The sequence below is a fragment of the Aulonocara sp. 'chitande type north' Nkhata Bay genome, linkage group LG3 (genome assembly GCF_057382095.1).
Source record: "Aulonocara sp. 'chitande type north' Nkhata Bay isolate Kocher_YH1m ecotype deep benthic linkage group LG3, A_spYH_male_GT1.1, whole genome shotgun sequence".
Lineage (NCBI taxonomy): Eukaryota > Metazoa > Chordata > Actinopteri > Cichliformes > Cichlidae > Aulonocara > Aulonocara sp. 'chitande type north' Nkhata Bay.
In genome coordinates, this window is record NC_141346.1 from 23,957,334 (window position 1) to 24,074,909 (window position 117,576).

The 117,576-nt window shown below is 38.9% G+C and overlaps 8 protein-coding genes across 11 annotated transcripts in view; 4 read left to right on the forward strand and 4 right to left on the reverse strand.

Moving 5' to 3' along the window:
- Window positions 1–1,173, reverse strand: part of LOC147334680 (galactose-specific lectin nattectin-like) — a 2,056-nt gene extending 883 nt beyond the window's left edge. The window contains exons 1-4 of the mRNA XM_086287393.1: window positions 1,091–1,173; window positions 920–996; window positions 425–534; window positions 190–324 (exon numbers count right to left, since the gene is read on the reverse strand). Of these exons, the coding sequence (XP_086143519.1) occupies window positions 190–324; window positions 425–534; window positions 920–996; window positions 1,091–1,113 (345 nt within the window). The 5' untranslated portion in view covers window positions 1,114–1,173. The remainder of the gene's footprint in view (window positions 1–189; window positions 325–424; window positions 535–919; window positions 997–1,090) is intronic.
- Window positions 1,174–20,740: 19,567 nt separating this feature from the next.
- LOC147334681 (butyrophilin subfamily 2 member A2-like) lies at window positions 20,741–26,726 on the reverse strand. The gene is made up of 6 exons (XM_086274001.1): window positions 26,494–26,726; window positions 25,502–25,601; window positions 24,302–24,643; window positions 22,988–23,269; window positions 22,817–22,907; window positions 20,741–22,504 (listed from the first exon to the last, which is right to left on the reverse strand). Exons 2-6 carry the CDS (start codon window positions 25,590–25,592, stop codon window positions 22,453–22,455), a joined length of 858 nt encoding a protein of 285 aa, XP_086130127.1. The 5' UTR covers window positions 25,593–25,601; window positions 26,494–26,726; the 3' UTR covers window positions 20,741–22,452.
- A 601-nt stretch (window positions 26,727–27,327) lies between these two features.
- On the forward strand, window positions 27,328–39,508 carry LOC147334682 (selection and upkeep of intraepithelial T-cells protein 1-like). The gene is made up of 6 exons (XM_086273950.1): window positions 27,328–28,915; window positions 32,039–32,389; window positions 34,608–34,821; window positions 35,406–35,470; window positions 36,332–36,436; window positions 37,588–39,508. The coding sequence occupies exons 1-6, from the start codon at window positions 28,867–28,869 to the stop codon at window positions 38,250–38,252; spliced, it is 1,449 nt and encodes a 482-aa protein (XP_086130076.1). The 5' UTR covers window positions 27,328–28,866; the 3' UTR covers window positions 38,253–39,508.
- Window positions 39,509–40,055: 547 nt separating this feature from the next.
- Window positions 40,056–51,790, forward strand: LOC147334683 (butyrophilin-like protein 8). Of its 2 annotated transcripts, XM_086273936.1 has the most exons (7): window positions 40,077–40,224; window positions 42,348–42,495; window positions 45,406–45,756; window positions 46,814–47,027; window positions 48,405–48,469; window positions 49,071–49,181; window positions 50,421–51,790. In XM_086273936.1, exons 3-7 carry the CDS (start codon window positions 45,624–45,626, stop codon window positions 51,083–51,085), a joined length of 1,188 nt encoding a protein of 395 aa, XP_086130062.1. In that variant the 5' UTR covers window positions 40,077–40,224; window positions 42,348–42,495; window positions 45,406–45,623; the 3' UTR covers window positions 51,086–51,790. The 2 variants fall into 2 exon arrangements, with proteins under 2 accessions (XP_086130054.1, XP_086130062.1); XM_086273928.1 differs by lacking the exon at window positions 42,348–42,495 and having other exon boundaries at window positions 40,056–40,224.
- Window positions 51,791–53,406: 1,616 nt separating this feature from the next.
- LOC147334684 (butyrophilin subfamily 3 member A2-like) lies at window positions 53,407–63,275 on the forward strand. 2 transcript variants are annotated; one of them, XM_086273915.1, is made up of 7 exons: window positions 53,407–53,482; window positions 54,500–54,627; window positions 55,632–55,982; window positions 58,744–58,957; window positions 59,301–59,365; window positions 59,523–59,639; window positions 60,865–63,275. In XM_086273915.1, the coding sequence occupies exons 3-7, from the start codon at window positions 55,811–55,813 to the stop codon at window positions 61,536–61,538; spliced, it is 1,242 nt and encodes a 413-aa protein (XP_086130041.1). In that variant the 5' UTR covers window positions 53,407–53,482; window positions 54,500–54,627; window positions 55,632–55,810; the 3' UTR covers window positions 61,539–63,275. The 2 variants fall into 2 exon arrangements, with proteins under 2 accessions (XP_086130041.1, XP_086130033.1); XM_086273907.1 differs by lacking the exons at window positions 53,407–53,482; window positions 54,500–54,627 and adding an exon at window positions 53,719–53,825.
- A 3,221-nt stretch (window positions 63,276–66,496) lies between these two features.
- LOC147334685 (high affinity immunoglobulin gamma Fc receptor I-like) lies at window positions 66,497–71,354 on the forward strand. The gene is made up of 5 exons (XM_086274155.1): window positions 66,497–66,527; window positions 66,758–67,024; window positions 67,161–67,406; window positions 67,668–67,823; window positions 70,054–71,354. The coding sequence occupies exons 1-5, from the start codon at window positions 66,497–66,499 to the stop codon at window positions 70,113–70,115; spliced, it is 762 nt and encodes a 253-aa protein (XP_086130281.1). The 3' UTR covers window positions 70,116–71,354.
- Window positions 71,355–73,200: 1,846 nt separating this feature from the next.
- On the reverse strand, window positions 73,201–81,706 carry LOC147334686 (uncharacterized). Of its 2 annotated transcripts, XM_086273807.1 has the most exons (12): window positions 81,463–81,703; window positions 80,963–81,147; window positions 79,968–80,105; window positions 77,234–77,372; window positions 76,822–76,996; window positions 76,203–76,338; window positions 75,309–75,452; window positions 75,138–75,190; window positions 74,988–75,056; window positions 74,628–74,687; window positions 74,402–74,515; window positions 73,201–74,297 (listed from the first exon to the last, which is right to left on the reverse strand). In XM_086273807.1, exons 1-12 carry the CDS (start codon window positions 81,583–81,585, stop codon window positions 74,284–74,286), a joined length of 1,350 nt encoding a protein of 449 aa, XP_086129933.1. In that variant the 5' UTR covers window positions 81,586–81,703; the 3' UTR covers window positions 73,201–74,283. The 2 variants fall into 2 exon arrangements, with proteins under 2 accessions (XP_086129933.1, XP_086129941.1); XM_086273815.1 differs by lacking the exons at window positions 73,201–74,297; window positions 74,402–74,515 and having other exon boundaries at window positions 74,628–74,748; window positions 81,463–81,706.
- A 2,572-nt stretch (window positions 81,707–84,278) lies between these two features.
- Window positions 84,279–94,406, reverse strand: LOC147334687 (uncharacterized). Its single transcript, XM_086274453.1, has 12 exons — window positions 94,246–94,406; window positions 93,298–93,482; window positions 92,740–92,877; window positions 90,159–90,297; window positions 89,589–89,766; window positions 89,049–89,190; window positions 85,892–86,035; window positions 85,743–85,795; window positions 85,585–85,659; window positions 85,271–85,321; window positions 85,040–85,153; window positions 84,279–84,926 (listed from the first exon to the last, which is right to left on the reverse strand). Coding segments are annotated over exons 1-12 (1,338 nt in total). The 5' UTR covers window positions 94,363–94,406; the 3' UTR covers window positions 84,279–84,924.
- Window positions 94,407–117,576: the final 23,170 nt, after the last annotated feature.

A 117,576-nucleotide genomic window follows, 5' to 3' on the forward strand; every position in this document is an offset into this window, starting at 1 on the left:
TTAAAAGTCTTGAAAAATCAGATCCCATCTGATCTTAAAGACCTCCTTATCTACTGCAGATGTGTGCTAATCCCTGAGCCTGGTTCTGCCTCAGGTTTCTTTCTGTTAAAAAATGTTTTTCTTCCCCTCTGTCACCAAGTGCTTGCTAATGGGGAAGGGTCATCTGAATAATGATAAGTGAAATTATACCTGTTGACCATCTGAGCCACCAATCCATGTTAGTCCACTTTCATGAGTGGCACTAGATATGACGCGTCGAATGAACTGATACTCGTCGTAGCTGTGTACAGATGCCAGGTTTGCATTCATGTTTAGGCAGATTCTCTACAATGGAAATCAACAGAGTTCATAGAAATGACAACGTAAACAGAAAGATTTAAGATTTCACAAAGAATAAATGATAAATTTAGACCACTGCCTTTACCTGCGCCTGAGCCCAAGTCATTTGATTGTGATTGTAGAGAAAGCATCGATTCCCATACTGAGTCCAGCCACCTGGACAAGATGCTGCTCTCTTCTCAACATGATGTCGTCCTGAAGGCAATCAAAGATTATTGAGTTACTTTACTGTATAAGAAAAAAAATGTTAAAATATAAATTCATGAAAAATATGTTTAAGTGTTAAAGATTAACTTTTTTTTTTTTTAGCTATAAATGTACTTGTCCATCATACATGAAAAACAATTTATAAAAACTGGCAGAGGAAAGCTGATGTACTCTTTCTTCTGTTCAGAATGATAAAAATGTGATTAGTTTGGGTGACCTGCTGGAATTAATGCCTCTGTCCCATTACTGGCCACTTTACCCCGACGTGCTAAACAAATTACATCAGCAAATGTTGATTTTGGTCATTCATTTTCAGTTTAATATATTCATGCATAAGATGTATAGATGATGCACAGCATACTGGAATACTCACTAGCAGCAGTGCCCAGAGCCACCATTGCGCACAGAAGTGTAGACACAGTCAGCAGCTTCATGGTGATGTTAGTATCTCTACACAAATCAGAAAATTTAAAGTGGCTGGTAGTTTATTAAAGAAAAGATAGACAGTAATTTGACAGTTTCCAGCAAGCCTTTGATATAATACCTTATCTTCCTTCTTATCAGCATCAGCTTGTAACTTCAGCCTTCAAGTGTGGAGGTGCTGATCAAACCTGACACCAGCACTTATATACTGTTTCTGGATCTTAACTCAAAACCAGGAACAAACACACTAAAAATACACTGTTATTTATTTTAGCTCCATGCTTTCTTGTATTTCACTTTATAACAACCTTTCTACCTCCACCCAGATAAAATTCCACTGCTGTTTAATTATGCACATTGACTCAACAAAGAGATACATCACCTGATCTTTGAGTCAGAGTTTTTTTTTTTTGTTTTTTTTTTTGCATGGTGAATGTATTTGTCCTTTACTCATCATTATCCACACATACTGTTGGCAAAACATGCCAACAGTATGTTTCTTTTTTCTTCTGCCAATTGGAAAATGAGACAGAAAAGGACAGTTAGGAATGACTTCCATGTAAAATAAAAGTCATTAGATTGTCTATTAGTACACCAATGAACAATGATTTTCATCTAGGAAGGAGAAGTGTATAAAAGAGTGACAGACTTCCCCAATTCAGGTTTCTGCATAGACTCTGAATGCTGTTAGTCCTCTTGCAAGATAAAATGAAGCTTTACGTCTCTGCTGAGTCTATGTTTGTCATTTGATATTTCTCCTACAGTACCTTGGGAACTCTAGGTGTTCTGAATACTCTGACAGCTCTGGATGCATAGTCAGGGGTTGAACTCAGCTGCTTCCTCTGGTGACTGGAGGATTCCCTTACCCTGGGAGAGTGTGGGTGCAGAGGTTAGATGGACAGTAGTCATTCTCACCTGAGGAACAGGTACGGATGCAACAATAGACTGGGTCCTGACCACCCTGACCATTGGAGCAAGGATGAGTGCAGGTGTTAGAGTTTGTATTGTTGATTGTCATTTATGCTTAGAAACATTTACTCATATATGCTTAGAAGTATATAATCATTTGTAGATTGAAAGAATGTCTCATCCTAAGAGGTCTGTAACAACTCTGTGTAGCATGAAGAGGGGGTGAGTTCACTCCCCTACAGAGGAGAGATCGTATCTTCTTTTGCTGATTTATGGTATAGCAAACACACGTATATCTGTTTAAGTATAAGAGCCTTTTGTTTAGATAAATCTGCTAGACTTCTAGGCGCCAGCCTTGGGGAGTCTTCACAGGGTCACATCTTGACCTCACACACACACACACACACACACACACACACACACACACACAGGCAAGGTACTCTTTGTGTGAATGTAGACGTCATATGTTAATGAACCTATGCATATTCATGTAACCTCAATAAAAGGACAGTGGTACGGGAGAACGGACGAGAGCAACTGGGGTCAAGCGAAGGGACGGCGCTCTGTCCGGTCTCTCCCGTGCACGAGTAACATGAAGAACTTTGCCTACTTCGTGTCTTGCTTTGCAGTGTAATTATATTGTCTTCAACGTTCCAGCGGATGGGTTCAAGCTACAAACCTATCAGCAGGGTTAGGCACAGGCTCTGGTGTAGCCCCACATGGGGTAGGACAGCTAACTGACTGAGTTCAAAACTGAAACAATAAAAGGCTGAGAAAAGGCAGACTCAGGAGTTGAAACAAAAGTTCCTTGGGAAAGTGACTAATAAAAATAATCAGTCTTTGGGCAGTTTATAGTCTCTGAATGAATCTAATGTTTGTATGCCATAAAAGTGTTGGAGGCAATTCAGAAAAGGATACGGAATCACTCGCTCAGGAAAACAAGACTTTAGCTATGTCCTTATTGCGACATTAATAAGGACAATAAAGCCAGCTTGCTGACAAACATATAGGCTGTCTAACAGTTGATTTGTTTTTGTTTTTTTGTTTTGTCCACACAGGTGAGACATGGAAAGTACAGCCTTCAGCGTACATGATTCAAGGTGAAAGGCAAAGACGTGGACCAGGCAACCAGGAGAAGTGGTGTGCCCCAGAGCCACATGAGTACCGTGGAAGAGTGGCTCGTATTCTGGCCTAAGCCACCACTGCTATTACAAATGTCCTTCATAATGGAAAGTGCTACTCTTTGCTACATATAAAAATTCTGGTCTGATGGGTCCATTTCTTGATCTTGGCTGCCTACCTGGCCCTCTTACCTTGGCCTCAGAAACATTTCAAGTCAAAGAGTACGCCTGTCACGTATACGCCTTTTACTAACACTCAACAATAACCTTAAGTAACTCTATATATCTGAAGCTCTCAAATGTACCCAAGGCTTGTAGTGCTCATTTCATGTGTGTACTCAGCCTGTGTCCACAGTGTGTGCTGTGTGTGTCTGTGCCTGTGTGAGGTTGACTGTGTATTGCACAGAGGGTGAAAGGAATTTATCCCAATAACGTGTTTAATGAAGCTCTTTATTTCTCTCATCACTCTCACCTCATCCCCAACTTGTGACGGAAGATGTTTGAATTTCTCAGAGTTCGTTCTGTTCGAGATTTATTTCCTTCCTAAATAGTGCTTCTGTTTGCAGCTCAGAGATAATGTGAAAATCAATAAAGGCCTAAACCAACTAGCTTTGCCAATGGGATATTATTTTCAACAGAATTAAACCGAGTATAAGAGAAAAAATATTTGTATTTACTTCTACAATTAGAAGTAAAGCTCACATTGCAAAACAAAGTTGTATAGAAAGCTTTCTTTTAATTATACAGACTTTCCATGTAGAAAATTATTGCCTAATAGCAAAACTCATATGTACAGATAATACACCAGAATTTGAAACTGCAGTGCTCTCGCGGCCCCAGTGTTGCACTAAAACAACATAAAAACAACATAAAATATAAAAAGATAGTAGCATTAGCTCCTCTTCTCTAAGCATTTCCACCCAGCTGTTCAACAAGAGCGGGAGAAAATATTATATGAGGCCCTGCTGTTTGAATGTTTGTTTACAAAGAAATGAACAGTCTCTAATGTTTACTGTAATTATTCTGGCTATCAACAGAATTTGACTTTTCATGCTGTCACCAGCTCCTCCCATTCCCTATGTTCAGTCATATTCATTGCCCATTATCCCAACTACTGAGGCAATAAAAAATAAATTCAAATTCAAATTTTATTTGTCACGTACACAGTCATACACAGTACGATATGTAGTGAAATGCGTGGACAACTGCTCGTGACCTAAAGAAAAAAAAAAGGAAAAGGCTATGAATAAGATAGGAAATAAATATGAAAAATTAAAAAGGGTAAATTTAACTAAGAAGGAATAAAATATAAATTAAGGTTAAAAATGAAATAATTGTACAACACAAATTAGAATGAAGGGTAAATTTAACTGGGAAGAATAAGATAAAATATATAAATTAAAGTTGAAAATAAAATAACTGTACAATAAAATACACAATATAGAACTATATAAGAATGTATGAAGAAATATAAATAAATAAATAAATAAATAAATATATATATATATACACACACACAATAACAGCAGCTGTACAAGTATTAACTGGAAATGAAGAATATAATGTCCAGTGTTGTGCAATCCACATTATGTCTTGTGCAGTGCAAATATGCTTAAAGTGATTTAGTGATGAAGTGAAAACAATGTCCAGAATGTCCAGTGTGTGTGTAAGAACCATATGTGTGGGTCAGTACTGTGTGGTGGTGAGATTGAGAGACCGTATCACCTGCGGGAAGAAGCTCCTCCTCAGTCTCTCTGTGTTGGTCTTCAGGGAGCGGAATCGCTTTCCTGACCTCAGCAGAGAGAACAGTCTGTTGTTGGGATGGCTGAGGTCCTTCACGATCTTCCTGGCCTTGGTCCAGCACCGCCTGCTGTAGATTGAGTGCAGGTCAGGGAGCTCGGAGCGGATGGTGCGCTCAGCTGACCGCACAACCCTCTGTAGAGCTCGTCTGTCCTGCATGGTGCTGTTCCCGAACCAGGTTAAGATGTTTCCCGTCAGGATGCTCTCTATTGATATATGCATTTTTTTTCTCTGCCCATTCTGTTGGTTTTTGTTTTTTGCCCTTCTCCCCCGTCCCTCTTCTCAGCTGTTTCTCTTTCACTCTTTCTTTCTCCCCTTCTTTCCCCCAGTCAAGTCTGTCCCGTATTCAGTAAGTGAAAATAAAATAAACAATAAAAGGTGAATCAAATGGACCATTACGGCAAGGCTGGGATGGTCAGTTTGGTGAAGTAAATCCGTTGGGCATCTTTCTTTGCCTTTAGAAAACAATTCTGATGGCAAAAGAGCCAAACGGGACAGGCAAAAAAAAAAAAAAAAAAAAAAAAGGATGCTCTCTATGGTGCACGAGTAAAAGTTCCTGAGCACCTTGGAGGGCAGTTGGAAGTCTCTCAAGCGTCTGAGGTGGTAGAGACGCTGACGGGCCTTTTTCACCACGGTGCTGATGTGACAGGACCATGACAGGTCCTGCGTGATGTGAACTCCGAGGTATTTAAAGCTGTCCACTCTCTCCACTGGGCACTCGTTGATGACGGGGGTCTGGTAGTTCCTCTCCTGCTTAGTGCTGAAGTCCACTATCAGCTCCTTTGTCTTACTGACGTTTAGAAGGAGGTTGTTCCTCTGGCACCAGTTCTCCAGATTCCTAATCTCCTTCAGGTAGGCCGTCTCGTTGTTATCAGAGATCAGGCCCACCACGACGGTGTCGTCAGCAAACTTGATGATGGTGGTGGAGCTGGTAGTGGCCATATAATTCCTTGTAATTAGAATGATATGATCTCATAGGGTGGCTGTGGTTCAGAAGGTAAATGGCCTGTATTTGTATAGCGCTTTACTTAGTCCCTAAGGACCACAAAGCACTTTACACATTCAGTCGTCCACCCACTCACACACTGTTGATGGCAGCTACATTGTTGCCACAGCCACCCTGGGCCGCACTGACAGAGACGAGGCTGCCAGACACTCGTACCACCCTCTGACCACCACCAGTAAGCAACGGGTGAAGTATCTTGCCCAAAGACACAACGACCAAGACTGTCAAAGCCAGGGCTCGAACCGGCAACCTTCTGATTATAAGATGAACTGCCAACTCTTGAGCTACGAAGGTACCACATCTATTAATCAGAAGGTTGGGGTTTGATTCCTGTGCACTCCAGTCTGCATGCCAAATATCCTTGGGCAAGATACTAACCCCAAGTTGTTCTCCAGTGTTTCCACTGTAGTGTGAATGTGGGATAGAAAGCACTTAACTATAGAAAAAAAGCTTTTGTGATTAATGAGGCATGTTGTATAAAATGGTGTGAGTGATCAGGTAGAGCAAAAACAAGCTATATAAGAAATACTCAATTTCCACCAAGTTACTACTTCCAGAATTAATTTTTTTTTTTTGATTTCTTTTCTTTTTATTTCAGGCAGAAACTCAAGTTCACCTTGTAAGTACAACTTGTTTTACTCTGATATACAGTTTATGTATTTTATAAAGAATACCAGTGATTTTTCTTCTTTGGAAATAACAGATCCACACATACAAACACTGGACCCACAAAACAATGTTCAAATCTCCAGTTAAACGAACACATAGAAGGTGTTTTTTAAATAGTTTATGTGAACTTTACTTTTTGTGGAAAAACATTTTTCTCTTTTTGTTTTATAATCCAAAGGGTTGTTCAGTCATTCAAGTCCAACAGTTTTCATGTTACTATATTTTAACTGTTCTGTCTATAAATAATTTACTTGCACCATTTTGGTTATTCATTTATTTAAGGTCAATAACGTAACCACCTCCTTCATCACATTGGTTTCTTTCATTATATTTTTTACAACTGAAGACATGGGTTATATATATATATATATTTTAAATTCTGAATTAATTCTGAAGTTCAGAAGCGATATTTGAATTCTGCACTTATTTATCCATCTAAACATTCAAGCTTTCAAAAATCTGTGATAACCTTCGTTGTTTTAATAATATATGTTGATTAGCTCTCCATTGTGTAGCCCCTTTAAAATACAGCTTATTTCAAACTGTCAATCCTTCCTCTTAGATGCATGATTATATTGATGATAATGTAGAAAAGCTGAACAGATGTGGAAAAATACAAACCTTATTAACCTTGCTCAACTGACTAAATGCTGTAAGAACATCTTGCTTTACTGGCTTGATTGGCAATAATAAAAACTATAAGCACATCCTTGACAGGTCACTATTGCATCAGATGAAGGACTGCTTTGTCATTGAGTGAGTGACAAAGCAGTCCTTCGGTGTAACCCTACCTCAGAAAAAAGTCTCCACAAATATTTGCGTACTCATACTCATGCTTGATTTATTAGTCACTGTCTAGTGAAGGTGTCTGATGATCAGTGCGTCAACGTTTTAAATTTCTTTATATAAATGGTAAGATTTTGTGTTCCAGAGCCCAAGTTGTGCATTAAGGTGACCCTGACTATATCTCGCTGGTACTCCTCAGATAATATATGATGTTTAGATAATTTATGATGTTTGTGCTTAAATGGTTTTATTTCATATAAAAAAAAACCCTACAGTTACAAGCAAAATAGAGTGGAGTACCAAGCATTCTTGTTAGGTTTGTAGCTTGAACCTATTCGCTGGAACGTTAAGACAATATAATTACACTGCTAAGCAAGACACAAATAGGCAAAGTTCTTCATGTTACTCGTGCACGGGAGAGAACCGGACAACCGCTTGACTCCAGTTGGTCTCGTCCGTTTTCCCGTATCACTGTCCTTTTATTGAGGTTACATGAATATGCATAAGTTCATTAACATATGACGTCTACATACACAAAGAGTACCTTGCCTGTGTGTGTGTGTGTGTGTGTGTGTGTGTGTGTGTGTGTGTGTGTGTGTGTGTGTGTGTGTGTGTGTGTGTGTGGACTGCTGATCAAAGGGTCAAACATCCTTGGTCAGGAAGAGGGTAGCCTCCCCCTCACCCTAGATGGTTCATCCTAGATAACACGGTGAGGAAGTCCTGCAGTTCATCTAAACAAAGAGCACTTAGACTAGAACAGACGCAACTACGTTAATCCTACCATAAAACAATAAGACACGGTATGACCTCTCATGCTCCCAAAGTGCTGTCTAATACACACAAAGTTTGCAGACTATCAAGGATCAAAACCTCTACCAATCTACAACTAATTACAAAACTCTAAGCATATAGAAGTAAATATTTCTAAGCATAAATGACAATCAACAATACAAATCTAACATTTCCCCCCTTTTTGACCTTTATGCCTGAAAAGTTCCCAGGTATGAATACCTCATGTCTGACAGTTTCAATGCAAACATTTTTATACTCAGCATATGTCAAATCACCCTAAATTACTGAAAAGGTACACAGTACAACAAATGTATTAGCAGTTATCCCATTCATTGAGCTCATCTCATGGCAAACTGCATCTTACGAGCAAACAAAGAAATTGTTAATTTAATAGTGAAAATAAAAAAGTAACATTTTCAAAAACATCTCAGCTTGGTAATGCTTCCTCCAGGTGTGCACATCACATGTCTCTCTGCAGAGTGGTTTAAGTTCTGCAGGGCGTCATGAATGTCTCTTCCAGTTGTTTCCATCGTTGTCCATAGGACCAGAGTCCAAATGTATGTAGAATAAACATTCAAACATACCAGTTGGTTTTGTTGTTTGTCAACATGGTTCTCAGCTATTTCCAAAGCTGCAGACCTCTCAGCACTCTAGTTTTATGGCCTCCCATTACCTCACTTCAGGCCTTCGTCCTGTGAGGGGGATATTTATGACTCCTTCATTGTCCTTCATTGTCCATACTCTGCAGAAAACACCTCTGTGGAAAGGGTGCAGGGTTGTCTTACTGCTATTATGATCCCAGCAGCCTTCAGAGTGTCATCGTATGCATAGTACAGTGGCACAGCGTTAGGTGATGTTCATAGGAAACTGCTGTTATCACCACCATAGCTTCTGGTTCCTGTGCTTTCACAGAATCATGATGTCATCCTCGAACTCCTTCTGCGCTGTCGATGGAGCTTGGCACGCTCCCCTCATCCCACGAGTTTTCACGTTCCAACGCTGCTGAAGGTTTAAGGCAGAGCACGTCGTACACCTTAGTTGTCTTCCTCAGCGTCAATATTGAATCTTTCATTTTATTTAAAATCTTGCTGTGGGAAGTCTCCTCTTGATCTCCTGGAAGCTTAGTAGCACAGCTCTCTGTGTGATGTCTGCTGTGCTGAAGATGATCTCTGATCCTCCTGAAGCCTCTCTCCCATCTTGTGGACGATCCTCTCCTCTATTTTGCAGGCAGTTTCATGGTCCTTGCTGTGGCTCCAAGGTCTGATTTCATGATGGGCCCCAACCAGCTTGACCTTTGACCTCAACCACTGCCTGGCTGTCAGCTATGCCTGGAATGGTTCACGCTTCTCACTGGGCCTCTGAAGATTTCTCAGGAGATTACTGCTGCACCTGTATTTCCTTGCTAAGAAGAAAAACTTCTATTTGGAGAGCATGTCAACAATCATCAAACCACATTCTTTAGTTCAGTGAACTTCACTTATAGGCCATCAAAGCCTCATCTGAACATGGATGCACCACTTGCATAGGTTTAATATTTGTAAATAAACGGCTAATCACACAAATCATTGCAACAATAATAGTAAACATTGTTTCATGTTAATCCTGGACCCCTCCTCTTGACGCATGGACACACCCATGCGTCAACTCACCAAACCTGGATTCCTGTCTTAAAGAAAAAGATTAGCTAGATCATATCCCAGGCAACATCAGGGCATCTCCTCCCCTGGAGCAGCACCACCCTGGACCTATAATCCTGCAACGAAAATGTTAGCGTGTTTTGCATATTAAGTTTGCTTAACACCTGGCTCTCCCAGGAGCCTGCATACACACCATCATGGCCTGGAAAACAAAATCTAGAAGTGAAATCAAACTTCATACCTGTAAACAATTGTATCATAAGAGTAATAAGCATTCAACATCAGCAAGACAAGTGTCATGTGCAGGTTTTCGCAAATCAGTAACTACAACTATTACCCTAATTCACCTCAGACATGGATTATCCCATGTACTCTGTTAACATTAACGTAATCAGTGACTTCTCTTAAGCAAAGCCACTCCACTCATATATTATTATTATTATTATGGGTTCAAAAGTGGCCAGCAAATGAGCCCATAATAAACTATTCCATAAATACCGTAATCTCTTATTTGTTCTACCCATGTCACTTGTCCGTTTCAGCTGAATCTTCCACAGCATTCTCAAAGAAACTAACATTAGCAATACACATTGACTGTAGTCAGACAGAGGTCAGACACAGGTCAACAGGTTCCAGAGGTGCCATAAAAACACCATACAGTTAGCCATCTATAGCTGTGGAAAGAAGTAACACCAGTTCTCAACACAGGAAATTTCACACATGTTATTCACATTATCAAAGTAACCTTCACATTTTCCCATCAACACAATGCAACAGCATCACCACTCATAACCTGTAAACACAGTTTACCTCACACATAAACCCAGAAATCCTGTAGTAGGAAAAAACATCAACCAGTTGTCCTGGTATAAATCGCATCATCAATTCACATGAAGAACTGGCATGCTGATAAATGCACAGACACAGAAAATGGCATTTAAAAGGTTAAATCATCATGCAACCTCGAGTGTTGCTGTCATCTTTCTGCTCCTGTAAAAGGAAACACATGGGTTCATCTGCACCTTTGTCAGGTGGGGGTTAGCTTCACACAATCATGTTCAGTCAGTCAGTCAGTTATTTTAAAATTCTTACTCATTCACTCAGTGGTTCCTTCTTTTGCTAATTGTGGAAATTATCATCGCATTCGTTTCCACGCTCAGCAAAACGACGTTATTTCAAAAAGAAAAATAATTTAGACTGGATTTCCTCGTTGAATCCTTTTTGGGGGGGACTCTCATTTCCTAATTGTCCCAAATAAGTGGCTTCCTCCTGAACCCATTTTAAATGTGGAGAAACTCACTTGCAACAATTTTCTTGACGACGTGTAACGCTTTTAATTCCCGACTTGCAGATCTGCTCAAAGAAAAGAGATTATCGAACAAAACTTTCAGTGCACTGTGAAAGTATCAAAATAAAAAGGCCTTGTTAAGTCATGACACAAACTCCTCATCATCTTCACAACAGGAGAAGACTCATCAGCTAGATTCACTCCAAACCAACCATCAGCTGCACAACACACAACATAATCCTAATGTCTTATTAGCTATGAGTTTAATTACCAGGTCTGTGCTCTTCACTCATTTAGGCCACAGATCTATTTTATTCAATTTTTCCTTTTTCCCTTCATCATAAAACATGTGACATGCTGTCATGCACTTCACAAAAGACGTTTGTTCTGACGTATTCAGAGTTGTGTATCTAAATACAGGATTCACTCGCACATCAAAGCAGGAAACTCAGTGTTTTAGAGTCTCCACTCAACACACAACAACTCCAACACATCTCATTCACTCGTACTAGAATTCAGTCACCTTTCATTAATCTAAAACCGATCAACTAATTTGCATATCAGCTATTAACCCACTAAGTTGACAGGACGACAGGAAAGCATGTTCAAAATAGTATCACAAAAGACAATTTCCCTCATACAGTAAATTACATGTGCTGCCTCAATCAAGCAGGAAGCTTCTCCCAATTTACCATTTTAACACTAAATTTATTGTCTGATCACTGATTTATCAAACCAGGATTTTTTTTTTTTTTTTTTCCCACAAAAGTTAAATTGTTGTCCTGCAACTTGGAGAGTCAATTTTTTTCTTTAGGATAAATTCAGCATTTGATAACAAGTGTCTGCTAAATTGACACTATTGTAACACTGATGAAAGATAACAAGCTAATTTTCATTACATGTGTTTGTGTTATTAGGCAGGTCTAATGCATGTCTGTGGAGCTGCATCTCCAGCAGAGCATGTTCTCTGCCTTTCCTACACACTTCTCTGCTATTTGATCATTTCTTAACTAATGTGCTATGAGTCTTCATGAGTCATTTTGTGTTTGGAAGTGTTAGTAGGGTTAATGCATGTTCTGCTTGTGTGTGTGTGTGATTTTGTATATGTTTCTATTTTCGCAATGTTTCAGACTCCGTCTCAATTTTCCAACTTAAGCAGTCAGTTTTCTTTTCCCCAGGTTTGCTAACCCAAATTTTGATTTCCCACATTAAATAATTCCTATGTGTTCTCACCTAGTCTTCTCACTCTGTTGTCCTCTCACTCTTTTGTCCTCTCCCACTTCAACAGTCCCGGCAGTTCTCCTTCAGCTTTGTCCTGTGTTCCACTGTCTCTTCTTGCCATTTTACTCCACAGGTGGCAAATGTCAAACTCCAACTGTTCAGTTCTCCTCCAACGTTTTCTTCACATGCACAGTGAAGTCACAGCCTGTTGTAAACACAGCGCCATCCATCCGATCAGTCAGGATGATGGGTTTGCTCTTCTTCTCTGATACTGTTTGTCCACATTGCTGCTGCTTTGCTGGGACTTTTTGTGCTCAGGACTTGCTGCTGTCTCTTTATCATGGAGCTGCATTCCTTGTCTTCAGGGAGGTGTGAGCTCGCTTGTGAGGTTGAGAAACACATGGCACTGTAAATAAGTCAGCCAGAAACTTGGCCTGCATGTTTCCAATGATGTTAAACTATAACTTTCTTCCGACCGCTGCATGTGGAAAATTGATTCAGGTCTGCTTTTCACCTGAAAGTGACAAACTAAAACATGTTCATTATTATCATCACTGCTTAATCAACACACATCTCTCTCTCTCTCTCTCTCTGTCTGTGTTTGTGTGAACAATCCTTTCTTAAAAGCAGAAAATGACATTGTAGTTGTTTTTCGGCTGATCAACACAAAACCTTTTTCCTATGATTATTTCTCTTCGTCTACAATGTAGTAATTTGTCTCTTTTTCACTCTTTTTTTTTTTTCTTCACAATAGCTGGTGGTCTGCAAAATCACTGCTCTCACTCACAATCAGAGGCAATTACTTTTGCACAGTGCACAAAAACACTGTGATGTCAGACACATTCACACTCACTTTTTCATCTGCATAAATAAATCATATGGCTGGAGATATGTGCCATGGTGATCCATAGGCATGATCACACATTTATTTAATTATTTTCAACCCAACAAAACAAATAAACAAAAACATGATGCTGATGCTACACACACACACACGAGTCAAGGTGCAGAAAAACTGCTCATGGAAACGCTGCACACTCTCTGTTTCCCTCTCTTTGAGTAGTTCCCAGACAGCTCTTGATCTGATAATGTGTAGCTTGCTCATCAGCTCAGAAAAACAAAAACAAAACTGCAACGCGACATCACACAGTAGTTGCAGCATATTAGTTGTTTTCACAGGCGTGCTGTATATCTCAACAATGGTTCATAATAAGACGACAGTCTTCCACACAGGTCAAGTGCCTCTATGCACTTCATTAGTTTAAATATTTACCTATATCACTTCACCTCACATGTCATTGTACTGAATTTAAGCAACCACAAGTTTAATGTAGGTTACTTTTAACAACTATCCACCTCAATGGTTTGGCACACAGGCTGTTAACATTTTGTGTCAGGAAGGGGTGGGGGGAAAGCCACCCACCAGAGCACAGCTGCTGATGTGGGCTGGCCTTTTCCACACACTCTTCAAGGCTGGTGTGTTTTCTGAAAACTTCTAACATTTGAATCTCTTCCATTTATAAGCCTGCGATTAACCGCACGGCTCAGGTCCGCGTGAAACCCGCGCGACCGCATTCGCGTGCACCCACGCAGCTGTGGAGCCTTCGCTCTCTCTCTTTTATACATAAATACTTTGTGCTGCCAGGAGCAAAGTCCAGCACAAACGTCTTTCTCCCTCTAACTCACTCTTGGTTGCTTAGAAACCCATGATAACAACAACAGTCGGTGTTACAGACCACGTGTTCTGCTCCGCACACACTCACACAACAACAACAACAAAAACGACGACGACGACAACAACAATGACAACAACACAAAATAGGCCTACTCCGGACTCACACCGGACCGCTCGGGACCCTGACCCAGTTGTGGGACGCTCACCCACTCGCGCGACAAAACCCAATGAAGGGACGCTCGGGACACACACCCAGGGCGATTTCAAAACCGGACACACACCGGACGCTTGGGACCCTTGGGCGATTTAACCAAAACTTCTTTCTCGGGACACTAACCCAGTTATCGCTCCACAAAGCAGCGAACTTCTCAACGCCTCACAAAATGGTGGAGACTGCACAACGACACGGTTATAGAGTCGGCCTCTTTAAACTTACTTGGCGTTGCTTAGCGTGTAATATCAGCCTGAATCCCGCCGATCGCCATTCATCGAGGAGAAAGACAGACAGCGAATCCACAGGAACTTCCTGGCTGACGTCAGTCTTTCAGCGTGCCTCTCCCCCCCCCTCGGTGAATGCGATCCCAGGGAGCCGGCATCGAAGGACCAATTAATGTTAGGTTTGTAGCTTGAACCTATTCGCTGGAACGTTAAGACAATATAATTACACTGCTAAGCAAGACACAAATAGGCAAAGTTCTTCATGTTACTCGTGCACGGGAGAGAACCGGACAACCGCTTGACTCCAGTTGGTCTCGTCCGTTTTCCCGTATCACTGTCCTTTTATTGAGGTTACATGAATATGCATAAGTTCATTAACATATGACGTCTACATACACAAAGAGTACCTTGCCTGTGTGTGTGTGTGTGTGTGTGTGTGTGTGTGTGTGTGTGTGTGTGTGTGTGGACTGCTGATCAAAGGGTCAAACATCCTTGGTCAGGAAGAGGGTAGCCTCCCCCTCACCCTAGATGGTTCATCCTAGATAACACGGTGAGGAAGTCCTGCAGTTCATCTAAACAAAGAGCACTTAGACTAGAACAGACGCAACTACGTTAATCCTACCATAAAACAATAAGACACGGTATGACCTCTCATGCTCCCAAAGTGCTGTCTAATACACACAAAGTTTGCAGACTATCAAGGATCAAAACCTCTACCAATCTACAACTAATTACAAAACTCTAAGCATATAGAAGTAAATATTTCTAAGCATAAATGACAATCAACAATACAAATCTAACAATTCTTTTTATTCAGGCTTATTAAAAGCAGAAGAAAACCCAAATCTCTGGTGTAATGCACACACTACCTCATTCCTTAAGCTGCAGAACAAAGGAGAGAATAAAAATGCAGAAAAATTAGCCGTCTGAGCCAATCACGTTCATCTGTAATTCAGACATATGGATTACAAACTAACTGAATTACAGGTGAACTGTTAGTTTGTTTCAGTGCTGGAATGATAACAGATTATGATAACACATGACAGCAGTGCCAAAGACAGATGGGAGATTGGCGTCATTCACATAAAAACAGAATTCAGATTTCCTCACACACAGACAGTGAGAGCAATGGTGATCATGACAATCGAAACAAAAGTAGTTTATCAAAGCAGCTGCTCAAAAGACACGAAGAGAAAAAGAGGTTAATGATCTTTTCTGTCAGTTTCTCACATACAGCAATAGCATGACTTCTGAACTTCATGAATTCTGAACATTGATTTATGTGTCATTAGAAGTGATCACAGAGATGCAGGAGTTAAACACAACTACAGCACAGATGATTCCTTTCAATTTTTAATTCAGTTTTATTTATATCGCGCCACTTCACATAATAATATATGATTTACTCTGTGTACTGTAATATGAGAATGTTTACGAAGCCACTGTATCAGTTAAAGAATCTCCTCTCCATTTGCTACCAACTCCTATTAAACAAACACAGCTCAATGTCATCACAGCTCATTAATAACTTTGCTCTATGACTGATCTATTTTGAAACGTCTCGTTATATTTCCAATGTTAGTTTCTGTTGCTTTATCTCACAAGTAGTCAGTAGGTATGCAGATTTTATTTCTCTGACTAACTGTGTGACAGTTCAGTGTAATGATGATAAAGTATTTTTAATTTCTTTAATTGGTACTTCATTGCCCAACCTGTCCTGTATTTATAAAATAGAGTGTCTGTTTACAGAAATGTTACCAGAAAATAGTCAATACAGTATAATATGAATACAAATTGACAATATACAATTGTCAACCTGAAAAATATTTCTGGTAGGAAAGAAAAGAAAGAAAGGGGAACACATATTTAAAATGTCCAGTACACAAAAATGAGATGCCATCCATGTTTCCATGTTCTCTTGTCCAATTCAGGGTTGTGGAAGGCGCAGCACCACTGTCCTGTGCAGCATTCATCAATAATTGACCTCTAACCATGCAAAGATCCAGCCTCTCCTGCATCACCAAGCCACCTGCTTGCATACTGAAAACTTCAAAGCTTTGAAAGAACTGGTGGAGAAGGAATTTTGACTTTTTCCTTCTCTTTTATTATAGTTTGGAAACTAGAGATCAACACCAAAGACTCAACTTTTTAATGTATTTTTTAATTTTTTTAATCTTTGTTTCCTTTGGGTCTTTTTCTTCTCCACAAATCAAAGATAGCCAATTCTAGCATTCTGCTCTGGTTTGTTTCATTTAAAAACTGCTAAATAAGAATGAAAGCTGAATTTACCTGAAGGGTAACAGCCGAGCTACTCCTCGTGTTGCTTCAAAGTAACATCTGGAGTGGCTCCTCTTTTTTTAAAGGCACATGCTACTACTTGGGAAAAATGCACCTCTGCAGTGATTGATCAAAACTTTTGACTGGTCACAATAAAACTGGCCTAAAGTTCACATTGGGGTGATAGTTTTCATGCTATACTAACCAGTTTTCCTCAACTTGATGAAAGTGCTTTAAAACAGGAAATTGCATGTTTAACTTAAGAAATACATCAGGTTATCAGATGGTGACTGGTTGTAGTAATATAAACCATGCTGAAACAAAGTAATGATTACAAATTTTATTCTCCATTATCAATGCTTTTATCTGCCACTTTTATTAAGAAGAGAATGATATTGTGTTTCACAGACAAAAAAATAAAGTCCTCCTAGATTTTACATGGGTGGTGACTGGTCTATAAAAATATAATAGCCCTGGTGTCTCAAATCCCTTTAACTGGTTAATATATAACTGTTTGCAAGATGCTTAAAAACAAGCAAAATAAAGTTAACACAACATCTTCTACTCAGCTTTTTGGCTTGCAGGCAAACGGCAAGAGTTCAAGAACATGCAGAATTATTCTTTATAATTTCTGACCTTACCAGTTTTTCAAGGATTCTCGCTTCATCTTATTTTAGAACAAACAGTGTGAAATCATTTAGAGATTTGAGATAACTAGATGCATAAAAAAGAACCATACCAGCATCTAAAAGACTTCAAATGAACCTGTAGCTAGCCACGCCTGTGTAATCAGGGCGGCCACAGTTTAGCAACCGCTATCGCTCCCACAGCAGATTGCCCCAAGCAGCCAGCAAACCAGGCCAATTGGTTGACAGTAATGAGAAAGCCTTACACAAATACTTTTATTCTGTGAATTGCTGGAAAACAAGAAAAAAGAAAGCAAGATCAGTTAAATATCTATTTAAAATCTGTGTTTTTAAATTCTTATTAAACTAATCATTGTTGCACTCTTAGAAAAGAAGAAGTTAATGGAAATCACTGGTTATCAATCTGATACTCTGCTTCCCTCTAGTGGCCTTGCTTGTCACATACACAGTCATCCAGGTGATTGTAGTCAAAGGAGCTTGCAAAGAAAAGCGTCTGGACTTCTTTGAGTTGCTTGAAGACGTTTCACCTCTCATCCGAGAAGCTTCTTCAGTTCTAAGGTCAAATGGTGGAGAGTCCCAGATTTAAACCCAGTGGGATTTTCCCTCCAAAGAGGGACAAAGGACCCCCTGATGATCCTCTACCTAATCACATGAGCCAAGGTGTGAAAACGGGTGTGGGTCACAATCAGCCAGGGTTTCGGGTGAGCTCATTGTGAAACCTGGCCCCACCCTATCATGTGATTTCCTGAGGTCAGATGGCCCAGGATGTGAGTGGGCATTAAGGCGTCTGGGAAGGGATCTAAAAACTGGATTATAGATGGCAGACAGTTGGTGTCGTAAACCCCCGCCTCTGTTCAAAGCCGATCGCTCACAGTGGACATAGATGGCTTCTTTCACTCCTCTTTCAAACCATCTGTCCTCTCTGTCCAAAATGTGAACATTGGCATCCTCGAAAGAGTGTCCTTTATCCTTAAGATGCAGATGGACTGCTGAGTCTTGTCCTGTGGAGGTGGCTCTTCTGTGTTGTGCCATGCGCTTGTGAAGTGGCTGTTTGGTCTCTCCAATGTAGAGGTCTGGGCATTCCTCGCTGCACTGTACAGCATACACCACATTGTTAAGTCTGTGTTTTGTATGGGCTCAAATAGTGGTTATAAATATTTTGTACTTGTATATCAGGATTTGTATGTGTAAAAAATATTTGTGTGTAGACTTAGCCAAAAAATACAAGATTGTAGTAAATGTAACAAAACACTGATTATTCAGAATACAAAATGCTTTGACTCTTTGAAATTAATTAATTAATTAATTTAATGCTTTTCATACATATTTTAGGGTTAGAGAAACCATGACCAGACCATGATAAACAAAATTTTCTGGTCAATATATCTAGAGGATAAAAGGACTGTGGAGCTGGCTACCATCATCACGGTGAAGCATAGTGGTAGTGGTGTCATGCCCTACTGCATGATACTATTACCACTATGTGTATCAGCAGCAGGAACTGGAAGATGAGTTGTTTTTTTGTAACACAGACCAAGTGTCATGATCCAAAGGTATGACTGGAAAATTCCATCAGGAACCTGATATCTGTTGGTTTTCCCCCAGTGTCCTTCGCCTCGCCACCTTTCTAGCTTTGTTCTTTTCTCTTCTCAGCGGGTACCGCTTTGTTCCAGTTGCACCTGTGAATTCCTAGTTTTCCCTTACTGACCCACGCCCTGCTCTAGTAACAGTTTTCGACGAATTAATCTCTGTTTCCAAATCAAAATTTTAAAGCTGCCAAGATTTCTTTTTTAAAAATCTGCTGCAATTTGGTGGGTAAATATTCTGTTAATGTTGCTGCATTCTTTCATATGGATCAGCAGACACTGTCACTACACAAATACTAATAAATTGACCAGTGAATGTCAATATTTGTGGAGACGTTGTCCTTAGGCAGGTTGGCAAAGGGCACCTCTTTGCTCCTCTTTGCTTTAAGCAACAGTTTGCGACAGTGGGAGGAAAAAGCAGGTTATACAACTGATTGCCTAAATGGGTATACATTTTCTAAAATAAAGAGTTATAGTTATTATATCATGCTGTAATACTATTGAAGGACGTTACCTCCTGGCCTGAGGAAAGACGAGAATAATACAAATATGACTCAGCTGTTTCCAACTTCCTAAAAGGATGAATGTTACAGCCAAACCTTGAGTCCAAAACAGAATTTTGAGTTAACGTTGGGGTCATGAGACACAAAAATGAAGAAGCAAAGAAATAGGCCACTTAGCTTGTTAAATTAAAGAGAAAAAGGCTTCCCACTCTTTACATACCAGTACCGTTTAATAAAGGTATTTACATTTTATAAAAGTTGCTAATCTGCCTGTTCTAGGCAAAAATACAAATGTTAGCATAGCACTACACTTTGCATCGTAGTACAGTCTGTTTGACAGTCTGGAAGCTGTGATCTAAAGGTTACATAATAGAACAAACAAAACAGGATGAATGGCTCCATAATTGTCAGGGTCCTGGGACTGGGCGACCCAGGACCCCTGGGCAGTCATGGACCTGTGTTATTGTTGTGTATTTTGGTGTTGCTTCCCTTCTCTGTGCTTGTGTATATATATGTGTGTGTGTGTGTGTGGCTGAGCACCTGTTTATAGGCGGCGTCAGGCCTGGAGGGTGTGGCCCTGCAAGGGGACTGGCCACACCCGAAGCCACACACCTGCTGCTGATCAGGCCTCGTCGGGGGAGCTACTTAAGAGAGTCTTGGAGCTTCCACTGGCGCGGGATCATTGCATGAGACTCCACGTTAGTCTTCTGTTTAGTCTGAAAGTGTATGCCTGCCATTACGGAGTGTCCTGACAGCTGCCGCTATTGTTTCCCGCAGGAGGAGGGTGGAAGGCTTGGGAGAGCAGCGAGCACCGGGGGGTGCTGACACGGGAGCAGAGAGCACGAGGGAGACACGACACGGGAGTCTGGGGAATACACTGGGGTTTATTGTTACTTTCTACCATCACTGTAAATAAACGCACTGTTTATACACAGAGTACCGCGCCTGGGTCCTCCTTTTCCCCACATCCCCACGGTTTGCCATGCCATACCGTGACAATAATAATGACACTAATAACACCCCTGCAACAGCCCTCCCTTGCCTCTGGTCCTCTTGGATGGCTGCCCCATCTGGTGCCTCCGTCCTTCTTCATAGGATGTCGAAGAAATGTGTTGTCTCAGGTTTTCAGTAGTTTTGGGGGCTGTGGCCTAGATATATTTTTCTTCCTGTCCCTGATTAGATATTATAATATCATACCATATAAAATTTTATAATGGAAACAACAAATACAAATGAATAAAGAAACAGATAAAAGAAACACAAGTGGAGCCAATAGAGAATGTATAGAGCTGATCTTCAAAAAGTAAAATGTGTTTGGCCCCACAAGCATTCAGATCAGAGTTCTGATTGCAAAAACTGCCAGACAGGACATAAATTTAAAAAAAAGGAAAAATGACATTAGTGAAGCAGGGCTTAGCATGTGGTCGACCAAACTGTATTTATTCCAAGAAAAAAACAAAACTGGAATAACAAGATGACAAGAGACATGTTGCAACTCGTCCTCTCTCAGAATAAAATAACAGAGCAGTTTCAGTTGAAGCTGAGCTGCTCATTGCACCACTAAGTAGCACAGCTGTAACATAGCTGCACCTGCTCGAGTTACAAGATACATGCACAGTAAATAAATAGGCTTATATTTAAGAAAAATGAGAAAGAATGTATTATTTACAAAGATTGTATTAACAAGTATTATTTTTCAATAGAAATACATTAATTTGATATTAAAGGAGAGAAACAGAGGTGCATACAGTTAAAAAGGAAGACTGTCACAACAATTAAGAATAGGTCAATACAACGAGAACCAAAATAAATAAAACTGTTAACTTATTATTTATCTACAGATTATATATTGTACAGTTGTGCTGCCTCATTTGCAAATAAAGTTTTCTTGATTTGGACTGTATATAAATATAGCCTGTTTAGACCTTAAAACTATGTTGTTTGGCTCTTATTAGTCAGATCGACTCTGCCATGCATGGCACTTAAATTCATTATGAAAACTCTTTCTAATACAAGACCTTTATGAATGGTGCCTCACAGAAAAGTGCTGCTTCTGATTTAGCATTGTAGCTATCACAGATTATTAGACTCAGTGCAAAATTAACAGCTGATGAAAGTGACAGTCATCAACTGTAGGTTAGAGGTAAGAAGCCCTTCTTTGGTTGCCTAGATGAAGTTAAAACATTTTGGGTCTTTTGAGGTTTCTACAGTGATTTTAATTTTACTTCCTATATTATGGCCATGGACATGGTCCAATCCTGAGGCTCACCGCTCCTGATTGGCCATTTTAAAGCAAAATTAGCTACACTAGGATTGTCAGTCTGTGACTTTGGGTGAGACCCAAAATAGCTGTTTTTCCTGAAAAGGTGTGTCTACAACCAGAAAAGTAGTTACAAAGTTACAATAATGCACTGGAATGGGAAATGGAGCATATTCTCCTTGTTTCCAAGACAATATGTTTTATTCTTGGACTCCTAAGCAGCTTCGGATGGTTCACAGTTCAAAATAATACTTATTTATCTTTGTTTTTAAGCCTCAGTCTGACACTTCAGTTCGTCTTCTGTCTTTTCTTGGCTTCTCTCCCTATAAGCCAACTTTTGTCTGACTGACTGGTTTCCCTCATAAACAGAAGGTTTGAATGGTAAGGGGACCTTTTGTGCTCATGGTCAGAACTACATGTCTCAGATGAAAATATTGATGATATCCACTCATGCAACTCATGCAACTAATGCAACTAATGCAACTAATGCAATAAAAGTGATTACATGACCTCATCACATAAAACACATACTACAGGTCATCTAACACAGTAAGAAATGTAACAATCAATTTGCACAGATGAACTGAGTTGAGTTATTGCCATTTAGAAATACATACAGAGAGACTAAAGACTGAAGACTGTTTAAGCACAAGTGCTTTGTTCAGGGATACTGACAATGACAGTCACTGTATTCATGTAAACTCTTTTTCAAAGCCTGTTTCCCTGTCATTGAAATGTGTAGCTTCTTCAGCTGCTCTCCTGCTTCCTCCAGATATTTCAGAAGCTCCACTTCCTGATCTTACTTCATCTGAAGTTCTTGCCCCTCTGGAGTTGTGTGGTTATCTATCAAAGCTGTTCCTTGTGGTGTTTACACATCTGGATTCTTGAGCATCACCTCTTTTTCATCATGTTCATGAATCCTAGTAAAAATACAGTGTTAACTTGTCATTTTGTGTTCTTTGTGGTCACATAGACCAATGTATACAATTCACAGACAAGAGGATTCACTTGTGTTTGAATATTGGCTTAATTTATCAGGCTTTTTAAAGTATTTACCCCCTATTTGGAATTGGTTTTATTTTGATTCTTCGTGAATGAAAAAAGAAGTTTAGGGTCATGGCACATTGTTGACATGCTTGCCATGTTTTCTCAGATCTCAGTAGAGAACATTTAATGTTCTTGTAATGACAAAAACACTATTTTAAAATGGAAAAAAAGAGAGACTTATTTACCTTACTCGGCATCTGTGAATGGTCAGTAGAATACTCAGAAACACGGCGAGTAAGCCCGGAACCAAGACCAATTTCAAAGACCAGGACGGGACTGGAAGATATCATGTAACATTATTAAAAACCACAGTAGTTTCACATATGGGATATGAAGCATTTCATCATGAAATCTACCTGGAACATGTATGTGTGTCTCTCTGCTCTGGTTGGTGTTCCTCTGTTGGACTCTGCAGGTGATGTTGTTGCTGTGTCTCTTCTCCACGGTCACTCTGCTGCTGACAGTATAGAGGTCATCAGGACCTCTGAGGGTCTTTGCAGGGCCAGCAGAGAGGAGGTTTCCCTCACCGTCCAACCACAGCAGCTCAGGCTCTGGATACCAGCCTGCAGACTCACACTGTAACACCACCCTGCTGCTGGTTTTACTTATTACCGTGACTTTAGGAAAGGAGACAGCACCTAAAAAAAGAAAAGACAACCAAGACCAGGAGAAATACTTTAAATTCACAGCGCCAACATTGTGATTATTGGTTGATTATGTTTGTAAAAGGTATCAGTGTGACCAGTAATTTAGAAAAGTGAACAGGAAAAGCAGAAGGAAATGAATCGATGGAACAACTTTGCTAAAATAACCAAAGAGACACATATACACTTAAGTTAATTATACAAGTTAGTTATTATGAAAGCAAATTACTAACATAGTGTTGCATTTTGAAGAAAATATTATTGCATTTTGACACGGTACACCCTGGATAGTTTGCTAATCTGTGGAAAGGTTAACACATAAAGTCAAAAAGCATTCACGCCTACAGACAATTTTGAACTGCCAGTTAACCTGACCCCACTAACTGCATGTCTTTGGACTGTGGGAGGAGGTGGGGGTACTGGGAGAGAACCCACACAGCTGTGGGAAAAACATGTAAACGCCACACTGAAAACACCAGTCAAACCCATCAGAGCTAATACCCAAAACACTACTGTGAGGTATCACTGCAACAGCATGCTGAACATTAATGTATTCATTTGTTGACTTATTAAGGGGGCAATAAATAAGTTAACCTCTTAAGCCGCACAGAAAGCACAGAAAAAAAAAGTCTTATTTTAATTTTTGCTTTTTTGACAAAAGTTATGGTTTGGGTTTGAGATCTGGTTGAGGTCATTAGTGGAGAATTAGATCTCTCGAAGTTAATGACATATCCTGAGTCATGCATACATATTAACAAGAGGATCCCAAGCTTTCTTCCCTCAAGGTTGAAAAATCCTTCTACTCCATGCAGGGATCCAGTCCCATGACACTAAAGGATAACTTGATCTGAAGTAGTTGTAATGAGTAGATGTAATGTTTCCATGAGAACAAGAAGCCAGTGTCTCCATTCTTTTCTTTCAGTTACATGAGATTTTTAAACTCAAATTGAGCACTCAAAGTACTTTAAAACACATTAATACATAAAGAAAGGACATAAAAAAATAATATAACGTGCATTTACTTACCAACAATGAGTTTAATGAAGGCCTCTTGTCCCACTTGTGGCACAAGGCATCTGTATATTCCCTCATCAGAGATGGTCACGTTTGAGATTTTCAGTGAAATGTCTCCATGTTCCAGTTTTTCCTTAACCACTGATGTCCTTCCTCTGTACGACGGCTGTTTGTTCACCACGTGTTCTTTTTCGTCTGCCCACTCGTAAACAAACCCGGGTGTTAGGTCAGGTCTCGCCCACTCCAGTCTCATCCCATTAGCATTCATTTCTGGTTTAACGTGGCACGGCAAAACAACCTCTTCCCCAACTGTGGCCACGACTGCTCGCAATGGAACGACAATGAGAGGCCGCCCTGAGGAGGAAATGGAAAATGGAAACAGCGGAGTAAAGTGAGCATTCCTGACAGTGTAAGTCACAGTTACTGTCAAACCTCTTACAGTTTACAAACAAGTTGACATTTATATAAAATTAGACCAAACTGGAAATACTACTTCTACTACTACTACTACTAATAATAATAATAATCTAACCTATTGTGGGGGGTTTTTCACGTCTTAAACTTGTACTTTCTTACATGACCCAAATATTTCCCATGTGTGGGACTAATAAAGGTTTATCTTATCTTAACTTACCAAGCACTTAACCTTGGTGACGTTGAGCTCAGAGAAGAAAATGAAAAAAATGTACAAACTGTACTGTAAACTGCAGTCAAACCACATGACAGTCGTTTACACAGAAGGCATCTGACCCCAGGATATAATAAAAAACAAACAAACTACGATATAATATAATATAATATAATATAATATAATATAATATAATATAATATAATATAATATAATATATGACAACAATCATGACCTGTTCAGGCAACCAAAAATGTGGCCTTTGCTTCTGTTTTTTGGTTTAAGGAGGAGAAACACAAAAGGTTGCATAACAAAACATATAATGCAATTATGCAGTAAAAATGTCTAATAATCCAATGGCGACATCAAATGAGCGTTCAGTAGAAAAGAGTATTCAAAACACAAAAGACTACACAAAGAAATGCTTGATAGGCTTTGATAGGCTATTGTGAAAGGCTTTGTGGGTTGGCTCTTTGATTCTGGAGGAGGAAGTTACTGATCTCAACCACAAATGTTTTGCACGCAGTTAAGAGGCAGCGCGTGCAATGTGAAGTGACACCATGCTGATAAAACTATGAACTCACCTCTGTGTATCAGGAGAAGGCAGAAAATCATGTGCTGTAAAATCATGGCTCTGTAGCCTCTCAACGATAACTTATATCTCCACAGATGCATCTTGGAAATCTTAAAGAAAAAGAAAAGTTGTAAAATTAACGAGATTAAAGACAATCAAAATAAATCATGCTAATTGTGCGATTTTGCTCCAAGAGAAAAGGCATTTTCTGTTTGTTTTGTCCTCTTTTCTTCATCATTGACTGTTTTTTCTCCCTCTTCTGGTCGTTTTTAATTCGTTTTTTATATTTGCTTTCAAAACAATGAACTCCCCCTTCCAGATATTTTCATATAAACCGATTGTTAAGTTTCTGCATTGACTCCGGACTTAGTTTTGTCGCTGTAGTCATAAGCTTCTTGCTTTTGTGTTAAATGACATTAAGTATCAAAGTTAAATCAAAAATTTATACTCACAAGAGATACTTAACTGTGATTTTATCATGTCATATAATGCGAAAAAAGCTATTCTATTCTATTCTATTCTATTCTATTCTATTGTTTTAATCTCAAAGCCAGAAAACGACAAAGACATATAAACGATGTTGGACGGTTTTAAAATCCCCCGAACTGCTGTGACCCCTTCCGTCAGCTGAGAAAACTCTAACATTTAAATCGACTGTACTTGGATGGGTAACGAAATGTTTCTCCCACTGAAAACGCTACAGCGGGATGACAGAATCGACCTTTTGGGAATTGCGACTTACTGCTATTGTGTCCTTGTTTACTTGCATTCATCTTTTATAAGGCATTGATGCCTCTTTTGTTGTTGGACCCTATCTGAAAGTTACGGATACCACGTTCACTTTCACTGTATTGTTGTCTGTTTCTTCTTTGTATTATTTGTTACGATATATTTATATAATTGCACATAAACGTTAAAACCTTTACATCGACACTGTAAGGTGTTTTACTTCTATAACAGTTCTGATGAGAATAATCAAAAGTATTTAAGAGGAATTCTTACCTCAAAGAGAACAAAAGTCTACGACTTGCTGCGCAAGAGCTCTGTTGTTTGTTTACACTGTCACGTGCGATCAGCCGCGTGAGCTTCCTGTCTAAAACGAGGAAATCGTGACGACGATAATATAGCTCAGTGTTTTTAAGCTAAACGTTGTTTGCAGATGCCATGTATATGTAAATATATAGCAACAGATATATAAAACCTCGTGTCTCAGCGTTACCGTGAGCTTTCACTGATATGGCATTTCTGGTGTCACTTTTCTCTATAACGCTCTCTCTCTCTCTCTCTCTCTCTCTCTCTCTCTCTCTCTCTCTCACACACACACACACACACACACACACACACACACACACACTGTGGTCTTTGATTTCATCATTTTCATATTTTGACAAATTTGTTTGAAGGCTGTAAAATAAATCGATTTAATAACGTTCTTTTAAAAATATATTTTATTTGGGTTAGATCAACACGTTTTTGTACATAAACGTGAAACTGGACTCGTACAGTCTCTCTATAAGAACAGAAACACCCTACAAAGCCTCGTTATCAGTGCAAAATTGCATTGAGGTTTTGCAAAAACGATGTGCTTTACCTGCTCTGTAATTCAGCCTGAAGCTGCCTCAGACCTAATAATAACTAAAGTAATACACAAGGCTTCGACAAAGATAAGTAAACTATATACTATGGCAGACTCCACGAATCAAACTATAGAGCTGGAAAGTTGACACGTCGATGAAGCACCACCAGCCCGTTTACTGTGTAAATCGAGTGTAATGTTTCATTTTTAACACCAGATGGCGACCCCTGGAGAGGTCAGGAGCACCACCTTTTTTCTTCTTTTTTTTGTTGGTGTTGAAGCGTCAGTGTGTCAGCAGGTGAGAAACAGCGTAACTGCTGCACCGCCCACAGCCAAACCAAGATCAAAAGTCTGAGGTTGTGAGTAGTGATGGGCAGATGAAGCCCCATGAAGCACTGAAGCTTTTCATCCAATTGGTTCACCCCAACACGAAGCTTCATGAAGCTTCATTTGCTCTAGCAGGACACCTACTGGACGTAAAAATAATAGCTGGCATGAATTTGAAGAGTGTGGCATTTTGCACACAGCCTGTAAATGTCAACAACAAAAGGAGTGTGTAAAACATGTATATTGTAGTGATGGCAGTATACTGTGTATATTTATAGTGGCAGTATGGGAAATGATTATTTGGAAATGCTTGAAATGGAAATGATCATTTACTGTGAGGTGAGGTGTGGTTGGGGTGTGGACAGTGGTTGTGCTTTTGTAACGTTGAGGTATGGACAGCTACACACTGAGGCTTTGAGCCTCAGTCCTGCCTGTTCACATTTTATTCTGTAAAAACTAAATTTTCACTGCTTTTATGACCTTTTTAGTGGGGAGAACATAGCTAGGATTTAATGATTTAACAAATCTTTTGAATCCTTTGTCCTCCACAATGCTAAATGGCTGGGAGTCCTCAATCACCATGCTGACCAGGTCTTCATCTATTTGAGATTGTTCTCCTGAGGAAAGACAATAAAGATAAAGCACAAATATAAATATCACACACGTAACTTATAACAGTTGTATAATATTGTTATATCATTTAGTAACATTACAGCATGCTATATTATCATTGCATTTGATGGCTCACCTGGTCTTGCTCCACGATCGGTGTCCCCCTTATTCTCATGCAAAGCTCTGTAGTGCCTAAGCATGGATGAGGTGTTGCTGTTATATCCCAGCTCCCTGGCACATAGCAAACACTTCACCTTGTACAAAAGTCAAGACAGCTCAACATAAATTGTATTGCACCATCAGTATCATGAAAATACATCTTCTGTAGAAATTTACATACCTTGTTGGGAGGAATAAGATCAAAATGTTCCCACACAGGGGAGGACATCCTCCTCTTCTTAGCTGGCTCCATTCTCTCCTGACTTTCTCTCCTCACTCTCATAAACCTCCAAACTGTCTCCAAACTCTCACTAACCGCAACTCTCCATCAAACACCCACATTTTGAATGAAGTCTGAGGGGTTTATATCGCTGTCATATCTCGCGGCAAAGTTCGAACCACTTCATGAACCAGTCACGTGGTACAGCCGGGCAGCGAGGCTTCGGACGTCATCATTTTCAGCTCCTCCCATAAATGAAGCAAGCCTCGATACGCGCTTCGCGGAAACGCCCCCTCCATTACTCGACACACGCTCCGAAGCCTCGATACAGAACGTCCCATCACTAGTTGTGAGTGTCAGTCAGTGTGTATGATCACACTGATCTGAAAGGCTTCTCGTGTCTGCAGAGAGAATGATAACTTCCGAAACATTTAATTTGGTTCTTCAGTAATTGAGGGGGAAAGTCTTTTGTCCTTTAGGGATGTATCGTCGTCTTTTCGTGGTTGCCAGTCTGCTGTCATCCTATATGGGTAAGAAAGAGAGCTGGGTTATGCTGATTTTGTTTAGTGCAACGATTTAATTCACGTTCAGTCAAAGACTAAAGTAGGGGAGACCGGGGATAGTTGTAACATTTTTGACATTTCTGTCTGTAAATTGGAGCTCTTTTAAGGTAGTGGATTCAAAATGTAATGCAAAGTATTTACATGTCTCTGCTATTAAATAGTGCAGCTATTTTCTCTGCAGCACAATTACCCATTGCATGGTATGGTCTCAAACACGAAGAGTGAAATGTTACAATTAACCCCATAGTCTGGGTTAGTTGTAACATATCCTGGGGTGAAATGTAACACAATGAAATAAGGGTACTAACAAAACATTAACGTGTAATCTTTGTTTATTCAACACATGAATGCACTTAGAGCCATTTATGTAGCTGTGTGTGTGTGTGACAGAATGCAGAAATCCAGCTTTTGAACATATTCCAACCCCCCAAAAAAGACAAATTATGTAATTTTCTGCAACTGAATATTTCATTAATTTTGGTTGGTCTTCCTTGAGTTTGGCCTCATTGGCTCAGTGGGCATTATAACCTACAACTCTTGCACTAATTTTGAACATAACAATGAAGCTGAAAAAATGTAGTTGTTCACCAGCATCGCAATTCCATTACTTTTTATCCTGGCTTACCTTGGTGTGGTTTGCAAAGTTGTAACATCTGCATTATTGTTACAACTAACCCAGACTGTTGCTGTTACAACTAACCCAGACTGTTGCTGTTACAACTGACCCAGACTCCTATAGCCATGAACTAGCTAACATTACAGCCAACAGCTAAAACATTAGCACTAAAGACCTACACAGAATATATCCCCATAGACATACAAATAACATAATTTAAGTTTGATGAGTTTAACTGCAAAGCAGATAATGCTATTAGAAGTTGAAATTAAGTAGAAAAACGTACTTTTTGTCATACAAATCACTTTTTTTCATGTTAAATTGTCTGTGTTTGACAAAATGTGCTGATTTTTCACATGTGATAGCAGAACTGAATTGGGCATGCACAGGATGAGTCACATCATTTGAAACTTAGCCCTGATTGGAGAAATTGGAAGTGTTACAACTGACCCACGTTACAACTATCCCGGTCTCCCCTAAATCAGAAGTGCCAAAGAACGTTAGGGATTTTACTGAAAGGAAAATTTAAAAGGTCGGTTAACTGCAAAACGCCCTCGTCATGCATCGCTGTTATCAGATAAAGATCACAGGAGCCAACAGGTTTTTTTTTTTTCAGGATTTCTTTAAATTAACTTTTTCCAAGCGGTGAACAGTGATTCCTGGCCGTCAACAGGATACTTAACAGCACAAGCTCAACATGACCTTTCATTGCACGTGCCGCGGATCCAAGCAATACTGCGATTGTTTGTCTTCCACTAGTGCGAGAAAGTGTTTGTTTAAACTTCACCTGTTGCCGTTACCTGTGTAAATCATGCCAAACCAGTTAGCTGAAAAATAATAACTCAGCGTCCTTAGGTCAAGTTTCAAATCTGCAGTGATCTCAGGACGTTGTTAAGAGATTTTCAGAATAAAATAATAGTTTTCAACATTATAGACAGGATTTCATATTATACATTCTGTAGTCGTGCTGTATAATTACTACAAACACTGTTGTCATAGTATTTTTAACCAGTGCTGAAATTATGGTTATTTAATGTAATTACTCACAAAGTTTGAAAAAACAAAACCATAATGCATTTAAAAGTAACCCCAAATCAATACGAATATAATACATCTATAAATGGATAAGAGAGGAAGAGAAAATAACAGATATGTCAATTAAATATGCCACAGTCTAGTGCAGAGGGAATTTGGGGGACTTGAAAGAGGAAAAAACACAAACATAATTGTGAACAGCAATGATGTGCAATCATTTAATCATAATTGTTCTTTAATTGTTAAAGATGCACACACTGCATGCCTGAATCAAATGAAATGTACGGTTTGTTAACTGGTGCAGAACTGTGCACCATGTTCAAAGTTTCTGATGTTCAGTCTTAACTATGTCTGCATGTCTTAATGAGGAGTTGCTGCCATGTGATTTGTGTGAATAGATATTTGCACTGACATGCAGTTGAACTGGTGTACCAAATAAAGTGTGTTTCTATGCATCTTGCTTACGTAAATGTCACAATTATCTGTGTCCTGAAAAAGTGTGGGACATAGAGTATGTGTGAGACAGTGTGGGACATTTTCATGTATGTACAAAGTATACATCTTACAGGTTTGGGGACTTCCCCACCTTACCTCATGAACATCACTGGCCAATATCTTAATCACGCTGAACCAACCAGTGCAAACCTCAATAGATGGACTCGTGCCAATAGTTGTATCATTAACCAAATACTATGCATTTAAAAATAAATGCCATCAGAAATGCAGTGCATTCAGAAGTTCATGATTAATTGGATGAGAGAATATTTGAGTGACTAAGCCGTCATTGTTGCGTCACAGGAAAGTACTGCTGCAACGTTATGCAGGTGAAAAAGATAATAAGTGCAAGCAGCTGATTGTGGCATTCAAAGTCCTCAGAAACAAAACGTCCTTGTCAGTCTTGCAGCTTTGTTTTCTGTCGGGCTCTTTGGGTGGCAATTTTCTTTCATTTCAAATAAGATACGATGGCCAAACCTGGATAAGAGAAAAAATAAATCAACAATGCCACCAAAAAACAAACAAAGAAACAACAAAAAAAAAACAACAGTTTAATGTGTCAGAATATTTTTTTTTTCTCTTAAAAAGGGGCTTTCTCTTCTGAATGTCGTACTTTTGTTACAGATGTATGCCCTTATAGCTTTAATGTGGCATTAAAAATATATGGGATAGACTTGATTGTCTCTGTAATGTAACTGTAATCCTGCTGGTCAATACTCAGAGTATTGATCAGGATTTGAAAAAGGCTGGTAAACTGCAGAGTTTGCCTTGCAGCTCCGTGCTCTCTTCACCTATAGAATAACATACAGGAGTCAATCCACCTGGAGGCGTAAAGTTTTACTCACATTGTTTATTGCCTACTTCAATAACTTTAGTTTTTATCATTTTAATATGGTTGTTTATCCTTTTTGTGTTTCTTTTTTCTTTTCGTTTCTTTTTTCTAGGTGGATCCTCTGCTCAGGATCAGCCAGTGCACGTTCTTGCCTTTGCTGGTGGAGATGTTATTCTACCGTGCAGTTTCAATATCTCTGACAAGGAAGACTTTCCGACTGTTGAGTGGTCCAAGGAAGGCTTGAAGCCAAATGTTGTCTTCTTGTACCGGGATGGTTGTGAGGCCTACGAGATGAAGAATCCAGCCTTCGAGTACAGGACAAGCCTCATCATGAAAAAGCTCAAAGATGGAAACATCTCATTACGGATCTCCAATGTGCAGGTGTCTGATACTGGAAAGTACCAGTGCCTCGTATTCCAGAAAAATGTCGCCAGGAAGGTTTCAACAGTGGAGCTGTTTGTGGGTATGTCCACTCATGTTCATTTCTACACAAAGAGTTCACCATTGAATTGCCTAAGTGTGCTCCACCCACTTAAATGTTGGATTCTTGTCCAGTTCAGCTAAATTCATTTAACATGCGATCAGGATCTGGGTTTTACTTTAGAGTCAGAGCTTGAAGGGGCACAATTTTGAATTACAGGAGGATAAACTATGCTCCACAAAGTTTATGCTAGGTTAGATGGTGGTCATTGATATAAGTTGACCCTACCCCTAACAGCACAGAGCTCTTGGCTTTAAACATAGACAGTATCTGTGAGCTGCTTCTTTTCTTCATCTGTATCTCATTTCATCTTCTATCTATTTGATTTTCCTTTTGAATAAACAATTGAGCTATTAATTATACCTAAAAATCTGAATCCATTCTTCGGGTCGTATAGCAACTGAATAAAAATCAATGATACGTCCATAAATCCACACACTTGTAAAACTTCTCACATTTCAGCCTTTGGTTGTCAACAGTCTAAAACTACTTCAAAGTTAAATGAGTCTTGATGAGTATCGAGCTTTATTGGTTGATAAGGTTAGCCACTATCTTGCTAGAGCAAACTTTCCTTCTGCTCAAATGTTCTGTTTATGGAGGTCAACAGACGAAAGCATAGGAAACAGGGGAAACTAGCTTCTTTTAGACAGTGGAGCTGAACAGAAGAGTTGCACCAACGACCAATAAAAGAGGAGTAGACCATATTTTGACTGTGACATATACAAAGCTGCTCTAGTTGAGTTCAAAGATAAAAACATAACATAATAGATCCAAAAAAGGAAACTTTAAACAGATTTCCAAATGGAAGGAACAGAACAGAGATTATTTAAACACAGAACAAGCCACTACTTTCAGCTAAATATCACACTTTAGTGGCAAGTATCCCGAGTATAGGCTGTAAATATAGTAGCAGTTGTGAAAATCACCGAGAATCAATTCCACTTTGCTCTTTAAGTAATACATTGTGTACATAACATTTAATCCTATGGGTTAAAAATACGCGACTGTATTCTGCGTCATTTCTGAAGCTTAAAGTACAAACAACAGCTTCATCCACAGGAATGTCCTTTGAGTTCAGTGTGTGTACACATTTGACTCTTTTTTTTTTTTTCTTTTCTTTTTAATAGTTGGGTGTTTCATAACAGGCTGAACTGGTTGATCATTAGCCTCATTGCTCATGTAGCAATCGCCCACCTGTGGGCTGGACCGGAAGAACATATCCGGTGTGTCCTCATTTGGTTTCATGTCTCTCTGTTTAAATGTGATTTAGACCAAATGTGGACATTAAATCAAGCTGCCACTGCCAATAATGAAAAACAGGAAATGAGACTATTGCATTTCTTGAAATTCTTGTTTCATTCGTGTCTTCATTAAATCCCTGAAGTTGAGTCACAGTCATTAGACCTTAAACAAGCAACCATTGCATCACCAAACCTCTGCCAGGGGTAGTTGATAAAATTCTGTTATTGTTACAAATTTGGATATATTTTTGTCCCTAATGAATGAAAAATATTAACACAACCAGAAACCATGGTGATACCTGCATCATTTTTTTTTTTTTTTTTTGGGGGGGGGGGGGGGGGGGGGGGGGTCTGTAAAGTAAATTGTGTGTGCTAAACTTTCAAATGACACCAGCTTTATTTCATTATTTTACTGGGAATATGGCCAGTTGGCCTTGCTCAGAAGTGCATATTATACTATTAATAATATTTGTCCAATGTAAGATTTAAACTTCTGTAAAAGTTGCCATGGTTAAGGATTGGTTCACATGAGATAATCTTTCTTTCATCAGAGGAACAGACTTTCAGGATGTCTTTTTATAGGAGGAGACACTCATCTACTTAAACGCTCAATTTCAAGGAGCTTTAGAAAAGTTGTTTACTTTATAAAAAGCACAGCTCCATATAATTATCATAGGGTCGTGACCTTACAGTTTAAATCGCTCTGAGGCAACTGCTGTTGTGATTTGACACTGTCTATAAATAGTGTAATTTAATTGTGTAAAAGCAGTTTGTATTGTCTGTGTATCACTTAGAGTGTCTTTCATTCTTCTTCAGAAGCCAAGAGTGTTATAAAGTGTGGGATTGACGTCATAGATGTAACTTTAACATAAAAACAATAACAGGTTTATCAGAAATAAGGACAGGTGCATCGGATGGAAGATTTATGATCACACCTTCTGGTTTTGTTGTTTTTACAGTGGCTGTTTCTGAGCCAAGGCTTTCAGTGATTTCAGCGGAGGGTGATGCCATAACTCTGCATTGTGAAGCAAAATGCTGGCTGCCAGAGCCTCAGGTAACATTTCTGGATGACAATGGAAAGAACATCTATGGGGAAAACCCCAAAGGACAACAAGATGCCCGTGGATGTTTCACTGTGACACAAAGAGTCACTCTGCAAAGAGCTACCAGCAGGTTATACATATTTTTTTAGACATTAATAATTGGATAAGCATTTTTAATTTTATTACAGTACTGTGCAAAAGTCTTGAATCTCTCTCTTTATATTCTGATAGGACAACAGGAAAACGCAGCGTCAGAACTCATTGTTTCTCTGGCTTTAATCTCATTAAGTAACTGTCAGGAGTAGTTCTCGTGTAGTGTAACCCTATCTACTGAGGACTGGCCTCCTGAGAGCCAGGACCCCTATATTCACACTGTGAGATCATCATGACACAGCACAAAATAAACATCCAAAGGAGAATTTCAGTGACCTTCAGCAACCCCGATGAGTATTCTTGAAGACTACCTAAAGAAATGACAAGAAACATTGCCTATAAGAGTTCAGACTGTGTGCCCATTTGTGTTTGTACTTTTCAATAAATCACTGCACTTTCCCCCCATTGAATTCTTTAGGTGGGAAAAAGTGCAGTGATTTATTGCACGTAGACTGGCTCAAGACTTTTGCACAATACTGCAGATTATGTTTAACCAACTAACTGTAAAATTAGATTTTCACTTATATGATGTGATTTATAAACTGTGTATTTGTCAAACAGTATAACCTGCAGAGTTCATCTACAAGAGTTTAACCAGACCAGGGAAACAAAGATCCTCATACCAGGTATGCCAGATCTTCACGTGTGCATTCAAACTCCCATATTCACATTTTGTTTAATGCATTTGCTATCTATTTAGGGTTTATGTGTAGGTTTTATTGGGATTTCGTGTGTGGAGTTTTATCAGATGACCCCTATGTTAACCATTTGCTCTCTAGTTGCTTTCCACATGTCACTTCACACCAGGATTGACACCCTAACCCACTGTTGTCTTTATTCTAAGCTGTAAGAAATCCACACCAGACCTGGGTGTACCCTCATGCTTCGCGCATCTTTTATTATCTCTGTCACGCTTGCTGTACATGCTTGGCTGCCAGCCATACACATCAACGATGATCCCCAAACATAGGACCCTACACAGATTCTAGGCTGATTGCAATGCACAGGTGCGTCTGCCTTCCCTGCAGCGGCACCGCAGAACACACCTGTGATTGATAATGTAGTTCTAGCCAAAATATCTATACTTAGAAACCGATCCATCCATCCATTCTCTTCCACTTATGCATGTCTTTGGATGCTGGGAGAAAGCCAGATTACCTGTGGAGAACTCACGCAAACGCAGGGAGAACATGCAAACTCCCCACAGAAAGACCCCGCCCTGAAATTGAATTCTTTCTGTGAGGCAACAGTGCTTACCACCGTGTCACTGTGCTGCTTAGAGATCATGATAACAAATTGTATCTTTACTCCAATACAACCTATGTACGGCCTCTGCACCACATGCTTGCCAGTTTGCATATCGCCTCTATTCTTGACATTGTCTGGAGTCCTGTTGAGTTTTGTTGGCAGATCTGTCTGTCTGTCTGTCTGTCTGTCTGTCTGAGAATTATCTGTTCATATGTCAACACAATGTTATGTCATTTCAGGTGTCTGCATGAAGTCTGATCCTCACACTATCGCCATCACCATTGGAGGAACAGCACTTCTTTTCTTAGTTGCAGCCCTTTCATGCATAAAATGCTTCAGATTTGGTGAGTCACAGTTCTGAATTATACAAAAAAATGCAAAGCAAGGGCCATTGATATAGACTGCCAGTGAGCAGTTGAGAAACATTTTGAAATGACAGCAAAGTGGTTTTGGTGTTTTATTTTTTATTGTTGTTGTTTTAAGGATGAAGAAAAATGTAGCTGCTCTTTACATAGAGAACACAAAGACAGAATTGCAAGTCTTTAAGGTGGAAACTCAGGAGTTTTGAGACTGACTCAATAGTATACACTGATCAGGCATAACATTAATAATAACTGACATGGCACCAGTAAGTGGGTGGGATAAGTGGGAGCCAAGTGAACATTTTGTCCTCAAACTTAATGTCAGAAGCAGGAAAAACTGGGATAGGCATTTGAGCAAGTTAGTTTGGGCCTAAATTGTGATGGCTAGATGACGAAGTCAGAGCACCAACGAGTTCATGTTGAGCCAAGGCTCACTGATGGATGCGCGATCCGATCCAACAGACGAGCTACTGGAGCTCAAATTAAAGAATTAATTAAAGTTAATTTTGTTTCTAATAAAAGGTGTATGAATACATACACTGGGAAACACTTGGGAAACACCTGGTACCACAATGTACTTTTGGAAAAAGGCAAGCAGCAGATCCTGTTATACTGTTCTGCTGGAAAATCATTGCTCCTGCTACCCATGTGGGTAATACTTTGATACGTACCACCTACCTAAGAATTGTTTTTGCAGACCATGTACCCCTTTCGTGGAAATGGTTCCCTGAACTTTTTAGCAACATAATACACAACGTAATAAAGCAAAAACGGATCATGAATGGTTTATGAAGCTCAATCCAATCTGTTCGTCTGTGACATGTGTTTGGGCAAAGAAGTCCAGTCCAGTCCACTTCACAACTTCCACGACTTGAAAGACGTTTTTCTAACATCTTGATGTTTTGACAGTGAAAAGGGGACCAAAACAATATTCAATGGGTGATCATATTGTTTTGCCTGATCTGTGTATTTCTTGGAGTTCCTTTGTCTGTACAGTGATCATAGTTTTTGTTTTGTTTTACTGAAGTCATAAATCAAGTGAAAGGTTGGATAATTTTCCTATAGCCATCTATACAGTTTGAATTCTATTTGCCACAAGATGATTCAGCTTTTTTGTATTTTATTTTACACAGCTATTGTAAAGCAGCCAGTGAACAGAAAGACATCAAATCAAAGCCTCCTCCACCCGACAAGAGTTAACAGCACAGACAGCTCGGTAAATGGCAGCATTGGACAGATGAAAAGACAGTCTGGGTTTCTTATCGAAGATGAGACCCAAAAACTAGAGGACAGCAAAGTTGTTTCCTACAACAGTGGAACAACTGTCCAATGTCATTCCACAACCACAGCAGACGTTTCAAAACCCTCCAAACTACTGTTAACTCACGACCCTGACAACAAGAGCTTGACCAGTGTGTACAATCCAAACCCATCTTCAGTTTCAACCAGCTTTAAAACTCCAAAATCTGATGACTTACCCAAAAGCAGGGGTTCAAAGCTTATCATCAAAAGGCAAAACAGCTTTCCAGGACCTGGTCACATATCTCAAAGAAACCACCGTATGTACAGCAGTCCAGATATTTTACAACTACACTTACCAACATCCAACCCTTCTTCTGCTCTCAGTAGCCACCAGATGATCAACTCCAGTGTCTCACCCCATCAAAGCACCCACCATCCTCAGCGTAGACACTCGTCAGTACTTCCACAGTTAGCTGAATTTCATAACCGTCACAGCCTCCTGAGAAATTTACCTGAAGAAGATGAACATAGAAGTTTATTAAGAAATGAAAAGTAAAGGAAATGTAAGCTGTACATTTCAAGCATAAGGCAAGACAATGCTTGCTCGGTTTAAATGACTGAAACTCCTTAACTGAGCAATAACTAGAAACTGAAATTTCACACCAGTGATGGAAGCACGGAGTAGGGGCTTGACAGTCAGCTGCAGTGTCTCCTGTTCTTAAAATGTTTTTAATATTAAGCATGATTTCTTTCTTTTTCTTTGCATTACCAGTCAAAAAATGGGACCAGACCATGATGTATGGTGCTTGAGAGTTGGGGCTAGTTTGTATCTTTTTGTTTGTTTGGAGAAAAAAACCCATTTCTTTGTTAACATTGTTAACACTCTGTGGGGCGATCGTGGCTCAAGAGTTGGGAGTTCGCCTTGTAATCGGAAGGTTGCCGGTTCGAGCCCCGGCTTGGACAGTCTCGGTCGTTGTGTCCTTGGGCAAGACACTTCACCCGTTGCCTACTGGTGGTGGTCAGAGGGCCCGGTGGCGCCAGTGTTCGACAGCCTCGCCTCTGTCAGTGCGCCCCAGGGTGGCTGTGGCTACAATGTAGCTGCCATCACCAGTGTGTGAATGTGTGGATGACTGGATGTGTGAAGCGCTTTAAAGTCCTTAGGGACTAGTAAACCTGTACAAATGCAGGCCATTTCACCATCACTTTGTTAACATATAGGAGTGCTTTTCCAATAGATGAAATAATTTTAGCTAATTTTTTTCTTGCACTTTAAAGCCTTTTTTTACTTGCTATTGTATTTTTTTGTATACTGTTATGTATTAATGTGCTTGAGGAAAAAAAAATATATTTCCAATTATGTTTTTGCATAAACTGTGCAAATGGAAATTGATATGTTTGTATTTTTATAGATGAAACATTGGACATTGAGCTCTGTTTCAGTGGCTCATGTAACAAAAATGTTTTGTTATCCGAAAAAAAGAAAAAGGCTCCCAAATCATTCTTGTTTGCTAATGTTTTGCACAAGGTCATTTGTGCCTTTGTTTGCTGCCCTGATTATCCCAGTGTACTTTCTGCTGCCATGAATCAGAGCTAATTTCCCTGACTTTACTTTTTACTCAGGAAATGCTTTTATCGCTGCCCCGATTTTAAGTGTCAGATGACTCCACCAGGAACACTTAACCCAGGTGTTAAGTGTTTATTTATTTCATTGTATCTTTTCATATCTATAATGTATATTGATGTAAGTCTTTGGTATTACTTTTATGTCTTCAACTGTGTCTATTATTATTATTATTATTATTATAATTATTATTATTAAAAAGTTGTAGTTTGTAAAGTTTGTAGGGCATTTGTTGAATTTGCACACACTGACGACAACGATTAATACATTGAAAAGTACAAACACAAATGGGTACAAAGTCCGAATGCTCTTAGGCAATGTTTCTTGTAATTTCTTTAGGTCGTCTTCAAGAATATGCCTCAGGCTTCCTGAAGTGCATTCACAGTCAAAAATAACCACTTCATACATTTTCCCAATGCATTGTCATGTGACTTGTGTCATCCGTGTATATATTCAGGTTGGAACGTCCTTGTGTGGAGGGAGAAAATGTTCTCCCACACTCATAAACGGAAAGAAAGAAAGAAAAAAGTCAAGGCATCAAGTGGCAAGTTTAGTCCATTGTGCTACAGTGAAACTGGTAGCACAAAATGCTTTTATCACTGTATTTTATTTTATATTTTAATGACAGTTTAGCACATTAGGTAGCTATAAACACGGAGTGTACTTGAACGCACCACACACACACACACACACCGATAGTGAAACCTCATGAATGAACTCCAGGCAGTGTCTCTGTGCGTCCTGTCTACCGTACCATCTTTAATGGGCTCGTCCTGTTTTCAGACCGGTGTACACATTCTATGAACTTTTACACCATTTCAGAGACTAAAGGGAAACTTCAGCCTTTCCCCCTTGGTGATGTATCAGCGCCTTTTTCTGTGTGCCAGGTTGCTGCTATTTTTTACAGGTAAGGAGGGGAATACTACTTCAGCTGCTATTATTACTTATATTACATGTGTCTATAGCTATATAAATGAGCTGCAAATTTATGTAATCCCAATGGTAATGACAAAAAAGATTACAAATGAAGTTACACAGAAGAGCAAAGAGGCAAATGTCCATGATTTGTACGTTTGAGTAACACAAAGTTTAAGGCTAAATAACAAATAAGACAAACTTGTTTTACCAGCTTTAAATTCCAAGAACATGACAGCAAGAAGATCGTTGTGTTATTGTTAAAATGATAGTCTTGCTGTTGTTTGTACAAACCGTCTACTACAAGTGAAGCTATTTAATGGAGCCAGAAAACTCATTTCCTGTGCTTAGCATATTAGAGTAATGACAGTAATTCTGTTTAGTAAAAAAGCAAAATCTGATGCAGAACATTTCAAGAAAAGAAGTGCTTTACAAAGTCCAGATAGATACACATAAAACAACACACAAGCCTGTCTGAACAAATTAGTTTTAGGCTGGTTCTCCTGCCTCCTTTAGTCAGCCTGCAGAGTGAAGGAGGCCAAGAGTCAAGGGTGTCAAGCTGCTCCAAAGTTTTGGATCCATAGTTTTTCAGATGGTCATGTGAAATCACTAAAAAAAGACCTAAGAAACCACGTCGGAGAGTAGTGGTGAAGTAGTTTGACAATAAGGGTGGGGACCTCACCCCATAAAGCCATAAAGGATAAAAGTAAGAGCCAAGGTTTTAAACTGAAGTCTAAACCTGACACAAAGCCAGTGTAAAAGCCTGAAATGGAGTGATATAAAAGTTATTCTGCTCATAATGTTTATGGACAGAATTTCTAGGTGCAGCAAGTGGCGGAAGGCTTTCAACTGGGTGGTCTCAGAATGAGTCAGGGACGGGTTCCTGCCCCAACTGGAGGAGTTTAAGTATCTCGGGGTCTTGTTCACATGTGACAGGAGAAGGGGAGATCAATAGGCGGATTGGTGCTGCGGCTGCAGGGATGCGGATGCTGTGCCGGTCTGTTGTGGTGAAGAGACAGCTGAGTGTAAAAGCAAACTGGCCTGCATTTGTATAGCGCTTTTCTAGTCCCTAAGGACTCCAAAGCGCTTTACACAACCAGTCATCCACCCATTCACACACACATTCACACACTGGTGATGGCAAGCTACATTGTAGCCACAGCTGCCCTGGGGCGCACTGACAGTACCTCCTGGGTGAGGTCTTCAAGGCATGTCCCACCAGGAGGAGGCCTCGGGGCAGACCCAGGACACACTGGAGAGATTATCTCTCTCAGATGGCCTCGGTGTCCCAACAAAGTCCCAGATTCTAATTGGATTTTCCTAAATCTTTTTATAAGTGCAAAATGTTTACATGGGAATGCAATTACATCATTAACTGTATGTTGACAGAACCACCTTCGTGTTATTGCTATTATAACAGTAATTACAGGCCCACAGAGTGATACGAGGGAGATATGACTAGGGATGGGTATTGATAAGATTTTCACGATTCCGATTCCATTTTCGATTCTGTTTAACGATTCGATTCTTTATCAATTCTTTTTAAAAAAGGAGAACACTAAGGTCGATTAGCTTAGAACTTTGTTTTATATCTTTTCTTTGAACAAGATAGAAATTTAGGAGTAACATGGCCTTACAAACCCAACAGTGAGATCTTAAGAGATCCAGCCTACGGCTCTTCAATGTGGTGTCACAGGGTCCCCGGGAAAAAAGATTGTAAATGTAAAATAATAAAATAAATATTCTTCTGTAGCAATAACAAAGTATAACATAAATTATTCTGTAGCAATTACACAAGAATATCCAGTAATGTCCCTGCCTACAATTAAACACCTTCACTTACCGAAAATTGGGGGCATCTGCTGTGGCAAATGGGTGCAAGGCTTTGACCACAAACTTAGACACTGCTCGGTGACATTAGTCTATCCTGGCCTGAAAGGAGACGCTGCCGGTAGACTGCAGCGAGAACTGCCAGCATCTGAGCCAGACTCTGTCTGTCTCTCTCATCATGGTCACCTAAATGCACAGTAATGGCAGGTTTGTAATAAGGCAGATCACGCTAACATAATATGCACTGTTAGTTGATTATTTACCTGCCGCCATGTTTCCTGCCAGGTAAATGATGCTCTGCAACGTGGTGACGTTATTCGGGGCGCCAGGAATCGATAAGGGAATCGTTTGCAAAAATGGCAAACAATTCCAAGGAATTGAAACAGTGGGAACCGGTTCTCAACAAGAACCGGTTTTCGATGCCCATCCCTAGGTATGACTCACACATTCTTGCATTCACAGTGTTGGAATATGAGATAAGTTATTGAATAGTTTCCACTCATGAGTCGGATTAACTTAAGACCTGTTTTCACATTTATACCTTGTGGTAGGATGTATGCAAAAGGTTATGTCAACAATACAAATCATTCTTTCATCATTCATCTTCTGCAAGAGGTGCAAATATTTTTCCGGGAGCAGAGATTTTGCTTTATGCCTCCGGCTGTTTCATGTGATCATCACTGTAATAATGCAGCTTACAATATTGTTATATTTTAATATTTTACTACTGCTACTGTTATTCCTTACTAGTGTCGTTTGAGAGTCCGTGCTAGTTTGCTAACTTGGATTAAAGGGCAACAGCCAAATTTTCTGGATCTCATGGGTGGCCCGGAATATTTGGTGCGCCTATGATTTATCAAAGGAACCCCAACCAGGAAACCCGAAAGTGTGCAGCACCACAATGTTTGTCCCTTGTCCAGATATTCTGAATAGTTGTATGTTTACAGGGATTGCTGCTATTGTGCCTTATCACACTGCACTATTTTTGTGGCAGTTGTTTGTGTATCTGACTCTGAGTATCGTTTCAGTCACAAAGGCCTTTGATTTCATGCAGTTAAAGCAAAGGCACAAGAGCGATCCAGCACTCAAAGCACCCTTAATGGAAATTTATGGGAAAATTTTGCAACATCAATCAACATTAATCGGGTCACATTTAGAACTTTTTTTAAATAATGTTTATGGAAAAACCTTTAACAGAAACAACTATACAATCTAAAAATTTGGGGACTCCTGAAATGTAAGATCTTTATTTGAAAACTAATCCACTGGTGATGTGGTGTTAATAAGTACAGTGTTGCATTTTTTTAATGTCCTGGGAATTAATGAAGTATAGCTAATTGAACACTCTTTAAAAATAAATGTATTTGATTGTTAAAGCATTTTTCTTGCATCCACAAATGTTAGCATGATTTTTATGATTTAAATCTTCTTGAGGCATATTCATCGAAAGATTTCCTAGATGTGCACAATTACATTGCATTTCTCTGGAGTTTCCATCAGTCTCACAGTCGGAATGAGCGCCATAGGTAAAAAAAAACAAAAACAAACCCATAGCTTTACTGTTTAGCTATCACTACTAATAATAATCATTATCTTATTACCTGTGTTGTGTCACAAGTGAAAAAGGATCTTGTTTATTTAATCTCCTACATGCATTGTTGCACTAAGTTATCGCAGCATAAAACTATGAAGTTGTCAGTCTGACGCAGTGGACTTTTTTTTTTTTAAACTTTTGTTTATGCTGCTTGATTTTGAAAGTATGAGGAAGCGCTCTCTATCTGCCACGTGAGGTGGTAGAGTTTGTCTTTGGTTTTACAGTTGTTTGTAATTCCTCGATCATTATTAATTAACCATCTCTTTTATCTTATCTGGTTATGCACTGCCATTTGTGAGTGATACAGTGTTGCTCAAAGAAAGTCACTCAGCCCTTCTTTATTTTATAGTTTTTACAGTCGGTGGCTGCAAATCATCTCACGTTTGTGCAGCCTGATGAGACAATCATGATGACATGATATCTGCTGCCATATCAAGGAAGGAAAAACACAAGATTGCGTAAGCAAACAATTGTTCTTGCGCAAGAAAGCAAATGCAAGCCACTGAATAATTTAAAGAGCCAAACAGCAATTGGCAAATGCAAATGCTATATCTCAATCTGGTCACAAGTAGGAAACTGACTAGTATAAAAAACTGAAAAGTATGGCAAAATAAAAAGTTAAATTCCTTTAAGGTTGCACAAATAAGGTCCAAGGTCTCATTATTACAAGTAAATGCAATACCATCCTATAGGAGTCAGTGGAATAGTAGTGCTATCCAGTGCAGCTTTAAAAAAAAAACAATCATGTCTTTGTTTTATTATTTGTCTGATTGTTAACTGCATAACTGAAATAAATGAAAACAAGCCCAAGTTATAAATATAGTGACTGAAAGAAGAAGAATTCTGTCAAGGCCGGCGGGGCGAGCCGTGTGGAATTAGTAAAGGACCCAAGATGCAGGCACTGCTGATGTGAGGTAGCTTTATTTGTGGCGACTGAAAATACAAAAAGGCGACGGTGGCGAAAAAACAGAACTGAGAAAACCTAAACTGGGAAGACTAAGCATAAAACAAACCTGAAGCCAGAAACAGAGATGCAGGAAGACACAGAGAGAAAACCATAACATGCTGTAGGGAGATAACGCAGATGAACCAGCAACTAACAGGCAGACACAAGGCTTAAACACACAGAGGGATAACGAGGGACTGAGACACAGAAGGAGGGCACAGCTGGGAGTAGTCTGACATGGCGGGACAGGTGATAACTGAACACACTGCGATCAGACACGGACCTTCAAAGTAAAACAGGAAACACACACACATGCAAAGACACAGACTTAGAGACCTGACTACACTAGAGGGGATACACAGGCAGGGATGACACAAAACAGAGGGAGCACAGAATAAACACTGGGAAACCAAAACACAAAACAGTCATAATTCATAATAGTATCAAAAGTAAAAGTACAAAAACCAAAAACACTGGGTCACCGACCCGGGACTGTGACAAATTCAGGCCTTCAGAGTCAGAGTAGAACTGCTTCTCCTTCATAGAAGCCGTTTGAAGTAATTATGACTGGATGACTCCTAGGTGGGGTGTTTTGGGTGGATTCGGGATTGAGAATTGCTGAGGACACACCTGAAAATAACTGGAGTAATTACATTATTAAGTTGGTTTGGGAATGCCATGGAGAAGGAGGTCTGGGCAGGTCTGTTCAGACTGCTCGTCCCTCACCCAGAGATGAATAAGTAGTATAAAATGTAGCATTAAATGAAAACATTTATTCATATATTTATGTATTTTTTTTCTAGGTGAACATGCTGCACATGGTAAACAGAGGCAGGTTCTAGCATTTGCTGGCGGAGATGTTATTCTACCATGCAACTTCAGGATCTCTGACAGCACTGACTTTCCGACTGTTGAGTGGTCCAAAGAAGGTCTGAACCCAGACGTGGTCTTCCTGTATCGGGATGGCTGTGAGACCTACGAGATAAAGAATCCAATCTTTGACTACAGGACAAGCTTGATCATGAAAGAACTGAAAGATGGAAACATCTCATTAAGGATCTCCAATGTGAAAATGTCTGATGCAGGGAAGTACAAATGCCTCAAGCTCTGGAAGAATGCTCCTCGGGAGGTCACAGTAGTGGAGCTTGTTGTTGGTACGTCCTCTCAAGTTCACTAAATAACCAAAGCTAGGAATGCTGCACAGGCCTCGAACCTTGTCTAGTTTATCAAATCGTAGGCTGAACGAACCAAGTAATGTGACTGACTCCTTTTATACATTTCTGTGAATTATTCAGATTCAGTGTCCAAATAGACCCAGCGACGGCATTTTGATGGATTAAGCCAAGTCACGTCTAAATGATGAAAGAGGATAACACACTTGCTTGAGTGTAATTTTCGTAGTATTCGCCTCTCAAAACAGCATCAAAAAGGCTTTTTGGCTGATTGTAAGATTGTAACACATGGTTAGATAGACATTTTTGCATTACAGCTGGCTTCTATGAGGCAACAGTGCTAAGCAATTTTTGGCCCATAAAAATGACAAAAACCCCCCAAAAAACAGCTAGTTGTTAATACTTCAATAGTAATTTCATGATAGAAAACATTTTTTAGCAGCTCCATTACACTTTGTGGGTAAATCTAGAACCTGTGTTTACTGTGAGTATGAAATGAAGCTTGTGAATGGAGTAACTGACACTTCTAAGCTTGTGTGAAGTACTGTGTCAACAAAGGCTGAGAGTTCAGTCTGTGCACACATGTGCGTCAGAGTGTCTCAGGTTCAACTGGTTTTGTCCTCATTATGTTGTCATTATGTGCTCTCTCCAGTACTTTAAATTGTGTACAGAGTAAACTGTGTACACTATTTGTTCCCCATGTAGTTATTCTAAAAATCATGTCTCTTTGAAGTTGTTTACCAAGTTTATGTGATTAATTGGTCGATTTTTCACTCTAATGAAGCTTCTAAAGAAGACTTTTTATAGTGTTTAATTTTATTAAGAAAGATTTTAATCTTTACCTATTTACCTTTTGATAACTTGGTTATCTTTAGCTACTCGCAGTGAACTACATTTGGTATAGTTGGTTGCTTGAAGCTTAATTAAGACGATGGCTTGAATTATGCACATAAAACTAGTCATGAAGCTGGTTATTCAGGATGTGATGACAGATGAAAGATTCAGTTGGCACACCTGATTAGATTATTTTTGTTTACAGGTGCAGTCTCGGAGCCAAAGCTCTCAGTGGTTTCGGTTGATAGATGTGGGGTGACTGTGCAGTGTGAGGTGAACTTCTGGCCAACAGAGCCTCAGGTAACATTTCTGGATCACCAAGGAAACGACATCCCCGCTCAAGGTTCAGAAAGAGATCGAGATGCCATCGGACGTTTCATCGTCAAACAAAGAGTTACTCTGCAGGAAGGAAACAGCAGGTTCAACTGACATCATTGCTCCGTCTTTCAAAACTCACTGATAATTTATTTTGTGTAACATAAACAAAATGTTTTCCTTATGCCTCAGACACATCAGAAGTTGCTCTCTCATATGCGAGAGGTTGCAATGCAGTACATCATGTATCATGAAACAGACTTGTTGTTGAGTTAAGACATCATTAGTGCAATGTGAACAGGAATAGTTTTAAATCTTATGACCTTATTTTGACTGGTCATTGGCATTTATGATTTCTTTAAAGGTAAAACTCTTGTGTATGAACGTATTTTTCTCTGTGAAGTCTTAAACGTCCAAAGCAATAGACACAAGAGATGTGAAGAAAAGAGCGAGGGCAGAGGGTGAGATGTGCATGGATGACTTGCTGCAGTGACCCCTAAAGGGAGCACCCAAAAACAACATTTAAATTTGGTTCTATTAAATTGATCCTGTTTTCTTAAAATATTTAACCAGTGATATACCATGTTTGGTAAGTAAATCAGACACAAGCAGCCAGTTTTTTTTTCCCAACTCATCATTATATTTAATTTCTTAAAAAACATCTATCCATCCATTTATCTTCTTCCAATTATCCGGGGCCGGAAGTCTAAGCAGAGAAGCCAAGACCTGTCTCTCCCTAGCCACCTCCAGTTTGCCCGGAGCAACACCAAGGCATTCCCAAGCAGCTGAGTGTTCCACTGGGAGGAGGCCCGGGTGGTTCAGGCATTTGACACTGTCAGATGCCTGAACCACCTCAACTGGCTCTTTTAGATGTGGAGGAGCAGCGGCTCTACTCTGAGCCCCTCCCGAATGGCCCGACTCTCTAAGGGAGAGGGCAGTCACTCTTCGGAGGAAGCCCAATTCTGCCGCTTCTATCTGCGATCTTGTTTTTTCAGTCACTACCCACAGCTCATGACCATAATTGAGGGTAGGGAGGTAGATTGATCGGCTAACAGAGCGCTTCACTTTGACACTCATCTCTCCCTTCATCATGACGGACCAGTATGGCGTCTGCATCACTGCAATCACTCATGGTGCAGGAACTCGTCCCTGAGTGGGCACTCCTCCCTTTTCCAGCTGATTCTCATTTCCACCGCTTCACACTTGGCTGCGAACCGTTCCAGTGCGAGCTGGAGGCCATTACCCGATGATGCCAACAGAACCACATCATCTGTATAAAGCAGACATGAGATTCTCTGTGAAAGCCTTCCACCGCTTGGCTATGCTTAGAAATTCTGTCCATAAAAATTCTAAACAGAATCGGTGACAAAGGGCACTTAATGTTAAAAATCTTTTGAAAACAAAACACCTTTGTCCACATAAAATGTTACTAATTTACTCTAAAACTAACCAACTTGCATGTGCTATATTTGTTCTCACAGCATCACCTGCAGGGTTCACCAGCCAGAGATCAACCAGACCAGAGAGACAAAGATCCTCATATCAGGTACACGGGGACTTCAACATCACACATGTACCTGCTGGCTAACAAAATAAGAGAAATGCAGCCTGTTGTAGGAAGTTCACTTACTTTTAAAAACTCCAATATGCTCAGGAACTGCAGATGCAAATTAGTGTTAAACTCTGGAACAGTGCATCAAATGACAACAATCATGTTTATATAATACATTGTCCCTTTTTAACTAAAACAAATAAAAAAAGAACTACCACCACACATATCCAACCTCAAATCAAATCATATGCAATTTGATTAATCTGTTCATTAAATAAACAGTTTTCTTGCATTATATCACATCTGAGTTGTAGGAAGTCGAAGGTGATTCAATTGTTTTCAGGTATAGTCTGCAAAGTCTTCCGATAATTAGCTCGGGAAACATCTTGTTGTAATAAAATAAAAACATAAATGTGTTTTATTTTGTATACATGGAGCCATTTATGTGATTATCCAACACTTCTTAAGAAAGGAAGCTGCTTAGTTTGCCATAGTTCCTAGATATTGGAAAACCAGTTCTATGTTGCAGACATCATGTTTGTGATTTAGCAGATAATGTGATCAGATGTTAACATCATGCATGGTGTTATTTCAGCCACCTGCAGCTCTGACATTTGCACCGCTGCCTTTGCTGCTGGAGGGCTGGCTTCAGTCTTGTTTTCAGCTATATTAGCTCTACTGATATATAAGGAACACAATAAATCAAGTAAGTCACTGTCTTCATTTAACAAAGATGATACAGTTAAAAAGTGAAGACATGAGCGAAGTGGTGAGCATCTAAGTGTTTTCTCTGCCTTGAAAAGGTTCACGTCTGTAGTGTCGTCCAACTGCCACAGGATGGCAGACATGGACCTCTCAAACAAGAACCACATGCTCAAAGTGCTGTTGCTGAGTACTTGTACTTAAAGACAGCTTGTTTCAGTAGAAAAAACAATAGCAACAGCTTTGCTTTTAGTGCTATCAAAAACTCATCAACCCACTCTTCAAAAGAAAAAAAAACAATGTCCTGTAAGACTTGTGAAAGTCTGTTAATGTCACATATTATAAAACAAAAGTTAGAAATATAGTTGCAGTGCTCTTAATGGCCAAAGGTGCACACATAGTGGCAGCTGTGGCTCAGGTGTTAGAGCGAGTCATCTGCCAATCGTAAGACTGGTGGATTCGTCTGACTGACTACGCGCTGAGGTATCCGTGTTCAGATACCGAACCCCATTTTGACCCCAGTGCATTCATGTAAATGCAATAAAGTACTTAAGCGCTGCATGAACACATGTGATTGGGTGAAAGAGACTTAGATGTCTGCTCAACTGAGTAGAAAGGTGATATACAAGTACCAGTCCATAACATTTACTTCTCCATAATCACCAAAATATCTTTATTTAGTATCTCTACTTGTTTCATGTCTATTCAGGGACACCTCTAGAAATCTTTCATATGGGGGCCAAAAAAATATCGGGGTGGCACAGCAAAGACAGAACAGTGAGGGACATCTAAAGTGACAAAAATGATATAGGCAGGAATAAATAACAAGTTAATGTTTCAACTCATTGTAGGGTGTCTTGCCCTCTCTTGTGTTCACTTGTGTTCTTGGTGCTGGGGGTCACTTGGGGGGGCCAGACAATTTTGGTGGGTGCCCAGTGCCTCCCTTGGTGGTGGTCCTGTAACTGTCACCAATCGAAAAAAAGAAAGTACAACTATGCAGTGAAGTTAAGGACGGGCGACAAGCTTGTGAAAAGTTGCCTATAAGTGTTTTAATGTTTTTATTACCTTCAGATTCAAATGTTTGGTGGGAAAAATCTTCATTTTGTTGCTTCACAGCTAAAGTCACTTTAAAATTATGTCTTCTTTTACAAAAATAGTTTGGGTTGCTTTTACTTTCCCTTCTTGTTAATCCGTAAATTAATGTCACATTATTAATGACACATTTTTTTTTCTGTCTACACAGCCCCAAAAAAGAAGCGTCTTCACAGGAAGTCATCAGACCAAAGAAAGAATAGCAGCACTGAAAATATGTTAAACAGTTTAACTGAGCAGCTAAAAGAAAGATTGGCTGGACTCAAGTCAGAGCTTCAGGAGAAAGAAGAGATCATTCGCCAGCTAAAAAGAAATGATCAGCCGTCTCGTGCTGTTGCTACCCAGCATGACCAACCAATTTGGGGCCTTTTCACGTCCAAACCAGACATCCCCAAAAGACCTTTCAATCATTATTCTGACCTTGACTCCAACGCTAGTTACTGTGCTGATGACTATAATCCAAAATTCACAGCTTCAACCAAAACTTACCCTCCAAAATCTGGCAGCTTACACCACAAAGGTTCACATTTAGGAGTCAAGAGGCAAAACAGCAATCCAGCACCGGGCCAACCAATCCAAAGAAAACATCGCAACAGAAGTAGTCCTGCTATTATGTCTTTAGCGTTACCTAGCTTGTCTTTAACCAGCAATGCAGAGAAAATGCTGGACCACATTAGCAGCTCAAAGAGTGAGGCTGAAGCCCTCCTAGATCAAGATGCATTCTCACCACTGCATAGAAGTTATTCAGCAGGTTCTCATTTAGCTTGCAATAATAACCGCTTTTATGTACTGGAAGATTTAACTGAAGAGTCATGAGCTGCCAATTCACAAAAGGAGAACAAAAACTGGAAAACTTTCAGTTAACATCTACTAATGACTGCATCTTAGCCAGATGTGTTAAAGCTTGGCTTCAGAAACTAGAAGATATCAACTTTGAAATTACTTTGGCCTTATAGTTCTTCTTTTATAAGATTTTCATTTGGGTGTGCTATGGGGAAAAATCCATGTAAAGCATGGCTGGCATGCTGATGGATAACACTTAGACAGACATTCATGAACCCACTGTTTTAATTCCTATTTGTATTTTTGTTTATGGACGGTTTTTTTTTTTTTTACACCAACAGTTATTTAAAAGGTAAGAGCTGAAAATGAAGTCTTGGGTTTTAAACTAATGAGCATTAAACATAGACTATTTGAATGAATTAGATTTGGATGTATTATATAACCAACATATTTTGTGTGTGTGTGTGTGTGTGTGTGTGTGTGTGTGTGTGTGTGTGTGTGTGTGTGTGTGTGTGTGTGTGTGTGTGTGTGTGTGTTGATGTTTTATTGAATCTTAGTACCTTAATTTTGATTTCTGTTTTACTGTATTGTAAATGTTGCTTTATGTTACCATAACATTTGATGTCAAAGGTTGTATTGAGGGTTTACATTATTTAAAACTGCTTTGTAATACAAATTTAAAATGTTCTATTTGGCTTAATGTTTCAGGTTTCAAAAGCTAAATACTTAATGAAATATTTGTATGTGTTATATAAACAAAAATGATCATTTTCTCAAGCTTATGCTTTTATGTCTTCCACACTCAAGTTCATTGTTTATTTCTTCAGACAATATTAGTCTGAAACCTGAAAGAAAATAAAGTGTGAAAACTACTGAAGTACAGGAAACCTCCAAAATTCACAGGGATTACATTCATAGAGCACCTGCGAATTGTGAAAAACTGCAAAAAATTCCTATTTTTTATAGTTCAACCCTTAAATGTGTATTTGGGTGGCATCTTTGGGCTTTAATAGGGAAAAAGAACACGAAAGCATTCAGTGCAACACTTAAAATGCGGAACTGCATCTGCCAGAGATGCAACAACATGTTGTTGCAGCTGAAAAGACATATCAGAATCAGAGAAACTTCATTAATCCCAAAGGGAAATTGAGCATGTGAAAATGATCCAGAAATACCACCTCCTCTGGGCAGGTTAGACATTTCCTGAATATAAGAAGCTAATGAAGTGCGATACTCTGACTTCAAACATGAATTAACTTGATGCTATGTGAAGAAAGTTTCTGTAACTACTCAGTTACTCACTTACATGCATGCATGTGAGCACACACACAGACCTTGCACAGTTTAAGAGTTTGTTGGATTTTCTAATCTTTATATTTTGACATACCTGTTAACAGTTGAGATGATTTTTAAGTTCTACTGAATCTTTATAGTTAAGAGCAATTTGAAAGGTAAAAAGAATAATACATTTAATATTCATCCGTTTTTCCTCATCTTATTTGGCATAAATCAATTGTTTGTTTGTTTTAATGTGAAACTGAGGAACATTTAGATGATCACCTTAAGGCAGAATACAGAAGAAGAGCACCCTCTTGTGGCGGAACTGAAACATTCCACTGTAAATGACGCTGTCAAACTCGTGACTGATGTCATTAATCTAATCATGTTCCTGCCTGCCTTCTCCGAGCCAACCAGGCTCTACTTTGCTTGCTTTAGTTCTTAGTGTTCTTCTGTCTTTCATTCTCCAATTAGTGCAATAAGCCTCCTGGACCCATCCAAGCTGCAATCTTCATCTTCACTCCCATGTAGAGTCTGGGGATCCTGTCCTAAATCATGTCACCACTGGGATTATTTCTGCTTTGATGGGTAGTTGGAGTCAAATTACCAAATAGCTTAATATAGTTCAGTATCTGAAAAAATTGTTAAGTGTTAAGTTTTTCTATTGAAGTATTATTGTGGATATTGCTGGATTGTCTAATTAAACGTAGGAAAAAAAAGAATCACTATATTTTAAGATAATTTTTAATCAGATTTTTCAGGTAGCTGTCACACCACCTTTAATGGCACATCTCATTCTAACCTGTTAGAATAAATGAATTCTCGTTTTGCAGTGTAGTCAGGGTTACACAAAAAAGTCTTCTAACAATTAATGAAAGGAAAAAAATCCAACACGGATCTGTCAGTGAAAGCTTGTCTAATACTATCATAGTTATGATAAATCTGTATTTTCTACTTTTTGTAGCTGAGGTCTTTTAATTATTATTTGTGAACCTGCTACATTAAATATTCATAAATATTTGTGTGTGTGTGTTTTAGCTCATCTCAGGAAATACCGCTCTAAGTAGAAGAGCGGAACCACCACCCACCCACTTGATTTGCAAATTCAATATTATGGACCTCCAGCCATCCTTTAAACGTCTTGGAGTTCAAGTTAGTGTTTTCATTTTTTGTTTTGTTGTTGTTGTTGTTGTATTTTACAGGGAAGTTAGAGCTGGTGTTGGCGTTTCATGTGTAAGCGAATGAGAAGTAAAAGTGTAGCAATCTTTAACACACCCACCCATAGCACACACCCAAGCCCAGGTCCAAAGTCTGAAGTTGACAATTCAGTTCTCATTCAGTGTGACTGTTTTTGCAAGTCTGATCTTAAAGAGTCGCTTGTGTCTGAGGAGAGAATGATTACTTTCGAAACATTTAACTGGTTTTATTAATAACTGTGTACTGATGATGTATCATCGTCTTCTCGTGATTGCCGGTCTGTTGTCAGCTTATATAGGTAAGAAAGAGAGCCGGGTTGCTTTAAATTAACGTTGCGCATGTCAAAGTTAAATTACAGTTATTCAAATGGAAACGTGACTTGAGAAACAAATTAAGCATTTCGCTGAAAGACAAAATTAATAGAACAGTTGACGGCAAAATGCTTTTTTTCTGCTGTTGGCAGAATAAGAATCACAGGAGCCAATCGATAAAACAACAAGCATGCGTTTGGATTTCTTTAAATGTCCTTATTTCTTTTTTTTAACCGGAAAAGCCGGTTAAAGCCAGTAAAGCACATCACGAGGATGTTTCAGTGTATGTACTGAGGAGATGCAAGCAGTACTGCTACTGTTTATCTTCCACTGCTATGGGAAAGTGTTTATATAAACTGCTTCACCTGATGCCGCTACCTTTTGTAAGTCAATTAGCTGGAAAATGATGTCCGATCAAAACGTTATTAATAAAATTTGTGGATTATATTTCTGACACTTAGAAGAAGAGCAGAAAAAGTTCCTCTTGGGTGTTATAGGTGGGATTTTATATCATGTATGCATACAGTAACAGGAATGTATGATTATGTATATAACCCCAAGTATAATTCATCTGCATGCATGAACTGAGTGAAATGTAAAATTATAACTGTGTATAAGTTTAAAGTTCCTGAAATTACTTTTCTTTCTCATTTTTAAACAGTTTAAACATCAGCAGGTTGTCTTAACCTCGTCTGCATGTCTTAATGCAATAATTTGTCGCCATGTGATTCGTGTGAATAGATATTTGCATTAACATGCAGTTCCACAGCTGTACCTAAAAACTGGCTGGTGAGTGTGTACATGTGTTATTGACATGACATGTTTATCTTAATTGAATGTCACAGTTTTCTGAGTCCTAACAAAGTGAACATACAGTATGTTTGTGTGGGACAGTGTGGGACATCTTCATATAAAAACTATACATCTTACAGGTTTGGGGTCTTCCCCAGCTTACCTCATGAACTATACCTTTCCTTTTCTGTCAAGAAGTGGAACAGTGTTGTTCACTGATGTGCACCCCTAGTTCAACCTGTGTTTTTTTTATTGGTGAACAATATCTTAATCATCCTAAACCAATCAGGAACACTGTGCAAAGTTCACCACATGGACTCGTCCCAATAGTTGTACCATTACCCAAATACTATGCATTTCGTGTGAACCCCAACAGAAAAGTCAGTGCATATCAAATGTTTATGAGGAAATCGATGAGAAATGCATTCGAGTGACTAAGCCTCCAATGTACTTGCATCACAGAAAACTACAGCTGTAATTTATGCAGCTGAGAAGATCATTAGAAATGCAGCTGATTGTAGCGTTTAAAGTGCTATGAAAAAAAAAACAGCCTTGCCAGTCTTGGTGCTCTTTTTCAGTTGGGCTGTCATTAGGGTGGTAATTTTCAAATATTACCTAAATTAACTTCAATTTCAGGAGCCTTGAGGAGTCAAAAAGAATTTTCAAAATTTTAAAAGGTTTTTTTCTCCTGTTGAAGTCAAAGGTTTACCTCTATCTTTGTTGTGACAGATTTATGCCCTTACAGATTTAACATGGGGATAAAAACATATAGGTTATACTTCATTTTCTCTGTAATGTAATTGTAATCCTACTGGTCAATATGCAGAGTATTGACCAGTATTTTAAAAAGACTGGTAAATTGCAGAGTTTGCCTTGTAGCTCTCGGCTCTCTTCACCTATAACACATAGAATAATGTAAAGGAGGCAATCCAGATGGAGTTTGCACACAGCTTTATTAGTATAAATATGGTTGATTATTCCTCTTGTGGGTTTTTTTCTAGGTGAATCCCGTGCTCATGGTCAGCCACTGCACGTTCTTGCCTTTGCTGGTGGAGATGTTATTCTACCGTGCAGTTTTAATATCTCTGACAACACTGACTTTCCGACTGTTGAGTGGTCCAAGGAAGGCTTGAAGCCAGATGTTGTCTTCTTGTACCGGGATGGTTGTGAGGCCTACGAGATGAAGAATCCAGCCTTCGATTACAGGACAAGCCTCATCGTGAAAGAGCTGAAAGATGGAAACATTTCATTACGGATCTCCAATGTGCAGGTGTCTGATACTGGAAAGTACCAGTGCCTCATATTCCAGAAAAATGCCATCAGGAAGGTTACAAAAGTGGAGCTGGTTGTGGGTATGTCTACTAATGTTCATTTCCACATTGGTAATTCGGCTGTGAACTGTGTAGTCCACCAGCCTGAGAGTTGAATCCTTGCCCATTTATTATATGTATATTAGAGTCAGAGCTCTTAGCAGCATGTAGTTTAATTATGAAGTAAAGCTATGCACCAAGTCTTATAATAGAGGATGTGTAAGGCTATAAAAGACCCTTTTTTATAACTTACCTGTACTACATTTTTAGTTGATGCTGGGTTAGGGTTTAGAAACCAAAACTGTTCAATTAGGCTTACAATAAGACAACCGACTTTGGTTTTCCATGGTGACATAATGTAGATATTACAATCCTTTTTTTATTTTATATAACATTTTGCTTGCCATGAGTTTGGAGAGCTGTTTTATCCGATATATTTTTACCAGGATAAGCTATTCACATCATCATCATTCAGAGGACTTGTTCTTAAGCAGGACCAGGTTCCAATACATCCTATTGACTTGATTGAAGTTGGGATTCTTTTTCATGAACTGATCATGTTTCTCTTTCATTGCAAGGAAAAGGCTTGTTAATGCCACTTTTTTACCCTTCCTGGATTACATTGGTATCATTTACATGAATGCCTCTGCTCACTATCTTCATCTGTTGGATTCTGTCCATCATGGGGCGTTAAGATTTATAACTGGCTGTAAACTTTTAGCTCACCACTGTGCTCTATGTTCACTGGTTGACTGGTCCTCATTGGCAGCATGGTTCATTGGTATCATTTTATCTATCAATCTTTTTCTCCTTTACTGACCTTTTATTTATCAGAGTACATATTTAGTCATAGACTGCAGCGTTGGGACATCATTACATTTACTGTTCCAATAAGTTTATACGGAGCTGGGAAAGAGGGCATTCTCCTTTTCTGCCCCATCTTCATGGAATACATTACAGAGTGATTTGAAGATCTCTTAATTGATTTCAATTGCAGACTTCAAAAGATGTAGAAATGTTTTTTTGTGAAATCATCAGTGGGAACTTGTTCTTGTTTTTGATATGACTGTGCACATTAAATAAATTTAGCTATTTTATTGTTTTCATTTTAATACTATCGTTATACGGTGCATGTTAAAAAGCAAACAAAGAGTATTATATTAGCGGTTAATGTGGAAATCAGAGGCATTAGGTGTGGAGGTCAGTCATGAACTATATTCAGAATCACCTTGTTTTTTTGGTTAATTAGTACATTCATATGTCGCATTTGATCTTAATGGGCCACAAAATATTATCTTTTTCTGAGTCATTTTTTAAGCTTGAAGTACAGCAACAGATTCATATCTTCTACCAAGCCTCTTAGTTCAAAGTATAGATATAGATCTGACTATATGGTCAGGTGTGGCATTGCAGAGAGAACTGGTTTGTTATTAACCTCATGACAATTGCCCAACAGTGAATTGGTCTGCAAAAACATATCCAGTATTTCCCCACCTTGTTTAATCTTTGCCAGTGTTGAATGAAGTGTTTCCTCAATGACTAAAAATGTCAACACAACCAAAACCATGATAATACCTCTACCATGTTTATCAGTTAAATTTTGGTCTTGGTGTGTTATGAAACATCCAAGTATTTTGTTAGTTGAATTTGAAATTAAAACGTGCGTGCTGACCTTTAAACAGCACCAGCCATATCTAGTGTTTAGTCTTAAAGATGGTCATATAACCAGCTATATTTAGTTTCTTGCTGTTGCTTTTTACTACTTGACAGAATTGCATATTTTATGATATTAATGATATTTGATAAATATGGGATCTAAGGTCCTGCAAAAGTTAAAGATTGGTTCACACAAAATACATTTCCTTTCCACAGGGCACAGAATTCGTTTTTTCAGATGAAGGGACACCTTGACAAACCACAGTCATCTACTTTGGCTTGGCTCCATGTAGCTTTTGAAAAAAAGTAGTTTACTTAATGAAAAGCACAGCTTCTTAAAATTATTGTACGGTTAAAGACCCTTTCAACAATAATAACCTTGAGACAACTGTTACTGTGATTTGTCACCATATACAGTGGCTTGCAAAAGTATTCGGCCCCATTGAACTTTTCCACATTTTGTCACATTACAGCCACAAACATGAATCAATTTTATTGGAATTCCACGTGAAAGACCAACACAAAGTGGTGTACACGTGAGAAGTGGAACGAAAATCATACATGATTCCAAAAATCTTTTACAAATAAATAACTGAAAAGTGGGGTGTGCGTAATTATTCAGCCCCCTGAGTCAATACTTTGTAGAACCATCTTTTGCTGCAATTACAGCTGCCAGTCTTTTAGGGTCTGTCTCTACCAGCTTTGCACATCTACAGACTGAAATCCTTGCCCATTCTTCTTTGCAAAACAGCTCCAGCTCAGTCAGATTAGATGGACAGCGTTTGTGAACAGCAGTTTTCAGATCTTGCCACAGATTCTCGATTGGATTTAGATCTGGACTTTGACTGGGCCATTCTAACACATGGATATGTTTTGTTTTAAACCATTCCATTGTTGCCCTGGCTTTATGTTTAGGGTCGTTGTCCTGCTTTTGCAAGCCACTGCAAATAATTGAATTGTTTTTAACAGCAGTTTTTATGGGATATGTGTCACTTAGAGTGCCTTTCATTCTTCTTCAGAAGCAAGTTCTATAAAAAGATTTAGGATTAGACATCATATATTTTAGTATAAAAACAAGAGTAGAACAAGCAATAAATTAGGATACATGTGTGGCAGATACATAAATCTGTTTTTGTTGCTTTTACAGTGGCTGTTTCGGAGCCAAAGCTTTCTGTGATTTCAGTGGAGGGCGGTGACATTGCTCTGCATTGCGAAGGAAACTGCTGGCTGCCAGAGCCTCAGATAACATTTCTGGATGACAAAGGAAAAAAGATCTCTGAGGAAAATCCAAAAAGAGAACAAGATGCCCGTGGATGTTTCACTGTGACACGAAAAGCCACTCTGCAAAGAGCTACCAGCAGGTTATACATATATACTTACACTTTCTAAAACATCTATAAAGTGGTTTAGAAATGAGGAAACAAAATATTCATCTTGGCATTAATTTTTTTTACAGTACTCTGCAAAACATTTGAACCTCTCTCTTTCTATTCTGCCAGGAAGATGGTAAAACACAGCTTTAAAAAATAATTATTTTGCAGGACACTTCACACAATGAAAAGGTCACAGTCCACGAGGACACTTTTTCCCATATAAATGAAGACTGGCTCAAGACTTTTGCACAATACTACAGATGATGTTTTTACTAACCACCTAACAGTAAAATGAGCTTTTCACTAATATAACACTAATTATGTCATTTAGTGTCACCTGCAGAGTTCATCAACCAGAGTTTAACCTGACAAGGGAAACAACAATCCTCATACCAGGTATGCAGGGACTTCACTGTGACATGTGTACATCTTACACCTAAAATCATGTTTTATTTGCATTTTTCATCTATGTGAGGTTTATGTTTTAGAGTATTTTACATTTTCAAAATATTCCAAGTTATTTATAAAACCGCACAGTGTTATGTCATTTTAGCTGGCTGTATGAAATCTGATCTTCAAATGGTTGTCATCACCATTGGAGGAACAGCTGGATTTCTCTTAGCTGCAGCTGGACTGATTGCTCTTTTGTTTAAGCCATGTGGCAAATTTGGTAAGTAACAGTTCTCAACTAAAAGACGAAAACAAAAACAGTGCTACAGCAAGGCAAGCCACGGAGCCATATACTTTTATATATACTGAGCAGCTTAGACATATTTTATAGTGAGGTATGTCCAGTGATCAGTAATCAGTGTTGGGAAGTGCACACACTGATTCTTAATAACATTATGACCACTGATTTTGTCTTCATCATAGCACCTGTTAGTGGGTGGGAAACAATATGGAGCAAGTGAACATTTTGTCCTCAGAGTTGATGTTAGAATCAGAGAAAATTGGCAAGTCTAAGAAATTGTAATGGTTAGGCTAGTCAGAGTATTTCTAAAACTGCAGATCTTGTGCAGTGTTTCTAGTCTGGAGTGGTCAAAATCTATGAAAAATGGTCCAAGAAAGGAACAGTGGTGAACCAGCAACAGGATCATAGGTGGCCAAGGTTCACTAATTGTTGTGGGAAACACGGGCTGGTCTGTCTGGTCCAATCCAACAGACACGCTACTGTAGTTCAAATTGCAAAATAAGTTAATGCCTGTTCTGATAGAAAGGTGTCAGAATACACGGTGCATTGCAGTTGCATAAGGGGCTGCATAGCCAAACACCAGTCAGGGTGGCAGTGCTGACCACTGTCCAGCACTGAAAGCACCAACAATGGACGTATGAGCATCAGAACTACACCACAGAGCAATTGAAGAAATGGCCAGCTGGATGGCCAGCTTTGTTTGTGTTGCTTACCTGGGGAACACCTGGTATCATGGAGAAGAGCAAGCTGTCAGAGGCAATGTGATGCTTTGGACAATGTTGGGAAACCTTGGGTCCTGCCATCCATGTAGATGTTATTTCGATGTACCACCTGCCTAAACATTGTTGTAGACAATCACCCTTTCATGTGAAAGGTGTTCCCTGATAACTGTGGAACCTTTTGGCAGGATAATGCACCCTACCACAAAGCAAAAATGGTTCAGGAATGGTTTGAGGAGCCCAACAATAAATTTGGGGTGTTGACTTGCCCTTCAAATTCCCCAGATCTCATTCCAATCTGTTTGTCTGTTTGACATGCTGGACAAATAAGTCCTGGGAATTCTTTTCCCAAAACAGTGATTGGGAAAGTGTTTTCTGAAGTCATAAATAAAGTGAAAAGCAGGGTAATTCTCTTGTAGCTGTATACATCTTGGTTTCTTTCTACAACTAGATTATTCAGCTGATTATTTTATTTTATTTTACAGCTATTGTAAAGCAGCTAGAGACCAAGAAGTCATCAGATCGAAGTATAACGTGTGAAAGCTACCACCTACTGACAACGGACAACTTGGTAAATGGCCACAATGGGCAGATGAATGAGTTTCTTATGGACGATGAGACCATAAAAATACAGAACAACAAAGTTACTCACTACGACAGGGCAACAATTGTTCGACGCCATTCCACAACCACAGGAGATGTTCCAAAACCCTCACAATTATTCTTAAATCATAGCCCTGACATTAACAACGTCACCAGTGTGTACAATCCAAACCCATCTTCAGCTTCAACCAGCATTAACACTACAAAATCTGGCAACTTACTCAAAAGCAGGGGTTCGAAAATTGTTATCAAAAGACAAGACAGCTTTCCAGACCCTGGTCACATATCTCAAAGAAACCACCGTATGTACAGCAGTCCAGATATTTTACAACTACATTCATCAACATCCAACCCTTCTTCTGCTCTCAGTAGCCACCAGATGATCAACTCCAGTGTCTCACCGCATCGAAGCACCCGCCTTCCTCAGCGTAGACACTCCTCAGTACTTCCACATTTAACAGAATTCAATAACAACCTCCTGAGAAATTTACCTGAAGGAGATGAACAGAAAGGTTTATTAAGAAATGAAAACAAAAGGAAACGTAAATTGTACTAGAATAAGTGCATGGCAAGGTAATGCTCACTTGGTTCAAATGATTGAAACTCCTTAACTGAGCAATAGGTGCTGAAATTTAACACCAGTGACTGAAGCGTGGAGTAGGAGCTTGACAGTCAGCTGCAGTGACGTGAGTATTGCACTGGCTGTTGTGGTGCCTCGGTGTTGTTGGAAAAGGGGGGATCTTGGCATCACTGCTTAGATTGTTACCTCTAGATAAGAGTTCAAATAAGTAGTAGAAAAATGGAATTTAAAAGAACTGAGCCAGCCCGGTGGTGTATTTCTAGAAAACTAAGCTAGTCCTACAGAATCAGAATCAGAATACTTTATTAATCACTAAGGAAAGTATGTAAGAGATACAGGTCTTTGATTTTTTTTATTTTTTTATTTTTTGCATTACCATTTGCAAAATCACAGAGACCATGATGCTTTACCATGATTTGGGGGAAAAAACAAAATGTTCTGTGCTAAAATTAGCATGGATATAGGAGATCTTTTCCAAGAATCTAAATCAAGTAAGCTCACTCTCTTCTTTTTTTTTTTAATTGTTATTGAATTATTGTATATATCATGATGTATTCATCCTGCTCATACATTAACCTTTTTGTTCTTTAATTAAAAATATTTCCAGGTTTTTGCATAAAATGTGCAAAAGGGTATCTTTGTATTTCTGTAATTGAAAGGTTACATTTGCTAAACTTGGACAGTGAGCTCGGTTTCAGTGGCTCATGTAAAAATGTTTGTCATCTATCATCTGTAATCCCAAATGATATCATTTTTGTTTGGTGATGTTTTTGCACAAGGGCATGCATTCATTTAAGTTATTATTAAAATGTAACTTTCCACCAACTTCACCCAGCTGTGAAAGTAGTTTACAAATCTCTCAGCACAATGTCCCAACAAAGTCCTGCATTCTAATATGATTTTCTCAAATATGTATGTATGTATGACAAACAGACAGGGTGACACCATAGACAGACAGAGACACAGACCAAATATAACACATAGAACCCAAACAATAATAATCATCATCATAATAAACTAGAAAATGATAAACTAAAAGCGCTGGGTCACCGACCCAGGACCATGACAAAAGATACCCATAGTAAACTACAGTTCGTTGAGTGGGATGCACACAGATTAATTTAATGTTTGACAGAGTAGTGGATCTCTTGGAGGACCAAAGGGAAGATTCATTAATGTAGTAAAGAAGGACATGCATTAAAGATTAAATCTGTGATTTTTTTCCCCCAACACATCCTTGTGTTTTTCTTAGTAGCATATGTATAAAAGCTGTATTGATGTATAAGGGGAACAAAAAAATGAGGTTAGTCATCGTCTTCAATTAAAAAAAGATGGTAGGCTGAGAAGTTGAAGGCATGCCGAGTGTTTAGCAGCCGAGTTTTCCCTCTGCCTCGAAAAGCTTAACATTTGTAGTGTCCTCCAACTGCCACAGGATGGCAGACCTCTCCAAGAAGAATCACATGCTCAAAGAGACCACAGACCTCAAAGCACTGTCACTGATTTGTCAATGATGTGGTTCATTCTTAATGCTCTCATACTGAATGCACACCAAAGTATCAGATAGTGAACCTCATTTTGACCCCAGTACATTCATGTAAATGTTAAAAAGTGCTGAGACATAAGCCCAGCATGAATGTGTGTGACTGGGTGAGTAAGACTTGTAGAAAGGTGATATAAAGGTGATATACATGTCCATTTACCATTTACTTACTTCTCCACAATCACTAAATATCTCGATTTATATGGGGGCTTATATTATTTAAAACTGCATTGTGCTAAATATCTGTTGTGTAACCAAAACGTTAATCTAGTGTTAAAATGTTAAATTAACACCTGGAAGAAATAAAATATGAATTCTACTGAAATTTAAAAAAGCACTTTTCCAATTTCTTTATCAGTGGAAAAAAATGTTAAAGTGCAAAAGGGTCGGTTGTTATGAAAGTGGTTAGCCATTTCAGTGAAAAGACATTAGCTGTGCTTGCTAGGCTAGCAACTGCTTGTGTGATTATTTGTTGTCTACTAAAAGACCATCCAAGAAGATGTTTGTTACCAGTTCTGACAAATTCTGTCATTTTATTAGTCTGTCATTGTGTTCATACCTGTTGTTTATGCATGCATCTCACTGGCAAGCATTAGTAACAACAGAGCATTCAATCTTTGGATACTTTTAGCTCAAAGAAAAGCTGCAATGCTAAAACTAGTGCTTCAGAATGGTTGCTAATAGTGATGTGTCGGTCGCGAACGAAATGGCTCCTAGAGCCGACTCTTTGAAGTGAACGACACAAGGTTTTTTTTTCTTTTTTCTTTCTCTCTCCCTCTCTCTCCCTTTTTTTAGCTTCACTCCGCACAGGACTTGTGCTTTGCGCTGGGAAGAGGGGCGGTAGTTACACTCACAGTAACACAGGACCAGAGCAGGAGGGAAAGAGAGCCAGAGACAACAACGTCACGTTAGAAAGGTGTAGTAATCATTCACAACTATTTTCAGTTGCGGATGATAAAGGATTCAGAAAGTTTATTAATGAAGGCCCATATGACAGAGAATATGCATCTTCTTTTTGTTTTCATATTTTAATTTATATTTAATTGTGTTGTGGTTTGCAGTGTTTTATGTTGTTTCACTTTAAATTTGTTTAAAAGGAAAAAGCTGAAAATTTAAATAGTTAAAAGTTGAAATGGAAATAGTTGGTTTTTATTATTATATGATTTATTTATTACATTTTATGTGGAGTGAATAAATAAAAGTATATTTAAAGTATATTTACGGCACGTACAAACCCCAAAGCACGTAAAAACTCAGAAGCAAGGACAAACTCCGAAGCACGTACAAAACCAAACAGAAGTGCTCCAGAATGCTAGGGACAGTGTTGAGCTTTTATTACCTAGTGGCTACACAAGCCAGCAAGTACCAACGACCGGATTTGGTGTGTGGTAGTAACAGTTTTTTTTTTTAATTATCTGAATATATATGAGTGCTTGTGTATAAATACACAAACAATACACATATGCTTTCAATTGTGTAATTTAAGTGATCTAGGTAGCTCTGTTTTGGAAGTTCAGTTAACGCTAGAAATGTGTTTGTATGTGCTTTGTCTCTAGGGCCACCACATATATTTATATATAAACATATATAAATAAAACCACTTTTTTTACATTAGTAATTCCTTTTGTGCATAATTTTTAATTGTTGTTAATAATAAATAAATTAAAGCAACAAAACAACCTGGAGAGCTGGTTGGGAGCCGAAAGAGCCGGTTCTGTAAAAAGAGCCAGAAATCCCATCACTAGTAGCTCATAAATCAGCCCACAAATCAGCAGCTGATATTAACTCTTAGATCCACGAGTGACTGGACTCTACATTTTTAAATAAGTTAGTCAAACATTGCTGTTTTCTTGCCTTATCTGCTCGCTGTTTAAATTGTGACAAACTACCTGTTTCGAGCTACAATCACTACACACATACTGTTTACTTTACTTTACAACTTTACGACCAGTGTTGGTCAAGTTACTTGAAAAAAGTAATCAGTAACTAATTACTGATTACTTCCCCAAAAAAGTAATCCCGTTACTTTACTGATTACTTATTTTCAAAAGTAATTAATTACTTAGTTACTGAGTTACTTTTTAAAAACACGATTTACAACCTGAATAGGTGATAAAGCGATAGATCTTTCAGCCCAATTCTACTTTTTCTGCATAATCCATCATACAAAATGTAATCAAATGGAAAAGTCTCTTTTTTTAACTTGTTTTATCAGTTTTAATCTTTTAACTTTATGCATCAAGCAAAAATTTAATTATATGCAACATTCTCTGACTTGAATAAATTAGTTTAACATTTAAAGCTATTTTCTGCACATTCCAGTACATAAAATAAAATATTTTTTGTGTTTACACTCACTCTTTCAAATAGATGCAAGTAAAACACAGCAGAAAATAAATAAAGTCAAAGACTCATCGGTGCTGTTGCTCTATTTTCACCTGTATAGCAGGACTGCGGTAGGCGGAGGTTTACCCTGGTGCAGGTGTGCCGCGGTCAGTTGAAGAATCCACGACTTTCTCTGTGAGTTTCCCATTACGTCATGGCGCACTCGGTGCTTGCTTGGAAGTTTAGGGGTTTTTTTCGCTGTAAAAAGAAGTTTTCTTCCCACGCACGATGGACGCTAATGTTTTTGTCACTTTTTATGGAATCAAACTCAAAGTAAGGTCAGTACTTCCACGCTTTAAACGCTGCACGCTCATACTCTCTCCCGCACTCGATATGTGATCCATTGTTGATCTGCAGACAGCTGTTGTCACTAACGCGCACTTGCTGATGTCACTGTCGTGAGACATTCTCGCAAAAAATCACGGTTTTAGTAACGCAGTAACGCAGCGTTCCTACGGGAAAGTAACGGTAATCTAATTACCGTTTTTGCAATAGTAATCCCTTACTTTACTCGTTACTTGAAAAAAGTAATCAGATTACAGTAACGCGTTACCCATCTCTGTTTACGACCTTTGTTTCTAGGAAACTTATGATACCTATCGGAGGATCATTTTTGACCCACTTACACATTTAAGGGTTAAGGTGGCTGCTCGCATCTTGTAAAAAAGATAAATTGGTGTAAGGGAGATCAAATCAAGTAATGGAACCAGCATTTATATGCATTAAAACAGATGATACTGTTGATATATGATTGCATTACTTGCATAGGCAACTTCTTGGGTTGTTTTATAGTTTGGTGTACTTTCCCCGAAATAAAATCGATGCATTTAGTAAGCAGGTCAGTTGCATTAATCAAATCAGTCGCATGCCATGATAACTGTTGATGAGCAAACACATTTCGATGTGTTTCCCGCAGCAGCTGCCATCAAACAAAACAACCACGCCTACCAAAATCTTCAGGAAGTGAGAGATCAGCGTCTGTTTTTCTGTTAGTTGGTGTTGACACAGGATGCAGTTAACACCATTCTGCCTGATGCTGAGTGAGTACAAAATTCAACATTTAAGGATATTTTGAACAATTTTGTACAATTTTTTTTTCTTATAATCCATCATTATCCCTGCTTACACTGTTATTTCTTAAACACTGCTTTTATTCGGTCCTTAATAAATTATTTTCATTCTGGTTTTTTTTTTGGTTGTTGTTTTTTTGTTTGTTTTTTTAATTTTCACCCTTTTCTTGTCTCCTTCTCTCTCCCTTCCTTCCCTACAGCCTGTCTTCAGGTCAACCCTGACAGGTCTCAGTTCTTCAGGTATGACAACATCTCTTTGAGCTGTGGCGAACAGTTGAACAACACTGGTTGGAAAGTGAAGAGGAAAACGCTCGCAGGGGGGACCAGACCCTGCTCCTCTGGCTGGGGCTATGCCTCCTCGGGTTCGACTTGCATCATCGGACAAACCTACCCACCAGACAGCGGTGTGTACTGGTGTGAGTCTGTCAGTGGGGAGCAGAGCAATGTGGTCAACATTACCATTACTGGTATGAATAACACTACGTTAAGTTCTGCTATGCAACATTTAAACTTAAAGTCACACTTATTAAGGCAGATCATTTAGAAACGAAGCAAAGAAAACCTATAAAAATGACAAATCTTGATTTTCTGCATTTTCCAAAGATCAGCCTCTGATTTTGGAGAGTCCTGCCCTTCCTGTGTCCGAGGGAGCCACTGTAACACTGCATTGTACACCTGAGACAAAGTCCTTCAACCAGTTTTTTGATTTCTATAAAGATGGCCACTGCATCAAAAGGAACTCCACAGGAGAAATCACCATTAAAAGGGTTTCTAAATCTGATGAAGGACTCTATAAATGCAGCATTTCAGGAGGTGAAGAATCACTAGGCAGCTGGCTGGCAGTTGATGGTGAGCAACAAAAATCCCATCACATACACAATGTTGAGCAATTTAAAAATTTTAAGCATTTTAAGAAAAAAGAAATTTAAAAAAATGGCTGTTAGAGGAATTATATCTAAATCTCCAAAATGTGCATATTTGTCTGTGTTTTGTACATCTGCAAATGATGAAGAGAGAAAAACATTTTACCCCTAAAAAAGACACAATTAAAGAAAACATGTATTTAATAAAGCATTTAAATGTATAATTTCCATGTTCATCTCTTTACAGCTTCATCTCAGGAGTTTCCTTCATCTACATCTGCAGCTGAACCGGCCGCTCCCTGCTCTTTTTCTGTCTTAAGACTAGTATTTCACCTGTTGGTGGGAACGCCTTACCTGGTGTCCACTGTTCTACTGGGGCTTATATACCGAGACAGGAGGAGAGGTAAAGTAAACCCTGCAAGTGTGTAAGAGGTATTTCTTATCAGATTGGGTTATAACAACAACAACATGTGCTATCTGCTAGTAAACTGTTTTCTGGAGGCTTTTGTTTGTTGTCAGTGACAATTTCTGTTAATCAAAACTGTTGTCTGAAAATAGAATGTTACATAAAATAGATATGTCATCTATTGTTGATTATTTTGTTGTCTTCATTTTTTTTTTGCATATTTGGCACAGTGACATGCATCAAATCATTAAGAAAATAATAGTCCAATGTATCCAAACCTGTTCATTTTAAGAATTTCCTTAAACAGAACCTTTGTGACAAAGTGAATCAGCCTAAAGATTACAAAAAGCAACAGATCATGCCACAATCTACAGGAACACCGCAAGCGAGGTCACAAAACACCATCTAAAGAACTGCAGCCTTCACTTGGTTCAGTAAAAGTCAGAATTCATGATTCAACAATAAGAGAATGGATACAAATTGTATTCATGGGAGAGTTCTAAGTAAATCACTGCTAACCAAAAAGAAAGGCTCATCTCACAGTGTCAAAAACATCTCGATGATCCCCAAAACCTTTGGCAAAATAATGTCTGGACTCACAAGACCAAAGTTTTTGGAAGGTTTTCTCATCTCACCTTTTCTCAGCATAAGAAGATCATCATGCCATCAGTCAAACAAGGTGGTGGTAGTGTGATAGTCTGGGACAACTTTGCTGCTCCAAGACCCGGACATCTTACCATAATTGATGGAACCATGAATTCTCCTCTCTACCAGAAGGCCCAGCCATCAGATTAAGCTTATATATATATATATATATATATATATATATATATATATATATATATATATATATATATATATATATATGCACACAAAATTTCTCCACAGCAATGTCACAGGCTCACTGCCAAATGTTTGATTCCGCCCTTACTGCCAAGTAACTATTAGCTCTGAAACATTTAAGTGTGACAAATATCAGTAAAAGAAAGAAAAGCATTGAAAATGGAATGCAAATCCTTTTTTTTCACTGTACTGTACATATAATTTGGCCACTAATTCAAATTCAATTCATAAAAGTCTTCATAAAAGTGGCTGTAGCGGTAGAGCTGGTCATCTACTGATTGGAAGGTTCGTGGTTCGATTCTTGGCTTCCCCCAAGTCTGCATGCCAAATATCCTTGAGCAAGATGCTAACCCCATGTTGCTCTCCGATGATCCATCGAGTGTGACTGTGTATGAATGTTAGATAGGCTAACAGCTTGGAAAAAGTGATTGGGTGAATGAATTATTTGTATAAAGCACCTTGAGTGCTCAATTAGACTAGAAAAGCACTATATAAGAACCAGTCCATTTACATTAATGCACAATTTTAGAATTCATAAAAGGGAGGCTTTTGGAAACTGTTTGGTTTCAGCGCTTACATCAAATAATCAAATCATCCATGCCTAACTGTGTAATGTCATCCTCCTTTTGTTGATATGATGGCAATGGATAATACTCCTTAAAATCTGCTCACCTAATGCTGTATTTGTAGTTCACTCTACGATATATTGACTACATATGTGTGTGTGTGGGTGTTGCTGTGTGTGAAGTTGGAAATAGAGATAAAGGAAAGTAGATATGTTCATTTTCTTATGTCAAATATAACATTTGTATGTTCGTTTTCACATTATACATGTTTTAATGGTTGCCGGAGGGCTTTAACTTTAAATTTTTAAATTTTTAAATTGTATTTCCTGTCTGGCTTTATCATTTTACAGTATTAACTGAAGGTGGACGGCCTCCACAACATAATTCTTGGTTATAAGAACTAATAATCTGGTTTCAAATGGTGCTACAAAAGTGTGAATTTGAGCTTTCATAATGAGACTTTATAAATCATTGGTTGATCTCACGGTGGTCATGTCCATTTTTTTATACTGTGCTCATGAGCAATAGATGTTATTGGTAGAAAAAAGTCTGTTCTTTAGGTGCCACGTTATTATAAAGCAGCCATGTTTTTTCTGGTGAACTGTGTTTTGACACCAGCTGCTGAGGTTATTGAGGTTTGCAGGTAAATTCCAAAGTTACAATGTGGTATTGCAGGTGACCTTTGACAAACAAGTTACTTCTAGAAAAATGAGGCAATCTTGATCTGATTAAAAACCTTTTACTGCTGTTTGCTGACGACTGTTAAGACAAAAGCTGCAAGAATTCATGTTGCTGTTCTGTTTGTTTTTTCTTCACAGCAGCTCAGAATGCTGCAAAGAGAATGAGCACGGATCATGTCATCATGGAAATGGTTGTTTAACCAAACAAGCTGATGAACATGTACCACGGGGTGTCCTGAACGTGGGTATTCATTTTTCACCAGCTTTCAGTTGACATTTGCCAGCATTTATCTGTGCAGGGCCAACGGGGACCGTAGTGTCATTCAAAAAAAAAGAGCTGAGGCCTGCGCAAGTGGTCTGTTTGTAACACTTCTACAAACTGAGTCTTCTAATAACTAATGTTATTGTCTTGCTGTATTCTGCCACAGTATTTCATGTTTTGCATTGTCATTGTGTGTGTGCAAGCCCATCACCATGTTGTTTACTTTGTTTATCAGGAAAACAGTAGTTACTATCTGAATATCAGGATAATGTTTTAATACGACTTCATGTTCACTAACACTCGAGTATAAACCTTGGTTTTTATCTCAAAGGGTTTTTCCTGTCCTGATGCCACTGCGTGTGCCTGCTGCGCAATCTTTCTTCATATCTTACCACTTATAGCCCTTTCAACAGTATCTCAGGTCGACCTGATGTGGCTCTAATCGACTTTAATCATTTTCCATTAAAAGGACCACTTAATAGCAATGTGGACAAAAGACCCATAACATCATCTGTATGTGACGCCAACACCACGACAGGTTGAGGCGATGGTTCACCTGCTTCGATGTATGACACCCGGTCATTGGGGACTATTGATGAGTTAGGCTCAGAGAGAAAGGTTTGAATTCAGTTAACATCCACTCATTTGAATGGAATTTTTATCTGTTTGGAAAACCAAAAATGAATAACCAGAGTGCAAAACAATGCATACTTAATTTACTTTTTTAGCATCTAGCTAAAACAAACCGTGGGTTAATAACCCTAGATGGGTCACCAGAGACCTGTTGAATGTTAGGAGTTTAAAAAACAGAAAGTGCAAGTGTGTGTTTAGAGGAGACAAAGATGTGTCTTAGTTTTTATTCCTGTAAGGAGATTTTTTTAATCAAATTTTTGTTTTTGGTTTATTTTAAAACAGTGGTAAGGTTTTGAATTAATATTTGATATGTTAGGTTCTTGTCAATAGTTTTTCACCTATTATGATCTTTTTGTACAGATTTAACCGATTTTTTAAAAATTGTTTTAGTTGAATTCTTAATTTCATAGCAAGAATAAATATATTTTAAAAATAAATTTCATGTCTGGACATGAAGAGATGCCTCTGATTCATTCTTGTGTTGTTGGTTCGTCTGGAGTGGTTCTTTTGTTTTTTCTCACTATTAAGGTTTTCATGACCAGTTTCTCCGATCACATTATCAACCCTGCCGAGTGACTTTTCTTAAAATCACAGAAATCTTAGGACTGAATAAATGTTAGTAAGCTTTCCCGGGTTCTGTGTTTTGTTGCTCAACAAAGGCTGTTCACTTTGCTCAGTTCCTTCCTGTTGTGGTGTGGGAGGGGACAGTAGGAGAGCAGAAATATGAAGAGATACATAAGAGCAAAACTGGCCAGTTCTTTTATTGGCCACAGGTGGCTTTAGTCAAGTTTCCACTCAGTCATAAATCAGTAATAAGCAGTGAGGTGTAAAGCATGCTGTGACATTTCTGTTGACATGGAGCCCATAGTAAAAGTCCCAGACATGGCTGCTATCTGCTATTTTTGACGTGTGACGCTTTTGACCTTTTGTGACAATTTTCCTCTGTTTTCATAAGAGCAAGAATGTTTGTTGAAAAAATATCAAACTGTTAGATTACAGAGGATGTGAAATGCATAATCGCTGTGTGTGAAAAGGAAGTGTAGGGGCCTTCAGTGCTCGGCGAAGTGTTTGTGGTTTTATTTTCATCAGCTTTTGTACGGCTGTCTCTTGTTGTTTTTGTCCACACTTTCATCTCCGTACAGCATGGGCTCAAAACTTTACTCAAAATTAATAATATTTCTTTAAATTGCAAACAGAGAAATGCAATGATTATTGCTCCATCAGCTCTTTCAGCCAATATGGGTCAGCTGTGGTTAAATTGAGTGTATTCAATCTAGGGGAGTGTAATTTCTGAGAAGACACAGGACACTGTGCCAGTTTAAAAACCCACAACACAAACAGCTCAGCAGTTATACTGAAAGCATGTGCAGTTTAAAATGGCAAAAACGATTTAAAAAATGGAACAAAAAAACAAAAAAATGCAAACGAGTATAAGTGCTTGTTTTGACAGGTAAACTTGTTTGACCTATATTTAGTTTTCTGCTGTGTGGCTGGAAAATCCTGTGGTCTGGTTTCTGAGTAAAGCTGCTCTCTGTTGTGTTCTGTGGTGGGAACAATAGGACCTATCTCAAACACTGAACCAGAGGTTTCTGACCCTGAATAAGTACTGATGTCACTGTCATGGAGTGCACTGCTGTGTAAATCATAGTGAATCTTTACAAAGTCTTCACATTACAAATTATTTAAATATTCTCCAACATTTTGTACATAAGAAGGGAAAGAGGAGGGGGAATTGACGATGAATGAAGTAAAGACAGAAAAATAGAGGTAATTTAGTTCTTTTTTTTTGTTATTTTATATAACAATATGTCTTGGTCAACACAATCACAGCTGCATTGTGCCGAATACAAATGTAAACCACGGGCAAGTCTGTCTGACTGAAACCACTTCCTGTGGAAAAATTTGGCCAGATTTGCAAAAACGCTAATATGAAACAATGTTAGGTTTCTGTTGTGTGATACACTTTTAATCTACATTCTCATATTCTTATAAAAGACTCACTAAATCGCACTCATTCTCAGAACAAATCAAATGTCAAACTTGCTCCAGCAAAGAATGTGAATTACAGCTTGGCCAGAGGTAACCAATAGAATTAGCACCATCTGCTGGTTTTCTCTTAATACAAGCAATCCAAATGATTTAATAGTACAGACATTTAATGTTAAACATAGAAATGAATAAAATACACACACAAACACACACACACACACACTGGCACAGTGGGGTTTGGGTTACCACCTATAAGCAAAGTCTATCTATCTATCTATCTATCTATCTATCTATCTATCTATCTATCTATCTATCTATCTATCTATCTAGAGATGTATTGGAACGTAACTGGATGCAGTGGCAAAAAGCACATTGCCAATGGATTCTAGAGCTGTTTCCATTTTAAGTTTCCAACCTTGTCAGAACAGTTTGGCTATGGCTCCTTCCTGTTCCAACATGACTTGCACCAGAGCACAAACCAAGCTCCATAAATACATGGATGAGTCCTGACATCAGCCTCTTAGAAAACACCTTTGGGATGAATTAGAGTTAAGTGAACCAGGCCTTCTTATCAAACATTAGTTTTTGATCTCACAAATCCACTTCTGGAATAATGATCAAAAACTCTTACATTACTAAACTTTGTGGAAAGCCTTCCCAGAAGAGTTGAAGCCCTATGACTAAAGAATGAGATGTCACTGTAGTTTGTATGCATGTGAAGGCAGATGAGCAAACCCCTATAGTTTGTATGCATGTGAAGGCAGATGAGCAAACCCCTATAGTTTGTATGCACTCAAAAAAAAAAATCTAAAGTGACAAACATTCAAAAACTATTTACATTTTAAGAGAAAGATAATGGCTGTTTTGTGTTTGTCTAAATGATGAGGTTTATTGTTATCACCGGCACTGATTTCCACCTCACAGGGTTAAAAGATGTGTTTGTCAGCCCTAACAGCCCTGACTTTCCTTCACCATCCAGATCACAAAACATAAACAATAAAGCAACAGAACTAAAGTGCTTTTAGTGCTCAGTTGTAGCAGAAAGGTGCATTATAAGAACTTTTCTTTTTTCTTTTCAGGCTTCAAACCTCAGTGCCTTACTTCCAACCATTTTCTCTGTACATATTAAACCTGCCTCATTTGTATTTTACATTTAAGTCTGTAAGATGTTAAAGGATGAAATACACACATCTAAAAGCTGCTCTCTGTAGCTTTTATTTACAACTCTGTACATGTATGTCATGCCATCATTCCACCACCAGATAGAGCCAAAGACTAATATCAGTACACTGGAGATTGACACGATGGTGCGATTCTTCATCAGTAAACAATATGCATCTATATCATATAGTATATACATAAGTAGAAATGTGATTATTTACTCAGAAAAAAAATGTGCAGTAACAACGTTTGTGATATCCTTTTCCCAAGTTCTCTAGATTTTATAGCCAGTTTTGTTTTTCCTTAATCTCTTTCTTCTTCCATTAGACTACTTTATCTGTAAAAATAAAGAAAAAATACTGTTGAACGACTGACTTTACACTGTTGTTTTTAAGCCAAAATAAAAGTTAAAGTTAAGAAACAGGAGAACTTTTGACTCACAGAACGCGTGTGGACTTCCTCTCACCACCCAGACCACAATGCCAACGGTCGCTGCAACACCTACAGCCCCACACACAGCACCAGCAATTTTGCCAGCACGACTGCTGTCATCACCTGCATGTATGCATGGCAGAAGGAGAATAGCTGAAGTAATCAAGTACATTGTATTCATTCATTTTATACCCTGGCTGCACATTTTCAACCCATTAAAAGTATTCATAGTTACCTGATGCTTTGGGCTCATCTGCCACCATAGTTGATATGCTCAGTGTTTCTGTTTCGGTTACTGTTAAAGACAAACATATCGACATGGTGGGAAAATGGCCACATTCAGATTCGTTCCAGTCCTGCACCACCACCAAGGAGAAAAACATGCATTATTTTGCAGCTACAACTAGTGATGGCTGAATGGCTCTGTCTTGTTTTGCACAACAAACATCTTTGTTTTGATCACTCCTAGTAGAATTACACAAAAAAAATGCATTTGATAACTGAACACCACTAATGGTAATAACAGGTTACAATAACCAGACGTCAGTGATGCAGGACTTTAACACAATATTAATGCTCTCTGTGTTTGACGCACCAGTAGTCGTGCTCGCTGGAGTAGTTGAAGGCAGAACGGTTGTTGGCATAGATGTTGTGATGACTGGTTCTGAAAACATGATAATAAACATGTAAAAATAATTGATCGTGAAAAGCAATGAAGGGAAAAACATAATGTGAGTGTGCTCACCTGTGCGATAGCTCACAATCACACATCGTAGCTCAGACTGATATTTGGCTGCACTGATGAACAATTGAAATAGTACAAAAACATAAATTTAAAATATTCCAGTCCTCGTGTATTTACTGTATGATGTGCTTTTCACTTATTATTATTAATGGATCCAAATCCCACACTGACCCTTTCTCTGCCTGGACTAAGAAGCAGACGGGATGATCTTCTCCATCTTGATTCTCAGATGGCGTCCAAGTCAGGATAAATTCTCCATGTGATTCATTGTGTTTTACAACATTGTGCGGTCCACTGAACAAAAGCTTTAAAACCCTTAAAAACACACACAAAGGAGAGATTGATGCTGAAAAGTATCAGATATAGAAATAAAAAGACAAAGATAAACCCTAAATACCAATAACCCAAAAACAACAATATAAGGTAGTACTATATTTATTCTGCCTCAAATGAAGGGAGTATTTAATTGTTTCAGTTTGTTTGTCTGTTTGTTAGAATTCTAGCATCCACAGTTTTGAAGATATAATTTTCCAATTTTGTGTGATGGTAGATACCAAAAACAGCTGATTTAATTTGGGTCAAAACTGGGTCAAGGTCACACTAAATTTGAAAATCTGTAAAAACAAACAAACAAATTTTATATTAGCCACAATTTTGTAATGTAATGTTAATTTATTTTCTTCGAACTTCACAACACTATGACCTTGACCTTCAATTTCAGCACTCAAGGTCAAAGGTCAAATTTCAAGAAACCATATCTTTTCATTTTTTTCAATTGAATGTTGCAATGACTCAATAAAAGGGTGACATCATCATATTGCAATAAAAACATCATAAAGCGTTAAAGTGTTAGTACAGCCCTTCAGTTTTGGGGAAGTTAGACTCTCTGAGAGCACTTGTTGCTTGTTTAATTGATTCTTGGGATTTAACTTCGTGGGCGCTCCACCTTTGTATTAAGTGGAGGGATCTAACCACTAAACCTTTAAAAAACACACGTGTAATGGTGCAAAAATTTTATTTCTTTGTAAGGTAAACATGGTACTCAAATATGTTCATGGTACTCACATGGTGTTTTTCACCTCTGCCATAATGGTAATGTTCACTGTGTCATTAGTGTACATGCGAGCCCCATTGGCTGGGGTTGGAGGTAGAAACCTGGGCAGGTAGACTCCCTCTGAGCATGATGGTGCAGGAGAGTCCACTGGAAAAAGATTTTTAGGTCATTACAATAGATAGCTAGCAAAGTAGTGTAGCAAGCAATTTAACCTTGATATGAAGTTTATCAAATTTTGGTTGCTCAATTAAGACACTGGTTTGATATGTAAGGTTCCAAAACTGACAGAAAGTCAGAGTTGATTTGCACATGTGCAGAGGAGGGATAGAGGACATATTGGGCAATAGATGTTGAACACAGAGCTGTCAGGCAGGAGAAAAAGAGAGGGACCGCAGAGAAGATTGATGGATGTGGTGAAGGAGGACATGCAGAGGGTTGGTGTGACAGAGGAGAATGCTGGTATAGGGTGAGATGCAGGAAGATGATCTGCTGTGGCATAAAGGGAGCAGCCGTGAGTGAGTTCATCTTTTCTTGCAGCACTATGGAGTATAACATCCCTGTGCTGATTTTACTTTGAATAAACAGGATCCTCAAATGGTAAAAAGCTTTGAAAAAGAAAAAAAAACCTACCCATCAGAGCAAATCTGATTGGTATTTTGCTGAGAGCCTCGCTGGGAGTGATGTTTGTCTGAAAACCATAATCACTGATGATGATAGTCTTTTTTGGGAAGTCCTCCATTTCCAGCTGTACTGCATATGAACCTTCATCTTGCCTGCTGACAGGATTAAATGACAATGTGCAAGCCTGCACAAGTTTGGTGAAGACTTGTTAAAAGTGGGCATTGTGTTTGAGTTTGAGGGGTAGAAATGTTTGTGAATTGTGGAGAGACAAACGGATGGATGGAAGAAAGACATTTTATCAGCGCTTACCATCAGCAGTCCTTCAGCTAGAAGAGCTAAGAATTAATAATTTACAACATTTCTCTGTTTCTGTGACTAGTTTTTACTGTAGTATCATGCTGTAAGTGTATGTGAAACTCACTTGTGAGATGGTCAGAACAGACGGTGGTGTACAAGGATTACACTCATCTGCGTCTATGTCTCCAAATCTGCATTTAACCTTGTCTCCATCAGGGTCAAAGGCCGACAGGGTGAAGACTCTTTGACAGTTTGAAGGGACTCTGGCACATAGAAATCACATGCAGTACAGTAAATACAAAACTCACCCAAAAATCAGCACTGTAACTTTGGTTTTTAACAACTGCAGTTTCAACAAGGCTTCCTCCAAGCAAAACAAAAGTAAAATAAATGTAAGGACTGTCAAGAATCACCCATTTAACCCTGTTAGCATTCACCATGTCACTGGATATTTTTTAAGGGTTATAGATCGGGATAGAGCTCTGATATCTACACATATTTTAAAAATATTGGAAAATGGAAAATCCAAAATCCTGTAACAGCAAAGCTGTAATGCCAAAATGTGTGAGGCATTGGTTGAAAGGTGAAAAGAGCCTTTAAAATTAGGTAGCCATAATGTTTTGCTCATGTCCTATTGTCTGCTACTGACTTGGTTTTATGTGAAAAAAAAAATATGCAAGTCATATTTTTTTTCCTTACTTTCTGAGCAGAGTTTACGTATACTCCTTGTGCCTGTGCAGGTTCTCTTCCCCCCACAGTCCAAAGACATGCAGGTTAGTTTAAATGTCATTTATTAATTAGCCATTTGTGTGAATGTGAATGCAAACGTTTGCCTGTCTCTCTGTGTTCACTCGGTGATGGAATGACAACCTTTCCAGAGAGTTTTTTGGCTTAACACAGTGCAAACACATAAGAGACGATCATGTCCCATGAAAGTTGCAAATACAATAATCATGGTCATGGTTCTGGGTCCTTGTGACCCAGCATTTTGAGTTTCTTTGTTTTGGTGATATTTTGTATTATGGTTTATGTTCCTGTTCATTAGTAGTCTTAGCTTGTTTCGAGTTTCTCATGTTCCTTGTTTAAGTCTTTGATGATTAGGCTCTCTGTTGTGTCTTTGTCCTGTAGGTCTTTCTTCATGTTAATTAATTCTTCGATCTTAAATATGATCAACCTATCTCTAATAATCGGCTATGTACCACAGGCCTTCAAGCTGGCTGTAGTTAAACCTTTACTCAAAAAGCCATCTCTAGACCCAGCAGTCTTAGCTAATTATAGGCCAATCTCCAACCTTCCTTTCATATCAAAAATCCTTGAAAGAGTAGTTGTCAAACAGCTAACAGATCATCTGCAGAGGAATGGTTTATTTGAAGAGTTTCAGTCAGGTTTCAGAGCTCATCACAGCACAGAAACAGCTTTAGTGAAGGTTACAAATGATCTTCTTATGGCCTCTGACAGTGGACTCATCTCTGTGCTTGTCCTGCTAGACCTCAGTGCAGCATTCGATATTGTTGACCATAATATCCTATTAGAGCGATTAGAACATGCTGTAGGTATTACAGGTACTGCACTGCAGTGGTTTTTATCATATCTATCTAATAGACTCCAATTTGTGCATGTAAATGGAGAGTCCTCTTCACACACTGAGGTTAATTATGGAGTTCCACAGGGTTCAGTGCTAGGACCAATTCTGTTTACATTATACATGCTTCCCTTAGGCAGTATCATTAGAAGACATAGCATACATTTTCACTGCTATGCTGATGACACCCAGCTCTATCTGTCCATGAAGCCAGTATTTAAAAGTAGAATGGGAGGGAGAGCCTTCAGTTTTCCGGCCCCTCTTCTGTGGAACCAGCTTCCAGTTTGGATTCGGGAGACAGACACTTTCTCTACTTTTAAGATTAGGCTTAAAACTTTCCTTTTTGCCAAAGCATATAGTTAGGGCTGGACCAGGTGACCCTGAATCCTCCCTTAGTTATTCTGCAATAGATGTAGGCTGCCGGGGGATTCCCATGATGCATTGAGTTTTTCCTTTCCAGTCACCTTTCTCGCTCACTATGTATTAATAGACCTCTTTGCATTGAATCATATCTGTTATTAACCTCTGTCTTTCTTCCACAGCATGTCTTTATCCTGTCTTCCTTCTCTCACCCCAACCGGTCGCAGCAGATGGCCGCCCCTCCCTGAGCCTGGTTCTGCCGGAGGTTTCTTCCTGTTAAAAGGGAGTTTTTCCTTCCCACTGTCGCCAAAGTGCTTACTCATAGGGGGTCATATGATTGTTGGGTTTTTCTCTGTATCTATGAAGCGCCTTGAGGCGACTTTTGTTGTGATTTGGCGCTATATAAATAAAATTGAATTGAACTGAATTGAATGTCCATGGTTATCCATGTTTCCCCAGCCCGTCATGTATCCTCTCGCCCCCTCTCCTCCACTCCTCTGTCAAGCTCATGTGTCAGTCTGGTGTTCCTTTGTTTCCTGTTTTATTGTGAAAGTCTTGCATTCCTTATTCAGTGTGTTTAGTTTTGTTTTCCCATTCTCGTTGTGTATAATTCGTCTCAGCTGTGTTCCCCATGTGTTTTCTGTTGCCTCGTGATTTTACTGTGTATTTAAGCCCTCTGTTTCCCTCTGTCCAGTGTTGCATTTTCCCTCATCTGTCGTGGCTGTGTGCTTCTCCGTGTGTTTCTTCATTAGTTCAGTATTCCTGAAATTTCCCTGTTTAGTTTTGTATTATTTATTCCACTCAGCAAATAAAACTGTATTTTTGGGTTAACGTCCTGCCTATGAGTCTGCATTTGGGTCCTTTCCTGCCTTCATTACAGTAAGTTTATGACAATAAAAACAATAAAGAAGCTTACCGCAGGGCTGGCAGGATGGTGGTCTGAGGTGACTTGTTTGGCTGATTAGTGTCGAGACGAGTCCTCAGGTCCACATTAGTCAGAGCTCTCCATTTCTTCACCTTGTTTTTGGTTTGAATCCAGTCACCGCCATCCAATCTTTGGGGTTTCAAAGAAGGTAATTTGGTTATTTTCTATACACAACTTGTGCTAAGAACTTGTCCAGCATATACTAATTAGTATTCATTCATACAAGAAATGATGGGGTGTTGTTATCAACCTGCCGGGTGGGTGGGAACCTGATGGACACCCAATGTTGCAAAGGTGCACCAAATAATAATCTGGGATATATTTAAATTTTAATGGCTTTGATCTCAACGTCAAGGTTAAAGTACAAGTTTTCTGAAAACCTTGTCTGTGTGATAATTCTATAACGAGGTCATCTAGGCGTCTCAAATGATTGCAATTATCAACTCAAGGTCAAGGTCAGAGGTCAAAATCAATCAATTTTCCTGTAGACTCCTGGTGGAGCATAGGTCAGAGGTCAAGTTTACTGAAAATCTTGTAAATACAAATTGATGTCTGTAAATAGATCTTTGCGAAATAGCAGCCAATGAAGTATAATTATGTTTTGATTATGTTTTAGGTAAGACAAGTCAGGGTTCATATATATTAAGGTGTGATGCATGACATTTGATGCATTGTTAATTGTTGTTTTTGGATTTTAACGTTTGTTAACTAGAATTCTTACGCTGATTGGGAAGACTAGAGAGAACATAGACATCCTATTTGTGTTGTGTCTGGCAGGACATCTCGCATTAAATCAAAATCAGATATGCAGTGCTACCTGTAATAGTGTGGCAGCCCATTGCAAATGCAGGAGGAGATGAAAGTAGCTCTGTTACATAATCTGATTGCCTCAAGTTAGGATTAGGGGCTAGTTTGGAGTTATCATCTATGATAATTTAGACCTCAGAGGATTAAACCTTTCTTTTTTTATCTGACATGTTACTGACCGTAGCTGAAACACAGCATTGCTGGAAACTTCCCGAGACATGACTCCTTCCCTCTGACACCACTCTTTGTCCTCCTCATCCACAATGCTCAGCTCCACACTTTCTGTACCACAGTCACCGCTGACACAGCTCCACGTGTCTTGATCGGTGCATGAGCGAAAGCTCAGCTTGTAGTGAAAGACCACCTGTAATATTGTAACAATAACACCTGTTGTGTTATTATAAAGAGTCCATGCACTGTTCAAATAAAGTCAATGCTTTTAGGAGCCTTTTGGGATGTCTGTGAATAATAATTAACAACGGCAATGCCAACAACATATCAATTCCTTGGCTTAGAGACTGCAGTAAGGATTGCACTGTGTGTTCACACACTGGCAGTTGTGCACAGCAGAGACGTGTTTGCCTTTACTTCAATCCTCCTTAAGTAATAAATAAAAATCTGAGCCCCTATTTCAGACTAAAATAAAGAGTCCTGGCATTAATGGTATAGGTACACCTACCATGAGAGAGCCATTATGCGTCTTGTCTTTGGGGGTAAAAGTCATCACTGTCCCAAAGAAATGGTTAGCCTGAGAACCAAAGAGCAGCAGCAATAGAAACAGGAGCAGCATGTTTATATCCATAGTTGTGATCAGTGCAACTGCGTAGCCCTAAAATAAAGTTTAAAATAGAGTAAAATAAAGTCCTTGACCCAGTTATGTATGGCTCTGAAATGAAACAAACAACGTGTTTTTCTCCCAGTACTCCTCCTACTTTTGTCTCCTCCCTTTACAACTATAACTATGACACAGTTATGTTGTAAACTGAGAGCAGACAAACGGAGGCTGTCTCTTCAGTCAAGGCTTCATTGTACAAGCACGACTTTTCTCTTGATCCTGTTTACTTAGAGTTAACTAACTTTTTGCTCTAATCAATCTGATTGTATTGAGGAGCCCCACCTTTAAAGTTCACATCTCTTTCTCTCTCACTCTCTTGTTTTTGACAGAGTAGCAGTGGAAATATGATATTCTGCCATTCCTGAACGTGAGAAGGAAGCAGAAGGGTGTGCCAGCTGCTACCACGATCCAAACATTCTGGCACTGCAGGAAGCTGACTCACCAACTGTTACAAGCTTTAATTATTCCCACAATAGTGCTGTGATTATGTGCAGATTTACTCTTAAATCATGCAGTCTGATTCAGTGTGCACTACTATGTTAAACAGCAACTACACATTACTTATAGGTCCTAAAGTACTTTTTTATCTTTATGTTGGACATTCCATTTCATTTCTATACAGATAATGGATTCTGGATTTTCAGGCCATTTTCATTTCCATAGGTCTAAAATGATGCAGTTTTGTCTCAGCCACTGCTCTGCCACAGTTAGGCTCTCCTTTGGCAGTGGTGCAACCCAGTGGGAACCTCTGGGATTGGAAAATAAAGTCATCACTAAAGTGCCAATAATGGCTCAGCAGCACATCGGACTACAATTAAAAGTAGGTGACAAAGATTGAGTGTGTAATGTTTTCCATTGTCAGGTGATTGTACAGGTGATCTGGTGGAAGAAAACCTGTCTCCAAGCACAGACTCCAATGATAAATGTCACACTTGACACCAGAAAAAAAAAGGAGCCAGGAGGCATCATTTTCCCAAAGATGGTGCAAAACAAAACAAAACTAATATGACCTGAACATCCAGCTGCAGGTTCAACAGATGTCTGCAGGATCTTCAGGAAAATTGAAAAGCAGCAGGGAATTGACTTAACTTTGCTATTTACAATATAAATAGCACAGTTGTCCGAGTTGGCCTAATGTTTTTCTAATGTTTAAGTTGGGGGAAACAATCTTTTTCCATTTGCAAAAACAGCTGCAACATTTTAGCACCAAGGAAATGCTGGACACCAAACTGGAGCCACAGATGTCAGTGGCTATTGGACGACCTGGCACAAGAACTTCAGCAGTGACTCACACATGCCCACATATTGTGGCTGCCATGATCTCTTTCCTATTAAAATTTCTCCAACATCTGGAAGTCATGCTTTGTCATATTTAGCTCTGGAATTTGTTAAAATGTGGGTTGGTCTTCAAAAGGCACCAGAACAGAATTGGCTTCACGTTGTATGAAAAGAGGACCGATGGAAATAACTTTAGCTCTCTAGTCATCACTTTGAAAGTCACCTACATTGAAACATAGTATGATGAGCTTAGACTACTTTACTTAGGATACTTTATAGCCTTTTAACTGCAGACCTCTGAGGGGGGAGGGGGGAATGGAAATTGACAGACAAAACTATCCACTTGTATGTTAACTAGGAAACGTTTGCTCTTCTCCAAAGAGCTCCAAGAATAATAAATGCTGCTCTATCTGCAGAACAATCCCTCATATATTTGATACTCATGGTACAACTTGCTGGTAGCACTCCTGCATGTTTGGCTTTGATATAAATGCTAGAACCTTTAGCTGTTGGCATAGGTGTGTCTTCATTTATCATACTTACAGTGTCTCCATTGTGAGCAGACACACACAGACATGTCCATGTATGATCATGTACAAACTTGCTCTCATGTTGACAGGCAGTGAAAATAACCAGTTGCTGACAATCTTGTCTGATCGGTACATGCTGACCTCAGTACTGAGGTAGTTTTTAGTTGAAAAACCCAAATATTAACATTGTCAGTGTATAATCTACCACAGATGTGTCAAACTCAGTGTCACTAAAGGCAACACTATGAAATGAGAATCAGCGAATGAGTTAAAATGTGCACAGAAATTCCCTCTCTGGTGGAAAAGGTTTGTTGCACTGAACACTGAATAAATAAGGAAACCAATAACATAGATTCAAAGGTCATTGTCATAAAATGCAGTCAAGGAGTTGCTAAATGAAAAGCTCCTGTTGATAACAGTTCAACAGGGACTACTGTGAGTCTTAGGATACTGACAGACATCAATGTTGCCATAACATGTAAATGTGTTAATCAGCTGAGAATCCAAAATCCAAAATTATCTGTGTATTTTTTTTTAAAGAGATACCGATAACAAATCCAAAAAAATGACAAAGAAGTTCACACAGGGAATAGAAAGATCTTGTTAAGGCCAACATGAAATGGTTCATTTCCTCATTTCAAACATCTAATATGATCTGGTATTCTGTTCAGTTCAATTCATTTTTATTTATATAGCATCACAAGAACAGGTGCCTCAAGGTGTGTAAGGTAGAGACCCTACAATAATACAGATAAACCCCAACAATCAGATGACCCCTTATGAGCAAGCACTTGGTGAAAGTGGAAAGAAAAACATGTTTTTAACAGGAAGAAACCTCCAGCAGATCCAGGCTCTGGGAGGGCTGCCCATTGCTGCAATCAATTAGGGGTGAGTGGAGGGAGAGCTGGTATCTGGTATCGTAAATAAAATAATTTTTTTATTGTTTATTTTTTTTAACAACTGTGAGCCAATTTGGGATTAGGATTATGGTTTAGAATGTCCAACATAAAAATGTTGTCAGCGAAGATCGACTAACGAAAAAACCACAGTGGTGAGAAATACCCGCCCTCTTACAACACTACATTTTGTACCATGTTGGTTGAAAATTTTCATATTTTTTGAGGTTTTTAGCTCTCACGCATGATGTTTTACTTTCACATGTTGTCTCTGTAGATATTTCCTTTTGCCAGTATTTAAATTTTTCTCTGATAAAACAGAGTCACCTGCATCTGTGGGAGTCTGCCTGTAGCTTTAATGAACAACCTTGTACATTAATGCCATCATTTCACCAACAGATGGAGCCAAAGACTCAAAACAGTTCATTGACCATTTATGTGAGGCTTTGACAGTAAAATGCAGACCTGCATTATTTAACATTTACATTTGTAGAAATTGGAATGGGACGCAAGAAGCGAGCAGCTGAAAGTAGCTAGAAGACCAGTGATTTCCAGATTCTACAGGTTTGTTTTCCCCATCTTCATCCAAAGCTCCAACTTTTTTCTGTAAAATTCAAAAACAAACCAAAAAGATAGGTGAACCACAGCATTAAATAATGTGTATCATCAGAAAATCCTTTTAAAATTTTTGGAAAAGTAGCAAATTTTGTGACTCACAGAGCACAGGAGAACTTCGATTTAAAGCCCACAAGGCAATGCCAACAATGGCTGCGACGGCTCCAACACCAAATACAATACCAACAACTTTGCCAGCACCCATGCTGTCGTCACCTGCATGTAGAAGAAGGATAAACATAAAAGCTCACAATCTTTAAGCTGCTTTTAAGCTCAAACAATATTTCCATGACAGCTATTCACTTTCAAGCTATGAAAAATAATCATATTTACCTGATCCTGTGGACTCATATAGCACCTCGTTCAGATCTTCTGTTTCATTTACTATTAAATAACAGATAAATGTAGTGAAAGATGTGGTAAATCCAAACATCAAACATAAGATTTTACTTCAACACATCAAATATCTAAAAGAATCATATATATTCTGTTGCAAAGAAAAGCAATATGACAGGAAGTACAATTATTAACCGTCTTTGTGCCACTGGTTATAATAAATAACTAATAATAAGAGTTTGAACTGCCATCATGATACAGGCCTTTGGCAAAATTCATGATCTGCATCAGCTCCTCTATATTTTACGTACTGAACAGAAGAGTGGTTGTATGTTCTGGGGTGGTTGAAGGCAGAACAGTTGTTGGCAGAGGAGTGGTGATTGGTCCTGAAAATATAATAAACAAATATGTAAAAATAAACAGTTACAGAAATCAATGAAGGAAATGCACATTTTTGGAGTTTACTCACTAATTTGAATGCTCACAATCACACAGCGTAGCTCAGAGTGATACTTGGCCGTACTGAGAAAAGAAATCCAAAACATAGTAATTAAAAAATGAAACAGTACAACATATGTCCATAAAAATGGTGGTGTGAAAATGTTTAAACCATCTGACTTTAACTCTGCCTGGAGTACGAAGCAGATGGGATGGTTTTCTTCATCTTCACTGTCAGATGGTGTCCAGGTCAGGATGAATTCTCCATGTGATACAACATGTTTCAAAACGCTGTGTGGTCCACTGAACAAAAGCTTCGAAACCCTTACAAAAATACACAAGATAGAGATTTGGCATATACGGGTAAATCAGAGTGCAAACATCGGAATTTATTGCAGACTGTTTCATCACCGTTCTTTTTATTGTATCTTTTTACAAAAAGAAATACATCTTAAACAATATGTTTAAAGAGGAAAGGAGCAACCAAAGACAGCTCTCTATCAATGCCGCTGCTAAATAATTTTCCCAGTCCTGCATCTGATTTTTTCTAACACATCTATTTATTTATTTATTTTTGACCTGCAATTCAAAACATTCTGCATTGGAAACAAAAATCAAATGAAAAATGTCTTGCACTGTCAAGGCCATCATGTAGGACATCTATGTAGCAATGCAACATAGGTGACATTGCATGGGTAGTGTAAGGTGATCCAGATCAAGTTATATTCTAACTTGGTTACTTGCCTTTTCTTGGGTAAATTAAATGTATATTTGGTAACCTAGAGGGACATCAAAATTGGCCTTCCCATGACTCACTCAGGTTGTAGAACCACGTGGATTTTGTCCCAGCTAATGAGCAAAGATCAGGTTACAGTGGGGCAAAAAAGTATTTAGTCAGCCACCGATTGTGCAAGTTCCCCCACTTAAAATGATGACAGGGGTCAGTAATTTGCACCAGAGGTACACTTCAACTGTGAGAGACAGAATGTGAAAAAAAAATCCATGAATTCACATGGTAGGATTTGTAAAGAATTTATTCGTAAATTAGGGTGGAAAATAAGTATTTGGTCACCCCAAACATGGAAAATCTCTGGCTCTCACAGACCTGTAACGTCTTCTGTAAGACGCTTTTCTGTCCCCCACTCGTTACCTGTATGAATGGCACCTGTTTGAACTCATCATCTGTATAAAAGACACCTGTCCACAGCCTCAAACAGTCAGACTCCAAACTCTGCCATGGCCAAGACCAAAGAGCTTTCGAAGGACACCAGGAAAAGTATTGTAGACCTGCACCAGACTGGGAAGAGTGAATCTACAATAGGCAAGCAGCTTGGTGTGAAAAAATCACCTGTGGGAGCAATCATCAGAAAATGGAAGACATACAAGACCACTGATAATCTCCCACGATCTGGGGCTCCACGCAAGATCTCATCCCGTGGGGTCAAAATGATCATGAGAACGGTGAGCAAAGATCCCAGAACCACACGGGGGGACCTGGTGAATGACCTGCAGAGAGCTGGGACCAAAGTAACAAAGGTCACCATCAGTAACACACTACAACGGCAGGGAATCAAATCCCGCAGTGCCAGACGTGTTCCGCTGCTGAAGCCAGTGCATGTCCAGGCCCGTCTGAAGTTTGACAGAGAGCACATGGATGATACAGCAGAGGATTGGGAGAATGTCATGTGGTCAGATGAAACCAAAGTAGAACTTTTTGGTATAAACGCAACTCGTCGTGTTTGGAGGAAGAAGAATACTAAGAGTTGCATCCCAAGAACACCATACCTACTGTGAAGCATGGGGGTGGAAACATCATGCTATGGGGCTGTTTTTCTGCCAAGGGGACAGGACGACTGATCCGTGTTAAGGACAGAATGAATGGGGCCATGTATCGTGAGATTTTGAGCCAAAACCTCCTTCCATCAGTGAGAACTTTGAAGATGAAACGAGGCTGGGTCTTCCAACATGACAATGATCCAAAACACACCGCCCGGGCAACAAAGGAGTGGCTCCGTAAGAAGCATTTGAAAGTCCTGGAGTGGCCTAGCCAGTCTCCAGACCTCAACCCCATAGTGGCGGGAGTTGAAAGTCCGTGTTGCTCGGCGACAGCCCCAAAACATCACTGCTCTCGAGAAGATCTGCATGGAGGAATGGGCCAAAATACCAGCTACTGTGTGTGCAAACCTGGTAAAGACCTATAGTAAATATTTGACCTCTGTTATTGCCAACAAAGGTTATGTTACAAAGTATTGAGTTGTATTTTTGTTATTGACCAAATACTTATTTTCCACCCTGATTTACGGATAAATTCTTTACAAATCCTACCATGTGAATTCATGGATTTTTTTTTTTTCACATTCTGTCTCTCACAGTTGAAGTGTACCTCTGGTGCAAATTACTGACCTCTGTCATCATTTTAAGTGGGGGAACTTGCACAATCGGTGGCTGACTAAATACTTTTTTGCCCCACTTTATGTGGCTGATACTGACATTATTGCATGTGGCCAACCAATAATGACCTAAAGTTTGTCAGAGTTCAGTGTCCCTCCAGAATTTTGGAAATTGGGTTTTTCACCCAAACCTACTCCCACTCTTGTTGTCATAACATCAAAACTAAGAGTAGTAATTTGATTAAACTCATGTATTATATAGTTTAATAATTATTCTATTATAATTATTACAATTATTATTGTTGAAATTAAAGTTGTTTGTTCTGGATTTCTAAAATGTTTTTATGCCGCAAAATGGTCGCACCATATTTGAATACATGCCCTGTTCACGTCAAATAATTACAAGTGATGGATTGGATGTTACCACTACTTCATGTATGACTTTACAGAGATCCAGTGAGAAATGTAATTTTTTTTTTGTTTTTTAACTATAATTCTTATTATTGTTAAAATGTATTTAATAATTTAATGTCTGCAATTTATTTATCTATCTTCTGCAGATCTAGACATCAATTTTACTATTTTTCTTCAAATGTGACTAGACAGGGATGTACTTCAATATGTGCATTATATTTACTAAAAGTGTAGTGCGAATCAAGACAAATGTTCATGAATGAATTTTTTCTTAAAGTTATGTGTTTTTCATATAGTTTTTATTTACACAATTTTTTGGAAAGAAATGTATATCCTAAACAAGCAAGGAATCATATATGGCAGCTGATTTTGATTTGTGCAATGAAAATGAAAAACACTGAAAAGAGTCACAAACATTTTTGTTTTTTTTAAAAAAAGGTTCTATATTATGCTCACACACATTCTAGGAGAAAGTTTGAAACAAAAATATTCTTTACATATGCCAGTGTTTTGTGTCTTTCTCTTTAACTCACATGGTGTTGGTTGCCTCGGCCATAATTGTAATATTCAATGTTTCATTAATATAGGCCAACAGCTGAGCCCCACTGACGGGGGTTGGAGGCAGAAACTTGGGCAGGTAGGCTCCCTCTGAACAGGATGGCACAGGCGGGTCCACTGGAACAAAACAAAAGTTGGCATATTAAGTTAAGATCATATCAGTTAGTGACTTAATTTGGCAAGGTAGGATTTCAAATGAGATATGATTTTGAAAGTTATTTCAACAACAAAAATATAGCCAATTAGCTGTAAATGTAGCTGTAGGTGTTTCAAATGTAACAATGTTGGAACTTTGTGTGGGTCATGTATTGCTGTGTTAGCTGGTTATTGTGCACCCAAATGCAAAGCACTTGAGTTAAGAATCATAAGTAGTACAGAAATGCAAATCCAAGACCTACACAGTAAGTTTTTAATTACTCTTTTGATGTCAGATGATTGCAGAAGAATGAGATGATCCACAGATGTAGACAACTGCATCTGTGAAATAGTTAAGAGGTTAAAAGTTAAAGACCTACCTATTAGACCAAATCTGATTGGTATTTTGCTGAGAGCATCACTGGGAGTCCTTGTTGTCTCCACATCATCACTTTGATGGAGAAAGATGGTCTGCTTGGGAAAGTCCTCCATCTCCAGCTGTATTGCATATGCACCTTCATCACTCCTACTCGCAGAATGAAAGGTCAGTTTGCAAGACTAGAGGAGAAGGAAACACAGAGAGAAACCAGTTACATGTTTATATAGCTGAATTTGTGTTTTATAAGAATAAGCTATTTTGAAATAGCTTTTTAGGACATCTTTCTCTTTCTTTTAGGACATCTTTGAAATTGTCAGAAATTGGAAGGTGGCATGACCATGAGGCAAAACACAATAAAGTTTGTTCTAACCCGCTGAGGTTTCAGCAATGACCCCAAATCTATATTTGGGGGTGTAACCTTTGGGTGTATGAGAGTTATTACTGTATTTTATTGTGATGTAGAGTTATTCATTATTTATTAGATTAAATAATGATTTAGACCTCAGAAGAATAATAACGTCTTAACTTTGTGACACTTAGCTTGAGACAGATGAAAATGCTTTTAACTTACTGGTGTGATGGTTAGAAGAGATGGTGGTGTACAAGGATTACACTCATCTGCTGCTGTGTCTCCATATCTGCATTGAACCTCGTCTCCATCAGGATCAAAGGCCAACAGGCTGAATTCTCTCTTACAGTTTGAAGGAACTCTGGCACAGAGATATCACAGGTCAAATATTCTCGCCTAAAAGGTAGAACTGTCTTGTGGTTTTAATAAGTGCAAAGACAATATATTTCTCTCTAGCTCAAAAGATTTTGTATATCCAAAATCACTTTTGTTTATTAAACTTTACTTCATTAGCTACATAGCTACCTATCTATGGCTAGGGATAGATTTGTTACTACAAGCACTTTTATGTAATGTTTGCCTGTTTGAAACATACAAAGGTTTTAAAAGTAATGTAAGCAGTAATGTATTTTTATTAAAAATAATGTGTATTGGTACTTAACTCCTTGCCAGTGAATGTAATTCAGCAAACTACTTGTTACATTTACTTGTTTTGTTGCTCTACAAAAGGTTCTGAAATGCATTTTCACCTGTCTAGAAGGAAACCCACGGGATCTTTTTTACAGTTATGAGCATAAAACCAACAGCACAAAGGAAAGATGAAAAACCAGGACCCAGATCCCCAAAGTGATTTTAACTTAGAAACATGAAAAGGTACAAACAGAGGGCACAGCCTGACTGCTCATCACTGTCTTGGTGAACTGTTGATCAGGCTCTGCTATGCTGGGGTCAGCATACACTGAGATTTAATATCACTCTGGGTTGTTGGCTAGCTTAGCATTAGCATGCTGTCTGTACAGATGATTGCAAAGAGCCAAATTTCTCTTAGCAGTACAATAAAGTTTCTGTCCTAGTTTCCATTTTACCATCACAAACATCTTTCATGTAATAAAAGTAATGCCTAAAAACTCAACTCAAAAACTCTATGGCTGTATCATTGCACTGCTCTACCACTGTCTTCCTGCTGCACACCAACTAAAATTTGTTGACTGTAGCAGATAGAGAAAATCTTTCTTTTACTTTTTTCTTTCTATCTGGCACATAGATAACTGAAGAACCTTTGTAACACAATAACAACATAATAGTAACTAATGTAATTATTCAACTTGGTACAATAACACACTTCATTACTATGTTGCTAAAAAACAACCAACACTGGCAAAAATTAAATTAAATTCTAGCCCTAAACAGGCTAACGGTGTCCTGATTATTATCATGATTCTATGTAAAGAAAAAACATCAAATTTTTCAGGAACCCATATTTCAGTTACATGTTTTAGGACACAGGTGTTGAACTCCAGCCCTCGAGGGCCGGTGTCCTGCAGATTTTAGATGTGTCCTTGATCCAACACAGCTGATTTAAATGGAGCACTTCAAGAAAAGAACTCACCAGTTTTTGAGTGACAATAACAATGTGGTTATCTTCAGAGATGTCAAAGTCTAATTTACTGTACTCTCCCATGTAAGACATATTGATAAACCTTTCAGACGTTATAAACCTACTTGATTTTAACGTTTGAAAAGCTTTCATTTACCTGTGCAAATAATGGCTACTCTTTTTCCTTTGGTCAAATATAAGACAGCTATGTTGTCAAAATGTCTTAGTTATACATAATTTCTTTATAACTGCCCCATTTTGGTAAAGTCACCAGGACACAGTGAGGCAGATATATAGGTTCTGACAATAGTTTATTTTTATTAGTTGAAATAAACGGACTGGTTCTTATATAGCGCTTTTCCACTCTTCTGAGCACTCAAAGCGCTTTACACAACTTGTGCATTCACCCATTCACACCCATTCGCACAAGCACAACTGACATTCACACACATTCATACTCCGATGAATGCATCGGAGAGCAATTTCAGGTTAGTATCTTGCCCAAGGATATTTGGCATGCAGACTAGGGGAAGCCGGGAATCGAACCACCAACCTTCCGATCAGTAGATGACCTGCTCTACCACCTGAGCTACAGCCACCCTTTAGCTCAAGAACAGTGTGTGGGGAGCTTAAATGAATGGGTTTCCATGGCTGGATCCAAGCCTTACATCACCAAGCACAATGCAAAGTGCTTCTTGTTCCAACATGACTGCGCTCCTGCACACAAGGTCCTGCACACAAGGTCTATAAAGACTTGGATAGGTAAGCTGGGTGTAGAACAATTTGACTGGCATGCACAGAGTCCTGACCACAACCTGACAGAACACACAGTTGGGATGAATTAAATCAGAGACTGCAAACCAGGACTTCTTGTCCAACATCAGTGTCTGACCTCACAAATGTGCTTCTGGAAGAATCATCAGACACTCCCATAAACAGTTTTAAACCTCGTGGGAAAAGCTTCGATTCAGAGTTGTTTACCCAGGGTGAGATCTAAAACCTGCAGGACATCGGCCCTCGAGGCCTGGAGTTCGACACCCATTTTAGGATATATATTACATGATAATTCATTCTTTTCATATGCCATGAAGTATTGAATTTATTTTTGATTTGCAAACAAGATATATGATGAATGTTTGGTGCTTTCCTCTAATGATGGTTTGCAAATACTAAAAAAACTAGCCACAACAGAGTTAATAGCTTTACCTCAGAGCTGGCAGGATGGTGGTCTGAGGTGATTTGTTGGGTTGAGCTGTGTCAGATCGAGTCCTCAGATCCACCTGAGTTATAGCTTTCCAGTTACCAATACCATTTTTGTTGTTAATCCAGTTACCACCAGCCAAACTACGGATTTGAATTGAAGGTTGTAAGGTCCATAGTACACACATTAATATACTAATTTGTACATGAATCCAAGTAATGTATAAGTACAAGACATTTCTAAGATATTGGAAAAACCATTTTTACAGATCAGGAAGCCCCCAAAGCCTGGAGACTTTCAACAATTAGGGACGTTTAACCTCTTAACCATAGGTGTTATTTCGATAAAAATCCTTTCATCACAGCAGAAAAAACATACACTTAAGGTTTTTACTTCCAAAGGGCACAGTTGTTGTCAAAACTCTGTAATTCTTATTGTGAGTAACCGATCTACAGTGTACTATGTTTTTGTCAAGTGATATATACAAGTTTGACCACTGAGTGAATGCAATCAGGTCAGTGGCATTTTGTTGAATCTGCTGTTTCAGCTGACGTGTTACTGACCTTAGCTGAAACAGAGAGTTGCTGGAAACCTCCCGAGTCATGACTCCTTCCCTCTGACACCACTCTCTGTCCTCTTCATCCACGATGTTCAGCTCCACACTCTCACTACCACAGTCACCGCTGGCACATTTCCACTTGTCTTCATCTGTGCATGAGCGAAAGCTCAACTTGTAGTCAAAGACCACCTGCGATATTGTAAAAAAAAAAAGAAAAAAAGAAAGAAAAGATGATGCTATTGTTATATGATTTTATAATATTATAACAAGATTGTTGCAACTTAAATAATTAATAGACAGTACTGTGTTGTCCACTGGGTTGCTAATAACCTGATTATGTTGTAATAACAAATTGGAAGTCACAGAGCTTCATGATCACCCTCTGATCATGGAATTCATGGCACTTCACACAATAAAACCACACATACTAACACATGTGAAAAGTTACATTAGACTTACATATATTACGCAACAATGATACCAGTGTATTTTTCCAATTCACAGCTTTAAGCAGACTGGACCATTTTGTGGTAAGAACAACAAAGAAGAACTGAATGCAAGATAAATCCTGGGCTTTACCTAAGCTGTCAAATTTATCCAGAGAGCAGCGGTCCCATCCTGCAAAGCTTGCACAATTCCCAACAATGTCTAATAGAAAGGTTACATAAAAAAGTAGAAAATATACGCAGATTCTTCTTCAGCTACCACACTGAGACGGATCTGTAAAATCTGGAATTACTTGCCCTCTTTGTATATAAGTTCGCACATTGTCAGTAGTTCACCCACAGATTTTGACACGTGTGTTATTGATTTACACTCACGACATCACGTTAATTCCCCCCATTTCATAAATCAAACAAAGTTGAGCACTTTTTCACTTTTTTTTATAAATACAAATTTTGTAAAAGAACACATTATAACAGCAATCAATATTTTTGCACTATGCCCTTACCCTTAGAGATCCATCATCCGTGCTTTCTTTAGGGGTAAAGGTCATCACTGTCCCAAAGTAATGGGATGCCTGAGAACCAGAAAGCACCAGGAGAAGAAGAAGCAAGCCTGTGGTCATTATGTCCTCAGTTTAACTGCTGCTTTATACAGTCAGATACTTGATACAACACAAAAACGGACTCAGCTCGAGTATGCATCTGAAATGAAACGAGCACAACGGTTAAAAAGAGGATTGTTTCACTGCTCCTCCTTCTTTACTCCCCTCCCTTTAAAACATCATTTATGTCCGACTCAGTAGAGGAGACACAGTGAGACTTCTGGTTGGGTTTTACATCATCACTCATAGATACAAGCAGAGATTTGTCTCACGATCCTATTTAATTAAAGTAAGTTGTAGCAACAGTGGTTAGAAGTTTTTCATGGTTGTCTCTCACAGCTTTATCATTACTACTTGATTTCATCAGTACTCCAGCAAAAGAGAAAAAAGTTTAAGGTAGCTGAAAACAAAACTTCACACTATGGACTGCAATACTGTTACAGAACTCATGCAGCCTGGGCTGACTAACTGTTAGAGATCAGCTTGTGCTTTGCTTAGTTTAATAAGATATGGACTAAAGACGAGATTACAAATGTATTATATGGAAGGCTGTTTTCTATCTTAGTACCAACAGTGAAAATGTACAGAAAACAGTAAATTGCTGACCTTATTATTAGGGAAAATGAAATCTGTATATCAGTTCATTAAGACAGTATTTCTTTAAAAAGCAAGAATTGTGGTTCTGAATAACAAAAGTGATGGAGGGAGCATAAATGTGCTCTGTGAATATGAAAAGACAAATGTGTAAGATGTAAAAATAAATAAATAGCATATGAAAGAAGATTGCTTGTTTATGTTCATGCCTTTCTAAATTTATACTTGACTGTTATGCATTAATGGAAAACACCTTCTTAAAATAGTGTGATGCTAATATAAGAAATTCCTTCAACTGCCTCTATACCGATAAAATAAAAGTAATAATGTTTTAGCAGAATTAGAAACATATCATATCCATTGCGTCCTGAGGAGCATGTGAATGTAATAACTGCCACCACATTACAGACATTCCTGAATGGAGCACTTCAGGAAAAGAAGTCACCAGTTTTTGAGTGACAATAACAATGTGGTTATCTTCAGAGATGTCAAAGTCTACTTTACTGTACTCTCCCATGTTGGACAACAACCTGCTGATAAACCTTTCAAACGTTATAAACTTAATTTTAACGTTTGAAAAGCTTTCATTTACCTGTGCAAATAATGGCTACTCTTTTTCCTTTGGTCAAATATAAGACAGCTATGTTGTCAAAATGTCTTAGTTATACATAATTTCTTTATAACTGCTCCATTTTGGTAAAGGCTAAGCCAAGTCACTGGGGGCAGATATATAGGTTCTGACAATAGTTTGTTTTTATTAGTTGAAATAAACTATATTGACCTTTAGCTCAAGAACAGTGTGTGGGGAGCTTAAATGAATGGGTATCTATGGCTGCATCCAAGCCTTACATCACCAAGCACAATGCAAAGTGCTTCTTGTTCCAACATGACTGCACTCCTACACACAAAGCAAGGTCTATAAAGACTTGGATAGGTAAGCTGGGTGTTGAACGATTTGACTGGCATGCACAGAGTCCTGACCACAACCTGACAGAACACACAGTTGGGATGAATTAAATTAATTAAATCAGAGACTGCAAACCAGGACTTCTTGTCCAACATAAGTGTCTGACCTCACAAATGTGCTTCTGGAAGAATCATCAGAAACTCCCATAAACGCTTTTAAACCTCGTGGGAAAGGCTTCCCAGAAGAGTTGCTGTGATAGCTGCAAAGGGTGGGCCGACACCCCATGGATTAAATATGTGATATTACTCAAGTTCAGACGTGTGTGAAGGCAGATGAAAGAATACTTCTGTTAATATACTGTATTTTACAGTAATTTATAATAGCATTTTTTATTTTTTTTTTTACTAATTTTGTCTTTGGCATTTTGTGGCATTTCACCCTTGATTGTGTATAGAGGTCATTCTTACAGTTCATCTTTGGCAGTGTCCTAATTTTAAACTGAAAATGTCAAAACCTGTAATTAGACAGAGACGCGAGTCATAATAAGCAAGCATATCCAGACATGGACATTGTCTAGTTTGGTTTTGATGTTGATCTGTCTTTGTTTATGAAACACAGAAAATACAAAACCATTAAATAATAAAAGAGATTTCAGAGAGTGGTCAAGCATAGAGACACAGGTTTAGTGTACAATACAATAGTCTAAAATAAATAAATAAAAAGGATTAGTTAATGGTTAAACAAAGAAAATGACACAGAATTACTGAAAAGCATGAAACCACAAAATGTGTCCTTGACTGTGGTGATCTTACACTGACACACCCTTGGAGTTAAACTAGTTAAACTTCTGGCTTTGAATTTGGGTAAATCCTATAAACTCAGCTTCTTTTGGTTTTCCCATCTGAGCAGTCAGTTATTAAAAAAAAAGGTTGTGAAACAAACAGTGTTGGGAAGGTTACTTTTAAAATGTAGTCCACTACAGATTACAAATACATGGCCCAAAATGAAGTTTGTAATGTCTTCCATTAAGTTACTCAATGTGAGTAACATATTCTAAATACTTTGGATTACTTGATATATGGTCATGCTTTTTAAACTACACGAATGTACTATTTTTCTTCTCTTCTTCCTCTAGTCGTGTTGTTTTTATTTTTTGTTTGTCTTATATTTGGGCCATTTTTCTATATGTGCATACATATTTTTATATAAATACGTGCATATCTTTTAAATTAAACAGCGGGAATTATTTATTAATTATTTATTTAGGATAGTGCATGTTAATGAACATAAATGTAAAAAAAGAATTACATGAATGTAAACATACCAGATTATAGCCAAGGTGTTACGGCCGAGAGGGCCAGGCTGTGGGTGTGGACTCAAATGCAGACACAGAGGGAGGCAAAACGGGCATGAACACAGTGCTTTATTTACAGTGCCTAGTGAACTTACAAAACAGGAAACTATGAATGCTATGAACTATGAATGCTATGAACTGTCAACTGTGAGGCCAAACTGTGAACATGAAACTCTGAGTGCTATGGCTAGGTGCTGGATTTCACGGACGGATCCGGGGAATGGAAAAAGGGGGCAGCGGCTTGGATGGAGGTACGCAGTCAGCGTTGCAGGTTTAAAGTGTCATGCGAGGAGGGGGTGTCCAGGGGGTTCTGGGTGAGGAGTGTCCAGAGAGGATCCAGAATATGCTTGGAGTGAGGGGCTTGGCAGGGAGGCAGGCAGATGTAGTCCGATGATGGAAAGGAAGCAACCAGATGACAGAACCGGCGCCCAGGCAGAGATGTGAGTCGTCTAGGTTGGGAAGCGCGACTGCCAGGTGGGTCATGGGTTAGCAGAAGATCTGGCAGAGGTCTGTTGTGAATGCTGGTCTTATATGCAGGTGACTTGATTGGAACCAGGTGTGGAAGCTGATTGGAGTCTCTGCCTGAAGGTGGAGCCCAGTGGAGTGGAAAAACCCCGTACTCACCCGGACCATGACACAAGGGCTATTTTCCATCTGTTGTCCTTAAGCATAAAAAATAGATAACCCCCCTCTTAATTCATCCTGACCAAACTGGTTTCATAAAAGGTAAGCACTCATCAACAAATACACGAAGATTACTTAATTTGATAGACTACTCATACAGTAAAAACCTAGAAACTACAATATTCTCTTTAGACGCAGAAAAAGCATTTGACAGAGTTAACTGAAAATTTCTATTTGCAACTTTACACAAATTTGGTTTTGGATCCTCTTTCATAAACTGGTTAAAAATATTATATAATTCCCCAACAGCTTGTGTAAGAACAAATGACCAGACATCCTCCAGCTTCTGTCTCTTGAGGGGCACCAGGCAGGGATGCCCACTTTCCCCTTCACTGTTTGCAATTTTTATTGAACCACTAGCAGCAGCAATTAGACAGAATTCAGTAATTAAGGGCATAAAATGCAAGAACGTGGAACATAAAATCAGCCTTTATGCGGATGATGTGTTACTCTTTCTCCAAAATTCACAAACCAATATCTCTGGGGTGATTGAATTGATAAACTCTTTTGCAAGAATATCAGATTACTCAATTAACTGGTCAAAATCTACAGTCCTACCGATTAATTGCTCCCTCCATAATTCCTCTTCTACACCACTGCAATCGGGAAATATAAAATATTGGGTAGGTAGACCTACCATTTATCAGCTCAAACATCCAACGACACGATCAGAGCGGGCACGCTCTGTTTTGAGTAACTATTTTTAAATCCCAGTAGCACTAGGGATGGGTATCGAAAACCGGTTCTTGTTGAGAACCGGTTCCCACTGTTTCAATTCCTTGGAATTGTTTGCCATTTTTGCAAATGATTTCCTTATCGATTCCAGTCGCCCCGAATGACGTCACCACGTTGCGGAGCATCATTTACCTGGCAGGAAACACGGCGCAAAAGCGGCTCAAACGCTCAAAAGTTTGGTTATACTTTATGAGAACGGATGACAACAGGGAAACTTGCAGTACTTGAAAAGTAGATATTTCATTTAAGGGAGGAAACACTGTGAATATGCAAAAGCATTTGCTCACAAAACACACGATGACCTTAAATGAATGTCGTGTTTTTAATTCCGCTCCGGACTCGTGAATCTCAACCCAGCAGCAGCAGTAACGTTTGCACGCCCTCTTCCGTTAATGCGGCAGGTAAATAATCAACTAACAGTGCATATTATGTTAGCGCGATCTGTCTTATTACAAAACCTGACATTACTGTGCATTTAAGTGATCATGATGAGAGAGACAGAGTCTGTCTGGCTCAGATGCTGGCAGTTCTTGCTGCAGTCTACCGGTAGCGTCTCCTTTCAGGCCAGGATAGACGAATGTCACCGAGCAGAGACTAAGTTTGTGGTAAAAGGCTGCCACAGCAGATGCCCCAGATTTTTGGTAAGTGAATGTGTTTAATTGTAGGCAGGGACATTACTGGATATTCTTGTGTAATTGCTACAGAATAATTTATGTTATACTTTGTTATTGCTACAGAAGAATATTTATTTTATTATTTTACATTTACATTTTTTTTTCCTGGGGACCCTGTGACACCCCATTGAAGAGCCGTAGGCTGGATCTCTTAAGATCTCACTGCTGGGTTTGTAAGGCCATGTTACTCCTAAATTTCTATCTTGTTCAAAGAGAAGATGTAAAACAAAGTTCTAAGCTAATCGACCTTAGTGTTCTCCTCTTTTAAAAAGAATCGATAAAGAATTGAATCGTTAAACAGAATCGAAAATGGAATCTGAATCGTGAAAATCTTATCAATACCCATCCCTAAGTAGCACTGCAACCACGTAATCTAGTGCAAAAACTTTTTTTGCATATGAAACCGGAGGAGTTGTACTTACATCTTATGCCATCAGCTTGTCCTAGGTCACGGTTTCCTTCCACATAAAGCTTTGCAAAAACTGCATAAAAAGCGCTTGCAGCAACAAAAACATAATATTCCAGAAACACGCTTTGCCGATCCGATCAGATGTTCATAACACTTCCTACGGTAGAATAGACGTCAGCGCGAACTTTTGAATTTCCGCCATTACCTGCCTGAAACCGGAAGTGACGTCATTTTCGCGGAAATGTAGTCTTTTTTACTATCAGGGCCTCAGGGCCTATACTCGTCTTTTTAAAAGTTATCTTTGACTTTATGACTTTCTGTGTCGTTTCTGGGATGCTTAGGACTCATATTGCACTGCTGGAAATAGTTTATTTTGATGCATATGCTGCTTTTTTGCAAATTTGCAGTATAATATTTATTTTCGTTTTTCCTGCAGTGTATAAAAATTGGTGTATTTCAAAAATAAAACTATGAAGACACTCAAAATAAATTTCCTGTGGTGGGAAACTATTTTGTGCAACTTTTTTGTATTTACAGTTTTGAAGGATAAGCCTCTTAAATTTCTCTAACTACAAATATATGTTAAAAAAGCAAAAACCATTTTCAATTTTTTGTAGTTTATTGCACTTTTTTGCAATTTATGTAATTACTATGCACTTCATGAATACATATTATTAAAATCTGGGCTATAATGGTTGTATTGATGTATAGCAACTTGAAATGTCACAAAAATGGCTCCACAGCAGGTAAAAGTATAATATAAGCTCTAGCGGACTTGGTTCTATGGTAGGTCTTAAAGGGTTAAAAGCATCAACATCAGCTCTTCTCTGACAGCATGGTGGCAGTTTCTAAAATTGACGGCATCTTCATTAATCCCATGCAAACGTACACCTATCTGGAACAACCCTGACATATTACAAAACAATAATATGATAAACTTTTCAGATTGGAGTGGTAAAGGAATCAAATATTTAGAACATATACTAGAAGGAACAGAATTTATTTCATTTGACGGACTAGTTACACAATATGGGATCAACAAGAAAAGATTTTTAGAATATCAACAAATTAAATTTATAGTAAAAAAGAAATTTAAAACGGGTCAAGTTGAACTACAAACACCACCAAGTGTGGTTCAATTTCTTACTCTTAAAAGCCCCAAATTACTATCCAAAATATATAGAATGCTTTCTAAAACAGATGAATCAATATCACTTCCTATTGCAAAATGGGAAGCGGATTTATCAGTTAACTTAGACCAAAACTTCTGGTCTCAGACTTGCTTAAAAACCTTTCATCTAATCAGAAATCCCAGTCTTCAATTAATTCAATACAAAATATTACATAGAGTGCACTATACAGGTCATCGGATGTTCAAGATGGGCTTCACATCTACCAATAACTGCTCACACTGTCAAAACAATACACCAGACAATTACATTCACGCTCTTTGGTTCTGTCCACCAGTTCAGAAGTTTTGGCGCGAGATATGTGAAGACTTATCAAAGTGTCTGAAATGTAACATTCCAACTTCCCCCTTAGTGTGTTTGTTGGGCAGCTTAGATAATGTCACTTCAGAAAAGAATATCGCCCATATGGTTTTCACTGCCCTATGCATAGCCAAGAAAACAGAAAAATAAAAATAATCTTAATTCTAACCAATATAGAAATTATCTATTAGATTACATTAGTCTTGATACAGCCTCTGCCACCACATCAGATCAATTGCTCTGGGCTCCTTTGATCAGCTCCTTCACCTAGTGGGGGTGGGGGGGTCATAGTTTGGTCCTGCCTTCACTGTTGTGATTGGTGTGGGGGTAGGGACAGGCCTAGGGCGTCGGTGGGTTCCCCGGAGGCATCTTCCTTGGGGAGCTCAATCCGGGGTAGCGGTCATGTCTGGTTAGGGGCTCTGTTAGCTCTCAGGTGACTGTTTCCTCGTGGCTGCGTGCAGCGGGGCTAGGGGAGGGTCTGTGCTGACGGACGTGGGTCACTGACCTGGTAGCCTGGCTGCCCCTGGGTGTGGGCGCTCCGTCTCTGGGCTGGGGCCCTGGGTGCAGTTCCCCCCTCCAGGGGCAAGGGTACCTAGACCCGGTTCGTAGAGTACACTTGGGGAGTGTGATTGTGTGTACGGCGTCTCTTTATGTCTGTCTCCACGTTGGTTGAGTGTGGAGTAAGTGCATATGAGAGCATGAGGGTGGGAATGGATGTTTGTATCTGTGTGTGCCTGTATGTTTGTGTCTATATGTCAGGTTGGGTATCAGACGCCACCTCTCTGGGGACATCTCAGGCCCTCCAAGGTTTGGAGGCCTATCTCCCCCCACCACCACTTCCCCTGCCGATCAGACATCGGTGCGTTGGTGGTTCTTTGTGTCTGGGGATGGGCGTCCAGGTACACACCGGCTCACTCCTTGGTGGCCGCTTGTCGGGGCCTGTAGCCTGGGGCTCACTCAGGCCACTTCGGAGGTGGGGTGCCCCCGGCCTCTCGGCCTGGGGCTCGGTCACTCAGGCACAGCTGGCTGCCGGCGGAGCTCACGGGCGCGTCACTGCCACTCCCCCTGGCTTCTGCTCCGCAGCTGCTGAGTGAGCCCTCATCTGGGACTCTCCTCAGCTCTTTCTGGGACAGTGGCGCGGCTGCCCCTCTGTGGGTCTTCCTTGGTCTCTTGTGTTCTGAGGGCCTCTGGATGTCTGGAGTTTTGATCTCCTCCATACCTGCTTCATGCCCTGGTGGATGGGGCAGTGGACCCCCCACACCCTCTAGCAGATCATTACATGAAGGAACCTTTTAAAAAAACAAGCGCGTCCATGCTCACAGGTGTACACACGGGTGATCACACCCAAAAACTACACCCTTTTTGGCTCCTACCTCAAAGCACACTGTGTTCTGTTGATCTTATGTGCTGCACAATAATGTTTAATATTTAGTATTTACTGTCATATTCCCATATATCATTGTGATGTTGTTTATTCTATTACTCTTGTTCTCTTCTGCTTGCTTTCTTTTTTCTTTCTCAGCAGGTGATCCAGGTGATCGATATATGCATTTTCTTTTTCTTTTTTTCCCCTGCCCATTCTGTTGCTTTTTGCTTTTTGCCCTTCTCCCCCATCCCTCTTCTCAGCTGTTTCTCTTTCCCTCTTTCTTTCTCCCCTTCTTTCCCCCATTCAAGTCTGTCCCATATTCAGCAAGTGAAAATAAAATAAACAATAAAAGGTGAATCAAATGGACCATTATGGCAAGGCTGGGATAGTCAATTTGGTAAAGTAAATCCGTTGGACATCTTTCTTTGCCTTTAGACAATAATTCTGATGGCAAAAGAGCCAAACGGGACAGGCCAAAAAAATAAAAAATAAATAAAGAATAAAAAATAGACATAATAATTCATAAAAATTCACGATTCATTCATAATAAAAACTCCATCACCAAACTTACACATACACACCATTCTGTTCCCAAATAAAATATTAAAACTATACAACTTATACATGATCACACACTTGATAACCAGTTTTTAACCTTTGCCTTAAACAAATTGAATGTAGAGCATTCTCTAATGGGTTGAGGAAGATGGCCACCCTTGACAGAGAGGACGTTCTGCCCAAATGCTGTCCATCTGTAGGGTATAAAAAAGGCTCCTCGGATTGTAGCTCGAGTGGTCCTGTCTGAGCTTTCTTAATGCCTAATGAACTGCTTTAGTGGTAGTGGAACAAGGGAGTGTACGACTTTATATATTAAACACACTCTTTTGAGTTTCACTAAGTTATTGAAGTTCAGTAATTTATGTTTTTTTAACACATGACAGTGGTGGTGGGAAGTCAGGTTTTTGTCAAGTAGTTTTAAACTTCTTTTATAAATGTTTTCAATAGTTTTAAGTGTTGTTGGACAAGCAAGTGACCAGGACGTCAAACAATAGTCCATATGAGAGATGATCATTTATGTGACTCTTGAAGGATAATGTTGGGTCTAGAATAACCCCAAGATATTTAAATTCTGGAATTAATTCAAGCTCTACTCCATCCAGGAATATGTTTGACTGCTTCAAGTTTAAGGGGCGTTTTGAAAAATACATACAGACAGATTTTGAGGTGTTCAACATTAGGCATGAGTCCTCCAGCCAGCTATGCATTAATGCTAAAGCAGCTGTAAGATCTTTTGCCACCTGCTGGACACTATTTGCTTGCGTATATATAACTGCATCATCCACATACATTTGAGCAAATATATTTGGACAGACTTCAGGTAAGTTATTGATAAAAAGAGAGAACAATAAGGGCCAAGAACAGATCCTTGAGGAACCCCTGTATCATAGTCTAAATATGGAGATTTAACCCCATCCAACACCACACACTGTTTCCTGTGTGAGAGATATGAGGCAAACCACTGAAGAGCCTGACTGGAGTTCAGTGTCCAGCATTTGTCTTGGAGACTGATGAAATACATTTGAAAAGCATTGTTCCCTTTTGTTTGAATGTTATGTTTTCTGTTCTTAAACACAAGACAACAGTGTGAAAGGAGAGACTAAACATAAAACAGGCTGTGCTGCTGTGAGGTAGGTCAAGTTGATGGAATGGCAAACGGTAAGCTGGAAATGAACTCAATCCCCTTCAGAGCTTTTGTTCCCAATGACACATCATCTGTTGGTCTAACCAGAATCTGGAGCACACTTGTCTGTGTTGTCTGAGCTTTTTTTTTGTTCTTCCCTGTCCCATTTTGCACTGGTGCAGCCAAAGGTTTATTGTCATATTTAAAATTAATACATAGTATAAAAAAGCTTTTTATGCATTGTCAAATCTTTGTAGCTTTTTAGCAGAAAACCTTCCATTCAAATCCACTGATAAAAGCGTTTAATCACTAGACATTTAATCCCTGACCGACAATGCTATTCAACTGCCAATGTTTACCCTGCCAAAAGGAGATTCAAGAATAAAATATTTCTCTGTCTGCATAACAAATACTCTTATTTTGTTATACTGGTATTGACATTTACTGGTAGCATGTCTGTGTGTCAGATGGCGGTTTACCTGTCAGGACAGTTACCTGCTAGAATAGGTGTGTCCTTGTTTGCTCTCAATGTCTCCATTGTATGTAGACATACCCAAAAATGTCTGTGGTGTAACTGTGATCATAGAAACGATCAATGTCATTAGCTGACAGGTTTTTGTTTTAGAAACGCAGTGTCAACTTAATTTCACTTAAGTCCACCCTGTGAAATGACAGTAATATAAAAAATAAAGTCCATATACAGGGAGTGCAGAATTATTAGGCAAGTTGTATTTTTGAGGAATAATTTTATTATTGAACAACAACCATGTTCTCAATGAACCCAGAAAACTCATTAATATCAAAGCTGAATGGTTTTGGAAGTAGTTTTTAGTTTTAGCTATTTTAGGGGGATATCTGTGTGTGCAGGTGACTATTACTGTGCATAATTATTAGGCAACTTAACAAAAAACAAATATATACCCATTTCAATTTTTTTTATTTTTACCAGTGACACCAATATAACATCTCCACATTCACAAATATACATTTCTGACATTCAAAAACAAAACAAAAACAAATCAGCGACCAATATAGCCACCTTTCTTTGCAAGGACACTCAAAAGCCTGCCATCCATGGATTCTGTCAGTGTTTTCATCTGTTCACCATCAACATTGCGTGCAGCAGCAACCACAGCCTCCCAGACACTGTTCAGAGAGGTGTACTGTTTTCCCTCCTTGTAAATCTCACATTTGATGATGGACCACAGGTTCTCAATGGGGTTCAGATCAGGTGAACAAGGTGGCCATGTCATTAGTTTTTCTTCTTTTATACCCTTTCTTGCCAGCCACGCTGTGGAGTACTTGGACGCGTGTGATGGAGCATTGTCCTGCATGAAAATCATGTTTTTCTTGAAGAATGCAGACTTCTTCCTGTACCACTGCTTGAAGAAGGTGTCTTCCAGAAACTGGCAGTAGGACTGGGAGTTGAGCTTGACTCCATCCTCAACCCGAAAAGGCCCCACAAGCTCATCTTTGATGATACCAGCCCAAACCAGTACTCCACCTCCTCCTTGCTGGCGTCTGAGTCGGACTGGAGCTCTCTGCCCTTTACCAATCCAGCCACAGGCCCATCCATCTGGCCCATCAAGACTCACTCTCATTTCATCAGTCCATAAAACCTTAGAAAAACCAGTCTTGAGATATTTCTTGGCCCAGTCTTGACGTTTCAGCTTGTGTGTCTTGTTCAGTGGTGGTCGTCTTTCAGCCTTTCTTACCTTGGCCATGTCTCTGAGTATTGCACACCTTGTGCTTTTGGGCACTCCAGTGATGTTGCAGCTCTGAAATATGGCCAAACTGGTGGCAAGTGGCATCTTGGCAGCTGCACGCTTGACTTTTCTCAGTTCATGGGCAGTCATTTTGCGCCTTGGTTTTTCCACACGCTTCTTGCGACCCTGTTGACTATTTTGAATGAAACGCTTGATTGTTCGATGATCACGCTTCAGAAGCTTTGCAATTTTGAGACTGCTGCATCCCTCTGCAAGATATCTCACTATTTTTGACTTTTCTGAGCCTGTCAAGTCCTTCTTTTGACCCATTTTGCCAAAGGAAAGGACGTTGCCTAATAATTATGCACACCTGATATAAGGTGTTGATGTCATTAGACCACACCCCTTCTCATTACAGAGATGCACATCACCTAATGTGCTTAATTGGTAGTAGGCTTTCTAGCCTATACAGCTTGGAGTAAGACAACATGCATGAAGAGGATGATGTGGACAAAATACTCATTTGCCTAATAATTCTGCACTCCCTGTACATATGAGAATATATTTTCCTGTAGTTAGGTCCATATAAGTAAAAAGTAACATACTTTCCATGTGGACAGCAAATTTGAAGGCGTTGAAGGGTGTGAAGGCGTTGATTTTGGAGTAGTTGATTTTTTTGTTTCTTGCTCGACACACTCTCAGTTCATGTGGATGTAAAATTAGCTTTACTGTGGAATGATTGAGTCTCCATGGCAGGATTGAGTCTTGGTGGTTCCTCGGTTGTTTCCAAGCATCCCGATCAATTTCCTCTCAGCTGACGGTGACAACATTGGTCATCTTCCAGAACTTAGCAAAGTAGTGAAATATCCAGATAACTGGTACTTATGTAGAACTGAACTGCGGTCATTCAGAAAAGGCCCATAAAAAGGCCCACTGAGTTTCTAGAATGGATTTCCCAAAGCCCAGACCTCGGCACTATTTAAAAACTTCTAGACTATGGTTAACATCTAAATAAGGTACAGCACTGTCCTTTTCAAAGTATTTATTGTATATCTGATTATTGAAGAAAGAAAAGAAAAGGAAGAAAAAAACCAGCTTGCTTATCAAAACAAGTTCCCTATGATGTGCCAAGGGGGTTTGTACTTTGATGATCCAGATAGAGCATCTGCCTGATCATATAATTAGTTGTCTCTTTTGTGGTTTCTTCATTTCTAATGTTAGAAGTTTTGCAAGTATGTTTCTTAGAGTATGCCATTGGCACTTCAGCAAAGTACTGGTAGTGCGTATTCCTGAAGTTTAAAAAGAAAAAAGAAACCAAAATAATTTGATAGATACACATGGATTACATGTGTATCTATCTAATCTATCTATCTATCTATCTATCTATCTATCTATCTATCTATCTATCTATCTATCTATCTATCTATCTATCTATCTATCTATCTATCTATCTAATGCATAAGCATGTAATCACATTTCAGAAAAAAAATGTTTCATACTTTAAACCTGGGTACACGATAAGCTTCTACTCCTCACTGTGGCCACCCTCCCAGGCCCCTTTCCCGTTTTTCCCATTTTATTCACTTCTCATTTCTACATGGGGATCTGCCCGCCCCGGGAGCTACTACCAGTTTCCTCCGAGGCCTTCCCCAAACAGCAGCATCAGTTCATGTTACCTCATCCAACATCATCCATCGTAACTGAGGATGTGGTCACAGTTAGTGAACTTCTTTGCTTTTTGGGAATGACAGATAATTTACTTACCACTGTCGGCTGAGTCTGACGGTACAGTCCAGTCACCATTTTGACCACCTGGGAAATTTGAATAAATAGACAACTGCATTAGGGAGATGATAATCAAGTGCACTTAGTGGAGCTCACTAAAGACATGCACATCTTATGAAAAAAAGAAGACCAATTTTTGGGCAAATGAATCAAAATCTGTGTTTGTAATGAAAATGACGGAGAACAAGATATTTACCTAGTTGTTTGTTTTTTTTTTTTGTATTCCTGAGACAGATAGATATTCTTAAACCGCTAAAACTTTATCTGCTGTCTGAAATATGAATTAGGGATACATTGTTAATTGATCAGTGCATCTATCGATCTATTTAAAAACACATCTTTTCTTTTTAGTTGGGACACCTGATGAAACACTAACAACACACACACACACGAAACAAACAACAACACACAACCTAACACATTTTTCTTTGATTATTAGTCATACATTTATCTTGTTGCTTAACTTCTGTTGTAGATAGTGGTGCCAACGATAAAATGTTTGAATCTTTTTATTCCCTGTACACATGCATAATGAAAAAAAAATGTCTTGGATAACTTCTTATGAAGTTCAACACACATGCTCCTGTAATGGCCATGCCATATTTCATACGGTCCCTCATCAGACTGCTGCAACCTGAAGAGTGTGAATGAACCATCTGCTTCATTAAACTCGATGTTCTTTCTCCCAGATTCATAAGGGAATCCCTCATGTCCAAAGCGGAAAAAGTAGATGTCAACAGAGTTTCCCTCCAATCTCCAGTTATCGCTGCCACTGCATCTAAGAGCCTGGGGAAATCAAAGCTCTGCATTAGTGCCAGAAGTGTCACATCTTTCCAAACACTCATGTCTTTGTTGGCCATCTGCAAGTTCACAAAATGAAATAGAAAGAAATAGAAAAGTTATAAATGTTAATGTTAAAAACAGAACGATTAGTTTTACAAAGAGTCTACAACCATGTTAAAATAAGTAGATAAATAGTCATATAATGCAAGTTATACTATGCTTCGTCGTAATTCAAGTCATGACACCAAGATTGCAAATTAGTCAACTAAACTTTATCTTGCCATGCACAGAGGCCATTTCATATAAAACACAGAGAGATCCCTTATTGGACAGTTTTAGCTTTTGGAAATTGTTCTCCTGAGTCTCCTTTTCCACTTCACTACACCAGCATACATCATATCCTGTGATGATAGTAATGGACACTTTCCAGAGGCCCAAATGCTCAGTCTGCATCCCACCAGCTTGTGTTTGATGGTAATGAAGAAAACGCCATCTGAACCAAATCAACTTACATAGTACGTGTGTGGCGGCATGAAGGAGGGAACTGAAAGGTAAAGCTAAATGAGACTAACAACGCCACCTGGGGGTGACGTTACATCTGAGGAAATATTACATTAACCAGTTACAAAGGCACACAGGTCACTGGCAAAGCAGAGGCATGGCAAGTCAATTTGAAAAAGTTTATTAAATGAAATAAGTGTAAATAATATCGAGCTGCAGCAAAGAAAACAACAAATGAAGTGACAGAACTTACAACACCAGCAGAGCTTTAATTAAAACACTTTAAAAAAGACATTGCTTAAAGAGATAAGATTCACTGGCATCACGTTGCTCTAGTTAAAATAGCAGCTCAACAGGCAGCCTACAGGGAGGAGTGCCCAAGGGCTGCTACCGGCTACTCACCCGTGACGTCACACTGCAATTCGCACTGCAACTTAAACTGTGCTTAAAAATGTGCTTGTTTCCCGGTGTTTACGCTCACAAGTGGCCGTCTCTCTACCAAAATAAAAGACAGTAAAATGAACCTATAAATCAAGCAATTAAAAAAGAAACAACAAACTGTGAATAATCTAAAAACTGAAGTACATATGCACACCTTTAAAATACTACAATTAAAAGCAACATCCGGGGCACTCAAGCTGAGAAACAATCAAAGCGCAGAGAAGCCCAAAGAGAGGCCCAAATGTGACACGACAAGATTAAAACATAAAAATAAAATAAAGTTAAAACAAAACAAGGTACCAGAAGACACAAGAAATAACAAACGATGACAACAAGACGTCAGCAGGGTACACCAAGAGAGAAGAGCAGTCATCCAGGGTCCACCTTATTATAAACCACACTGCAGACCTCATAGGAGGATCCTACTCACCACTCTTTCACAGTTTCACAGCCAAACATTGGTCAGGGGGCATGAATCCGATCTGCAACGCTAAGGTCATGATCGTCGCCATCTATCACAGGAATGACTGCCAAATACCCGGAGTCTGATTCGACAGCTCGGGGAGGGGTGGATGTTCATGCTGCGTTCAGAGCAATACAGTCATTAGTTCACTATGCAGGAACACAACATCATTTATAAAATCCAACCTGCTACATGAGCATAAAAGACCCGCTTCAGATCCCATTAAAAAACAAACAAACAAACAAACAACATGAGCAATGAGTCTGCTCAGAGCCCAAACTTAAAAAAAACTGTTTTGGTTGTTTCTGTACTTCCCATGTCAAATTAGAAATGCATTTTAATGAATAGATAGCTTGACCGATACAGATAAGTCATCTACATTATGAAATTAGAAAACATTTACCACAGTGAAGGACCTTGAAGAGCAGAACTGCCACGCAAAAAGTCAGGTTTCTATTACCAAACTATAATTCCTCTACATTAAGCGAATTTCCTGCAGAAGATGACATTATCCAGAGTAAAAGACAGAAAAAGTGATGCGCTCGCACATTTTATACACGAAATAAAAAGTGAAAATCTCGGACTATGTGACATCAGAGGAAAGTACTCAGCTTTCTCTCTCTTTTTACAAATTGTGCACATGCAAGTTCCTGCAGCATCACACATTGTTGTGTTACTCTCCAGCTATTCTGTATTTTATTTCATGAGGGGTAACACTACTCATCACATTTTTATACAACCACTTTTAATCAAATTCACATCATAGTGCAATGTAACAGACCTAAAAACGTATATCGACATGTTTCTACATGAACTATATACATGAATTAAATTTTGATATTATTACTTAAAAACGTATTCACAATCCTTTTATTTATTAGTTTATCAGTAATGTTGAATAAATATTTTTTATGTTATTCTGACCCCAATAAAACACAACTAACATGAACAGACAATCAGCCAGCTCAGACATGTAATCTCTCCAGCATGGCCTGGATGTGCCCTCCTCACCTCCTGACCTCCTCCTCATCCTATGATGTGCCCAAAACACTTCACCCAGGAGGCTTTTTGGTTCAATCACCTCAGCTGGCTCTGTTGGGTGTGAATGGGCTCTAATTAAGAAATCCCTTCCAAATTAGGGAGTTCCTTACCTCCCTAATGATGAGGCAGCTCCTTTCTGCTTATCTAGTCAATCTCATTTTTTCAGTCACAGTTAAAATTACAAGAAATGTTAAACAGTACAATATATCAAGAAAAGAAACTGAAAATCAGTGGACGAAAACATGATGTCACCTCTGACAGTGACTTCCCTGCTTGCTGTTTACCACCATGAATGAGCCAGTCTGACTTGTAAAAGTGCAGGATGTCTTCCCCCTGCTAAATATCCACCATCAGAGGAGCAGGTGATATTCATGGTCCACTATGTTCAAAGAAAGTAAAAGAAAATTGATGACAGTACACACAATATTCAAATTGAGGTTTTAAATGGTGCATTGATTTGTAATCAAAAGCATTTAAATGACATCACCACCAGGGTCAGCTGTTGTTCAGTTGGCAAGGTCATATCTGTATGATTGATATATGTGAAGGGAAGACACTTCTTCTCTCCCCATCTGACAAAATTAACCTTTTTGTCTCCTTATTCATCCATTAAGATTTAACAAAGTCTCTTTCACAGCTCTTTACTCATCCAAGCTACACTAATGTATGCAGTGTTGGAAAGATTTCTTTTCATCTCTACAAGGTTAAAGATTAATGTGAAATGTCGCATGTGTCCTGAGTTTGAATATTTTAAACTGTGAAATAAGGCTGAAGAATACAAAAAAAAAAAACATTGACTGGAAACAGGAAATATAAAACTCACAGCAGTCATCTACAATGATTACTGTGAATAACCTTTACTGATGTAATTTGGATTAAAGAGGAATGTTTTTACTGCTGTACAACCATCAAAGCAAATATGTTGTAAGTAAGGTGATTAACCACTAGGTGACACCAGAACATTTTGATGTTAAACTTTAGCACAGATAACATGCACAACCTTAAGCCTAAATAAATGCAAAGGTCTTGCATGTCCAGCATAGGGTACTTGATGGTTTTCTTTTAATGTTATTTTGGGGGCAGGCAGTGTCAGGATGTGGTTTAAATGTGTTAGAGTTTTCTTAGAGAAACAAAGTCATCTTTAAAACAGGACGATGATCGCACCAGTCTGCCTCATGATCATTGAGAAAACTGACTTTTTATTCCATATTTGTCAACAACAGATCTTTGTTTGTTTTTATATTTATAGCTTGCATGCAGTTTTTCTCATTTGCAATGAGTCAATTCTTAAATGATGGTTAAAGTTTTAAAAGCAGTTTCTGAAATCCTTTAAAACACTTTGCTACATGTGAACATGTGAACATGTGAACATGTGAACAAAATGCTAATAATTAATTCCAGTTCCCTCAAGACTTCCTGATGCTTGTTTCAATCATTAATTATGAATACGGTATTAACTTCCTGGTTATTACACAGAAACTACCACAGTGTTGTCATCAGTGCTATTCTCATGCAATATAAAAACAAAAACCTCCATGTTACCTCATACTAAATGTAAAATATATGGCTACAGTTGCTGTATTATAAAATTTCTAAAATCTCCAGTCACTATCAATTTTCATCCTAACATCACTCAATGCAATCTGTAAATGTCTGGCATCAATAGACATCAATCAGATTGATATGAATACACCTGCTTGACAAAAGGTGTCTAATATCAGACCTACAAGAGTCTTTGTTTACAACGATCTGGATCCTTTATATAGATCAGGAAATAAAAGTTCAGAAATCAGTCTGTGCTAAAAATATAAATATATGACATCTCGTAACTCAAGCGTGCTTGGTGATCTGCTATAGCTTAAAGCTATTCAATGTGAATTTTATTGGCCCTCTCAGCTCAAAAGAAAAACTGCATAATGCACGATGAATTCTTTAACATACCAATACTTTCTCTCTTTAGTCTTTCTTGCTTTTAATTTGAAATATTTCTTGTTTTCCACAACCTAAGATGTAAGTTTGTTAGCTTAACCACATGTTGACCAGAGTGTCCAAACAACATAATATGTTAATGATCGATTTTGAGAAGCAAATGACTTGTTTTATGTTGCACAGGAAGAAAAAACATAGGACAAAGCAATCATCCAAACAGTGAGCAAGCAGAACCACAACAAGAAGAGATTCGACTGAGAGAAGAGCAAGAACAGCGTAAATTTATCTCAAAAGAACTGTGTGTTGGTTTTTGGTCATGGACATTTTTTAAGTTAACAATACATATGTGTTTAGAGACATTTGATATGATTGTGCAAGAAACATCTCCTCGATGCACTGGCATGCATCTTTAGTGATGTATCCTGGGGTCATTAGGCATTTTGGATCTTGCAACATCATACACGCAGCCGGGGGTGATCGCCACGGATCAGCCCTCTTAATTCACAGCCACCTTGTGGCTTTCCCTGCCGCTTCACTCACAGCCTGGATTGCCCTCTTCTTCATTGCCCAGCCACACCCAGCTGGTCAAGGACTTTGCAGAGTGATCATCCTGCAAAGCCCTTACAACCCACTACTATGGGCTCATAGAGTGTCTCCCACCCCCTTCCCCTGCACTCCTGCACTAGTTCCTAGTACTTGGCGAGTTTCCTCTCGTTGGCCTTCTCGATCCGCTCTTCCCAGGGCACTCTGACTTCTAGCATGATCAGATGACTACCTGGCAAATAAAAAACAAAAACCGAAAATAAACACACACACACACTTGTTATTAATTAAGATATTGAGGTGTAAAAATTTGTTCCATTTGGACCTCTACTTTCAGAAGTTTTAGTCCTTAAAAACTGGACATGAAAAAAAAATCTTGATGATGTATTTGAAAACAAAGATGAGGCAGTTTATGTCAAGTAACACAACAAAACTGGACTGTGTGTCCACAAACACTCACTGGGCTATTTTATGAAGTATTTCTCATGTGAAACCTTGAAATTGTTAGTTAGATCCTTGGTGTTTGCTTTATCCGTGTTGTTAGGGTTATATTGTTGATTGTCATTTATGCTTAGAAATATGTACTCAGAAATGCTTAGAGTTTTATAATCGATTGTATAATGATAGAGGTCTGATCCTTAACAGTCTGCAAAGACTCTGTATGCTACTCAGAGCACTCTGGCATACGCACACATCTTAAGGTCATGAGAGAGGTCGTACCTTCTCTTACTTATTTATGGTATAGGAAGACACCTACTCTGCATCTGTTTAAGTACAAGTGCCTTTTGTTTAGGTGGACTGCTGGACTCCTGGCACCAGCTTTTGGGAGTCTTCACAGGGTCACATCTTGACCCCACACACACACACCCACACACATACCTATACGACACACAGACAAGGTACTCTTTGTTCACATGTATGCCTATGTAAGACGTCATGGGTTAATGAACGTATGCATATTCATGTAACGACAATAAGGAGCAGTGCTACGAGGGAGCAGACGAGAGCAACTGGGGTCAAGCGAAGGAACGGCGCTCGTCACTGTTCTCTCCCTCGTGCACAAGTAACACAAAGAACTTTGGTGACTTGCGTCTTGCTTTTGCTGTTGTAGTAGAATATTCTCGTTCCAGCAGGGGGTCTGTGCCAGGCAGACCCATCACTTGTCTGCTGATATGTATTTTTCTTTCTCTGCCAAAAAACAACTTATGTTGAACTTTGAACTGATAACAATTAAAGAAGGGCATTTTCTACTGAAAATGAGGAAGAAGAAAAGACTTCACAACTCACTGAGTTTAACCCTTTAGAGCCGATCGGAGCGGACACGCTCTGTTTTGCGTAACTATTTTTAAATCCCAGTAGCACTGCAACCACGTAAGCTAGCGCAAAAATTTTTTTTGCATATGAAACCGGAGGAGTTGTACTTACATCTTATGCCATCAGCTTGTCCTAGGTCACGGTTTCCTTCCACATAAAGCTTTGCAAAAACTGCATAAAAAGCGCTTGCAGGAACAAAAACATAATATTCCAGAAACACGCTTTGCCAATCCGATCAGATGTTCATAACACTTCCTACGTTGGAATAGACGTCAGCGCGAACTTTTGCATTTCCGCCATTACCTGGCCGAAACCGGAAGTGACGTCATTTTCGCGGAAATGTAGTCTTTTTTATGATCAGGGCCTCAGGGCATATACTGGTCTTTTTAAAAGTTATCTTTGACTTTATGCCTTTCTGTGTCGTTTCTGGGATGCTTAGGACTTATATTGCACTGCTGGAAATAGTTTATTTTGATGCATATGCTGCTTTTTTGCAAATTTGCAGTATAATATTTATTTTCGTTTTTCCTGCAGTGTATAAAAATTGGTGTATTTCAAAAATAAAACTATGAAGACACTCAAAATAAATTTCCTGTGGTGGGAAACTATTTTGTGCAACTTTTTTGTATTTACAGTTTTGAGGGATACGCCTCTTAAATTTCTCTAACTACAAATATATGTTAAAAAAGCAAAAACAATTTTCAATTTTTTTGTAGTTTATTGCACTTTTTTGCAATTTATGTAATTACTATGCACTTAATGCAGACATATTATTAAAATCTGGGCTATAATGGTTGTATTGATGTATAGCAACTTGAAATGCTCCCAAAAATGGCTCCACAGCATGTAAAAATATAATATAAGCTCTTGGTTCTATGGTAGGTCTTAAAGGGTTAAACATATATTACCAGAGCTATGAAAACAAGAAAAACAGCATACATACAAGCTACATGCAATTACAGCCTATTTCATTTAATTGTTATATTAATTGTTATATTGCTGCTAATCAGTATTCTGTGTTTGCACAGATCTACAGTATGGATTTAACGTCCCTTCCCGGACGCCTTCAAAACTGGATTATAGACGGCAGGCAGTTGGTGTCGTAGGCCACCACCTCTGTTCAAAGATGGTCGCTCACAGTGATTTCAGTGATCATGTGATTTCCTGAGGTCAGATGGCCCAGAGTGTGAGTGGGCGTTAAGGCGTCACAGTGGACATAAATGGCTTCTTTGACCTCAGGAAATCACATGATAGGGTGGGGCCAGGTTTCACAATGAGCTCACCCGAAACCTTGGCTGATTGTGACCCACACCCGTTTTCACACCTTGGCTCATGTGATTAGGTAGAGGATCATCAGGGGGTCCTTTGTCCCTCTTTTGGGGGGAAACTCCCACAGGGCTTAAATCTGGGACTCTCCACCATTTGACCCTTAGAACTGAAGAAGCTTCTCGGATGAGAGGTGAAATGTCTTCAAGCAACTTAAAGAAGTCCAGACGCTTTTCTTTCCAAGCTCCTTAGATCAAGATATCACATATTTTCAAAAGTGCTCCGATGTTTTCAGAGACGTCTGTTACCCACCAGCTCGATAGCTCGCCGGGAGCTCGAGGGTCACTAGAGCTGCCGAGAACGGCAAACTCCCGGCACATCACAGCAACGCGGTCTTTCGCTACTCTGGTTAAACTTGATATATAAGTCACTTAGATAACTTGAAAATGTTATTGTTTGGCTTTTTTCAGTGTTTTATTTGTTTAGGAGTAAATCGGTTTGGCTGGATTAAAGTCATTAGATTAGATAAATTAAAACTTTATTAATCCCCCGGGTGGGTTCCTCCGGGGTTTTCACACAGCTGAATAAACATCAAACAGAAAACTAATTAAACAGAAGTGTGAGATGGCCGGGAATTTACGCAATCGTCCTGTTATATTTTAGATAGCAAGGAGCAGACGGCCGAGTTTATTAAACTCCAGCGAGACAGCGCTGACGCAAATCTGAAGGCTAGACTGTCCGGCCTTTACGTCCGGCCTATTGGACATCCTGAGGACCCGGACCACGTGGACCACGAAGGCCGGGTCCTCAGGAGGATACAGCCCATGGTTTTGGATACGCCAATAGTGTCCGTGTTGAATTAACCACTATCCAGATTGATATCTGTTTTTGTGTACACAATGAGCATTTTTGACTGTCTAGACTCTGAAAACTCCATTAGCTCTTACATTGCACTATATCAACAAAACATACTTTTATGCTTGAGATAACCACTACATTATGCTCTTTGTTGTTGCTGTGTGACTCTCTCGTCCACATAAACACACAATGCCCTGAGAGAATTTCTTCAGATTTTAATTTGGACTGCGAAATTACCTTGAAATAAACTTTTGATTTTGGTGATTTTTGTGATCTCTTTCTTAATAGGCCTTAGTAGACTATTATTTCACACATTTGCACAGACATGTTGGTAAACTGCATCTTGGTATTAATACAGGGAGTTCAGAATTATTAGGCAAGTTGTATTTTTGAGGAATAATTTTATTACTGAACAACAATCATGTTCTCGATGAACCCAAAAAACTCATTCATATCAAAGCTGAATGTTTTTGGAAGTAGTTTTTAGTTTGTTTTTAGTTTTAGCTATTTTAGGGGGATATCTGTGTGTGTGCAGGTGACTATTACTGTGCATAATTATTAGGCAACATAACAAAAAACAAATATATACCCATTTCAATTTTTTATTTTTACCAGTGAAACCAATATAACATCTCCACATTCACAAATATACATTTCTGACATTCAAAAACAAAACAAAAACAAATCAGCGACCAATATAGCCACCTTTCT

Excerpts from the sequence above, each read along its gene's own strand:
- LOC147334684 (XM_086273907.1), top strand. The coding sequence starts at position 53,774 with ATGATGTATCATCGTCTTCTCGTGATTGCCGGTCTGTTGTCAGCTTAT. Across the intron at positions 53,826-55,631 it reads TCTGTTGTCAGCTTATATAG|GTGAATCCCGTGCTCATGGT; the intron begins GTAAGAAAGAGA and ends GTTTTTTTCTAG. Across the intron at positions 55,983-58,743 it reads AAAAGTGGAGCTGGTTGTGG|TGGCTGTTTCGGAGCCAAAG; the intron begins GTATGTCTACTA and ends TTGCTTTTACAG.
- LOC147334683 (XM_086273928.1), top strand. The coding sequence starts at position 40,176 with ATGTATCAGCGCCTTTTTCTGTGTGCCAGGTTGCTGCTATTTTTTACA. Across the intron at positions 47,028-48,404 it reads CTGCAGGAAGGAAACAGCAG|CATCACCTGCAGGGTTCACC; the intron begins GTTCAACTGACA and ends TTGTTCTCACAG. Across the intron at positions 49,182-50,420 it reads TAAGGAACACAATAAATCAA|CCCCAAAAAAGAAGCGTCTT; the intron begins GTAAGTCACTGT and ends CTGTCTACACAG.
- LOC147334682 (XM_086273950.1), top strand. The coding sequence starts at position 28,867 with ATGTATCGTCGTCTTTTCGTGGTTGCCAGTCTGCTGTCATCCTATATG. Across the intron at positions 34,822-35,405 it reads CTGCAAAGAGCTACCAGCAG|TATAACCTGCAGAGTTCATC; the intron begins GTTATACATATT and ends TTTGTCAAACAG. Across the intron at positions 35,471-36,331 it reads AACAAAGATCCTCATACCAG|GTGTCTGCATGAAGTCTGAT; the intron begins GTATGCCAGATC and ends ATGTCATTTCAG.
- LOC147334686 (XM_086273807.1), bottom strand. The coding sequence starts at position 81,585 with ATGGATATAAACATGCTGCTCCTGTTTCTATTGCTGCTGCTCTTTGGT. Across the intron at positions 75,453-76,202 it reads GCAGAGGTGAAAAACACCAT|GGTTTTAAAGCTTTTGTTCA; the intron begins GTGAGTACCATG and ends TGTGTTTTTAAG. Across the intron at positions 74,516-74,627 it reads AGATGAGCCCAAAGCATCAG|GTGATGACAGCAGTCGTGCT; the intron begins GTAACTATGAAT and ends GCATACATGCAG.
- LOC147334681 (XM_086274001.1), bottom strand. The coding sequence starts at position 25,592 with ATGCATCTGTGGAGATATAAGTTATCGTTGAGAGGCTACAGAGCCATG. Across the intron at positions 24,644-25,501 it reads CCTTCTCCTGATACACAGAG|GGCGGCCTCTCATTGTCGTT; the intron begins GTGAGTTCATAG and ends TTTCCTCCTCAG. Across the intron at positions 22,908-22,987 it reads GACACACATACATGTTCCAG|TCCCGTCCTGGTCTTTGAAA; the intron begins GTAGATTTCATG and ends GATATCTTCCAG.
- LOC147334687 (XM_086274453.1), bottom strand. The coding sequence starts at position 94,362 with ATGACCACAGGCTTGCTTCTTCTTCTCCTGGTGCTTTCTGGTTCTCAG. Across the intron at positions 93,483-94,245 it reads CGGATGATGGATCTCTAAGG|GTGGTCTTTGACTACAAGTT; the intron begins GTAAGGGCATAG and ends ACAATATCGCAG. Across the intron at positions 85,154-85,270 it reads ATATGAGTCCACAGGATCAG|GTGACGACAGCATGGGTGCT; the intron begins GTAAATATGATT and ends TTCTACATGCAG.
- LOC147334685 (XM_086274155.1), top strand. The coding sequence starts at position 66,497 with ATGCAGTTAACACCATTCTGCCTGATGCTGA. Across the intron at positions 67,407-67,667 it reads CAGCTGGCTGGCAGTTGATG|CTTCATCTCAGGAGTTTCCT; the intron begins GTGAGCAACAAA and ends ATCTCTTTACAG. Across the intron at positions 67,824-70,053 it reads ATACCGAGACAGGAGGAGAG|CAGCTCAGAATGCTGCAAAG; the intron begins GTAAAGTAAACC and ends TTTTCTTCACAG.